The sequence below is a fragment of the Taudactylus pleione genome, unplaced genomic scaffold (assembly GCF_031769625.1).
Source record: "Taudactylus pleione unplaced genomic scaffold, aTauple2 ptg000144l, whole genome shotgun sequence".
In the NCBI taxonomy this organism is placed as follows: domain Eukaryota; kingdom Metazoa; phylum Chordata; class Amphibia; order Anura; family Myobatrachidae; genus Taudactylus; species Taudactylus pleione.
In genome coordinates this window covers 712,265-848,459 of record NW_028284546.1, presented here as the reverse complement: position 1 = coordinate 848,459, position 136,195 = coordinate 712,265, and positions in this window count along the sequence as shown.

Sequence of the window (136,195 nt, the reverse complement as noted above, 5' to 3'; positions counted from 1 at the left end):
GTAGTGTGTCTCCTTTGTGTAGTATGTATCTTTGTGTGGTGTGTATCCTTTGTGTAGTGTGTGTCCTTTGTGTAGTATGTTTCTTTGTGTAGTGTGTCCTTTGTGTAGTGTGTGCCCTTTGTGTAGTGTGTCTCCTTTGTGTAGTATGTATCTTTGTGTAGGATGTGTCCTTTGTGTAGTGTATATCCTTTGTGTAGTGTGTGTCCTTTGTGTAGTATGTGCCCTTTGTGTAGTGTGTCTCCTTTGTGTAGTGTGTATCTTTGTGTAGTGTGTATCCTTTGTGTAGTGTGTGCCATTTGTGTAGTATGTCTCCTTTGTGTAGTGTGTGTCCTTTGTGTAGTGTGTATCCTTTGTGTATTATGTGCCCTTTGTGTAGTGTCTCCTTTGTGTAGTATTTATCTTTCTGTAGTGTGTATCCTTTGTGTAGTGTGTCCTTTGTGTAGGATGTGTCCTTTGTATAGTGTGTGCCCTTTGTGTAGTATTTATCTTTATGTACTTTGTGTCCTTTGTGTAGTGTGTGTCCTTTGGGTAGTATGTATCTTTGTGTAGTGTGTCTCCTTTGTGTAGGATGTGTCCTTTGTGTAGTGTGTTTCCTTTGTGTATTGTGTTTCCTTTGTGAAGTGTGTCTCCTTTGTGCAGTGTGTGTCCTTTCTGTAGTGTGTGTCCTTTGTGTATTATGTATCTTTGTGTAGTGTGTGTCCTTTGTGTAGTATGTCTCCTTTCTGTAGTGTGTGTCCTTTGTGTAGTGTGTCTCCTTTGTGTAGTATGTATTTTTGTGTAGGATGTCCTATGTGTAGTGTGTCCTTTGTATAGTATGTGCCATTTGTGTAGTGTGTCTCCTTTGTGTAGTACCTTTGTGGAGAGTGTATCCTTTGTGTAGTGTGTGTTCTTTGTGTAGTGTGTGCCCTTTGTGTACTGTGTCTCCTTTGTGTAGTATGTATTTTTGTGTAGTGTATCCTTTGTGTAGTGTGTCCTTTGTGTAGTGTGTGTCCTTTGTGTAGTATGTATCTTTCGGTAGTGTGTGTCCTTTGTGTAGTATGTGCCCTTCGTGTAGTGTGTCTCCTTTGTGTAGTATGTATCTTTGTGTAGTGTGTGTCCTTTGTGTAGTGTGTATCCTTTGTGTAGCGTGTACTTTGTGTAGTGTGTGTCCTTTGTGTAGTGTGTATCCTTTGTGTAGTGTGTACTTTGTGTAGTATGTATCTTTGTGTAGTGTGTGTCCTTTGTGTAGTGTGTCTCCTTTGTGTAGTATGTATCTTTGTGTAGGATGTGTCCTTTGTGTAGTGTTTATCCTTTGTGTAGTGTGTATCCTCTGTGTAGTGTGTGTCCTTTGTGTAGTATGTATCTGTGTAGTGTTTGTCCTTTGTGTAGTGTATCTCATTTGTGTAATATGTATCTTTGTGTAGTATGTGTCCTTTGTGTAGTATGTATCTTTGTGTAGAGTGTGTCATTTGTGTAGTGTGCCCTTTGTGTAGTGTGTCTCCTTTGTGTAGTATGTATCTTTGTGTAGGATGTGTCCTTTGTGTAGTGTGTATCCTTTGTGTAGTGTGTGTCCTTTGTGTAGCATGTATCTTTGTGTAGTGTGTGCCCTTTGTGTAGTGTGTCTCCTTTGTGTAGTATGTATCTTTGTGTAGTATGTTTCTTTGTGTAGTGTGTCCTTTGTGTAGTGTGTCTCCTCTGTGTAGTATGTATCTTTGTGTATTGTGTATCCTTTGTGTAGTGTGTGTCCTTTTTGTAGTATGTATCTTTGTGTAGTGTGTCCTTTTTGTAGTGTGTGTCCTTTTTTTAGTATGTATCTCTGTGTAGTGTGTGTCCTTTGTGTAGTATGGCTCCTTTGTGTAGTATGTGCCCTTTGTGTAGTGTATCTCCTTTGTGTAGTTTGTATCTTTGTGTAGTGTGTATCCTTTGTGTAGTGTGTGTAGTATGACTCCTTTGTGTAGTGTGCATGCTTTGTGTAGTATGTATCTTTGTGTAGTGTGTGTCCTTTGTATAGTATGTGCCCTTTCTGTAGTGTGTCTTCTTTGTGTAGGATGTGTCCTTTGCGTTGTGTGTATCCTTTGTGTAGTGTGTGTCCTTTGTGTAGTATGTATATTTGTGTAGTGTGTGTCCTTTGTGTACTATGTGCCCTTTGTGTAGTGTGTCTCCTTTGTGTAGGATGTGTCCTTTTTGTACTGTGTATCCTTTGTGTAGTGTGTGTCCTTTGTGTAGTATATATCTTTGTGTAGGATGTGTCCATTGTGTAGTGTGTATCCTTTGTTTAGTGTGTCCTTTGTGTAGTGTGTGTCCTTTGTCTAGTGTGCCCTTTGTGTAGTGTGTCTCCTTTGTGTAGTATGTATCTTTGTGTGGTGTGTATCCTTTGTGTAGTGTGTGCCATTTGTGTAGTGTGTCCTTTGTGTAGTGTGTGCCCTTTGTGTAGTGTGTCTCCTTTGTGTAGTATGTATCTTAGTGTAGGATGTGTCCTTTGTGTAGTGTGTATCCTTTGTGTAGTGTGTGTCCTTTGTGTAGTATGTGCCTTTTGTGTAGTGTGTCTCCTTTGTGTAGTATGTTTCTTTGTGTAGTGTGTATCCTTTGTGTAGTGTGTGCCCTTTGTGTAGTATGTCTCCTTTGTGTAGTGTGTATCCTTTGTGTAGTATGTTCCCTTTGTGTAGTGTCTCCTTTGTGTAGTATGTATCTTTGTGTAGTGTGTATCCTTTGTGTAGTGTGTATCCTTTTTGTAGCGTGTACTTTGTGTAGTATGTATCTTTGTGTAGTGTGTGTCCTTTGTGTAGTTTGTCTCCTTTGTGTAGTTGGTATCTTTGTGTAGGATGTGTCCTTTGTGTAGTGTGTATCCTTTGTGTACTGTGTATCCTCTGTGTAGTGTGTGTCCTTTGTGTAGTATCTGTGTAGTGCTTGTCCTTTGTGTAGTGTATCTCATTTGTGTAATATGTATATTTGTGTAGGATGTGTCCTTTGTGTAGTGTGTATCCTTTGTGTAGTGTGTGTCCATTGTGTAGTATGTATCTTTGTGTGGTGTGTATCCTTTGTGTAGTATGTTTCTTTGTGTAGTGTGTCCTTTGTATAGTGTGTCTCCTCTGTGTAGTATGTATCTTTGTGTAGTGTGTATCCTTTGTGTAGTGTGTGTCCTTTTTGTAGTATGTATCTTTGTGTAGTGTGTCCTTTTTGTAGTGTGTGTCCTTTTTGTAGTATGTATCTCTGTGTAGTGTGTGTCCTTTGTGTAGTATGTCTCCTTTGTGTAGTATGTGCCCTTTGTGTAGTGTATCTCCATTGTGTAGTTTTTATCTTTGTGTAGTGTGTATCCTTTGTGTAGTGTGTGTAGTATGACTCCTTTGTGTAGTGTGCATGCTTTGTGTAGTATGTGCCCTTTGTGTAGTGTGTAGGATGTGTCCTTTTTGTACTGTGTATCCTTTGTGTAGTGTGTATCCTTTGTGTAGTGTGTGTCCTTTGTGTAGCATATATCTTTGTGTAGGATGTGTCCTTTGTGTAGTGTGTATCCTTTGTGTAGTGTCTCCTTTGTGTAGTGTGTGTCCTTTGTGTAGTATGCCCTTTGTGTAGTGTGTCTCCTTTGTGTAGTATGTATCTTTGTGTGGTGTGTATCCTTTGTGTAGTGTGTGTCCTTTGTGTAGTATGTTTCTTTGTGTAGTGTGTCCTTTGTGTAGTGTGTGCCCTTTGTGTAGTGTGTCTCCTTTGTGTAGTATGTATCTTTGTGTAGGATGTGTCCTTTGTGTAGTGTATATCCTTTGTGTAGTGTGTGTCCTTTGTGTAGTATGTGCCCTTTGTGTAGTGTGTCTCCTTTGTGTAGTGTGTATCTTTGTGTAGTGTGTATCCTTTGTGTAGTGTGTGCCATTTGTGTAGTATGTCTCCTTTGTGTAGTGTGTGTCCTTTGTGTAGTGTGTATCCTTTGTGTATTATGTGCCCTTTGTGTAGTGTCTCCTTTGTGTAGTATTTATCTTTCTGTAGTGTGTATCCTTTGTGTAGTGTGTCCTTTGTGTAGGATGTGTCCTTTGTATAGTGTGTGCCCTTTGTGTAGTATTTATCTTTATGTACTTTGTGTCCTTTGTGTAGTGTGTGTCCTTTGGGTAGTATGTATCTTTGTGTAGTGTGTCTCCTTTGTGTAGGATGTGTCCTTTGTGTAGTGTGTTTCCTTTGTGTATTGTGTTTCCTTTGTGAAGTGTGTCTCCTTTGTGCAGTGTGTGTCCTTTCTGTAGTGTGTGTCCTTTGTGTATTATGTATCTTTGTGTAGTGTGTGTCCTTTGTGTAGTATGTCTCCTTTCTGTAGTGTGTGTCCTTTGTGTAGTGTGTCTCCTTTGTGTAGTATGTATTTTTGTGTAGGATGTCCTATGTGTAGTGTGTCCTTTGTATAGTATGTGCCATTTGTGTAGTGTGTCTCCTTTGTGTAGTACCTTTGTGGAGAGTGTATCCTTTGTGTAGTGTGTGTTCTTTGTGTAGTGTGTGCCCTTTGTGTACTGTGTCTCCTTTGTGTAGTATGTATTTTTGTGTAGTGTATCCTTTGTGTAGTGTGTCCTTTGTGTAGTGTGTGTCCTTTGTGTAGTATGTATCTTTCGGTAGTGTGTGTCCTTTGTGTAGTATGTGCCCTTCGTGTAGTGTGTCTCCTTTGCGTAGTGTGTACTTTGTGTAGTATATATCTTTGTGTAGTGTGTGTCCTTTGTGTAGTGTGTCTCCTCTGTGTAGTGTGTATCCTTTCTGTAGTGTGTGTCCTTTGTGTAGTATGTATCTGTTTAGTGTGTGTCCTTTGTGTAGTGTGCCCATTGTGCAGTGTGTCTCCTTTGTGTAGTGTGTATCCTTTGTGTAGTGTGTATCCTTTGTGTAGTATGTATCTTTGTGTAGTGTGTGCCCTTTGTGTAGTATGTGTCCTTTGTGTAGTGTCTCCTTTGTGTAGGATGTGTCCTTTGTGTAGTGTGTATCCTTTGTGTAGTGTGTGTCCTTTGTGTAATGTGTCCTTTGTGTAGTATGAATCTTTGTGTAGTGTGTGTCTTTTGTGTAGTATGTGCCCTTTGTGTAGTGTGTTTCCTTTGTGTAGTATGTATCTTTGTGTAGGATGTGTCCTTTGTGTAGAGTATCCTTTGTGTAGTGTGTGTCCTTTGTGTAGAATGTTCCCTTTGTGTAGTGTGTCTCCTTTGTGTAGTATGTATCTTTGTGTAGGATGTGTCCTTTGTGTAGTGTGTCCTTTGTATAGTGTGTCCTTTGTGTATTATGTATCTTTGTGTAGTGTGTGTCCTTTGTATAGTATGTGCCCTTTGTGTAGTGTGTCTCCTTTGTGTAGGATATGTCCTTTGCGTAGTGTGTATCCTTTGTGTAGTGTGTGTCCTTTGTGTAGTGTGTATCCTTTGTGTAGTATGTATCTTTGTGTAGTGTGTGTCCTTTGTGTAGTGTGTCTCCTTTGTGTAGTATTTATCTTTGTGTAGGATGTGTCCTTTGTGTAGTGTGTATCCTCTGTGTAGTGTGTGTCCTTTGTGTAGTGTGTGTCCTTTGTGTAGTGTGTCTCCTTTGTGTAGTGTGTCCTTTGAGTAGTGTGTCCTTTGTGTAGTGTGTCTCCTTTGTGTAGTATGTATCTTTGTGTAGGATGTGTCCTTTGTGTAGTGTGTATCCTTTGTATAGTGTGTGTCCTTTGTGTAGTATGTCTCCTTTGTGTAGTGTGTCCTTTGAGTAGTGTGTCCTTTGTGTAGTATGTGCCCTTTGTGTAGTGTTTCTCCTTTGTGTAGTATGTATCTTTGTGTAGTGTGTGTCATTTGTGTAGTGTGTGTCCTTTGTGTAGTGTGTTCCCTTTGTGTACTGTGTCTCCTCTGTGTAGTATGTATCTTTGTGTAGTGTGTATCCTTTGTGTAGTGTGTATCCTTTTTGTAGAATTTATCTTTGTGTAGTGTGTCCTTTTTGTAGTGTGTGTCCTTTTTGTAGTGTGTGTCCTTTGTGTAGTATGTGCCCTTTGTGTAGTGTGTCTCCTTTGTGTAGTATGTATCTCTGTGTAGTGTGTGTCCTATGTGTAGTATGTCTCCTTTGTGTAGTATGTGCCCTTCGTGTAGTGTATCTCCTTTGTGTAGTTTGTATCTTTGTGTAGTGTGTATCCTTTGTGTAGTGTGTGTAGTATGACTCCTTTCTGTAGTGTGCATCCTTTGTGTAGTATGTATCTTTGTGTAGTGTGTGTCCTTTGTGTAGTATGTGCCCTTTGGGTATTGTGTCTCCTTTGTGTAGTAGGTATCTTTGTGTAGTGTGCGTCCTTTGTGTAATGTGCATCCTTTGTGTAGTGTGTATCCTTTGCGTAGTGTGTACTTTGTGTAGTATGTATCTTTGTGTAGTGTGTGTCCTTTGTGTAGTGTCTCCTCTGTGTAGTGTGTATCCTTTCTGTAGTGTGTGTCCTTTGTGTAGTATGTATCTTTGTGTAGTGTCTGTCCTTTGTGTAGTGTGCCCACTGTGCAGTGTGTCTCCTTTGTGTAGTGTGTATCCTTTGTGTAGTGTGTATCCTTTGTGTAGTATGTATATTTGTGTAGTGTGTGCCTTTTGTGTAGTATGTGCCCTTTGTGTAGTGTGTCTCGTTTGTGTAGGATGTGTCCTTTGTGTAATGTGTATCCTTTGTGTAGTTTGTGTCATTTGTGTAGTGTGTCCTTTGTGTAGTATGAATCTTTGTTTGGTGTGTCTTTTGTGTTGTATGTGCCCTTTGTGTAGTGTGTCTCCTTTGTGTAGTATGTATCTTTGTGTAGGATGTGTCCTTTGTGTAGTGTATCCTTTGTGTAGTGTGTGTCCTTTGTGTAGTATGTTCCCTTTGTGTAGTGTGTCTCCTTTGTGTAGTATGTATCTTTGTGTAGGATGTGTCCTTTGTGTAGTGTGTCCTTTGTATAGTGTGTCCTTTGTGTATTATGTATCTTTGTGTAGTGTGTGTCCTTTGTATAGTATGTGCCCTTTCTGTAGTGTGTCTCCTTTGTATAGGATGTGTCCTTTGCGTAGTGTGTATCCTTTGTGTAGTGTGTGTCCTTTGTGTAGTATGTATATTTGTTGTGTAGTGTGTGTCCTTTGTGTACTATGTGCCCTTTGTGTAGTGTGTAGGATGTATCCTTTTTGTACTGTGTATCCTTTGTGTAGTGTGTATCCTTTGTGTAGTGTGTATCCTTTGTGTAGTATGTATATTTGTGTAGTGTGTGCCCTTTGTGTAGTATGTGCCCTTTGTGTAGTGTGTCTCGTTTGTGTAGGATTTGTCCTTTGTGTAATGTGTATCCTTTGTGTAGTTTGTGTCCTTTGTGTAGTGTGTCCTTTGTGTAGTATGAATCTTTGTTTGGTGTGTCTTTTGTGTTGTATGTGCCCTTTGTGTAGTGTGCCTCCTTTGTGTAGTATGTATCTTTGTGTAGGATGTGTCCTTTGTGTAGTGTATCCTTTGTGTAGTGTGTGTCCTTTGTGTAGTATGTTCCCTTTGTGTAGTGTGTCTCCTTTGTGTAGTATGTATCTTTGTGTAGGATGTGTCCTTTGTGTAGTGTGTCCTTTGTATAGTGTGTCCTTTGTGTATTATGTATCTTTGTGTAGTGTGTGTCCTTTGTATAGTATGTGCCCTTTCTGTAGTCTGTCTCCTTTGTATAGGATGTGTCCTTTGCGTAGTGTGTATCCTTTGTGTAGTGTGTGTCCTTTGTGTAGTATGTATATTTGTTGTGTAGTGTGTGTCCTTTGTGTACTATGTGCCCTTTGTGTAGTGTGTAGGATGTGTCCTTTTTGTACTGTGTATCCTTTGTGTAGTGTGTATCCTTTGTGTAGTGTGTATCCTTTGTGTAGTATGTATATTTGTGTAGTGTGTGCCCTATGTGTAGTATGTGCCCTTTGTGTAGTGTGTCTCGTTTGTGTAGGATGTGTCCTTTGTGTAATGTGTATCCTTTGTGTAGTTTGTGTCCTTTGTGTAGTGTGTCCTTTGTGTAGTATGAATCTTTGTTTGGTGTGTCTTTTGTGTTGTATGTGCTCTTTGTGTAGTGTGTCTCCTTTGTGTAGTATGTATCTTTGTGTAGGATGTGTCCTTTGTGTAGTGTATCCTTTGTGTAGTGTGTGTCCTTTGTGTAGTATGTTCCCTTTGTGTAGTGTGTCTCCTTTGTGTAGTATGTATCTTTGTGTAGGATGTGTCCTTTGTGTAGTGTGTCCTTTGTATAGTGTGTCCTTTGTGTATTATGTATCTTTGTGTAGTGTGTGTCCTTTGTATAGTATGTGCCCTTTCTGTAGTGTGTCTCCTTTGTATAGGATGTGTCCTTTGCGTAGTGTGTATCCTTTGTGTAGTGTGTGTCCTTTGTGTAGTATGTATATTGATTGTGTAGTGTGTGTCCTTTGTGTACTATGTGCCCTTTGTGTAGTGTGTAGGATGTGTCCTTTTTGTACTGTGTATCCTTTGTGTAGTGTGTATCCTTTGTGTAGTGTGTGTCCTTTGTGTAGCATATATCTTTGTGTAGGATGTGTCCTTTGTGTAGTGTGTATCCTTTGTGTAGTGTGTCCTTTGTGTAGTGTGTGTCCTTTGTGTAGTATGCCCTTTGTGTAGTGTGTCTCCTTTGTGTAGTATGTATCTTTGTGTGGTGTGTATCCTTTGTGTAGTGTGTGTCCTTTGTGTAGTATGTTTATTTGTGTAGTGTGTCCTTTGTGTAGTGTGTGCCCTTTGTGTAGTGTGTCTCCTTTGTGTAGTATGTATCTTTGTGTAGGATGTGTCCTTTGTGTAGTGTATATCCTTTGTGTAGTGTGTGTCCTTTGTGTAGTATGTGCCCTTTGTGTAGTGTGTCTCCTTTGTGTAGTGTGTATCTTTGTGTAGTGTGTATCCTTTGTGTAGTGTGTGCCATTTGTGTAGTATGTCTCCTTTGTGTAGTGTGTGTCCTTTGTGTAGTGTGTATCCTTTGTGTATTATGTGCCCTTTGTGTAGTGTCTCCTTTGTGTAGTATTTATCTTTCTGTAGTGTGTATCCTTTGTGTAGTGTGTCCTTTGTGTAGGATGTGTCCTTTGTATAGTGTGTGCCCTTTGTGTAGTATTTATCTTTATGTACTTTGTGTCCTTTGTGTAGTGTGTGTCCTTTGGGTAGTATGTATCTTTGTGTAGTGTGTCTCCTTTGTGTAGGATGTGTCCTTTGTGTAGTGTGTTTCCTTTGTGTATTGTGTTTCCTTTGTGAAGTGTGTCTCCTTTGTGCAGTGTGTGTCCTTTCTGTAGTGTGTGTCCTTTGTGTATTATGTATCTTTGTGTAGTGTGTGTCCTTTGTGTAGTATGTCTCCTTTCTGTAGTGTGTGTCCTTTGTGTAGTGTGTCTCCTTTGTGTAGTATGTATTTTTGTGTAGGATGTCCTATGTGTAGTGTGTCCTTTGTATAGTATTTGCCATTTGTGTAGTGTGTCTCCTTTGTGTAGTACCTTTGTGGAGAGTGTATCCTTTGTGTAGTGTGTGTTCTTTGTGTAGTGTGTGCCCTTTGTGTACTGTGTCTCCTTTGTGTAGTATGTATTTTTGTGTAGTGTATCCTTTGTGTAGTGTGTCCTTTGTGTAGTGTGTGTCCTTTGTGTAGTATGTATCTTTCGGTAGTGTGTGTCCTTTGTGTAGTATGTGCCCTTCGTGTAGTGTGTCTCCTTTGTGTAGTATGTATCTTTGTGTAGTGTGTGTCCTTTGTGTAGTGTGTATCCTTTGTGTAGCGTGTACTTTGTGTAGTGTGTGTCCTTTGTGTAGTGTGTATCCTTTGTGTAGTGTGTACTTTGTGTAGTATGTATCTTTGTGTAGTGTGTGTCCTTTGTGTAGTGTGTCTCCTTTGTGTAGTATGTATCTTTGTGTAGGATGTGTCCTTTGTGTAGTGTTTATCCTTTGTGTAGTGTGTATCCTCTGTGTAGTGTGTGTCCTTTGTGTAGTATGTATCTGTGTAGTGTTTGTCCTTTGTGTAGTGTATCTCATTTGTGTAATATGTATCTTTGTGTAGTATGTGTCCTTTGTGTAGTATGTATCTTTGTGTAGAGTGTGTCATTTGTGTAGTGTGCCCTTTGTGTAGTGTGTCTCCTTTGTGTAGTATGTATCTTTGTGTAGGATGTGTCCTTTGTGTAGTGTGTATCCTTTGTGTAGTGTGTGTCCTTTGTGTAGCATGTATCTTTGTGTAGTGTGTGCCCTTTGTGTAGTGTGTCTCCTTTGTGTAGTATGTATCTTTGTGTAGTATGTTTCTTTGTGTAGTGTGTCCTTTGTGTAGTGTGTCTCCTCTGTGTAGTATGTATCTTTGTGTATTGTGTATCCTTTGTGTAGTGTGTGTCCTTTTTGTAGTATGTATCTTTGTGTAGTGTGTCCTTTTTGTAGTGTGTGTCCTTTTTTTAGTATGTATCTCTGTGTAGTGTGTGTCCTTTGTGTAGTATGGCTCCTTTGTGTAGTATGTGCCCTTTGTGTAGTGTATCTCCTTTGTGTAGTTTGTATCTTTGTGTAGTGTGTATCCTTTGTGTAGTGTGTGTAGTATGACTCCTTTGTGTAGTGTGCATGCTTTGTGTAGTATGTATCTTTGTGTAGTGTGTGTCCTTTGTATAGTATGTGCCCTTTCTGTAGTGTGTCTTCTTTGTGTAGGATGTGTCCTTTGCGTTGTGTGTATCCTTTGTGTAGTGTGTGTCCTTTGTGTAGTATGTATATTTGTGTAGTGTGTGTCCTTTGTGTACTATGTGCCCTTTGTGTAGTGTGTCTCCTTTGTGTAGGATGTGTCCTTTTTGTACTGTGTATCCTTTGTGTAGTGTGTGTCCTTTGTGTAGTATATATCTTTGTGTAGGATGTGTCCATTGTGTAGTGTGTATCCTTTGTTTAGTGTGTCCTTTGTGTAGTGTGTGTCCTTTGTCTAGTGTGCCCTTTGTGTAGTGTGTCTCCTTTGTGTAGTATGTATCTTTGTGTGGTGTGTATCCTTTGTGTAGTGTGTGCCCTTTGTGTAGTATGTTTCTTTGTGTAGTGTGTCCTTTGTGTAGTGTGTGCCCTTTGTGTAGTGTGTCTCCTTTGTGTAGTATGTATCTTAGTGTAGGATGTGTCCTTTGTGTAGTGTGTATCCTTTGTGTAGTGTGTGTCCTTTGTGTAGTATGTGCCTTTTGTGTAGTGTGTCTCCTTTGTGTAGTATGTTTCTTTGTGTAGTGTGTATCCTTTGTGTAGTGTGTGCCCTTTGTGTAGTATGTCTCCTTTGTGTAGTGTGTATCCTTTGTGTAGTATGTTCCCTTTGTGTAGTGTCTCCTTTGTGTAGTATGTATCTTTGTGTAGTGTGTATCCTTTGTGTAGTGTGTATCCTTTTTGTAGCGTGTACTTTGTGTAGTATGTATCTTTGTGTAGTGTGTGTCCTTTGTGTAGTTTGTCTCCTTTGTGTAGTTGGTATCTTTGTGTAGGATGTGTCCTTTGTGTAGTGTGTATCCTTTGTGTACTGTGTATCCTCTGTGTAGTGTGTGTCCTTTGTGTAGTATCTGTGTAGTGCTTGTCCTTTGTGTAGTGTATCTCATTTGTGTAATATGTATATTTGTGTAGGATGTGTCCTTTGTGTAGTGTGTATCCTTTGTGTAGTGTGTGTCCATTGTGTAGTATGTATCTTTGTGTGGTGTGTATCCTTTGTGTAGTATGTTTCTTTGTGTAGTGTGTCCTTTGTATAGTGTGTCTCCTCTGTGTAGTATGTATCTTTGTGTAGTGTGTATCCTTTGTGTAGTGTGTGTCCTTTTTGTAGTATGTATCTTTGTGTAGTGTGTCCTTTTTGTAGTGTGTGTCCTTTTTGTAGTATGTATCTCTGTGTAGTGTGTGTCCTTTGTGTAGTATGTCTCCTTTGTGTAGTATGTGCCCTTTGTGTAGTGTATCTCCATTGTGTAGTTTTTATCTTTGTGTAGTGTGTATCCTTTGTGTAGTGTGTGTAGTATGACTCCTTTGTGTAGTGTGCATGCTTTGTGTAGTATGTGCCCTTTGTGTAGTGTGTAGGATGTGTCCTTTTTGTACTGTGTATCCTTTGTGTAGTGTGTATCCTTTGTGTAGTGTGTGTCCTTTGTGTAGCATATATCTTTGTGTAGGATGTGTCCTTTGTGTAGTGTGTATCCTTTGTGTAGTGTGTCCTTTGTGTAGTGTGTGTCCTTTGTGTAGTATGCCCTTTGTGTAGTGTGTCTCCTTTGTGTAGTATGTATCTTTGTGTGGTGTGTATCCTTTGTGTAGTGTGTGTCCTTTGTGTAGTATGTTTCTTTGTGTAGTGTGTCCTTTGTGTAGTGTGTGCCCTTTGTGTAGTGTGTCTCCTTTGTGTAGTATGTATCTTTGTGTAGGATGTGTCCTTTGTGTAGTGTATATCCTTTGTGTAGTGTGTGTCCTTTGTGTAGTATGTGCCCTTTGTGTAGTGTGTCTCCTTTGTGTAGTGTGTATCTTTGTGTAGTGTGTATCCTTTGTGTAGTGTGTGCCATTTGTGTAGTATGTCTCCTTTGTGTAGTGTGTGTCCTTTGTGTAGTGTGTATCCTTTGTGTATTATGTGCCCTTTGTGTAGTGTCTCCTTTTTTGTAGTATTTATCTTTCTGTAGTGTGTATCCTTTGTGTAGTGTGTCCTTTGTGTAGGATGTGTCCTTTGTATAGTGTGTGCCCTTTGTGTAGTATTTATCTTTATGTACTTTGTGTCCTTTGTGTAGTGTGTGTCCTTTGGGTAGTATGTATCTTTGTGTAGTGTGTCTCCTTTGTGTAGGATGTGTCCTTTGTGTAGTGTGTTTCCTTTGTGTATTGTGTTTCCTTTGTGAAGTGTGTCTCCTTTGTGCAGTGTGTGTCCTTTCTGTAGTGTGTGTCCTTTGTGTATTATGTATCTTTGTGTAGTGTGTGTCCTTTGTGTAGTATGTCTCCTTTCTGTAGTGTGTGTCCTTTGTGTAGTGTGTCTCCTTTGTGTAGTATGTATTTTTGTGTAGGATGTCCTATGTGTAGTGTGTCCTTTGTATAGTATGTGCCATTTGTGTAGTGTGTCTCCTTTGTGTAGTACCTTTGTGGAGAGTGTATCCTTTGTGTAGTGTGTGTTCTTTGTGTAGTGTGTGCCCTTTGTGTACTGTGTCTCCTTTGTGTAGTATGTATTTTTGTGTAGTGTATCCTTTGTGTAGTGTGTCCTTTGTGTAGTGTGTGTCCTTTGTGTAGTATGTATCTTTCGGTAGTGTGTGTCCTTTGTGTAGTATGTGCCCTTCGTGTAGTGTGTCTCCTTTGTGTAGTATGTATCTTTGTGTAGTGTGTGTCCTTTGTGTAGTGTGTATCCTTTGTGTAGCGTGTACTTTGTGTAGTGTGTGTCCTTTGTGTAGTGTGTATCCTTTGTGTAGTGTGTACTTTGTGTAGTATGTATCTTTGTGTAGTGTGTGTCCTTTGTGTAGTGTGTCTCCTTTGTGTAGTATGTATCTTTGTGTAGGATGTGTCCTTTGTGTAGTGTTTATCCTTTGTGTAGTGTGTATCCTCTGTGTAGTGTGTGTCCTTTGTGTAGTATGTATCTGTGTAGTGTTTGTCCTTTGTGTAGTGTATCTCATTTGTGTAATATGTATCTTTGTGTAGTATGTGTCCTTTGTGTAGTATGTATCTTTGTGTAGAGTGTGTCATTTGTGTAGTGTGCCCTTTGTGTAGTGTGTCTCCTTTGTGTAGTATGTATCTTTGTGTAGGATGTGTCCTTTGTGTAGTGTGTATCCTTTGTGTAGTGTGTGTCCTTTGTGTAGCATGTATCTTTGTGTAGTGTGTGCCCTTTGTGTAGTGTGTCTCCTTTGTGTAGTATGTATCTTTGTGTAGTATGTTTCTTTGTGTAGTGTGTCCTTTGTGTAGTGTGTCTCCTCTGTGTAGTATGTATCTTTGTGTATTGTGTATCCTTTGTGTAGTGTGTGTCCTTTTTGTAGTATGTATCTTTGTGTAGTGTGTCCTTTTTGTAGTGTGTGTCCTTTTTTTAGTATGTATCTCTGTGTAGTGTGTGTCCTTTGTGTAGTATGGCTCCTTTGTGTAGTATGTGCCCTTTGTGTAGTGTATCTCCTTTGTGTAGTTTGTATCTTTGTGTAGTGTGTATCCTTTGTGTAGTGTGTGTAGTATGACTCCTTTGTGTAGTGTGCATGCTTTGTGTAGTATGTATCTTTGTGTAGTGTGTGTCCTTTGTATAGTATGTGCCCTTTCTGTAGTGTGTCTTCTTTGTGTAGGATGTGTCCTTTGCGTTGTGTGTATCCTTTGTGTAGTGTGTGTCCTTTGTGTAGTATGTATATTTGTGTAGTGTGTGTCCTTTGTGTACTATGTGCCCTTTGTGTAGTGTGTCTCCTTTGTGTAGGATGTGTCCTTTTTGTACTGTGTATCCTTTGTGTAGTGTGTGTCCTTTGTGTAGTATATATCTTTGTGTAGGATGTGTCCATTGTGTAGTGTGTATCCTTTGTTTAGTGTGTCCTTTGTGTAGTGTGTGTCCTTTGTCTAGTGTGCCCTTTGTGTAGTGTGTCTCCTTTGTGTAGTATGTATCTTTGTGTGGTGTGTATCCTTTGTGTAGTGTGTGCCCTTTGTGTAGTATGTTTCTTTGTGTAGTGTGTCCTTTGTGTAGTGTGTGCCCTTTGTGTAGTGTGTCTCCTTTGTGTAGTATGTATCTTAGTGTAGGATGTGTCCTTTGTGTAGTGTGTATCCTTTGTGTAGTGTGTGTCCTTTGTGTAGTATGTGCCTTTTGTGTAGTGTGTCTCCTTTGTGTAGTATGTTTCTTTGTGTAGTGTGTATCCTTTGTGTAGTGTGTGCCCTTTGTGTAGTATGTCTCCTTTGTGTAGTGTGTATCCTTTGTGTAGTATGTTCCCTTTGTGTAGTGTCTCCTTTGTGTAGTATGTATCTTTGTGTAGTGTGTATCCTTTGTGTAGTGTGTATCCTTTTTGTAGCGTGTACTTTGTGTAGTATGTATCTTTGTGTAGTGTGTGTCCTTTGTGTAGTTTGTCTCCTTTGTGTAGTTGGTATCTTTGTGTAGGATGTGTCCTTTGTGTAGTGTGTATCCTTTGTGTACTGTGTATCCTCTGTGTAGTGTGTGTCCTTTGTGTAGTATCTGTGTAGTGCTTGTCCTTTGTGTAGTGTATCTCATTTGTGTAATATGTATATTTGTGTAGGATGTGTCCTTTGTGTAGTGTGTATCCTTTGTGTAGTGTGTGTCCATTGTGTAGTATGTATCTTTGTGTGGTGTGTATCCTTTGTGTAGTATGTTTCTTTGTGTAGTGTGTCCTTTGTATAGTGTGTCTCCTCTGTGTAGTATGTATCTTTGTGTAGTGTGTATCCTTTGTGTAGTGTGTGTCCTTTTTGTAGTATGTATCTTTGTGTAGTGTGTCCTTTTTGTAGTGTGTGTCCTTTTTGTAGTATGTATCTCTGTGTAGTGTGTGTCCTTTGTGTAGTATGTCTCCTTTGTGTAGTATGTGCCCTTTGTGTAGTGTATCTCCATTGTGTAGTTTTTATCTTTGTGTAGTGTGTATCCTTTGTGTAGTGTGTGTAGTATGACTCCTTTGTGTAGTGTGCATGCTTTGTGTAGTATGTATCTTTTTGTAGTGTGTGTCCTTTGTATAGTATGTGCCCTTTCTGTAGTGTGTCTCCTTTGTGTAGGATGTGTCCTTTGCGTAGTGTGTATCCTTTGTGTAGTGTGTGTCCTTTGTGTAGTATGTATATTTGTGTACTGTGTGTCCTTTGTGTACTATGTGCCCTTTGTGTAGTGTGTCTCCTTTGTGTAGGATGTGTTCTTTTTGTACTGTGTATCCTTTGTGTAGTGTGTGTCCTTTGTGTAGTATATATCTTTGTGTAGGATGTGTCCTTTGTGTAGTGTGTATCCTTTGTGTAGTGTGTCCTTTGTGTAGTGTGTGTCCTTTGTGTAGTGTGCCCTTTGTGTAGTGTGTCTCCTTTGTGTAGTATGTATCTTTGTGTGGTGTGTATCCTTTGTGTAGTGTGTGTCCTTTGTGTAGTATGTTTCTTTGTGTAGTGTGTCCTTTGTGTAGTGTGTCTCCTTTGTGTAGTATGTATCTTTGTGTAGGATGTGTCCTTTGTGTAGTGTGCATCCTTTGTGTAGTGTGTCTCCTTTGTGTAGTATGTATCTTTGTGTAGTGTGTATCCTTTGTGTAGTGTGTGCCCTTTGTGTAGTATGTCTCCTTTGTGTAGTGTGTGTCCTTTGTGTAGTGTGTATCCTTTGTGTAGTAAGTGCCCTTTGTGTAGTGTCTCCTTTGTGTAGTATATATCTTTGTGTAGTGTGTATCCTTTGTGTAGTGTGTATCCTTTTTGTAGCATGTACTTTGTGTAGTGTGTATCCTTTGTGTAGTGTGTACTTTGTGTAGTATGTATCTTTGTGCAGTGTGTGTCCTTTGTGTAGTTTGTCTCCTTTGTGTAGTATGTATCTTTGTGTAGGATGTGTCCTTTGTGTAGTGTGTATTCTTTGTGTACTGTGTATCCTCTGTGTAGTGTGTGTCCTTTGTGTAGTATCTGTGTAGTGTTTGTCCTTTGTGTAGTGTATCTCATTTGTGTAATATGTATATTTGTGTAGGATGTGTCCTTTGTGTAGTGTGTATCCTTTGTGTAGTGTGTGTCCTTTGTGTAGTATGTATCTTTGTGTAGAGTGTGTAATTTGTGTAGTGTGCCCTTTGTGTAGTGTGTCTCCTTTGTGTAGTATGTATCTTTGTGTAGGATGTGTCCTTTGTGTAGTGTGTATCCTTTGTGTAGTGTCCATTGTGTAGTGTGTGTCCTTTATGTAGTATGTGCCATTTGTGTAGTTTGTGTCCTTTGTGTAGTGTGTTCTTTGTGTAATATATGCCCTTTGTGTAGTGTGTCTCCTTTGTGTAGTATGTATCTTTGTGTAGTGTGTGTCCTTTGTATAGTGTGTGTCCTTTGTGTGGTGTGTATCTTTGAGTAGTGTATGCTCTTTGTGTAGTATCTGCCCTTTGTGTAGTGTGTCTCCTTTCTGTAGTATGTATCTTTGTGTAGGATGTGTCCTTTGTGTAGTGTGTGTCCTTTGTGTAGTATGTATCTTTGTGTAGGATGTGTCCTTTTTGTAGTGTGTGTCCTTTGTGTAGTGTGTATCTTTTGTGTAGTGTGTCTCCTTTGTGTAGTATGTATCTTTGTGTAGGATGTGTCCATTGTGTAGTGTGTGTCCTTTGTGTAGTGTGTGTCCTTTGTGTAGTGTGCCCACTGTGCAGTGTGTCTCCTTTGTGTAGTGTGTATCCTTTGTGTAGTGTGTATCCTTTGTGTAGTATGTATATTTGTGTAGTGTGTGCCCTTTGTGTAGTATGTGCCCTTTGTGTAGTGTGTCTCGTTTGTGTAGGATGTGTCCTTTGTGTAATGTGTATCCTTTGTGTAGTGTGTGTCCTTTGTGTAGTGTGTCCTTTGTGTAGTATGAATCTTTGTGTGGTGTGTCTTTTGTGTTGTATGTGCCCTTTGTGTAGTGTGTCTCCTTTGTGTAGTATGTATCTTTGTGTAGGATGTGTCCTTTGTGTAGTGTATCCTTTGTGTAGTGTGTGTCCTTTGTGTAGTATGTTCCCTTTGTGTAGTGTGTCTCCTTTGTGTAGTATGTATCTTTGTGTAGGATGTGTCCTTTGTGTAGTGTGTCCTTTGTATAGTGTGTCCTTTGTGTATTATGTATCTTTGTGTAGTGTGTGTCCTTTGTATAGTATGTGCCCTTTCTGTAGTGTGTCTCCTTTGTGTAGGATGTGTCCTTTGCGTAGTGTGTATCCTTTGTGTAGTGTGTGTCCTTTGTGTAGTATGTATATTTGTTGTGTAGTGTATGTCCTTTGTGTACAATGTGCCCTTTGTGTAGTGTGTAGGATGTGTCCTTTTTGTACTGTGTATCCTTTGTGTAGTGTGTATCCTTTGTGTAGTGTGTGTCCTTTGTGTAGCATATATCTTTGTGTAGGATGTGTCCTTTGTGTAGTGTGTATCCTTTGTGTAGTGTGTCCTTTGTGTAGTGTGTGTCCTTTGTGTAGTATGCCCTTTGTGTAGTGTGTCTCCTTTGTGTAGTATGTATCTTTGTGTGGTGTGTATCCTTTGTGTAGTGTGTGTCCTTTGTGTAGCATGTTTCTTTGTGTAGTGTGTCCTTTGTGTAGTGTGTGCCCTTTGTGTAGTGTGTCTCCTTTGTGTAGTATGTATCTTTGTGTAGGATGTGTCCTTTGTGTAGTGTGTATCCTTTGTGTAGTGTGTGTCCTTTGTGTAGTATGTGCCCTTTGTGTAGTGTGTCTCCTTTGTGTAGTGTGTATCTTTGTGTAGTGTGTATCCTTTGTGTAGTGTGTGCCATTTGTGTAGTATGTCTCCTTTGTGTAGTGTGTGTCCTTTGTGTAGTGTGTATCCTTTGTGTAGTATGTGCCCTTTGTGTAGTGTCTCCTTTGTGTAGTATGTATCTTTCTGTAGTGTGTATCCTTTGTGTAGTGTGTGCCCTTTGTGTAGTATGTATCTTTATGTACTGTGTGTCCTTTGTGTAGTGTGTGTCCTTTGTGTAGTATGTATCTTTGTGTAGTGTGTGTCCTTTGTGTAGTATGTATCATTGTGTAGTGTGTCTCCTTTGTGTAGGATGTGTCCTTTGTGTAGTGTGTTTCCTTTGTGTATTGTGTTTCCTTTGTGAAGTGTGTATCCTTTGTGCAGTGTGTGTCCTTTCTGTAGTGTGTGTCCTTTGTGTATTATGTATCTTTGTGTAGTGTGTGTCCTTTGTGTAGTATGTCTCCTTTCTGTAGTGTGTGTCCTTTGTGTAGTGTGTGTTCTTTGTGTAGTATGTGCCCTTTGTGTAGTGTGTCTCCTTTGTGTAGTATGTATTTTTGTGTAGGATGTCCTATGTGTAGTGTGTCCTTTGTATAGTATGTGCCATTTGTGTAGTGTGTCTCCTTTGTGTAGTACCTTTGTGGAGTGTGTATCCTTTGTGTAGTGTGTGTCCTTTGTGTAGTGTGTCTCCTTTGTGTAGTATGTATCTTTGTGTAGGATGTTTCTTTGTGTAGGATGTTTCCTTTGTGTAGTATGGTTCTTTGTGTAGTATGGTCCTTTGTGTAGTATGGTCCTTTGTGTAGTATGTTTCTTTGTGTAGTATGTTTCCTTTGTGTAGTATGGTTCTTTCTATATTATGGTCCTTTGTGTAGGATGTTTCTTTGTGTTGTATGTTTCCATTGTGTAGTATGGTTCTTTGTGTATTATGGTCCTTTGTGTAGGATGTTTCTTTGTGTATTATGGTCCTTTTTGTAGGATGTTTCCTTTGTGTAGTATGGTTTCTTTGTGTAGTATGGTCCTTTGTGTAGTATGTTTCTTTGTGTAGTATGTTTCCTTTGTGTAGTATGGTTCTTTCTATATTATGGTCCTTTGTGTAGGATGTTTCTTTGTGTTGTATGTTTCCTTTGTGTAGTACGGTTCTTTGTGTATTATCGTCCTTTGTGTAGGATGTTTGTTTGTATATTATGGTCCTTTGTGTAGGATGTTTCTTTGTGTAGTATGTTTCCTTTGTGTAGTATGGTCCTTTGTGTAGTATGTATCTTTGTGTAGGATGTTTCTTTGTGTAGTATATTTCCATTGTGTAGTATGGTTCTTTGTGTATTATGGTCCTTTGTGTAGGATGTTTCTTTGTGTATTATGGTCCTTTGTTTAGGATGTTTCTTTGTGTAGTGTGTCTCCTTTGTGTAGTGTGTGTCCTTTGTGTAATACAGTTCTTTGTGTAGTATGTTTCCTTTGTGTAGTATGTTTCCTTTGTGTAGTATGTTTCCTTATGTATAGGATGTTTCTTTGTGTAGGATGTTTCTTTGTGTAGGATGTTTCCTTTGTGTAGTATGGTTCTTTGTGTAGTATGTGTCCTTTGTGTAGTATGTATCTTTGTCTAGTGTGTGTCGTTTGTAGAGTATGTATCTCTATATGTAGTGTGTCTCCTTTGTGTAGGATGTTTCATTTGTGTAGTATGTATCTTTGTGTAGTATGTGTCCTTTGTGTAGTATGTGTCCTTTGTGTAGTATGTATCTTTGTGTAGTATGTTTCTTTGTGTAGTATGTGTCCTTTGTGTAGTGTGCATTATTTGTGTAGTGTGTATCCTTTGCGTAGTGTGTACTTTGTGTAGTATATATCTTTGTGTAGTGTGTGTCCTTTGTGTAGTGTGTCTCCTCTGTGTAGTGTGTATCCTTTCTGTAGTGTGTGTCCTTTGTGTAGTATGTATCTGTTTAGTGTGTGTCCTTTGTGTAGTGTGCCCATTGTGCAGTGTGTCTCCTTTGTGTAGTGTGTATCCTTTGTGTAGTGTGTATCCTTTGTGTAGTATGTATCTTTGTGTAGTGTGTGCCCTTTGTGTAGTATGTGTCCTTTGTGTAGTGTCTCCTTTGTGTAGGATGTGTCCTTTGTGTAGTGTGTATCCTTTGTGTAGTGTGTGTCCTTTGTGTAATGTGTCCTTTGTGTAGTATGAATCTTTGTGTAGTGTGTGTCTTTTGTGTAGTATGTGCCCTTTGTGTAGTGTGTTTCCTTTGTGTAGTATGTATCTTTGTGTAGGATGTGTCCTTTGTGTAGTGTATCATTTGTGTAGTGTGTGTCCTTTGTGTAGAATGTTCCCTTTGTGTAGTGTGTCTCCTTTGTGTAGTATGTATCTTTGTGTAGGATGTGTCCTTTGTGTAGTGTGTCCTTTGTATAGTGTGTCCTTTGTGTATTATGTATCTTTGTGTAGTGTGTGTCCTTTGTATAGTATGTGCCCTTTGTGTAGTGTGTCTCCTTTGTGTAGGATATGTCCTTTGCGTAGTGTGTATCCTTTGTGTAGTGTGTGTCCTTTGTGTAGTGTGTATCCTTTGTGTAGTATGTATCTTTGTGTAGTGTGTGTCCTTTGTGTAGTGTGTCTCCTTTGTGTAGTATTTATCTTTGTGTAGGATGTGTCCTTTGTGTAGTGTGTATCCTCTGTGTAGTGTGTGTCCTTTGTGTAGTGTGTGTCCTTTGTGTAGTGGGTCTCCTTTGTGTAGTGTGTCCTTTGAGTAGTGTGTCCTTTGTGTAGTGTGTCTCCTTTGTGTAGTATGTATCTTTGTGTAGGATGTGTCCTTTGTGTAGTGTGTATCCTTTGTATAGTGTGTGTCATTTGTGTAGTATGTCTCCTTTGTGTAGTGTGTCCTTTGAGTAGTGTGTCCTTTGTGTAGTATGTGCCCTTTGTGTAGTGTTTCTCCTTTGTGTAGTATGTATCTTTGTGTAGTTTGTGTCATTTGTGTAGTATGTCTCCTTTGTGTAGTGTGTGTCCTTTGTGTAGTGTGTTCCCTTTGTGTACTGTGTCTCCTCTGTGTAGTATGTATCTTTGTGTAGTGTGTATCCTTTGTGTAGTGTGTATCCTTTTTGTAGTATTTATCTTTGTGTAGTGTGTCCTTTTTGTAGTGTGTGTCCTTTTTGTAGTGTGTGTCCTTTGTGTAGTATGTACCCTTTGTGTAGTGTGTCTCCTTTGTGTAGTATGTATCTCTGTGTAGTGTGTGTCCTTTGTGTAGTATGTCTCCTTTGTGTAGTATGTGCCCTTCGTGTAGTGTATCTCCTTTGTGTAGTTTTTATCTTTGTTTAGTGTGTATCCTTTGTGTAGTGTGTGTAGTATGACTCCTTTCTGTAGTGTGCATCCTTTGTGTAGTATGTATCTTTGTGTAGTGTGTGTCCTTTGTGTAGTATGTGCCCTTTGGGTATTGTGTCTCCTTTGTGTAGTAGGTATCTTTGTGTAGTGTGCGTCCTTTGTGTAATGTGCATCCTTTGTGTAGTGTGTATCCTTTGCGTAGTGTGTACTTTGTGTAGTATGTATCTTTGTGTAGTGTGTGTCCTTTGTGTAGTGTGTCTCCTCTGTGTAGTGTGTATCCTTTCTGTAGTGTGTGTCCTTTGTGTAGTATGTATCTTTGTGTAGTGTCTGTCCTTTGTGTAGTGTGCCCACTGTGCAGTGTGTCTCCTTTGTGTAGTGTGTATCCTTTGTGTAGTGTGTATCCTTTGTGTAGTATGTATATTTGTGTAGTGTGTGCCCTTTGTGTAGTATGTGCCCTTTGTGTAGTGTGTCTCGTTTGTGTAGGATGTGTCCTTTGTGTAATGTGTATCCTTTGTGTAGTTTGTGTCCTTTGTGTAGTGTGTCCTTTGTGTAGTATGAATCTTTGTGTGGTGTGTCTTTTGTGTTGTATGTGCCCTTTGTGTAGTGTGTCTCCTTTGTGTAGTATGTATCTTTGTGTAGGATGTGTCCTTTGTGTAGTGTATCCTTTGTGTAGTGTGTGTCCTTTGTGTAGTATGTTCCCTTTGTGTAGTGTGTCTCCTTTGTGTAGTATGTATCTTTGTGTAGGATGTGTCCTTTGTGTAGTGTGTCCTTTGTATAGTGTGTCCTTTGTGTATTATGTATCTTTGTGTAGTGTGTGTCCTTTGTATAGTATGTGCCCTTTCTGTAGTGTGTCTCCTTTGTATAGGATGAGTCCTTTGCGTAGTGTGTATCCTTTGTGTAGTGTGTGTCCTTTGTGTAGTATGTATATTTGTTGTGTAGTGTGTGTCCTTTGTGTACTATGTGCCCTTTGTGTAGTGTGTAGGATGTGTCCTTTTTGTACTGTGTATCCTTTGTGTATTGTGTATCCTTTGTGTAGTGTGTGTCCTTTGTGTAGCATATATCTTTGTGTAGGATGTGTCCTTTGTGTAGTGTGTATCCTTTGTGTAGTGTGTCCTTTGTGTAGTGTGTGTCCTTTGTGTAGTATGCCCTTTGTGTAGTGTGTCTCCTTTGTGTAGTATGTATCTTTGTGTGGTGTGTATCCTTTGTGTAGTGTGTGTCCTTTGTGTAGTATGTTTCTTTGTGTAGTGTGTCCTTTGTGTAGTGTGTGCCCTTTGTGTAGTGTGTCTCCTTTGTGTAGTATGTATCTTTGTGTAGGATGTGTCCTTTGTGTAGTGTGTATCCTTTGTGTAGTGTGTGTCCTTTGTGTAGTATGTGCCCTTTGTGTAGTGTGTCTCCTTTGTGTAGTGTGTATCTTTGTGTAGTGTGTATCCTTTGTGTAGTGTGTGCCATTTGTGTAGTATGTCTCCTTTGTGTAGTGTGTGTCCTTTGTGTAGTGTGTATCCTTTGTGTATTATGTGCCCTTTGTGTAGTGTCTCCTTTGTGTAGTATTTATCTTTCTGTAGTGTGTATCCTTTGTGTAGTGTGTGCCCTTTGTGTAGTATGTATCTTTATGTACTGTGTGTCCTTTGTGTAGTGTGTGTCCTTTGTGTAGTATGTATCTTTGTGTAGTGTGTGTCCTTTGTGTAGTATGTATCATTGTGTAGTGTGTCTCCTTTGTGTAGGATGTGTCCTTTGTGTAGTGTGTTTCCTTTGTGTATTGTGTTTCCTTTGTGAAGTGTGTATCCTTTGTGCAGTGTGTGTCCTTTCTGTAGTGTGTGTCCTTTGTGTATTATGTATCTTTGTGTAGTGTGTGTCCTTTGTGTAGTATGTCTCCTTTCTGTAGTGTGTGTCCTTTGTGTAGTGTGTGTTCTTTGTGTAGTATGTGCCCTTTGTGTAGTGTGTCTCCTTTGTGTAGTATGTATTTTTGTGTAGGATGTCCTATGTGTAGTGTGTCCTTTGTATAGTATGTGCCATTTGTGTAGTGTGTCTCCTTTGTGTAGTACCTTTGTGGAGTGTGTATCCTTTGTGTAGTGTGTGTCCTTTGTGTAGTGTGTCTCCTTTGTGTAGTATGTATCTTTGTGTAGGATGTTTCTTTGTGTAGGATGTTTCCTTTGTGTAGTATGGTTCTTTGTGTAGTATGGTCCTTTGTGTAGTATGGTCCTTTGTGTAGTATGTTTCTTTGTGTAGTATGTTTCCTTTGTGTAGTATGGTTCTTTCTATATTATGGTCCTTTGTGTAGGATGTTTCTTTGTGTTGTATGTTTCCATTGTGTAGTATGGTTCTTTGTGTATTATGGTCCTTTGTGTAGGATGTTTCTTTGTGTATTATGGTCCTTTTTGTAGGATGTTTCCTTTGTGTAGTATGGTTTCTTTGTGTAGTATGGTCCTTTGTGTAGTATGTTTCTTTGTGTAGTATGTTTCCTTTGTGTAGTATGGTTCTTTCTATATTATGGTCCTTTGTGTAGGATGTTTCTTTGTGTTGTATGTTTCCTTTGTGTAGTACGGTTCTTTGTGTATTATCGTCCTTTGTGTAGGATGTTTGTTTGTATATTATGGTCCTTTGTGTAGGATGTTTCTTTGTGTAGTATGTTTCCTTTGTGTAGTATGGTCCTTTGTGTAGTATGTATCTTTGTGTAGGATGTTTCTTTGTGTAGTATATTTCCATTGTGTAGTATGGTTCTTTGTGTATTATGGTCCTTTGTGTAGGATGTTTCTTTGTGTATTATGGTCCTTTGTTTAGGATGTTTCTTTGTGTAGTGTGTCTCCTTTGTGTAGTGTGTGTCCTTTGTGTAATACAGTTCTTTGTGTAGTATGTTTCCTTTGTGTAGTATGTTTCCTTTGTGTAGTATGTTTCCTTATGTATAGGATGTTTCTTTGTGTAGGATGTTTCTTTGTGTAGGATGTTTCCTTTGTGTAGTATGGTTCTTTGTGTAGTATGTGTCCTTTGTGTAGTATGTATCTTTGTCTAGTGTGTGTCGTTTGTAGAGTATGTATCTCTATATGTAGTGTGTCTCCTTTGTGTAGGATGTTTCATTTGTGTAGTATGTATCTTTGTGTAGTATGTGTCCTTTGTGTAGTATGTGTCCTTTGTGTAGTATGTATCTTTGTGTAGTATGTTTCTTTGTGTAGTATGTGTCCTTTGTGTAGTGTGCATTATTTGTGTAGTGTGTATCCTTTGCGTAGTGTGTACTTTGTGTAGTATATATCTTTGTGTAGTGTGTGTCCTTTGTGTAGTGTGTCTCCTCTGTGTAGTGTGTATCCTTTCTGTAGTGTGTGTCCTTTGTGTAGTATGTATCTGTTTAGTGTGTGTCCTTTGTGTAGTGTGCCCATTGTGCAGTGTGTCTCCTTTGTGTAGTGTGTATCCTTTGTGTAGTGTGTATCCTTTGTGTAGTATGTATCTTTGTGTAGTGTGTGCCCTTTGTGTAGTATGTGTCCTTTGTGTAGTGTCTCCTTTGTGTAGGATGTGTCCTTTGTGTAGTGTGTATCCTTTGTGTAGTGTGTGTCCTTTGTGTAATGTGTCCTTTGTGTAGTATGAATCTTTGTGTAGTGTGTGTCTTTTGTGTAGTATGTGCCCTTTGTGTAGTGTGTTTCCTTTGTGTAGTATGTATCTTTGTGTAGGATGTGTCCTTTGTGTAGTGTATCATTTGTGTAGTGTGTGTCCTTTGTGTAGAATGTTCCCTTTGTGTAGTGTGTCTCCTTTGTGTAGTATGTATCTTTGTGTAGGATGTGTCCTTTGTGTAGTGTGTCCTTTGTATAGTGTGTCCTTTGTGTATTATGTATCTTTGTGTAGTGTGTGTCCTTTGTATAGTATGTGCCCTTTGTGTAGTGTGTCTCCTTTGTGTAGGATATGTCCTTTGCGTAGTGTGTATCCTTTGTGTAGTGTGTGTCCTTTGTGTAGTGTGTATCCTTTGTGTAGTATGTATCTTTGTGTAGTGTGTGTCCTTTGTGTAGTGTGTCTCCTTTGTGTAGTATTTATCTTTGTGTAGGATGTGTCCTTTGTGTAGTGTGTATCCTCTGTGTAGTGTGTGTCCTTTGTGTAGTGTGTGTCCTTTGTGTAGTGGGTCTCCTTTGTGTAGTGTGTCCTTTGAGTAGTGTGTCCTTTGTGTAGTGTGTCTCCTTTGTGTAGTATGTATCTTTGTGTAGGATGTGTCCTTTGTGTAGTGTGTATCCTTTGTATAGTGTGTGTCATTTGTGTAGTATGTCTCCTTTGTGTAGTGTGTCCTTTGAGTAGTGTGTCCTTTGTGTAGTATGTGCCCTTTGTGTAGTGTTTCTCCTTTGTGTAGTATGTATCTTTGTGTAGTTTGTGTCATTTGTGTAGTATGTCTCCTTTGTGTAGTGTGTGTCCTTTGTGTAGTGTGTTCCCTTTGTGTACTGTGTCTCCTCTGTGTAGTATGTATCTTTGTGTAGTGTGTATCCTTTGTGTAGTGTGTATCCTTTTTGTAGTATTTATCTTTGTGTAGTGTGTCCTTTTTGTAGTGTGTGTCCTTTTTGTAGTGTGTGTCCTTTGTGTAGTATGTACCCTTTGTGTAGTGTGTCTCCTTTGTGTAGTATGTATCTCTGTGTAGTGTGTGTCCTTTGTGTAGTATGTCTCCTTTGTGTAGTATGTGCCCTTCGTGTAGTGTATCTCCTTTGTGTAGTTTTTATCTTTGTTTAGTGTGTATCCTTTGTGTAGTGTGTGTAGTATGACTCCTTTCTGTAGTGTGCATCCTTTGTGTAGTATGTATCTTTGTGTAGTGTGTGTCCTTTGTGTAGTATGTGCCCTTTGGGTATTGTGTCTCCTTTGTGTAGTAGGTATCTTTGTGTAGTGTGCGTCCTTTGTGTAATGTGCATCCTTTGTGTAGTGTGTATCCTTTGCGTAGTGTGTACTTTGTGTAGTATGTATCTTTGTGTAGTGTGTGTCCTTTGTGTAGTGTGTCTCCTCTGTGTAGTGTGTATCCTTTCTGTAGTGTGTGTCCTTTGTGTAGTATGTATCTTTGTGTAGTGTCTGTCCTTTGTGTAGTGTGCCCACTGTGCAGTGTGTCTCCTTTGTGTAGTGTGTATCCTTTGTGTAGTGTGTATCCTTTGTGTAGTATGTATATTTGTGTAGTGTGTGCCCTTTGTGTAGTATGTGCCCTTTGTGTAGTGTGTCTCGTTTGTGTAGGATGTGTCCTTTGTGTAATGTGTATCCTTTGTGTAGTTTGTGTCCTTTGTGTAGTGTGTCCTTTGTGTAGTATGAATCTTTGTGTGGTGTGTCTTTTGTGTTGTATGTGCCCTTTGTGTAGTGTGTCTCCTTTGTGTAGTATGTATCTTTGTGTAGGATGTGTCCTTTGTGTAGTGTATCCTTTGTGTAGTGTGTGTCCTTTGTGTAGTATGTTCCCTTTGTGTAGTGTGTCTCCTTTGTGTAGTATGTATCTTTGTGTAGGATGTGTCCTTTGTGTAGTGTGTCCTTTGTATAGTGTGTCCTTTGTGTATTATGTATCTTTGTGTAGTGTGTGTCCTTTGTATAGTATGTGCCCTTTCTGTAGTGTGTCTCCTTTGTATAGGATGAGTCCTTTGCGTAGTGTGTATCCTTTGTGTAGTGTGTGTCCTTTGTGTAGTATGTATATTTGTTGTGTAGTGTGTGTCCTTTGTGTACTATGTGCCCTTTGTGTAGTGTGTAGGATGTGTCCTTTTTGTACTGTGTATCCTTTGTGTATTGTGTATCCTTTGTGTAGTGTGTGTCCTTTGTGTAGCATATATCTTTGTGTAGGATGTGTCCTTTGTGTAGTGTGTATCCTTTGTGTAGTGTGTCCTTTGTGTAGTGTGTGTCCTTTGTGTAGTATGCCCTTTGTGTAGTGTGTCTCCTTTGTGTAGTATGTATCTTTGTGTGGTGTGTATCCTTTGTGTAGTGTGTGTCCTTTGTGTAGTATGTTTCTTTGTGTAGTGTGTCCTTTGTGTAGTGTGTGCCCTTTGTGTAGTGTGTCTCCTTTGTGTAGTATGTATCTTTGTGTAGGATGTGTCCTTTGTGTAGTGTGTATCCTTTGTGTAGTGTGTGTCCTTTGTGTAGTATGTGCCCTTTGTGTAGTGTGTCTCCTTTGTGTAGTGTGTATCTTTGTGTAGTGTGTATCCTTTGTGTAGTGTGTGCCATTTGTGTAGTATGTCTCCTTTGTGTAGTGTGTGTCCTTTGTGTAGTGTGTATCCTTTGTGTATTATGTGCCCTTTGTGTAGTGTCTCCTTTGTGTAGTATTTATCTTTCTGTAGTGTGTATCCTTTGTGTAGGATGTGTCCTTTGTATAGTGTGTGCCCTTTGTGTAGTATTTATCTTTATGTACTTTGTGTCCTTTGTGTAGTGTGTGTCCTTTGGGTAGTATGTATCTTTGTGTAGTGTGTCTCCTTTGTGTAGGATGTGTCCTTTGTGTAGTGTGTTTCCTTTGTGTATTGTGTTTCCTTTGTGAATTGTGTCTCCTTTGTGCAGTGTGTGTTCTTTCTGTAGTGTGTGTCCTTTGTGTATTATGTATCTTTGTGTAGTGTGTGTCCTTTGTGTAGTATGTCTCCTTTCTGTAGTGTGTGTCCTTTGTGTAGTGTGTCTCCTTTGTGTAGTATGTATTTTTGTGTAGGATGTCCTATGTGTAGTGTGTCCTTTGTATAGTATGTGCCATTTGTGTAGTGTGTCTCCTTTGTGTAGTACCTTTGTGGAGTGTGTATCCTTTGTGTAGTGTGTGTCCTTTGTGTAGTGTGTGCCCTTTGTGTACTGTGTCTCCTTTGTGTAGTATGTATTTTTGTGTAGTGTATCCTTTGTGTAGTGTGTCCTTTGTGTAGTGTGTGTCCTTTGTGTAGTATGTATCTTTCAGTAGTGTGTGTCCTTTGTGTAGTATGTGCCCTTCGTGTAGTGTGTCTCCTTTGTGTAGTGTTTGTCCTTTGTGTAGTGTGTATCCTTTGTGTAGCGTGTACTTTGTGTAGTGTGTGTCCTTTGTGTAGTGTGTATCCTTTGTGTAGTGTGTACTTTGTGTAGTATGTATCTTTGTGTAGTGTGTGTCCTTTGTGTAGTGTGTCTCCTTTGTGTAGTATGTATCTTTGTGTAGGATGTGTCCTTTGTGTAGTGTTTATCCTTTGTGTAGTGTGTATCCTCTGTGTAGTGTGTGTCCTTTGTGTAGTATGTATCTGTGTAGTGTTTGTCCTTTGTGTAGTGTATCTCATTTGTGTAATATGTATCTTTGTGTAGGATGTGTCCTTTGTGTAGTATGTATCTTTGTGTAGAGTGTGTCATTTGTGTAGTGTGCCCTTTGTGTAGTGTGTCTCCTTTGTGTAGTATGTATCTTTGTGTAGGATGTGTCCTTTGTGTAGTGTGTATCCTTTGTGTAGTGTGTGTCCTTTGTGTAGCATGTATCTTTGTATAGTGTGTGCCCTTTGTGTAGTGTGTCTCCTTTGTGTAGTATGTATCTTTGTGTAGTATGTTTCTTTGTGTAGTGTGTCCTTTGTGTAGTGTGTCTCCTCTGTGTAGTATGTATCTTTGTGTATTGTGTATCCTTTGTGTAGTGTGTGTCCTTTTTGTAGTATGTATCTTTGTGTAGTGTGTCCTTTTTGTAGTGTGTGTCCTTTTTTTAGTATGTATCTCTGTGTAGTGTGTGTCCTTTGTGTAGTATGGCTCCTTTGTGTAGTATGTGCCCTTTGTGTAGTGTATCTCCTTTGTGTAGTTTGTATCTTTGTGTAGTGTGTATCCTTTGTGTAGTGTGTGTAGTATGACTCCTTTGTGTAGTGTGCATGCTTTGTGTAGTATGTATCTTTGTGTAGTGTGTGTCCTTTGTATAGTATGTGCCCTTTCTGTAGTGTGTCTTCTTTGTGTAGGATGTGTCCTTTGCGTTGTGTGTATCCTTTGTGTAGTGTGTGTCCTTTGTGTAGTATGTATATTTGTGTAGTGTGTGTCCTTTGTGTACTATGTGCCCTTTGTGTAGTGTGTCTCCTTTGTGTAGGATGTGTCCTTTTTGTACTGTGTATCCTTTGTGTAGTGTGTGTCCTTTGTGTAGTATATATCTTTGTGTAGGATGTGTCCATTGTGTAGTGTGTATCCTTTGTTTAGTGTGTCCTTTGTGTAGTGTGTGTCCTTTGTGTAGTGTGCCCTTTGTGTAGTGTGTCTCCTTTGTGTAGTATGTATCTTTGTGTGGTGTGTATCCTTTGTGTAGTGTGTGCCCTTTGTGTAGTATGTTTCTTTGTGTAGTGTGTCCTTTGTGTAGTGTGTGCTCTTTGTGTAGTGTGTCTCCTTTGTGTAGTATGTATCTTAGTGTAGGATGTGTCCTTTGTGTAGTGTGTATCCTTTGTGTAGTGTGTGTCCTTTGTGTAGTATGTGCCCTTTGTGTAGTGTGTCTCCTTTGTGTAGTATGTATCTTTGTGTAGTGTGTATCCTTTGTGTAGTGTGTGCCCTTTGTGTAGTATGTCTCCTTTGTGTAGTGTGTATCCTTTGTGTAGTATGTGCCCTTTGTGTAGTGTCTCCTTTGTGTAGTATGTATCTTTGTGTAGTGTGTATCCTTTGTGTAGTGTGTATCCTTTTTGTAGCGTGTACTTTGTGTAGTGTGTGTCCTTTGTGAAGTGTGTACTTTGTGTAGTATGTATCTTTGTGTAGTGTGTGTCCTTTGTGTAGTTTGTCTCCTTTGTGTAGTTGGTATCTTTGTGTAGGATGTGTCCTTTGTGTAGTGTGTATCCTTTGTGTACTGTGTATCCTCTGTGTAGTGTGTGTCCTTTGTGTAGTATCTGTGTAGTGCTTGTCCTTTGTGTAGTGTATCTCATTTGTGTAATATGTATATTTGTGTAGGATGTGTCCTTTGTGTAGTGTGTATCCTTTGTGTAGTGTGTGTCCATTGTGTAGTATGTATCTTTGTGTGGTGTGTATCCTTTGTGTAGTATGTTTCTTTGTGTAGTGTGTCCTTTGTGTAGTGTGTCTCCTCTGTGTAGTATGTATCTTTGTGTAGTGTGTATCCTTCGTGTAGTGTGTGTCCTTTTTGTAGTATATATATTTGTGTACTGTGTGTCCTTTGTGTACTATGTGTCCTTTGTGTAGTGTGTCTCCTTTGTGTAGGATGTGTTCTTTTTGTACTGTGTATCCTTTGTGTAGTGTGTGTCCTTTGTGTAGTATATATCTTTGTGTAGGATGTGTCCTTTGTGTAGTGTGTATCCTTTGTGTAGTGTGTCCTTTGTGTAGTGTGTGTCCTTTGTGTAGTGTACCCTTTGTGTAGTGTGTCTGCTTTGTGTAGTATGTATCTTTGTGTGGTGTGTATCCTTTGTGTAGTGTGTGTCCTTTGTGTAGTATGTTTCTTTGTGTAGTGTGTCCTTTGTGTAGTGTGTCTCCTTTGTGTAGTATGTATCTTTGTGTAGGATGTGTCCTTTGTGTAGTGTGCATCCTTTGTGTAGTGTGTGTCCTTTGTGTAGTATGTGCCCTTTGTGTAGTGTGTCTCCTTTGTGTAGTATGTATCTTTGTGTAGTGTGTATCCTTTGTGTAGTGTGTGCCCTTTGTGTAGTATGTCTCCTTTGTGTAGTGTGTCTCCTTTGTGTAGTGTGTATCCTTTGTGTAGTATGTGCCCTTTGTGTAGTGTCTCCTTTGTGTAGTATATATCTTTGTGTAGTGTGTATCCTTTGTGTAGTGTGTATCCTTTTTGTAGCATGTACTTTGTGTAGTGTGTGTCCTTTGTGTAGTGTGTACTTTGTGTAGTATGTATCTTTGTGCAGTGTGTGTCCTTTGTGTAGTTTGTCTCCTTTGTGTAGTATGTATCTTTGTGTAGGATGTGTCCTTTGTGTAGTGTGTATTCTTTGTGTACTGTGTATCCTCTGTGTAGTGTGTGTCCTTTTTGTAGTATCTGTGTAGTGTTTGTCCTTTGTGTAGTGTATCTCATTTGTGTAATATGTATATTTGTGTAGGATGTGTCCTTTGTGTAGTGTGTATCCTTTGTGTAGTGTGTGTCCTTTGTGTAGTATGTATCTTTGTGTAGAGTGTGTAATTTGTGTAGTGTGCCCTTTGTGTAGTGTGTCTCCTTTGTGTAGTATGTATCTTTGTGTAGGATGTGTCCTTTGTGTAGTGTGTATCCTTTGTGTAGTGTCCTTTGTGTAGTGTGTGTCCTTTATGTAGTATGTGCCATTTGTGTAGTTTGTGTCCTTTGTGTAGTGTGCTATTTGTGTAATATATGCCCTTTGTGTAGTGTGTCTCCTTTGTGTAGTATGTATCTTTGTGTAGAGTGTGTCCTTTGTATAGTGTGTGTCCTTTGTGTGGTGTGTATCTTTGAGTAGTGTATGCTCTTTGTGTAGTATCTGCCCTTTGTGTAGTGTGTCTCCTTTCTGTAGTATGTATCTTTGTGTAGGATGTATCCTTTGTGTAGTGTGTGTCCTTTGTGTAGTATGTATCTTTGTGTAGGATGTGTCCTTTTTGTAGTGTGTGTCCTTTGTGTAGTGTGTATCTTTTGTGTAGTGTGTCTCCTTTGTGTAGTATGTATCTTTGTGTAGGATGTGTCCATTGTGTAGTGTGTATCCTTTGTGTAGTGTGTGTCCTTTGTGTACTGTGTGTCCTTTGTGTAGTGTGCCCTTTGTGTGGTGTGTCTCCTTTGTGTAGTATGTATCTTTGAGTAGTGTGTGTCCTTTGTGTAGTATGTATCTTTGTGTAGTGTGTCCTTTGTGTAGGATGTGTCCTTTGTGTAGTGTGTAACTTTTGTGTAGTGTGTCTTTGTGTAATGTATCTTTTGTAGTGTGTATCCTTTGTGTAGTGTGTGTCCTTTGTGTAGTATATCTCCTTTGTGTAGTGTGTGTCCTTTGTGTAGTATGTATCTTTGTGTAGTGTATGTCCTTTGTGTATTGTGTCTCCTTTGTGTAGTATGTATCTTTGTGTAGGATGTGTCCTTTGTGTAGTGTGTCCTTTGTGTAGTATGTCTCCTTTGTGTAGTGTGTCTCCTTTGTGTAGTGTGTATCCTTTGTGTAGTGTGTCCTTTGTGTAGTATGTCTCCTTTGTGTAGTGTGTATCCTTTGTGTAGTGTGTCCTTTGTGTAGTATGTGCCCTTTTTGTAGTGTGTCTCCTTTGTGTAGTATGTATCTTTGTGTAGTGTATGTCCTTTGTGTAGTATGTGCCATTTGTGAAATGTCACTCCTTTGTGTAGTATGTATCTTTGTATAATGTGTATCCTTTGTGTAGTAAGTGTCCTTTGTGTAGTATGTCTTCTTTGTGTATTGTGTGTCCTTTGTGTAGGATGTCTCCTTTGTGTAATGTGTGTCCTTTGTGTAGTGTGTGCCCTTTGTGTAGTATGTATCTTTATGTAGTGTGTGTCCTTTGTGTAGTATGTATCTTTGTATAATGTGTATCCTTTGTGTAGTATGTGTCCTTTGTGTAGTGTGTGTCCTTTGTGTAGTGTGTGTCCTTTGTGTAGTGTGTATCCTTTGTGTAGTGTGTTCTTTGTGTAGTATATGCCCTTTGTGTAGTGTGTCTCCTGTGTTTAGTATGTATCGTTGTGTAGTGTGTCCTTTGTGTAGTGTGTCCTTTGTGTAGTGTGTCTCCTTTGTGTAGGATGTGTCCTTTGTGTAGTGTGTATCCTTTGTGTAATATGTATCTTTTGTAGTGTGTATCCTTTGTGTAGTGTCTCCTTTGTGAAGTATGTATCTTTGTGTAGTATGTGCCCTTTGTGTAGTGTCTCCTTTGTGTAGTATGTATCTTTGTGTAGTGTGTATCCTTTGTGTAGTGTGTCCTTTGTGTAGTATGTCTCCTTTTGTGTAGTGTGTATCCTTTGTGTAGTGTGTCCTTTGTGTAGTGTGTGCCCTTTTTTGTAGTGTGTCTCCTTAGTGTAGTATGTATCTTTGTGTAGTGTGTATCCTTTGTGTAGTGTGTGTCCTTTGTGTAGTGTGTGTAGTATGTATCTTTGTGTAGTGTGTGTCCTTTGTGTTGTATGTGCCCTTTGTGTATTGTGTCTCCTTTGTGTAGTATGTATCTTTGTGTAGGATGTGTCCTTTGTGTAGGATGTATCCTTTGTGTAGTGTGTGCCCTTTGTGTAGTATGTATCTTCATGTAGTGTGTGTCCTTTGTGTAGTGTGTGTCCTTTGTGTCGTATGTATCTTTGTGTAGTGTGTGTCCTTTGTGTCGTATGTATCTTTGTGTAGGATGTCCTTTGTGTAGTTTGTATCCTTTGTGTAGTGTGTGTCCTTTGTATAGTGTGTGTACTTTGTGTAGTATGTATCTTTGTGTAGTGTGTGTCCTTTGTGTAGTATGTGCCCTTTGTGTAGTGTGTCTCCTTTGTGTAGTATGTATCTTTGTGTAGTGTGTATCCTTTGTGTAGTGTGTCCTTTGTGTAGGATGTGTCCTTTGTATAGTGTGTGCCCTTTGTGTAGTATTTATCTTTATGTACTTTGTGTCCTTTGTGTAGTGTGTGTCCTTTGGGTAGTATGTATCTTTGTGTAGTGTGTCCTTTGTGTAGTATGTATCTTTGTGTAGTGTGTCTCCTTTGTGTAGGATGTGTCCTTTGTGTAGTGTGTTTCCTTTGTGTATTGTGTTTCCTTTGTGAAGTGTGTCTCCTTTGTGCAGTGTGTGTCCTTTCTGTAGTGTGTGTCCTTTGTGTATTATGTATCTTTGTGTAGTGTGTGTCCTTTGTGTAGTATGTCTCCTTTCTGTAGTGTGTGTCCTTTGTGTAGTGTGTCTCCTTTGTGTAGTATGTATTTTTGTGTAGGATGTCCTATGTGTAGTGTGTCTCCTTTGTGTAGTACCTTTGTGGAGTGTGTATCCTTTGTGTAGTGTGTGTCCTTTGTGTAGTGTGTGCCCTTTGTGTACTCTGTCTCCTTTGTGTAGTATGTATTTTTGTGTAGTGTATCCTTTGTGTAGTGTGTCCTTTGTGTAGTGTGTGTCCTTTGTGTAGTATGTATCTTTCTGTAGTGTGTGTCCTTTGTGTAGTATGTGCCCTTCGTGTAGTGTGTCTCCTTTGTGTAGTATGTATCTTTGTGTAGTGTGTGTCCTTTGTGTAGTGTGTATCCTTTGTGTAGCGTGTACTTTGTGTAGTGTGTGTCCTTTGTGTAGTGTGTATCCTTTGTGTAGTGTGTACTTTGTGTAGTATGTATCTTTGTGTAGTGTGTGTCCTTTGTGTAGTGTGTCTCCTTTGTGTAGTATGTATCTTTGTGTAGGATGTGTCCTTTGTGTAGTGTGTATCCTTTGTGTAGTGTGTATCCTCTGTGTAGTGTGTGTCCTTTGTGTAGTATGTATCTGTGTAGTGTTTGTCCTTTGTGTAGTGTATCTCATTTGTGTAATATGTATCTTTGTGTAGGATGTGTCCTTTGTGTAGTATGTATCTTTGTGTAGAGTGTGTCATTTGTGTAGTGTGCCCTTTGTGTAGTGTGTCTCCTTTGTGTAGTATGTATCTTTGTGTAGGATGTGTCCTTTGTGTAGTGTGTATCCTTTGTGTAGTGTGTGTCCTTTGTGTAGCATGTATCTTTGTGTAGTGTGTGCCCTTTGTGTAGTGTGTCTCCTTTGTGTAGTATGTATCTTTGTGTGGTGTGTTTCCTTTGTGTAGTATGTTTCTTTGTGTAGTGTGTCCTTTGTGTAGTGTGTCTCCTCTGTGTAGTATGTATCTTTGTGTATTGTGTATCCTTTGTGTAGTGTGTGTCCTTTTTGTAGTATGTATCTTTGTGTAGTGTGTCCTTTTTGTAGTGTGTGTCCTTTTTGTAGTATGTATCTCTGTGTAGTGTGTGTCCTTTGTGTAGTATGTCTCCTTTGTGTAGTATGTGCCCTTTGTGTAGTGTATCTCCTTTGTGTAGTTTGTATCTTTGTGTAGTGTGTATCCTTTGTGTAGTGTGTGTAGTATGACTCCTTTGTGTAGTGTGCATGCTTTGTGTAGTATGTATCTTTGTGTAGTGTGTGTCCTTTGTATAGTATGTGCCCTTTCTGTAGTGTGTCTTCTTTGTGTAGGATGTGTCCTTTGCGTAGTGTGTATCCTTTGTGTAGTGTGTGTCCTTTGTGTAGTATGTATATTTGTGTAGTGTGTGTCCTTTGTGTACTATGTGCCCTTTGTGTAGTGTGTCTCCTTTGTGTAGGATGTGTCCTTTTTGTACTGTGTATCCTTTGTGTAGTGTGTGTCCTTTGTGTAGTATATATCTTTGTGTAGGATGTGTCCTTTGTGTAGTGTGTATCCTTTGTGTAGTGTGTCCTTTGTGTAGTGTGTCTCCTTTGTGTAGTATGTATCTTTGTGTAGGATGTGTCCTTTGTGTAGTGTGTCCTTTGTATAGTGTGTCCTTTGTGTATTATGTATCTTTGTGTAGTGTGTGTCCTTTGTATAGTATGTGCCCTTTCTGTAATGTGTCTCCTTTGTATAGGATGAGTCCTTTGCGTAGTGTGTATCCTTTGTGTAGTGTGTGTCCTTTGTGTAGTATGTATATTTGTTGTGTAGTGTGTGTCCTTTGTGTACTATGTGCCCTTTGTGTAGTGTGTAGGATGTGTCCTTTTTGTACTGTGTATCCTTTGTGTAGTGTGTATCCTTTGTGTAGTGTGTGTCCTTTGTGTAGCATATATCTTTGTGTAGGATGTGTCCTTTGTGTAGTGTGTATCCTTTGTGTAGTGTGTCCTTTGTGTAGTGTGTGTCCTTTGTGTAGTATGCCCTTTGTGTAGTGTGTCTCCTTTGTGTAGTATGTATCTTTGTGTGGTGTGTATCCTTTGTGTAGTGTGTGTCCTTTGTGTAGTATGTTTCTTTGTGTAGTGTGTCCTTTGTGTAGTGTGTGCCCTTTGTGTAGTGTGTCTCCTTTGTGTAGTATGTATCTTTGTGTAGGATGTGTCCTTTGTGTAGTGTGTATCCTTTGTGTAGTGTGTGTCCTTTGTGTAGTATGTGCCCTTTGTGTAGTGTGTCTCCTTTGTGTAGTGTGTATCTTTGTGTAGTGTGTATCCTTTGTGTAGTGTGTGCCATTTGTGTAGTATGTCTCCTTTGTGTAGTGTGTGTCCTTTGTGTAGTGTGTATCCTTTGTGTATTATGTGCCCTTTGTGTAGTGTCTCCTTTGTGTAGTATTTATCTTTCTGTAGTGTGTATCCTTTGTGTAGTGTGTCCTTTGTGTAGGATGTGTCCTTTGTATAGTGTGTGCCCTTTGTGTAGTATTTATCTTTATGTACTTTGTGTCCTTTGTGTAGTGTGTGTCCTTTGGGTAGTATGTATCTTTGTGTAGTGTGTCTCCTTTGTGTAGGATGTGTCTATTTGTGTAGTGTGTTTCCTTTGTGTATTGTGTTTCCTTTGTGAAGTGTGTCTCCTTTGTGCAGTGTGTGTCCTTTCTGTAGTGTGTGTCCTTTGTGTATTATGTATCTTTGTGTAGTGTGTGTCCTTTGTGTAGTATGTCTCCTTTCTGTAGTGTGTGTCCTTTGTGTAGTGTGTCTCCTTTGTGTAGTATGTATTTTTGTGTAGGATGTCCTATGTGTAGTGTGTCCTTTGTATAGTATGTGCCATTTGTGTAGTGTGTCTCCTTTGTGTAGTACCTTTGTGGAGTGTGTATCCTTTGTGTAGTGTGTGTCCTTTGTGTAGTGTGTGCCCTTTGTGTACTGTGTCTCCTTTGTGTAGTATGTATTTTTGTGTAGTGTATCCTTTGTGTAGTGTGTCCTTTGTGTAGTGTGTGTCCTTTGTGTAGTATGTATCTTTCAGTAGTGTGTGTCCTTTGTGTAGTATGTGCCCTTCGTGTAGTGTGTCTCCTTTGTGTAGTGTGTGTCCTTTGTGTAGTGTGTATCCTTTGTGTAGCGTGTACTTTGTGTAGTGTGTGTCCTTTGTGTAGTGTGTATCCTTTGTGTAGTGTGTACTTTGTGTAGTATGTATCTTTGTGTAGTGTGTGTCCTTTGTGTAGTGTGTCTCCTTTGTGTAGTATGTATCTTTGTGTAGGATGTGTCCTTTGTGTAGTGTTTATCCTTTGTGTAGTGTGTATCCTCTGTGTAGTGTGTGTCCTTTGTGTAGTATGTATCTGTGTAGTGTTTGTCCTTTGTGTAGTGTATCTCATTTGTGTAATATGTATCTTTGTGTAGGATGTGTCCTTTGTGTAGTATGTATCTTTGTGTAGAGTGTGTCATTTGTGTAGTGTGCCCTTTGTGTAGTGTGTCTCCTTTGTGTAGTATGTATCTTTGTGTAGGATGTGTCCTTTGTGTAGTGTGTATCCTTTGTGTAGTGTGTGTCCTTTGTGTAGCATGTATCTTTGTGTAGTGTGTGCCCTTTGTGTAGTGTGTCTCCTTTGTGTAGTATGTATCTTTGTGTAGTATGTTTCTTTGTGTAGTGTGTCCTTTGTGTAGTGTGTCTCCTCTGTGTAGTATGTATCTTTGTGTATTGTGTATCCTTTGTGTAGTGTGTGTCCTTTTTGTAGTATGTATCTTTGTGTAGTGTGTCCTTTTTGTAGTGTGTGTCCTTTTTTTTAGTATGTATCTCTGTGTAGTGTGTGTCCTTTGTGTAGTATGGCTCCTTTGTGTAGTATGTGCCCTTTGTGTAGTGTATCTCCTTTGTGTAGTTTGTATCTTTGTGTAGTGTGTATCCTTTGTGTAGTGTGTGTAGTATGACTCCTTTGTGTAGTGTGCATGCTTTGTGTAGTATGTATCTTTGTGTAGTGTGTGTCCTTTGTATAGTATGTGCCCTTTCTTTAGTGTGTCTTCTTTGTGTAGGATGTGTCCTTTGCGTTGTGTGTATCCTTTGTGTAGTGTGTGTCCTTTGTGTAGTATGTATATTTGTGTAGTGTGTGTCCTTTGTGTACTATGTGCCCTTTGTGTAGTGTGTCTCCTTTGTGTAGGATGTGTCCTTTTTGTACTGTGTATCCTTTGTGTAGTGTGTGTCCTTTGTGTAGTATATATCTTTGTGTAGGATGTGTCCATTGTGTAGTGTGTATCCTTTGTTTAGTGTGTCCTTTGTGTAGTGTGTGTCCTTTGTGTAGTGTGCCCTTTGTGTAGTGTGTCTCCTTTGTGTAGTATGTATCTTTGTGTGGTGTGTATCCTTTGTGTAGTGTGTGCCCTTTGTGTAGTATGTTTCTTTGTGTAGTGTGTCCTTTGTGTAGTGTGTGCTCTTTGTGTAGTGTGTCTCCTTTGTGTAGTATGTATCTTAGTGTAGGATGTGTCCTTTGTGTAGTGTGTATCCTTTGTGTAGTGTGTGTCCTTTGTGTAGTATGTATCTTTGTATAGTGTGTATCCTTTGTGTAGTGTGTGCCCTTTGTGTAGTATGTCTCCTTTGTGTAGTGTGTATCCTTTGTGTAGTATGTGCCCTTTGTGTAGTGTCTCCTTTGTGTAGTATGTATCTTTGTGTAGTGTGTATCCTTTGTGTAGTGTGTATCCTTTTTGTAGCGTGTACTTTGTGTAGTGTGTGTCCTTTGTGAAGTGTGTACTTTGTGTAGTATGTATCTTTGTGTAGTGTGTGTCCTTTGTGTAGTTTGTCTCCTTTGTGTAGTTGGTATCTTTGTGTAGGATGTGCCCTTTGTGTAGTGTGTATCCTTTGTGTACTGTGTATCCTCTGTGTAGTGTGTGTCCTTTGTGTAGTATCTGTGTAGTGCTTGTCCTTTGTGTAGTGTATCTCATTTGTGTAATATGTATATTTGTGTAGGATGTGTCCTTTGTGTAGTGTGTATCCTTTGTGTAGTGTGTGTCCATTGTGTAGTATGTATCTTTGTGTGGTGTGTATCATTTGTGTAGTATGTTTCTTTGTGTAGTGTGTCCTTTGTGTAGTGTGTCTCCTCTGTGTAGTATGTATCTTTGTGTAGTGTGTATCCTTTGTGTAGTGTGTGTCCTTTTTGTAGTATGTATCTTTGTGTAGTGTGTCCTTTGTGTAGTATGTCTCCTTTGTGTAGTATGTGCCCTTTGTGTAGTGTATCTCCATTGTGTAGTTTGTATCTTTGTGTAGTGTGTATCCTTTGTGTAGTGTGTGTAGTATGACTCCTTTGTGTAGTGTACATGCTTTGTGTAGTATGTATCTTTGTGTAGTGTGTGTCCTTTGTATAGTATGTGCCCTTTCTGTAGTGTGTCTCCTTTGTGTAGGATGTGTCCTTTGCGTAGTGTGTATCCTTTGTGTAGTGTGTGTCCTTTGTGTAGTATGTATATTTGTGTACTGTGTGTCCTTTGTGTACTATGTGCCCTTTGTGTAGTGTGTCTCCTTTGTGTAGGATGTGTTCTTTTTGTACTGTGTATCCTTTGTGTAGTGTGTGTCCTTTGTGTAGTATATATCTTTGTGTAGGATGTGTCCTTTGTGTAGTGTGTATCCTTTGTGTAGTGTGTCCTTTGTGTAGTGTGTGTCCTTTGTGTAGTGTGCCCTTTGTGTAGTGTGTCTCCTTTGTGTAGTATGTATCTTTGTGTGGTGTGTATCCTTTGTGTAGTGTGTGTCCTTTGTGTAGTATGTTTCTTTGTGTAGTGTGTCCTTTGTGTAGTGTGTCTCCTTTGTGTAGTATGTATCTTTGTGTAGGATGTGTCCTTTGTGTAGTGTGCATCCTTTGTGTAGTGTGTGTCCTTTGTGTAGTATGTGCCCTTTGTGTAGTGTGTCTCCTTTGTGTAGTATGTATCTTTGTGTAGTGTGTATCCTTTGTGTAGTGTGTGCCCTTTGTGTAGTATGTCTCCTTTGTGTAGTGTGTGTCCTTTGTGTAGTGTGTATCCTTTGTGTAGTATGTGCCCTTTGTGTAGTGTCTCCTTTGTGTAGTATATATCTTTGTGTAGTGTGTATCCTTTGTGTAGTGTGTATCCTTTTTGTAGCATGTACTTTGTGTAGTGTGTGTCCTTTGTGTAGTGTGTACTTTGTGTAGTATGTATCTTTGTGCAGTGTGTGTCCTTTGTGTAGTTTGTCTCCTTTGTGTAGTATGTATCTTTGTGTAGGATGTGTCCTTTGTGTAGTGTGTATTCTTTGTGTACTGTGTATCCTCTGTGTAGTGTGTGTCCTTTTTGTAGTATCTGAGTAGTGTTTGTCCTTTGTGTAGTGTATCTCATTTGTGTAATATGTATATTTGTGTAGGATGTGTCCTTTGTGTAGTGTGTATCCTTTGTGTAGTGTGTGTCCTTTGTGTAGTATGTATCTTTGTGTAGAGTGTGTAATTTGTGTAGTGTGCCCTTTGTGTAGTGTGTCTCCTTTGTGTAGTATGTATCTTTGTGTAGGATGTGTCCTTTGTGTAGTGTGTATCCTTTGTGTAGTGTCCTTTGTGTAGTGTGTGTCCTTTATGTAGTATGTGCCATTTGTGTAGTTTGTGTCCTTTGTGTAGTGTGTTATTTGTGTAATATATGCCCTTTGTGTAGTGTGTCTCCTTTGTGTAGTATGTATCTTTGTGTAGTGTGTGTCCTTTGTGTAGTGTGTGTCCTTTGTGTAGTATATATCTTTGTGTAGGATGTGTCCTTTGTGTAGTGTGTATTCTTTGTGTAGTGTGTCCTTTGTGTAGTGTGTGTCCTTTGTGTAGTATGCCCTTTGTGTAGTGTGTCTCCTTTGTGTAGTATGTATCTTTGTGTGGTGTTTATCCTTTGTGTAGTGTGTGTCCTTTGTGTAGTATGTTTCTTTGTGTAGTGTGTCCTTTGTGTAGTGTGTGCCCTTTGTGTAGTGTGTCTCCTTTGTGTAGTATGTATCTTTGTGTAGGATGTGTCCTTTGTGTAGTGTGTATCCTTTGTGTAGTGTGTGTCCTTTGTGTAGTATGTGCCCTTTGTGTAGTGTGTCTCCTTTGTGTAGTGTGTATCTTTGTGTAGTGTGTATCCTTTGTGTAGTGTGTGCCATTTGTGTAGTATGTCTCCTTTGTGTAGTGTGTGTCCTTTGTGTAGTGTGTATCCTTTGTGTAGTATGTGCCCTTTGTGTAGTGTCTCCTTTGTGTAGTATGTATCTTTCTGTAGTGTGTATCCTTTGTGTAGTGTGTCCTTTGTGTAGGATGTGTCCTTTGTGTAGTGTGTGCCCTTTGTGTAGTATGTATCTTTATGTACTGTGTGTCCTTTGTGTAGTGTGTGTCCTTTGTGTAGTATGTATCTTTGTGTAGTGTGTGTCCTTTGTGTAGTATGTATCTTTGTGTAGTGTGTCTCCTTTGTGTAGGATGTGTCCTTTGTGTAGTGTGTTTCCTTTGTGTATTGTGTTTCCTTTGTGAAGTGTGTATCCTTTGTGCAGTGTGTGTCCTTTCTGTAGTGTGTGTCCTTTGTGTATTATGTATCTTTGTGTAGTGTGTGTCCTTTGTGTAGTATGTCTCCTTTCTGTAGTGTGTGTCCTTTGTGTAGTGTGTGTTCTTTGTGTAGTATGTGCCCTTTGTGTAGTGTGTCTCCTTTGTGTAGTATGTATTTTTGTGTAGGATGTCCTATGTGTAGTGTGTCCTTTGTATAGTATGTGCCATTTGTGTAGTGTGTCTCCTTTGTGTAGTACCTTTGTGGAGTGTGTATCCTTTGTGTAGTGTGTGTCCTTTGTGTAGTGTGTCTCCTTTGTGTAGTATGTATCTTTGTGTAGGATGTTTCTTTGTGTAGGATGTTTCCTTTGTGTAGTATGGTTCTTTGTGTAGTATGGTCCTTTGTGTAGTATGGTCCTTTGTGTAGTATATTTCTTTGTGTAGTATGTTTCCTTTGTGTAGTATGGTTCTTTCTATATTATGGTCCTTTGTGTAGGATGTTTCTTTGTGTTGTATGTTTCCATTGTGTAGTATGGTTCTTTGTGTATTATGGTCCTTTGTGTAGGATGTTTCTTTGTGTATTATGGTCCTTTTTGTAGGATGTTTCCTTTGTGTAGTATGGTTTCTTTGTGTAGTATGGTCCTTTGTGTAGTATGTTTCTTTGTGTAGTATGTTTCCTTTGTGTAGTATGGTTCTTTCTATATTATGGTCCTTTGTGTAGGATGTTTCTTTGTGTTGTATGTTTCCTTTGTGTAGTACGGTTCTTTGTGTATTATCGTCCTTTGTGTAGGATGTTTGTTTGTATATTATGGTCCTTTGTGTAGGATGTTTCTTTGTGTAGTATGTTTCCTTTGTGTAGTATGGTCCTTTGTGTAGTATGTATCTTTGTGTAGGATGTTTCTTTGTGTAGTATATTTCCATTGTGTAGTATGGTTCTTTGTGTATTATGGTCCTTTGTGTAGGATGTTTCTTTGTGTATTATGGTCCTTTGTGTAGGATGTTTCTTTGTGTAGTGTGTCTCCTTTGTGTAGTGTGTGTCCTTTGTGTAATACAGTTCTTTGTGTAGTATGTTTCCTTTGTGTAGTATGTTTCCTTAAGTATAGGATGTTTCTTTGTGTAGGATGTTTCTTTGTGTAGGATGTTTCCTTTGTGTAGTATGGTTCTTTGTGTAGTATGTGTCCTTTGTGTAGTATGTATCTTTGTCTAGTGTGTGTCGTTTGTATAGTATGTATCTCTATATGTAGTGTGTCTCCGTTGTGTAGGATGTTTCATTTGTGTAGTATGTATCTTTGTGTAGTATGTGTCCTTTGTGTAGTATGTGTCCTTTGTGTAGTATGTATCTTTGTGTAGTATGTTTCTTTGTGTAGTATGTGTCCTTTGTGTAGTGTGCATTATTTGTGTAGTGTGTATCCTTTGCGTAGTGTGTACTTTGTGTAGTATATATCTTTGTGTAGTGTGTGTCCTTTGTGTAGTGTGTCTCCTCTGTGTAGTGTGTATCCTTTCTGTAGTGTGTGTCCTTTGTGTAGTATGTATCTGTTTAGTGTGTGTCCTTTGTGTAGTGTGCCCATTGTGCAGTGTGTCTCCTTTGTGTAGTGTGTATCCTTTGTGTAGTGTGTATCCTTTGTGTAGTATGTATCTTTGTGTAGTGTGTGCCCTTTGTGTAGTATGTGTCCTTTGTGTAGTGTCTCCTTTGTGTAGGATGTGTCCTTTGTGTAGTGTGTATCCTTTGTGTAGTGTGTGTCCTTTGTGTAATGTGTCCTTTGTGTAGTATGAATCTTTGTGTAGTGTGTGTCTTTTGTGTAGTATGTGCCCTTTGTGTAGTGTGTTTCCTTTGTGTAGTATGTATCTTTGTGTAGGATGTGTCCTTTGTGTAGAGTATCCTTTGTGTAGTGTGTGTCCTTTGTGTAGAATGTTCCCTTTGTGTAGTGTGTCTCCTTTGTGTAGTATGTATCTTTGTGTAGGATGTGTCCTTTGTGTAGTGTGTCCTTTGTATAGTGTGTCCTTTGTGTATTATGTATCTTTGTGTAGTGTGTGTCCTTTGTATAGTATGTGCCCTTTGTGTAGTGTGTCTCCTTTGTGTAGGATATGTCCTTTGCGTAGTGTGTATCCTTTGTGTAGTGTGTGTCCTTTGTGTAGTGTGTATCCTTTGTGTAGTATGTATCTTTGTGTAGTGTGTGTCCTTTGTGTAGTGTGTCTCCTTTGTGTAGTATTTATCTTTGTGTAGGATGTGTCCTTTGTGTAGTGTGTATCCTCTGTGTAGTGTGTGTCCTTTGTGTAGTGTGTGTCCTTTGTGTAGTGTGTCTCCTTTGTGTAGTGTGTCCTTTGAGTAGTGTGTCCTTTGTGTAGTGTGTCTCCTTTGTGTAGTATGTATCTTTGTGTAGGATGTGTCCTTTGTGTAGTGTGTATCCTTTGTATAGTGTGTGTCCTTTGTGTAGTATGTCTCCTTTGTGTAGTGTGTCCTTTGAGTAGTGTGTCCTTTGTGTAGTATGTGCCCTTTGTGTAGTGTTTCTCCTTTGTGTAGTATGTATCTTTGTGTAGTGTGTGTCATTTGTGTAGTGTGTGTCCTTTGTGTAGTGTGTTCCCTTTGTGTACTGTGTCTCCTCTGTGTAGTATGTATCTTTGTGTAGTGTGTATCCTTTGTGTAGTGTGTATCCTTTTTGTAGAATTTATCTTTGTGTAGTGTGTCCTTTTTGTAGTGTGTGTCCTTTTTGTAGTGTGTGTCCTTTGTGTAGTATGTGCCCTTTGTGTAGTGTGTCTCCTTTGTGTAGTATGTATCTCTGTGTAGTGTGTGTCCTTTGTGTAGTATGTCTCCTTTGTGTAGTATGTGCCCTTCGTGTAGTGTATCTCCTTTGTGTAGTTTGTATCTTTGTGTAGTGTGTATCCTTTGTGTAGTGTGTGTAGTATGACTCCTTTCTGTAGTGTGCATCCTTTGTGTAGTATGTATCTTTGTGTAGTGTGTGTCCTTTGTGTAGTATGTGCCCTTTGGGTATTGTGTCTCCTTTGTGTAGTAGGTATCTTTGTGTAGTGTGCGTCCTTTGTGTAATGTGCATCCTTTGTGTAGTGTGTATCCTTTGCGTAGTGTGTACTTTGTGTAGTATGTATCTTTGTGTAGTGTGTGTCCTTTGTGTAGTGTCTCCTCTGTGTAGTGTGTATCCTTTCTGTAGTGTGTGTCCTTTGTGTAGTATGTATCTTTGTGTAGTGTCTGTCCTTTGTGTAGTGTGCCCACTGTGCAGTGTGTCTCCTTTGTGTAGTGTGTATCCTTTGTGTAGTGTGTATCCTTTGTGTAGTATGTATATTTGTGTAGTGTGTGCCTTTTGTGTAGTATGTGCCCTTTGTGTAGTGTGTCTCGTTTGTGTAGGATGTGTCCTTTGTGTAATGTGTATCCTTTGTGTAGTTTGTGTCATTTGTGTAGTGTGTCCTTTGTGTAGTATGAATCTTTGTTTGGTGTGTCTTTTGTGTTGTATGTGCCCTTTGTGTAGTGTGTCTCCTTTGTGTAGTATGTATCTTTGTGTAGGATGTGTCCTTTGTGTAGTGTATCCTTTGTGTAGTGTGTGTCCTTTGTGTAGTATGTTCCCTTTGTGTAGTGTGTCTCCTTTGTGTAGTATGTATCTTTGTGTAGGATGTGTCCTTTGTGTAGTGTGTCCTTTGTATAGTGTGTCCTTTGTGTATTATGTATCTTTGTGTAGTGTGTGTCCTTTGTATAGTATGTGCCCTTTCTGTAGTGTGTCTCCTTTGTATAGGATGTGTCCTTTGCGTAGTGTGTATCCTTTGTGTAGTGTGTGTCCTTTGTGTAGTATGTATATTTGTTGTGTAGTGTGTGTCCTTTGTGTACTATGTGCCCTTTGTGTAGTGTGTAGGATGTATCCTTTTTGTACTGTGTATCCTTTGTGTAGTGTGTATCCTTTGTGTAGTATGTATATTTGTGTAGTGTGTGCCCTTTGTGTAGTATGTGCCCTTTGTGTAGTGTGTCTCGTTTGTGTAGGATGTGTCCTTTGTGTAATGTGTATCCTTTGTGTAGTTTGTGTCCTTTGTGTAGTGTGTCCTTTGTGTAGTATGAATCTTTGTTTGGTGTGTCTTTTGTGTTGTATGTGCCCTTTGTGTAGTGTGTCTCCTTTGTGTAGTATGTATCTTTGTGTAGGATGTGTCCTTTGTGTAGTGTATCCTTTGTGTAGTGTGTGTCCTTTGTGTAGTATGTTCCCTTTGTGTAGTGTGTCTCCTTTGTGTAGTATGTATCTTTGTGTAGGATGTGTCCTTTGTGTAGTGTGTCCTTTGTATAGTGTGTCCTTTGTGTATTATGTATCTTTGTGTAGTGTGTGTCCTTTGTATAGTATGTGCCCTTTCTGTAGTCTGTCTCCTTTGTATAGGATGTGTCCTTTGCGTAGTGTGTATCCTTTGTGTAGTGTGTGTCCTTTGTGTAGTATGTATATTTGTTGTGTAGTGTGTGTCCTTTGTGTACTATGTGCCCTTTGTGTAGTGTGTAGGATGTGTCCTTTTTGTACTGTGTATCCTTTGTGTAGTGTGTATCCTTTGTGTAGTGTGTATCCTTTGTGTAGTATGTATATTTGTGTAGTGTGTGCCCTATGTGTAGTATGTGCCCTTTGTGTAGTGTGTCTCGTTTGTGTAGGATGTGTCCTTTGTGTAATGTGTATCCTTTGTGTAGTTTGTGTCCTTTGTGTAGTGTGTCCTTTGTGTAGTATGAATCTTTGTTTGGTGTGTCTTTTGTGTTGTATGTGCCCTTTGTGTAGTGTGTCTCCTTTGTGTAGTATGTATCTTTGTGTAGGATGTGTCCTTTGTGTAGTGTATCCTTTGTGTAGTGTGTGTCCTTTGTGTAGTATGTTCCCTTTGTGTAGTGTGTCTCCTTTGTGTAGTATGTATCTTTGTGTAGGATGTGTCCTTTGTGTAGTGTGTCCTTTGTATAGTGTGTCCTTTGTGTATTATGTATCTTTGTGTAGTGTGTGTCCTTTGTATAGTATGTGCCCTTTCTGTAGTGTGTCTCCTTTGTATAGGATGTGTCCTTTGCGTAGTGTGTATCCTTTGTGTAGTGTGTGTCCTTTGTGTAGTATGTATATTGGTTGTGTAGTGTGTGCCCTTTGTGTACTATGTGCCCTTTGTGTAGTGTGTAGGATGTGTCCTTTTTGTACTGTGTATCCTTTGTGTAGTGTGTATCCTTTGTGTAGTGTGTGTCCTTTGTGTAGCATATATCTTTGTGTAGGATGTGTCCTTTGTGTAGTGTGTATCCTTTGTGTAGTGTGTCCTTTGTGTAGTGTGTGTCCTTTGTGTAGTATGCCCTTTGTGTAGTGTGTCTCCTTTGTGTAGTATGTATCTTTGTGTGGTGTGTATCCTTTGTGTAGTGTGTGTCCTTTGTGTAGTATGTTTCTTTGTGTAGTGTGTCCTTTGTGTAGTGTGTGCCCTTTGTGTAGTGTGTCTCCTTTGTGTAGTATGTATCTTTGTGTAGGATGTGTCCTTTGTGTAGTGTATATCCTTTGTGTAGTGTGTGTCCTTTGTGTAGTATGTGCCCTTTGTGTAGTGTGTCTCCTTTGTGTAGTGTGTATCTTTGTGTAGTGTGTATCCTTTGTGTAGTGTGTGCCATTTGTGTAGTATGTCTCCTTTGTGTAGTGTGTGTCCTTTGTGTAGTGTGTATCCTTTGTGTATTATGTGCCATTTGTGTAGTGTCTCCTTTGTGTAGTATTTATCTTTCTGTAGTGTGTATCCTTTGTGTAGTGTGTCCTTTGTGTAGGATGTGTCCTTTGTATAGTGTGTGCCCTTTGTGTAGTATTTATCTTTATGTACTTTGTGTCCTTTGTGTAGTGTGTGTCCTTTGGGTAGTATGTATCTTTGTGTAGTGTGTCTCCTTTGTGTAGGATGTGTCCTTTGTGTAGTGTGTTTCCTTTGTGTATTGTGTTTCCTTTGTGAAGTGTGTCTCCTTTGTGCAGTGTGTGTCCTTTCTGTAGTGTGTGTCCTTTGTGTATTATGTATCTTTGTGTAGTGTGTGTCCTTTGTGTAGTATGTCTCCTTTCTGTAGTGTGTGTCCTTAGTGTAGTGTGTCTCCTTTGTGTAGTATGTATTTTTGTGTAGGATGTCCTATGTGTAGTGTGTCCTTTGTATAGTATGTGCCATTTGTGTAGTGTGTCTCCTTTGTGTAGTACCTTTGTGGAGAGTGTATCCTTTGTGTAGTGTGTGTTCTTTGTGTAGTGTGTGCCCTTTGTGTACTGTGTCTCCTTTGTGTAGTATGTATTTTTGTGTAGTGTATCCTTTGTGTAGTGTGTCCTTTGTGTAGTGTGTGTCCTTTGTGTAGTATGTATCTTTCGGTAGTGTGTGTCCTTTGTGTAGTATGTGCCCTTCGTGTAGTGTGTCTCCTTTGTGTAGTATGTATCTTTGTGTAGTGTGTGTCCTTTGTGTAGTGTGTATCCTTTGTGTAGCGTGTACTTTGTGTAGTGTGTGTCCTTTGTGTAGTGTGTATCCTTTGTGTAGTGTGTACTTTGTGTAGTATGTATCTTTGTGTAGTGTGTGTCCTTTGTGTAGTGTGTCTCCTTTGTGTAGTATGTATCTTTGTGTAGGATGTGTCCTTTGTGTAGTGTTTATCCTTTGTGTAGTGTGTATCCTCTGTGTAGTGTGTGTCCTTTGTGTAGTATGTATCTGTGTAGTGTTTGTCCTTTGTGTAGTGTATCTCATTTGTGTAATATGTATCTTTGTGTAGTATGTGTCCTTTGTGTAGTATGTATCTTTGTGTAGAGTGTGTCATTTGTGTAGTGTGCCCTTTGTGTAGTGTGTCTCCTTTGTGTAGTATGTATCTTTGTGTAGGATGTGTCCTTTGTGTAGTGTGTATCCTTTGTGTAGTGTGTGTCCTTTGTGTAGCATGTATCTTTGTGTAGTGTGTGCCCTTTGTGTAGTGTGTCTCCTTTGTGTAGTATGTATCTTTGTGTAGTATGTTTCTTTGTGTAGTGTGTCCTTTGTGTAGTGTGTCTCCTCTGTGTAGTATGTATCTTTGTGTATTGTGTATCCTTTGTGTAGTGTGTGTCCTTTTTGTAGTATGTATCTTTGTGTAGTGTGTCCTTTTTGTAGTGTGTGTCCTTTTTTTAGTATGTATCTCTGTGTAGTGTGTGTCCTTTGTGTAGTATGGCTCCTTTGTGTAGTATGTGCCCTTTGTGTAGTGTATCTCCTTTGTGTAGTTTGTATCTTTGTGTAGTGTGTATCCTTTGTGTAGTGTGTGTAGTATGACTCCTTTGTGTAGTGTGCATGCTTTGTGTAGTATGTATCTTTGTGTAGTGTGTGTCCTTTGTATAGTATGTGCCCTTTCTGTAGTGTGTCTTCTTTGTGTAGGATGTGTCCTTTGCGTTGTGTGTATCCTTTGTGTAGTGTGTGTCCTTTGTGTAGTATGTATATTTGTGTAGTGTGTGTCCTTTGTGTACTATGTGCCCTTTGTGTAGTGTGTCTCCTTTGTGTAGGATGTGTCCTTTTTGTACTGTGTATCCTTTGTGTAGTGTGTGTCCTTTGTGTAGTATATATCTTTGTGTAGGATGTGTCCATTGTGTAGTGTGTATCCTTTGTTTAGTGTGTCCTTTGTGTAGTGTGTGTCCTTTGTCTAGTGTGCCCTTTGTGTAGTGTGTCTCCTTTGTGTAGTATGTATCTTTGTGTGGTGTGTATCCTTTGTGTAGTGTGTGCCCTTTGTGTAGTATGTTTCTTTGTGTAGTGTGTCCTTTGTGTAGTGTGTGCCCTTTGTGTAGTGTGTCTCCTTTGTGTAGTATGTATCTTAGTGTAGGATGTGTCCTTTGTGTAGTGTGTATCCTTTGTGTAGTGTGTGTCCTTTGTGTAGTATGTGCCTTTTGTGTAGTGTGTCTCCTTTGTGTAGTATGTTTCTTTGTGTAGTGTGTATCCTTTGTGTAGTGTGTGCCCTTTGTGTAGTATGTCTCCTTTGTGTAGTGTGTATCCTTTGTGTAGTATGTTCCCTTTGTGTAGTGTCTCCTTTGTGTAGTATGTATCTTTGTGTAGTGTGTATCCTTTGTGTAGTGTGTATCCTTTTTGTAGCGTGTACTTTGTGTAGTATGTATCTTTGTGTAGTGTGTGTCCTTTGTGTAGTTTGTCTCCTTTGTGTAGTTGGTATCTTTGTGTAGGATGTGTCCTTTGTGTAGTGTGTATCCTTTGTGTACTGTGTATCCTCTGTGTAGTGTGTGTCCTTTGTGTAGTATCTGTGTAGTGCTTGTCCTTTGTGTAGTGTATCTCATTTGTGTAATATGTATATTTGTGTAGGATGTGTCCTTTGTGTAGTGTGTATCCTTTGTGTAGTGTGTGTCCATTGTGTAGTATGTATCTTTGTGTGGTGTGTATCCTTTGTGTAGTATGTTTCTTTGTGTAGTGTGTCCTTTGTATAGTGTGTCTCCTCTGTGTAGTATGTATCTTTGTGTAGTGTGTATCCTTTGTGTAGTGTGTGTCCTTTTTGTAGTATGTATCTTTGTGTAGTGTGTCCTTTTTGTAGTGTGTGTCCTTTTTGTAGTATGTATCTCTGTGTAGTGTGTGTCCTTTGTGTAGTATGTCTCCTTTGTGTAGTATGTGCCCTTTGTGTAGTGTATCTCCATTGTGTAGTTTTTATCTTTGTGTAGTGTGTATCCTTTGTGTAGTGTGTGTAGTATGACTCCTTTGTGTAGTGTGCATGCTTTGTGTAGTATGTGCCCTTTGTGTAGTGTGTAGGATGTGTCCTTTTTGTACTGTGTATCCTTTGTGTAGTGTGTATCCTTTGTGTAGTGTGTGTCCTTTGTGTAGCATATATCTTTGTGTAGGATGTGTCCTTTGTGTAGTGTGTATCCTTTGTGTAGTGTGTCCTTTGTGTAGTGTGTGTCCTTTGTGTAGTATGCCCTTTGTGTAGTGTGTCTCCTTTGTGTAGTATGTATCTTTGTGTGGTGTGTATCCTTTGTGTAGTGTGTGTCCTTTGTGTAGTATGTTTCTTTGTGTAGTGTGTCCTTTGTGTAGTGTGTGCCCTTTGTGTAGTGTGTCTCCTTTGTGTAGTATGTATCTTTGTGTAGGATGTGTCCTTTGTGTAGTGTATATCCTTTGTGTAGTGTGTGTCCTTTGTGTAGTATGTGCCCTTTGTGTAGTGTGTCTCCTTTGTGTAGTGTGTATCTTTGTGTAGTGTGTATCCTTTGTGTAGTGTGTGCCATTTGTGTAGTATGTCTCCTTTGTGTAGTGTGTGTCCTTTGTGTAGTGTGTATCCTTTGTGTATTATGTGCCCTTTGTGTAGTGTCTCCTTTGTGTAGTATTTATCTTTCTGTAGTGTGTATCCTTTGTGTAGTGTGTCCTTTGTGTAGGATGTGTCCTTTGTATAGTGTGTGCCCTTTGTGTAGTATTTATCTTTATGTACTTTGTGTCCTTTGTGTAGTGTGTGTCCTTTGGGTAGTATGTATCTTTGTGTAGTGTGTCTCCTTTGTGTAGGATGTGTCCTTTGTGTAGTGTGTTTCCTTTGTGTATTGTGTTTCCTTTGTGAAGTGTGTCTCCTTTGTGCAGTGTGTGTCCTTTCTGTAGTGTGTGTCCTTTGTGTATTATGTATCTTTGTGTAGTGTGTGTCCTTTGTGTAGTATGTCTCCTTTCTGTAGTGTGTGTCCTTTGTGTAGTGTGTCTCCTTTGTGTAGTATGTATTTTTGTGTAGGATGTCCTATGTGTAGTGTGTCCTTTGTATAGTATGTGCCATTTGTGTAGTGTGTCTCCTTTGTGTAGTACCTTTGTGGAGAGTGTATCCTTTGTGTAGTGTGTGTTCTTTGTGTAGTGTGTGCCCTTTGTGTACTGTGTCTCCTTTGTGTAGTATGTATTTTTGTGTAGTGTATCCTTTGTGTAGTGTGTCCTTTGTGTAGTGTGTGTCCTTTGTGTAGTATGTATCTTTCGGTAGTGTGTGTCCTTTGTGTAGTATGTGCCCTTCGTGTAGTGTGTCTCCTTTGCGTAGTGTGTACTTTGTGTAGTATATATCTTTGAGTAGTGTGTGTCCTTTGTGTAGTGTGTCTCCTCTGTGTAGTGTGTATCCTTTCTGTAGTGTGTGTCCTTTGTGTAGTATGTATCTGTTTAGTGTGTGTCCTTTGTGTAGTGTGCCCATTGTGCAGTGTGTCTCCTTTGTGTAGTGTGTATCCTTTGTGTAGTGTGTATCCTTTGTGTAGTATGTATCTTTGTGTAGTGTGTGCCCTTTGTGTAGTATGTGTCCTTTGTGTAGTGTCTCCTTTGTGTAGGATGTGTCCTTTGTGTAGTGTGTATCCTTTGTGTAGTGTGTGTCCTTTGTGTAATGTGTCCTTTGTGTAGTATGAATCTTTGTGTAGTGTGTGTCTTTTGTGTAGTATGTGCCCTTTGTGTAGTGTGTTTCCTTTGTGTAGTATGTATCTTTGTGTAGGATGTGTCCTTTGTGTAGAGTATCCTTTGTGTAGTGTGTGTCCTTTGTGTAGAATGTTCCCTTTGTGTAGTGTGTCTCCTTTGTGTAGTATGTATCTTTGTGTAGGATGTGTCCTTTGTGTAGTGTGTCCTTTGTATAGTGTGTCCTTTGTGTATTATGTATCTTTGTGTAGTGTGTGTCCTTTGTATAGTATGTGCCCTTTGTGTAGTGTGTCTCCTTTGTGTAGGATATGTCCTTTGCGTAGTGTGTATCCTTTGTGTAGTGTGTGTCCTTTGTGTAGTGTGTATCCTTTGTGTAGTATGTATCTTTGTGTAGTGTGTGTCCTTTGTGTAGTGTGTCTCCTTTGTGTAGTATTTATCTTTGTGTAGGATGTGTCCTTTGTGTAGTGTGTATCCTCTGTGTAGAGTGTGTCCTTTGTGTAGTGTGTGTCCTTTGTGTAGTGTGTCTCCTTTGTGTAGTGTGTCCTTTGAGTAGTGTGTCCTTTGTGTAGTGTGTCTCCTTTGTGTAGTATGTATCTTTGTGTAGGATGTGTCCTTTGTGTAGTGTGTATCCTTTGTATAGTGTGTGTCCTTTGTGTAGTATGTCTCCTTTGTGTAGTGTGTCCTTTGAGTAGTGTGTCCTTTGTGTAGTATGTGCCCTTTGTGTAGTGTTTCTCCTTTGTGTAGTATGTATCTTTGTGTAGTGTGTGTCATTTGTGTAGTGTGTGTCCTTTGTGTAGTGTGTTCCCTTTGTGTACTGTGTCTCCTCTGTGTAGTATGTATCTTTGTGTAGTGTGTATCCTTTGTGTAGTGTGTATCCTTTTTGTAGAATTTATCTTTGTGTAGTGTGTCCTTTTTGTAGTGTGTGTCCTTTTTGTAGTGTGTGTCCTTTGTGTAGTATGTGCCCTTTGTGTAGTGTGTCTCCTTTGTGTAGTATGTATCTCTGTGTAGTGTGTGTCCTTTGTGTAGTATGTCTCCTTTGTGTAGTATGTGCCCTTCGTGTAGTGTATCTCCTTTGTGTAGTTTGTATCTTTGTGTAGTGTGTATCCTTTGTGTAGTGTGTGTAGTATGACTCCTTTCTGTAGTGTGCATCCTTTGTGTAGTATGTATCTTTGTGTAGTGTGTGTCCTTTGTGTAGTATGTGCCCTTTGGGTATTGTGTCTCCTTTGTGTAGTAGGTATCTTTGTGTAGTGTGCGTCCTTTGTGTAATGTGCATCCTTTGTGTAGTGTGTATCCTTTGCGTAGTGTGTACTTTGTGTAGTATGTATCTTTGTGTAGTGTGTGTCCTTTGTGTAGTGTCTCCTCTGTGTAGTGTGTATCCTTTCTGTAGTGTGTGTCCTTTGTGTAGTATGTATCTTTGTGTAGTGTCTGTCCTTTGTGTAGTGTGCCCACTGTGCAGTGTGTCTCCTTTGTGTAGTGTGTATCCTTTGTGTAGTGTGTATCCTTTGTGTAGTATGTATATTTGTGTAGTGTGTGCCTTTTGTGTAGTATGTGCCCTTTGTGTAGTGTGTCTCGTTTGTGTAGGATGTGTCCTTTGTGTAATGTGTATCCTTTGTGTAGTTTGTGTCATTTGTGTAGTGTGTCCTTTGTGTAGTATGAATCTTTGTTTGATGTGTCTTTTGTGTTGTATGTGCCCTTTGTGTAGTGTGTCTCCTTTGTGTAGTATGTATCTTTGTGTAGGATGTGTCCTTTGTGTAGTGTATCCTTTGTGTAGTGTGTGTCCTTTGTGTAGTATGTTCCCTTTGTGTAGTGTGTCTCCTTTGTGTAGTATGTATCTTTGTGTAGGATGTGTCCTTTGTGTAGTGTGTCCTTTGTATAGTGTGTCCTTTGTGTATTATGTATCTTTGTGTAGTGTGTGTCCTTTGTATAGTATGTGCCCTTTCTGTAGTGTGTCTCCTTTGTATAGGATGTGTCCTTTGCGTAGTGTGTATCCTTTGTGTAGTGTGTGTCCTTTGTGTAGTATGTATATTTGTTGTGTAGTGTGTGTCCTTTGTGTACTATGTGCCCTTTGTGTAGTGTATAGGATGTATCCTTTTTGTACTGTGTATCCTTTGTGTAGTGTGTATCCTTTGTGTAGTGTGTATCCTTTGTGTAGTATGTATATTTGTGTAGTGTGTGCCCTTTGTGTAGTATGTGCCCTTTGTGTAGTGTGTCTCGTTTGTGTAGGATGTGTCCTTTGTGTAATGTGTATCCTTTGTGTAGTTTGTGTCCTTTGTGTAGTGTGTCCTTTGTGTAGTATGAATCTTTGTTTGGTGTGTCTTTTGTGTTGTATGTGCCCTTTGTGTAGTGTGTCTCCTTTGTGTAGTATGTATCTTTGTGTAGGATGTGTCCTTTGTGTAGTGTATCCTTTGTGTAGTGTGTGTCCTTTGTGTAGTATGTTCCCTTTGTGTAGTGTGTCTCCTTTGTGTAGTATGTATCTTTGTGTAGGATGTGTCCTTTGTGTAGTGTGTCCTTTGTATAGTGTGTCCTTTGTGTATTATGTATCTTTGTGTAGTGTGTGTCCTTTGTATAGTATGTGCCCTTTCTGTAGTCTGTCTCCTTTGTATAGGATGTGTCCTTTGCGTAGTGTGTATCCTTTGTGTAGTGTGTGTCCTTTGTGTAGTATGTATATTTGTTGTGTAGTGTGTGTCCTTTGTGTACTATGTGCCCTTTGTGTAGTGTGTAGGATGTGTCCTTTTTGTACTGTGTATCCTTTGTGTAGTGTGTATCCTTTGTGTAGTGTGTATCCTTTGTGTAGTATGTATATTTGTGTAGTGTGTGCCCTATGTGTAGTATGTGCCCTTTGTGTAGTGTGTCTCGTTTGTGTAGGATGTGTCCTTTGTGTAATGTGTATCCTTTGTGTAGTTTGTGTCCTTTGTGTAGTGTGTCCTTTGTGTAGTATGAATCTTTGTTTGGTGTGTCTTTTGTGTTGTATGTGCCCTTTGTGTAGTGTGTCTCCTTTGTGTAGTATGTATCTTTGTGTAGGATGTGTCCTTTGTGTAGTGTATCCTTTGTGTAGTGTGTGTCCTTTGTGTAGTATGTTCCCTTTGTGTAGTGTGTCTCCTTTGTGTAGTATGTATCTTTGTGTAGGATGTGTCCTTTGTGTAGTGTGTCCTTTGTATAGTGTGTCCTTTGTGTATTATGTATCTTTGTGTAGTGTGTGTCCTTTGTATAGTATGTGCCCTTTCTGTAGTGTGTCTCCTTTGTATAGGATGTGTCCTTTGCGTAGTGTGTATCCTTTGTGTAGTGTGTGTCCTTTGTGTAGTATGTATATTGGTTGTGTAGTGTGTGTCCTTTGTGTACTATGTGCCCTTTGTGTAGTGTGTAGGATGTGTCCTTTTTGTACTGTGTATCCTTTGTGTAGTGTGTATCCTTTGTGTAGTGTGTGTCCTTTGTGTAGCATATATCTTTGTGTAGGATGTGTCCTTTGTGTAGTGTGTATCCTTTGTGTAGTGTGTCCTTTGTGTAGTGTGTGTCCTTTGTGTAGTATGCCCTTTGTGTAGTGTGTCTCCTTTGTGTAGTATGTATCTTTGTGTGGTGTGTATCCTTTGTGTAGTGTGTGTCCTTTGTGTAGTATGTTTCTTTGTGTAGTGTGTCCTTTGTGTAGTGTGTGCCCTTTGTGTAGTGTGTCTCCTTTGTGTAGTATGTATCTTTGTGTAGGATGTGTCCTTTGTGTAGTGTATATCCTTTGTGTAGTGTGTGTCCTTTGTGTAGTATGTGCCCTTTGTGTAGTGTGTCTCCTTTGTGTAGTGTGTATCTTTGTGTAGTGTGTATCCTTTGTGTAGTGTGTGCCATTTGTGTAGTATGTCTCCTTTGTGTAGTGTGTGTCCTTTGTGTAGTGTGTATCCTTTGTGTATTATGTGCCCTTTGTGTAGTGTCTCCTTTGTGTAGTATTTATCTTTCTGTAGTGTGTATCCTTTGTGTAGTGTGTCCTTTGTGTAGGATGTGTCCTTTGTATAGTGTGTGCCCTTTGTGTAGTATTTATCTTTATGTACTTTGTGTCCTTTGTGTAGTGTGTGTCCTTTGGGTAGTATGTATCTTTGTGTAGTGTGTCTCCTTTGTGTAGGATGTGTCCTTTGTGTAGTGTGTTTCCTTTGTGTATTGTGTTTCCTTTGTGAAGTGTGTCTCCTTTGTGCAGTGTGTGTCCTTTCTGTAGTGTGTGTCCTTTGTGTATTATGTATCTTTGTGTAGTGTGTGTCCTTTGTGTAGTATGTCTCCTTTCTGTAGTGTGTGTCCTTTGTGTAGTGTGTCTCCTTTGTGTAGTATGTATTTTTGTGTAGGATGTCCTATGTGTAGTGTGTCCTTTGTATAGTATGTGCCATTTGTGTAGTGTGTCTCCTTTGTGTAGTACCTTTGTGGAGAGTGTATCCTTTGTGTAGTGTGTGTTCTTTGTGTAGTGTGTGCCCTTTGTGTACTGTGTCTCCTTTGTGTAGTATGTATTTTTGTGTAGTGTATCCTTTGTGTAGTGTGTCCTTTGTGTAGTGTGTGTCCTTTGTGTAGTATGTATCTTTCGGTAGTGTGTGTCCTTTGTGTAGTATGTGCCCTTCGTGTAGTGTGTCTCCTTTGTGTAGTATGTATCTTTGTGTAGTGTGTGTCCTTTGTGTAGTGTGTATCCTTTGTGTAGCGTGTACTTTGTGTAGTGTGTGTCCTTTGTGTAGTGTGTATCCTTTGTGTAGTGTGTACTTTGTGTAGTATGTATCTTTGTGTAGTGTGTGTCCTTTGTGTAGTGTGTCTCCTTTGTGTAGTATGTATCTTTGTGTAGGATGTGTCCTTTGTGTAGTGTTTATCCTTTGTGTAGTGTGTATCCTCTGTGTAGTGTGTGTCCTTTGTGTAGTATGTATCTGTGTAGTGTTTGTCCTTTGTGTAGTGTATCTCATTTGTGTAATATGTATCTTTGTGTAGTATGTGTCCTTTGTGTAGTATGTATCTTTGTGTAGAGTGTGTCATTTGTGTAGTGTGCCCTTTGTGTAGTGTGTCTCCTTTGTGTAGTATGTATCTTTGTGTAGGATGTGTCCTTTGTGTAGTGTGTATCCTTTGTGTAGTGTGTGTCCTTTGTGTAGCATGTATCTTTGTGTAGTGTGTGCCCTTTGTGTAGTGTGTCTCCTTTGTGTAGTATGTATCTTTGTGTAGTATGTTTCTTTGTGTAGTGTGTCCTTTGTGTAGTGTGTCTCCTCTGTGTAGTATGTATCTTTGTGTATTGTGTATCCTTTGTGTAGTGTGTGTCCTTTTTGTAGTATGTATCTTTGTGTAGTGTGTCCTTTTTGTAGTGTGTGTCCTTTTTTTAGTATGTATCTCTGTGTAGTGTGTGTCCTTTGTGTAGTATGGCTCCTTTGTGTAGTATGTGCCCTTTGTGTAGTGTATCTCCTTTGTGTAGTTTGTATCTTTGTGTAGTGTGTATCCTTTGTGTAGTGTGTGTAGTATGACTCCTTTGTGTAGTGTGCATGCTTTGTGTAGTATGTATCTTTGTGTAGTGTGTGTCCTTTGTATAGTATGTGCCCTTTCTGTAGTGTGTCTTCTTTGTGTAGGATGTGTCCTTTGCGTTGTGTGTATCCTTTGTGTAGTGTGTGTCCTTTGTGTAGTATGTATATTTGTGTAGTGTGTGTCCTTTGTGTACTATGTGCCCTTTGTGTAGTGTGTCTCCTTTGTGTAGGATGTGTCCTTTTTGTACTGTGTATCCTTTGTGTAGTGTGTGTCCTTTGTGTAGTATATATCTTTGTGTAGGATGTGTCCATTGTGTAGTGTGTATCCTTTGTTTAGTGTGTCCTTTGTGTAGTGTGTGTCCTTTGTCTAGTGTGCCCTTTGTGTAGTGTGTCTCCTTTGTGTAGTATGTATCTTTGTGTGTTGTGTATCCTTTGTGTAGTGTGTGCCCTTTGTGTAGTATGTTTCTTTGTGTAGTGTGTCCTTTGTGTAGTGTGTGCCCTTTGTGTAGTGTGTCTCCTTTGTGTAGTATGTATCTTAGTGTAGGATGTGTCCTTTGTGTAGTGTGTATCCTTTGTGTAGTGTGTGTCCTTTGTGTAGTATGTGCCTTTTGTGTAGTGTGTCTCCTTTGTGTAGTATGTTTCTTTGTGTAGTGTGTATCCTTTGTGTAGTGTGTGCCCTTTGTGTAGTATGTCTCCTTTGTGTAGTGTGTATCCTTTGTGTAGTATGTTCCCTTTGTGTAGTGTCTCCTTTGTGTAGTATGTATCTTTGTGTAGTGTGTATCCTTTGTGTAGTGTGTATCCTTTTTGTAGCGTGTACTTTGTGTAGTATGTATCTTTGTGTAGTGTGTGTCCTTTGTGTAGTTTGTCTCCTTTGTGTAGTTGGTATCTTTGTGTAGGATGTGTCCTTTGTGTAGTGTGTATCCTTTGTGTACTGTGTATCCTCTGTGTAGTGTGTGTCCTTTGTGTAGTATCTGTGTAGTGCTTGTCCTTTGTGTAGTGTATCTCATTTGTGTAATATGTATATTTGTGTAGGATGTGTCCTTTGTGTAGTGTGTATCCTTTGTGTAGTGTGTGTCCATTGTGTAGTATGTATCTTTGTGTGGTGTGTATCCTTTGTGTAGTATGTTTCTTTGTGTAGTGTGTCCTTTGTATAGTGTGTCTCCTCTGTGTAGTATGTATCTTTGTGTAGTGTGTATCCTTTGTGTAGTGTGTGTCCTTTTTGTAGTATGTATCTTTGTGTAGTGTGTCCTTTTTGTAGTGTGTGTCCTTTTTGTAGTATGTATCTCTGTGTAGTGTGTGTCCTTTGTGTAGTATGTCTCCTTTGTGTAGTATGTGCCCTTTGTGTAGTGTATCTCCATTGTGTAGTTTTTATCTTTGTGTAGTGTGTATCCTTTGTGTAGTGTGTGTAGTATGACTCCTTTGTGTAGTGTGCATGCTTTGTGTAGTATGTGCCCTTTGTGTAGTGTGTAGGATGTGTCCTTTTTGTACTGTGTATCCTTTGTGTAGTGTGTATCCTTTGTGTAGTGTGTGTCCTTTGTGTAGCATATATCTTTGTGTAGGATGTGTCCTTTGTGTAGTGTGTATCCTTTGTGTAGTGTGTCCTTTGTGTAGTGTGTGTCCTTTGTGTAGTATGCCCTTTGTGTAGTGTGTCTCCTTTGTGTAGTATGTATCTTTGTGTGGTGTGTATCCTTTGTGTAGTGTGTGTCCTTTGTGTAGTATGTTTCTTTGTGTAGTGTGTCCTTTGTGTAGTGTGTGCCCTTTGTGTAGTGTGTCTCCTTTGTGTAGTATGTATCTTTGTGTAGGATGTGTCCTTTGTGTAGTGTATATCCTTTGTGTAGTGTGTGTCCTTTGTGTAGTATGTGCCCTTTGTGTAGTGTGTCTCCTTTGTGTAGTGTGTATCTTTGTGTAGTGTGTATCCTTTGTGTAGTGTGTGCCATTTGTGTAGTATGTCTCCTTTGTGTAGTGTGTGTCCTTTGTGTAGTGTGTATCCTTTGTGTATTATGTGCCCTTTGTGTAGTGTCTCCTTTGTGTAGTATTTATCTTTCTGTAGTGTGTATCCTTTGTGTAGTGTGTCCTTTGTGTAGGATGTGTCCTTTGTATAGTGTGTGCCCTTTGTGTAGTATTTATCTTTATGTACTTTGTGTCCTTTGTGTAGTGTGTGTCCTTTGGGTAGTATGTATCTTTGTGTAGTGTGTCTCCTTTGTGTAGGATGTGTCCTTTGTGTAGTGTGTTTCCTTTGTGTATTGTGTTTCCTTTGTGAAGTGTGTCTCCTTTGTGCAGTGTGTGTCCTTTCTGTAGTGTGTGTCCTTTGTGTATTATGTATCTTTGTGTAGTGTGTGTCCTTTGTGTAGTATGTCTCCTTTCTGTAGTGTGTGTCCTTTGTGTAGTGTGTCTCCTTTGTGTAGTATGTATTTTTGTGTAGGATGTCCTATGTGTAGTGTGTCCTTTGTATAGTATGTGCCATTTGTGTAGTGTGTCTCCTTTGTGTAGTACCTTTGTGGAGAGTGTATCCTTTGTGTAGTGTGTGTTCTTTGTGTAGTGTGTGCCCTTTGTGTACTGTGTCTCCTTTGTGTAGTATGTATTTTTGTGTAGTGTATCCTTTGTGTAGTGTGTCCTTTGTGTAGTGTGTGTCCTTTGTGTAGTATGTATCTTTCGGTAGTGTGTGTCCTTTGTGTAGTATGTGCCCTTCGTGTAGTGTGTCTCCTTTGTGTAGTATGTATCTTTGTGTAGTGTGTGTCCTTTGTGTAGTGTGTATCCTTTGTGTAGCGTGTACTTTGTGTAGTGTGTGTCCTTTGTGTAGTGTGTATCCTTTGTGTAGTGTGTACTTTGTGTAGTATGTATCTTTGTGTAGTGTGTGTCCTTTGTGTAGTGTGTCTCCTTTGTGTAGTATGTATCTTTGTGTAGGATGTGTCCTTTGTGTAGTGTTTATCCTTTGTGTAGTGTGTATCCTCTGTGTAGTGTGTGTCCTTTGTGTAGTATGTATCTGTGTAGTGTTTGTCCTTTGTGTAGTGTATCTCATTTGTGTAATATGTATCTTTGTGTAGTATGTGTCCTTTGTGTAGTATGTATCTTTGTGTAGAGTGTGTCATTTGTGTAGTGTGCCCTTTGTGTAGTGTGTCTCCTTTGTGTAGTATGTATCTTTGTGTAGGATGTGTCCTTTGTGTAGTGTGTATCCTTTGTGTAGTGTGTGTCCTTTGTGTAGCATGTATCTTTGTGTAGTGTGTGCCCTTTGTGTAGTGTGTCTCCTTTGTGTAGTATGTATCTTTGTGTAGTATGTTTCTTTGTGTAGTGTGTCCTTTGTGTAGTGTGTCTCCTCTGTGTAGTATGTATCTTTGTGTATTGTGTATCCTTTGTGTAGTGTGTGTCCTTTTTGTAGTATGTATCTTTGTGTAGTGTGTCCTTTTTGTAGTTTGTGTCCTTTTTTTAGTATGTATCTCTGTGTAGTGTGTGTCCTTTGTGTAGTATGGCTCCTTTGTGTAGTATGTGCCCTTTGTGTAGTGTATCTCCTTTGTGTAGTTTGTATCTTTGTGTAGTGTGTATCCTTTGTGTAGTGTGTGTAGTATGACTCCTTTGTGTAGTGTGCATGCTTTGTGTAGTATGTATCTTTGTGTAGTGTGTGTCCTTTGTATAGTATGTGCCCTTTCTGTAGTGTGTCTTCTTTGTGTAGGATGTGTCCTTTGCGTTGTGTGTATCCTTTGTGTAGTGTGTGTCCTTTGTGTAGTATGTATATTTGTGTAGTGTGTGTCCTTTGTGTACTATGTGCCCTTTGTGTAGTGTGTCTCCTTTGTGTAGGATGTGTCCTTTTTGTACTGTGTATCCTTTGTGTAGTGTGTGTCCTTTGTGTAGTATATATCTTTGTGTAGGATGTGTCCATTGTGTAGTGTGTATCCTTTGTTTAGTGTGTCCTTTGTGTAGTGTGTGTCCTTTGTCTAGTGTGCCCTTTGTGTAGTGTGTCTCCTTTGTGTAGTATGTATCTTTGTGTGGTGTGTATCCTTTGTGTAGTGTGTGCCCTTTGTGTAGTATGTTTCTTTGTGTAGTGTGTCCTTTGTGTAGTGTGTGCCCTTTGTGTAGTGTGTCTCCTTTGTGTAGTATGTATCTTAGTGTAGGATGTGTCCTTTGTGTAGTGTGTATCCTTTGTGTAGTGTGTGTCCTTTGTGTAGTATGTGCCTTTTGTGTAGTGTGTCTCCTTTGTGTAGTATGTTTCTTTGTGTAGTGTGTATCCTTTGTGTAGTGTGTGCCCTTTGTGTAGTATGTCTCCTTTGTGTAGTGTGTATCCTTTGTGTAGTATGTTCCCTTTGTGTAGTGTCTCCTTTGTGTAGTATGTATCTTTGTGTAGTGTGTATCCTTTGTGTAGTGTGTATCCTTTTTGTAGCGTGTACTTTGTGTAGTATGTATCTTTGTGTAGTGTGTGTCCTTTGTGTAGTTTGTCTCCTTTGTGTAGTTGGTATCTTTGTGTAGGATGTGTCCTTTGTGTAGTGTGTATCCTTTGTGTACTGTGTATCCTCTGTGTAGTGTGTGTCCTTTGTGTAGTATCTGTGTAGTGCTTGTCCTTTGTGTAGTGTATCTCATTTGTGTAATATGTATATTTGTGTAGGATGTGTCCTTTGTGTAGTGTGTATCCTTTGTGTAGTGTGTGTCCATTGTGTAGTATGTATCTTTGTGTGGTGTGTATCCTTTGTGTAGTATGTTTCTTTGTGTAGTGTGTCCTTTGTATAGTGTGCTCCTCTGTGTAGTATGTATCTTTGTGTAGTGTGTATCCTTTGTGTAGTGTGTGTCCTTTTTGTAGTATGTATCTTTGTGTAGTGTGTCCTTTTTGTAGTGTGTGTCCTTTTTGTAGTATGTATCTCTGTGTAGTGTGTGTCCTTTGTGTAGTATGTCTCCTTTGTGTAGTATGTGCCCTTTGTGTAGTGTATCTCCATTGTGTAGTTTTTATCTTTGTGTAGTGTGTATCCTTTGTGTAGTGTGTGTAGTATGACTCCTTTGTGTAGTGTGCATGCTTTGTGTAGTATGTATCTTTTTGTAGTGTGTGTCCTTTGTATAGTATGTGCCCTTTCTGTAGTGTGTCTCCTTTGTGTAGGATGTGTCCTTTGCGTAGTGTGTATCCTTTGTGTAGTGTGTGTCCTTTGTGTAGTATGTATATTTGTGTACTGTGTGTCCTTTGTGTACTATGTGCCCTTTGTGTAGTGTGTCTCCTTTGTGTAGGATGTGTTCTTTTTGTACTGTGTATCCTTTGTGTAGTGTGTGTCCTTTGTGTAGTATATATCTTTGTGTAGGATGTGTCCTTTGTGTAGTGTGTATCCTTTGTGTAGTGTGTCCTTTGTGTAGTGTGTGTCCTTTGTGTAGTGTGCCCTTTGTGTAGTGTGTCTCCTTTGTGTAGTATGTATCTTTGTGTGGTGTGTATCCTTTGTGTAGTGTGTGTCCTTTGTGTAGTATGTTTCTTTGTGTAGTGTGTCCTTTGTGTAGTGTGTCTCCTTTGTGTAGTATGTATCTTTGTGTAGGATGTGTCCTTTGTGTAGTGTGCATCCTTTGTGTAGTGTGTCTCCTTTGTGTAGTATGTATCTTTGTGTAGTGTGTATCCTTTGTGTAGTGTGTGCCCTTTGTGTAGTATGTCTCCTTTGTGTAGTGTGTGTCCTTTGTGTAGTGTGTATCCTTTGTGTAGTAAGTGCCCTTTGTGTAGTGTCTCCTTTGTGTAGTATATATCTTTGTGTAGTGTGTATCCTTTGTGTAGTGTGTATCCTTTTTGTAGCATGTACTTTGTGTAGTGTGTATCCTTTGTGTAGTGTGTACTTTGTGTAGTATGTATCTTTGTGCAGTGTGTGTCCTTTGTGTAGTTTGTCTCCTTTGTGTAGTATGTATCTTTGTGTAGGATGTGTCCTTTGTGTAGTGTGTATTCTTTGTGTACTGTGTATCCTCTGTGTAGTGTGTGTCCTTTGTGTAGTATCTGTGTAGTGTTTGTCCTTTGTGTAGTGTATCTCATTTGTGTAATATGTATATTTGTGTAGGATGTGTCCTTTGTGTAGTGTGTATCCTTTGTGTAGTGTGTGTCCTTTGTGTAGTATGTATCTTTGTGTAGAGTGTGTAATTTGTGTAGTGTGCCCTTTGTGTAGTGTGTCTCCTTTGTGTAGTATGTATCTTTGTGTAGGATGTGTCCTTTGTGTAGTGTGTATCCTTTGTGTAGTGTCCATTGTGTAGTGTGTGTCCTTTATGTAGTATGTGCCATTTGTGTAGTTTGTGTCCTTTGTGTAGTGTGTTCTTTGTGTAATATATGCCCTTTGTGTAGTGTGTCTCCTTTGTGTAGTATGTATCTTTGTGTAGTGTGTGTCCTTTGTATAGTGTGTGTCCTTTGTGTGGTGTGTATCTTTGAGTAGTGTATGCTCTTTGTGTAGTATCTGCCCTTTGTGTAGTGTGTCTCCTTTCTGTAGTATGTATCTTTGTGTAGGATGTGTCCTTTGTGTAGTGTGTGTCCTTTGTGTAGTATGTATCTTTGTGTAGGATGTGTCCTTTTTGTAGTGTGTGTCCTTTGTGTAGTGTGTATCTTTTGTGTAGTGTGTCTCCTTTGTGTAGTATGTATCTTTGTGTAGGATGTGTCCATTGTGTAGTGTGTGTCCTTTGTGTAGTGTGTGTCCTTTGTGTAGTGTGCCCACTGTGCAGTGTGTCTCCTTTGTGTAGTGTGTATCCTTTGTGTAGTGTGTATCCTTTGTGTAGTATGTATATTTGTGTAGTGTGTGCCCTTTGTGTAGTATGTGCCCTTTGTGTAGTGTGTCTCGTTTGTGTAGGATGTGTCCTTTGTGTAATGTGTATCCTTTGTGTAGTGTGTGTCCTTTGTGTAGTGTGTCCTTTGTGTAGTATGAATCTTTGTGTGGTGTGTCTTTTGTGTTGTATGTGCCCTTTGTGTAGTGTGTCTCCTTTGTGTAGTATGTATCTTTGTGTAGGATGTGTCCTTTGTGTAGTGTATCCTTTGTGTAGTGTGTGTCCTTTGTGTAGTATGTTCCCTTTGTGTAGTGTGTCTCCTTTGTGTAGTATGTATCTTTGTGTAGGATGTGTCCTTTGTGTAGTGTGTCCTTTGTATAGTGTGTCCTTTGTGTATTATGTATCTTTGTGTAGTGTGTGTCCTTTGTATAGTATGTGCCCTTTCTGTAGTGTGTCTCCTTTGTGTAGGATGTGTCCTTTGCGTAGTGTGTATCCTTTGTGTAGTGTGTGTCCTTTGTGTAGTATGTATATTTGTTGTGTAGTGTATGTCCTTTGTGTACAATGTGCCCTTTGTGTAGTGTGTAGGATGTGTCCTTTTTGTACTGTGTATCCTTTGTGTAGTGTGTATCCTTTGTGTAGTGTGTGTCCTTTGTGTAGCATATATCTTTGTGTAGGATGTGTCCTTTGTGTAGTGTGTATCCTTTGTGTAGTGTGTCCTTTGTGTAGTGTGTGTCCTTTGTGTAGTATGCCCTTTGTGTAGTGTGTCTCCTTTGTGTAGTATGTATCTTTGTGTGGTGTGTATCCTTTGTGTAGTGTGTGTCCTTTGTGTAGCATGTTTCTTTGTGTAGTGTGTCCTTTGTGTAGTGTGTGCCCTTTGTGTAGTGTGTCTCCTTTGTGTAGTATGTATCTTTGTGTAGGATGTGTCCTTTGTGTAGTGTGTATCCTTTGTGTAGTGTGTGTCCTTTGTGTAGTATGTGCCCTTTGTGTAGTGTGTCTCCTTTGTGTAGTGTGTATCTTTGTGTAGTGTGTATCCTTTGTGTAGTGTGTGCCATTTGTGTAGTATGTCTCCTTTGTGTAGTGTGTGTCCTTTGTGTAGTGTGTATCCTTTGTGTAGTATGTGCCCTTTGTGTAGTGTCTCCTTTGTGTAGTATGTATCTTTCTGTAGTGTGTATCCTTTGTGTAGTGTGTGCCCTTTGTGTAGTATGTATCTTTATGTACTGTGTGTCCTTTGTGTAGTGTGTGTCCTTTGTGTAGTATGTATCTTTGTGTAGTGTGTGTCCTTTGTGTAGTATGTATCATTGTGTAGTGTGTCTCCTTTGTGTAGGATGTGTCCTTTGTGTAGTGTGTTTCCTTTGTGTATTGTGTTTCCTTTGTGAAGTGTGTATCCTTTGTGCAGTGTGTGTCCTTTCTGTAGTGTGTGTCCTTTGTGTATTATGTATCTTTGTGTAGTGTGTGTCCTTTGTGTAGTATGTCTCCTTTCTGTAGTGTGTGTCCTTTGTGTAGTGTGTGTTCTTTGTGTAGTATGTGCCCTTTGTGTAGTGTGTCTCCTTTGTGTAGTATGTATTTTTGTGTAGGATGTCCTATGTGTAGTGTGTCCTTTGTATAGTATGTGCAATTTGTGTAGTGTGTCTCCTTTGTGTAGTACCTTTGTGGAGTGTGTATCCTTTGTGTAGTGTGTGTCCTTTGTGTAGTGTGTCTCCTTTGTGTAGTATGTATCTTTGTGTAGGATGTTTCTTTGTGTAGGATGTTTCCTTTGTGTAGTATGGTTCTTTGTGTAGTATGGTCCTTTGTGTAGTATGGTCCTTTGTGTAGTATGTTTCTTTGTGTAGTATGTTTCCTTTGTGTAGTATGGTTCTTTCTATATTATGGTCCTTTGTGTAGGATGTTTCTTTGTGTTGTATGTTTCCATTGTGTAGTATGGTTCTTTGTGTATTATGGTCCTTTGTGTAGGATGTTTCTTTGTGTATTATGGTCCTTTTTGTAGGATGTTTCCTTTGTGTAGTATGGTTTCTTTGTGTAGTATGGTCCTTTGTGTAGTATGTTTCTTTGTGTAGTATGTTTCCTTTGTGTAGTATGGTTCTTTCTATATTATGGTCCTTTGTGTAGGATGTTTCTTTGTGTTGTATGTTTCCTTTGTGTAGTACGGTTCTTTGTGTATTATCGTCCTTTGTGTAGGATGTTTGTTTGTATATTATGGTCCTTTGTGTAGGATGTTTCTTTGTGTAGTATGTTTCCTTTGTGTAGTATGGTCCTTTGTGTAGTATGTATCTTTGTGTAGGATGTTTCTTTGTGTAGTATATTTCCATTGTGTAGTATGGTTCTTTGTGTATTATGGTCCTTTGTGTAGGATGTTTCTTTGTGTATTATGGTCCTTTGTTTAGGATGTTTCTTTGTGTAGTGTGTCTCCTTTGTGTAGTGTGTGTCCTTTGTGTAATACAGTTCTTTGTGTAGTATGTTTCCTTTGTGTAGTATGTTTCCTTTGTGTAGTATGTTTCCTTATGTATAGGATGTTTCTTTGTGTAGGATGTTTCTTTGTGTAGGATGTTTCCTTTGTGTAGTATGGTTCTTTGTGTAGTATGTGTCCTTTGTGTAGTATGTATCTTTGTCTAGTGTGTGTCGTTTGTAGAGTATGTATCTCTATATGTAGTGTGTCTCCTTTGTGTAGGATGTTTCATTTGTGTAGTATGTATCTTTGTGTAGTATGTGTCCTTTGTGTAGTATGTGTCCTTTGTGTAGTATGTATCTTTGTGTAGTATGTTTCTTTGTGTAGTATGTGTCCTTTGTGTAGTGTGCATTATTTGTGTAGTGTGTATCCTTTGCGTAGTGTGTACTTTGTGTAGTATATATCTTTGTGTAGTGTGTGTCCTTTGTGTAGTGTGTCTCCTCTGTGTAGTGTGTATCCTTTCTGTAGTGTGTGTCCTTTGTGTAGTATGTATCTGTTTAGTGTGTGTCCTTTGTGTAGTGTGCCCATTGTGCAGTGTGTCTCCTTTGTGTAGTGTGTATCCTTTGTGTAGTGTGTATCCTTTGTGTAGTATGTATCTTTGTGTAGTGTGTGCCCTTTGTATAGTATGTGTCCTTTGTGTAGTGTCTCCTTTGTGTAGGATGTGTCCTTTGTGTAGTGTGTATCCTTTGTGTAGTGTGTGTCCTTTGTGTAATGTGTCCTTTGTGTAGTATGAATCTTTGTGTAGTGTGTGTCTTTTGTGTAGTATGTGCCCTTTGTGTAGTGTGTTTCCTTTGTGTAGTATGTATCTTTGTGTAGGATGTGTCCTTTGTGTAGTGTATCATTTGTGTAGTGTGTGTCCTTTGTGTAGAATGTTCCCTTTGTGTAGTATGTATCTTTGTGTAGGATGTGTCCTTTGTGTAGTGTGTCCTTTGTATAGTGTGTCCTTTGTGTATTATGTATCTTTGTGTAGTGTGTGTCCTTTGTATAGTATGTGCCCTTTGTGTAGTGTGTCTCCTTTGTGTAGGATATGTCCTTTGCGTAGTGTGTATCCTTTGTGTAGTGTGTGTCCTTTGTGTAGTGTGTATCCTTTGTGTAGTATGTATCTTTGTGTAGTGTGTGTCCTTTGTGTAGTGTGTCTCCTTTGTGTAGTATTTATCTTTGTGTAGGATGTGTCCTTTGTGTAGTGTGTATCCTCTGTGTAGTGTGTGTCCTTTGTGTAGTGTGTGTCCTTTGTGTAGTGGGTCTCCTTTGTGTAGTGTGTCCTTTGAGTAGTGTGTCCTTTGTGTAGTGTGTCTCCTTTGTGTAGTATGTATCTTTGTGTAGGATGTGTCCTTTGTGTAGTGTGTATCCTTTGTATAGTGTGTGTCATTTGTGTAGTATGTCTCCTTTGTGTAGTGTGTCCTTTGAGTAGTGTGTCCTTTGTGTAGTATGTGCCCTTTGTGTAGTGTTTCTCCTTTGTGTAGTATGTATCTTTGTGTAGTTTGTGTCATTTGTGTAGTATGTCTCCTTTGTGTAGTGTGTGTCCTTTGTGTAGTGTGTTCCCTTTGTGTACTGTGTCTCCTCTGTGTAGTATGTATCTTTGTGTAGTGTGTATCCTTTGTGTAGTGTGTATCCTTTTTGTAGTATTTATCTTTGTGTAGTGTGTCCTTTTTGTAGTGTGTGTCCTTTTTGTAGTGTGTGTCCTTTGTGTAGTATGTACCCTTTGTGTAGTGTGTCTCCTTTGTGTAGTATGTATCTCTGTGTAGTGTGTGTCCTTTGTGTAGTATGTCTCCTTTGTGTAGTATGTGCCCTTCGTGTAGTGTATCTCCTTTGTGTAGTTTTTATCTTTGTTTAGTGTGTATCCTTTGTGTAGTGTGTGTAGTATGACTCCTTTCTGTAGTGTGCATCCTTTGTGTAGTATGTATCTTTGTGTAGTGTGTGTCCTTTGTGTAGTATGTGCCCTTTGGGTATTGTGTCTCCTTTGTGTAGTAGGTATCTTTGTGTAGTGTGCGTCCTTTGTGTAATGTGCATCCTTTGTGTAGTGTGTATCCTTTGCGTAGTGTGTACTTTGTGTAGTATGTATCTTTGTGTAGTGTGTGTCCTTTGTGTAGTGTGTCTCCTCTGTGTAGTGTGTATCCTTTCTGTAGTGTGTGTCCTTTGTGTAGTATGTATCTTTGTGTAGTGTCTGTCCTTTGTGTAGTGTGCCCACTGTGCAGTGTGTCTCCTTTGTGTAGTGTGTATCCTTTGTGTAGTGTGTATCCTTTGTGTAGTATGTATATTTGTGTAGTGTGTGCCCTTTGTGTAGTATGTGCCCTTTGTGTAGTGTGTCTCGTTTGTGTAGGATGTGTCCTTTGTGTAATGTGTATCCTTTGTGTAGTTTGTGTCCTTTGTGTAGTGTGTCCTTTGTGTAGTATGAATCTTTGTGTGGTGTGTCTTTTGTGTTGTATGTGCCCTTTGTGTAGTGTGTCTCCTTTGTGTAGTATGTGTCCTTTGTGTAGTGTATCCTTTGTGTAGTGTGTGTCCTTTGTGTAGTATGTTCCCTTTGTGTAGTGTGTCTCCTTTGTGTAGTATGTATCTTTGTGTAGGATGTGTCCTTTGTGTAGTGTGTCCTTTGTATAGTGTGTCCTTTGTGTATTATGTATCTTTGTGTAGTGTGTGTCCTTTGTATAGTATGTGCCCTTTCTGTAGTGTGTCTCCTTTGTATAGGATGAGTCCTTTGCGTAGTGTGTATCCTTTGTGTAGTGTGTGTCCTTTGTGTAGTATGTATATTTGTTGTGTAGTGTGTGTCCTTTGTGTACTATGTGCCCTTTGTGTAGTGTGTAGGATGTGTCCTTTTTGTACTGTGTATCCTTTGTGTATTGTGTATCCTTTGTGTAGTGTGTGTCCTTTGTGTAGCATATATCTTTGTGTAGGATGTGTCCTTTGTGTAGTGTGTATCCTTTGTGTAGTGTGTCCTTTGTGTAGTGTGTGTCCTTTGTGTAGTATGCCCTTTGTGTAGTGTGTCTCCTTTGTGTAGTATGTATCTTTGTGTGGTGTGTATCCTTTGTGTAGTGTGTGTCCTTTGTGTAGTATGTTTCTTTGTGTAGTGTGTCCTTTGTGTAGTGTGTGCCCTTTGTGTAGTGTGTCTCCTTTGTGTAGTATGTATCTTTGTGTAGGATGTGTCCTTTGTGTAGTGTGTATCCTTTGTGTAGTGTGTGTCCTTTGTGTAGTATGTGCCCTTTGTGTAGTGTGTCTCCTTTGTGTAGTGTGTATCTTTGTGTAGTGTGTATCCTTTGTGTAGTGTGTGCCATTTGTGTAGTATGTCTCCTTTGTGTAGTGTGTGTCCTTTGTGTAGTGTGTATCCTTTGTGTATTATGTGCCCTTTGTGTAGTGTCTCCTTTGTGTAGTATTTATCTTTCTGTAGTGTGTATCCTTTGTGTAGGATGTGTCCTTTGTATAGTGTGTGCCCTTTGTGTAGTATTTATCTTTATGTACTTTGTGTCCTTTGTGTAGTGTGTGTCCTTTGGGTAGTATGTATCTTTGTGTAGTGTGTCTCCTTTGTGTAGGATGTGTCCTTTGTGTAGTGTGTTTCCTTTGTGTATTGTGTTTCCTTTGTGAAGTGTGTCTCCTTTGTGCAGTGTGTGTTCTTTCTGTAGTGTGTGTCCTTTGTGTATTATGTATCTTTGTGTAGTGTGTGTCCTTTGTGTAGTATGTCTCCTTTCTGTAGTGTGTGTCCTTTGTGTAGTGTGTCTCCTTTGTGTAGTATGTATTTTTGTGTAGGATGTCCTATGTGTAGTGTGTCCTTTGTATAGTATGTGCCATTTGTGTAGTGTGTCTCCTTTGTGTAGTACCTTTGTGGAGTGTGTATCCTTTGTGTAGTGTGTGTCCTTTGTGTAGTGTGTGCCCTTTGTGTACTGTGTCTCCTTTGTGTAGTATGTATTTTTGTGTAGTGTATCCTTTGTGTAGTGTGTCCTTTGTGTAGTGTGTGTCCTTTGTGTAGTATGTATCTTTCAGTAGTGTGTGTCCTTTGTGTAGTATGTGCCCTTCGTGTAGTGTGTCTCCTTTGTGTAGTGTTTGTCCTTTGTGTAGTGTGTATCCTTTGTGTAGCGTGTACTTTGTGTAGTGTGTGTCCTTTGTGTAGTGTGTATCCTTTGTGTAGTGTGTACTTTGTGTAGTATGTATCTTTGTGTAGTGTGTGTCCTTTGTGTAGTGTGTCTCCTTTGTGTAGTATGTATCTTTGTGTAGGATGTGTCCTTTGTGTAGTGTTTATCCTTTGTGTAGTGTGTATCCTCTGTGTAGTGTGTGTCCTTTGTGTAGTATGTATCTGTGTAGTGTTTGTCCTTTGTGTAGTGTATCTCATTTGTGTAATATGTATCTTTGTGTAGGATGTGTCCTTTGTGTAGTATGTATCTTTGTGTAGAGTGTGTCATTTGTGTAGTGTGCCCTTTGTGTAGTGTGTCTCCTTTGTGTAGTATGTATCTTTGTGTAGGATGTGTCCTTTGTGTAGTGTGTATCCTTTGTGTAGTGTGTGTCCTTTGTGTAGCATGTATCTTTGTATAGTGTGTGCCCTTTGTGTAGTGTGTCTCCTTTGTGTAGTATGTATCTTTGTGTAGTATGTTTCTTTGTGTAGTGTGTCCTTTGTGTAGTGTGTCTCCTCTGTGTAGTATGTATCTTTGTGTATTGTGTATCCTTTGTGTAGTGTGTGTCCTTTTTGTAGTATGTATCTTTGTGTAGTGTGTCCTTTTTGTAGTGTGTGTCCTTTTTTTAGTATGTATCTCTGTGTAGTGTGTGTCCTTTGTGTAGTATGGCTCCTTTGTGTAGTATGTGCCCTTTGTGTAGTGTATCTCCTTTGTGTAGTTTGTATCTTTGTGTAGTGTGTATCCTTTGTGTAGTGTGTGTAGTATGACTCCTTTGTGTAGTGTGCATGCTTTGTGTAGTATGTATCTTTGTGTAGTGTGTGTCCTTTGTATAGTATGTGCCCTTTCTGTAGTGTGTCTTCTTTGTGTAGGATGTGTCCTTTGCGTTGTGTGTATCCTTTGTGTAGTGTGTGTCCTTTGTGTAGTATGTATATTTGTGTAGTGTGTGTCCTTTGTGTACTATGTGCCCTTTGTGTAGTGTGTCTCCTTTGTGTAGGATGTGTCCTTTTTGTACTGTGTATCCTTTGTGTAGTGTGTGTCCTTTGTGTAGTATATATCTTTGTGTAGGATGTGTCCATTGTGTAGTGTGTATCCTTTGTTTAGTGTGTCCTTTGTGTAGTGTGTGTCCTTTGTGTAGTGTGCCCTTTGTGTAGTGTGTCTCCTTTGTGTAGTATGTATCTTTGTGTGGTGTGTATCCTTTGTGTAGTGTGTGCCCTTTGTGTAGTATGTTTCTTTGTGTAGTGTGTCCTTTGTGTAGTGTGTGCTCTTTGTGTAGTGTGTCTCCTTTGTGTAGTATGTATCTTAGTGTAGGATGTGTCCTTTGTGTAGTGTGTATCCTTTGTGTAGTGTGTGTCCTTTGTGTAGTATGTGCCCTTTGTGTAGTGTGTCTCCTTTGTGTAGTATGTATCTTTGTGTAGTGTGTATCCTTTGTGTAGTGTGTGCCCTTTGTGTAGTATGTCTCCTTTGTGTAGTGTGTATCCTTTGTGTAGTATGTGCCCTTTGTGTAGTGTCTCCTTTGTGTAGTATGTATCTTTGTGTAGTGTGTATCCTTTGTGTAGTGTGTATCCTTTTTGTAGCGTGTACTTTGTGTAGTGTGTGTCCTTTGTGAAGTGTGTACTTTGTGTAGTATGTATCTTTGTGTAGTGTGTGTCCTTTGTGTAGTTTGTCTCCTTTGTGTAGTTGGTATCTTTGTGTAGGATGTGTCCTTTGTGTAGTGTGTATCCTTTGTGTACTGTGTATCCTCTGTGTAGTGTGTGTCCTTTGTGTAGTATCTGTGTAGTGCTTGTCCTTTGTGTAGTGTATCTCATTTGTGTAATATGTATATTTGTGTAGGATGTGTCCTTTGTGTAGTGTGTATCCTTTGTGTAGTGTGTGTCCATTGTGTAGTATGTATCTTTGTGTGGTGTGTATCCTTTGTGTAGTATGTTTCTTTGTGTAGTGTGTCCTTTGTGTAGTGTGTCTCCTCTGTGTAGTATGTATCTTTGTGTAGTGTGTATCCTTCGTGTAGTGTGTGTCCTTTTTGTAGTATGTATATTTGTGTACTGTGTGTCCTTTGTGTACTATGTGTCCTTTGTGTAGTGTGTCTCCTTTGTGTAGGATGTGTTCTTTTTGTACTGTGTATCCTTTGTGTAGTGTGTGTCCTTTGTGTAGTATATATCTTTGTGTAGGATGTGTCCTTTGTGTAGTGTGTATCCTTTGTGTAGTGTGTCCTTTGTGTAGTGTGTGTCCTTTGTGTAGTGTGCCCTTTGTGTAGTGTGTCTGCTTTGTGTAGTATGTATCTTTGTGTGGTGTGTATCCTTTGTGTAGTGTGTGTCCTTTGTGTAGTATGTTTCTTTGTGTAGTGTGTCCTTTGTGTAGTGTGTCTCCTTTGTGTAGTATGTATCTTTGTGTAGGATGTGTCCTTTGTGTAGTGTGCATCCTTTGTGTAGTGTGTGTCCTTTGTGTAGTATGTGCCCTTTGTGTAGTGTGTCTCCTTTGTGTAGTATGTATCTTTGTGTAGTGTGTATCCTTTGTGTAGTGTGTGCCCTTTGTGTAGTATGTCTCCTTTGTGTAGTGTGTCTCCTTTGTGTAGTGTGTATCCTTTGTGTAGTATGTGCCCTTTGTGTAGTGTCTCCTTTGTGTAGTATATATCTTTGTGTAGTGTGTATCCTTTGTGTAGTGTGTATCCTTTTTGTAGCATGTACTTTGTGTAGTGTGTGTCCTTTGTGTAGTGTGTACTTTGTGTAGTATGTATCTTTGTGCAGTGTGTGTCCTTTGTGTAGTTTGTCTCCTTTGTGTAGTATGTATCTTTGTGTAGGATGTGTCCTTTGTGTAGTGTGTATTCTTTGTGTACTGTGTATCCTCTGTGTAGTGTGTGTCCTTTTTGTAGTATCTGTGTAGTGTTTGTCCTTTGTGTAGTGTATCTCATTTGTGTAATATGTATATTTGTGTAGGATGTGTCCTTTGTGTAGTGTGTATCCTTTGTGTAGTGTGTGTCCTTTGTGTAGTATGTATCTTTGTGTAGAGTGTGTAATTTGTGTAGTGTGCCCTTTGTGTAGTGTGTCTCCTTTGTGTAGTATGTATCTTTGTGTAGGATGTGTCCTTTGTGTAGTGTGTATCCTTTGTGTAGTGTCCTTTGTGTAGTGTGTGTCCTTTATGTAGTATGTGCCATTTGTGTAGTTTGTGTCCTTTGTGTAGTGTGCTATTTGTGTAATATATGCCCTTTGTGTAGTGTGTCTCCTTTGTGTAGTATGTATCTTTGTGTAGAGTGTGTCCTTTGTATAGTGTGTGTCCTTTGTGTGGTGTGTATCTTTGAGTAGTGTATGCTCTTTGTGTAGTATCTGCCCTTTGTGTAGTGTGTCTCCTTTCTGTAGTATGTATCTTTGTGTAGGATGTATCCTTTGTGTAGTGTGTGTCCTTTGTGTAGTATGTATCTTTGTGTAGGATGTGTCCTTTTTGTAGTGTGTGTCCTTTGTGTAGTGTGTATCTTTTGTGTAGTGTGTCTCCTTTGTGTAGTATGTATCTTTGTGTAGGATGTGTCCATTGTGTAGTGTGTATCCTTTGTGTAGTGTGTGTCCTTTGTGTAGTGTGTGTCCTTTGTGTAGTGTGCCCTTTGTGTGGTGTGTCTCCTTTGTGTAGTATGTATCTTTGAGTAGTGTGTGTCCTTTGTGTAGTATGTATCTTTGTGTAGTGTGTCCTTTGTGTAGGATGTGTCCTTTGTGTAGTGTGTAACTTTTGTGTAGTGTGTCTTTGTGTAATGTATCTTTTGTAGTGTGTATCCTTTGTGTAGTGTGTGTCCTTTGTGTAGTATATCTCCTTTGTGTAGTGTGTGTCCTTTGTGTAGTATGTATCTTTGTGTAGTGTATGTCCTTTGTGTATTGTGTCTCCTTTGTGTAGTATGTATCTTTGTGTAGGATGTGTCCTTTGTGTAGTGTGTCCTTTGTGTAGTATGTCTCCTTTGTGTAGTGTGTCTCCTTTGTGTAGTGTGTATCCTTTGTGTAGTGTGTCCTTTGTGTAGTATGTCTCCTTTGTGTAGTGTGTATCCTTTGTGTAGTGTGTCCTTTGTGTAGTATGTGCCCTTTTTGTAGTGTGTCTCCTTTGTGTAGTATGTATCTTTGTGTAGTGTATGTCCTTTGTGTAGTATGTGCCATTTGTGAAATGTCACTCCTTTGTGTAGTATGTATCTTTGTATAATGTGTATCCTTTGTGTAGTAAGTGTCCTTTGTGTAGTATGTCTTCTTTGTGTATTGTGTGTCCTTTGTGTAGGATGTCTCCTTTGTGTAGTGTGTGTCCTTTGTGTAGTGTGTGCCCTTTGTGTAGTATGTATCTTTATGTAGTGTGTGTCCTTTGTGTAGTATGTATCTTTGTATAATGTGTATCCTTTGTGTAGTATGTGTCCTTTGTGTAGTGTGTGTCCTTTGTGTAGTGTGTGTCCTTTGTGTAGTGTGTATCCTTTGTGTAGTGTGTTCTTTGTGTAGTATATGCCCTTTGTGTAGTGTGTCTCCTGTGTTTAGTATGTATCGTTGTGTAGTGTGTCCTTTGTGTAGTGTGTCCTTTGTGTAGTGTGTCTCCTTTGTGTAGGATGTGTCCTTTGTGTAGTGTGTATCCTTTGTGTAATATGTATCTTTTGTAGTGTGTATCCTTTGTGTAGTGTCTCCTTTGTGAAGTATGTATCTTTGTGTAGTATGTGCCCTTTGTGTAGTGTCTCCTTTGTGTAGTATGTATCTTTGTGTAGTGTGTATCCTTTGTGTAGTGTGTCCTTTGTGTAGTATGTCTCCTTTTGTGTAGTGTGTATCCTTTGTGTAGTGTGTCCTTTGTGTAGTGTGTGCCCTTTTTTGTAGTGTGTCTCCTTAGTGTAGTATGTATCTTTGTGTAGTGTGTATCCTTTGTGTAGTGTGTGTCCTTTGTGTAGTGTGTGTAGTATGTATCTTTGTGTAGTGTGTGTCCTTTGTGTTGTATGTGCCCTTTGTGTATTGTGTCTCCTTTGTGTAGTATGTATCTTTGTGTAGGATGTGTCCTTTGTGTAGGATGTATCCTTTGTGTAGTGTGTGCCCTTTGTGTAGTATGTATCTTCATGTAGTGTGTGTCCTTTGTGTAGTGTGTGTCCTTTGTGTCGTATGTATCTTTGTGTAGTGTGTGTCCTTTGTGTCGTATGTATCTTTGTGTAGGATGTCCTTTGTGTAGTTTGTATCCTTTGTGTAGTGTGTGTCCTTTGTATAGTGTGTGTACTTTGTGTAGTATGTATCTTTGTGTAGTGTGTGTCCTTTGTGTAGTATGTGCCCTTTGTGTAGTGTGTCTCCTTTGTGTAGTATGTATCTTTGTGTAGTGTGTATCCTTTGTGTAGTGTGTCCTTTGTGTAGGATGTGTCCTTTGTATAGTGTGTGCCCTTTGTGTAGTATTTATCTTTATGTACTTTGTGTCCTTTGTGTAGTGTGTGTCCTTTGGGTAGTATGTATCTTTGTGTAGTGTGTCCTTTGTGTAGTATGTATCTTTGTGTAGTGTGTCTCCTTTGTGTAGGATGTGTCCTTTGTGTAGTGTGTTTCCTTTGTGTATTGTGTTTCCTTTGTGAAGTGTGTCTCCTTTGTGCAGTGTGTGTCCTTTCTGTAGTGTGTGTCCTTTGTGTATTATGTATCTTTGTGTAGTGTGTGTCCTTTGTGTAGTATGTCTCCTTTCTGTAGTGTGTGTCCTTTGTGTAGTGTGTCTCCTTTGTGTAGTATGTATTTTTGTGTAGGATGTCCTATGTGTAGTGTGTCTCCTTTGTGTAGTACCTTTGTGGAGTGTGTATCCTTTGTGTAGTGTGTGTCCTTTGTGTAGTGTGTGCCCTTTGTGTACTCTGTCTCCTTTGTGTAGTATGTATTTTTGTGTAGTGTATCCTTTGTGTAGTGTGTCCTTTGTGTAGTGTGTGTCCTTTGTGTAGTATGTATCTTTCTGTAGTGTGTGTCCTTTGTGTAGTATGTGCCCTTCGTGTAGTGTGTCTCCTTTGTGTAGTATGTATCTTTGTGTAGTGTGTGTCCTTTGTGTAGTGTGTATCCTTTGTGTAGCGTGTACTTTGTGTAGTGTGTGTCCTTTGTGTAGTGTGTATCCTTTGTGTAGTGTGTACTTTGTGTAGTATGTATCTTTGTGTAGTGTGTGTCCTTTGTGTAGTGTGTCTCCTTTGTGTAGTATGTATCTTTGTGTAGGATGTGTCCTTTGTGTAGTGTGTATCCTTTGTGTAGTGTGTATCCTCTGTGTAGTGTGTGTCCTTTGTGTAGTATGTATCTGTGTAGTGTTTGTCCTTTGTGTAGTGTATCTCATTTGTGTAATATGTATCTTTGTGTAGGATGTGTCCTTTGTGTAGTATGTATCTTTGTGTAGAGTGTGTCATTTGTGTAGTGTGCCCTTTGTGTAGTGTGTCTCCTTTGTGTAGTATGTATCTTTGTGTAGGATGTGTCCTTTGTGTAGTGTGTATCCTTTGTGTAGTGTGTGTCCTTTGTGTAGCATGTATCTTTGTGTAGTGTGTGCCCTTTGTGTAGTGTGTCTCCTTTGTGTAGTATGTATCTTTGTGTGGTGTGTTTCCTTTGTGTAGTATGTTTCTTTGTGTAGTGTGTCCTTTGTGTAGTGTGTCTCCTCTGTGTAGTATGTATCTTTGTGTATTGTGTATCCTTTGTGTAGTGTGTGTCCTTTTTGTAGTATGTATCTTTGTGTAGTGTGTCCTTTTTGTAGTGTGTGTCCTTTTTGTAGTATGTATCTCTGTGTAGTGTGTGTCCTTTGTGTAGTATGTCTCCTTTGTGTAGTATGTGCCCTTTGTGTAGTGTATCTCCTTTGTGTAGTTTGTATCTTTGTGTAGTGTGTATCCTTTGTGTAGTGTGTGTAGTATGACTCCTTTGTGTAGTGTGCATGCTTTGTGTAGTATGTATCTTTGTGTAGTGTGTGTCCTTTGTATAGTATGTGCCCTTTCTGTAGTGTGTCTTCTTTGTGTAGGATGTGTCCTTTGCGTAGTGTGTATCCTTTGTGTAGTGTGTGTCCTTTGTGTAGTATGTATATTTGTGTAGTGTGTGTCCTTTGTGTACTATGTGCCCTTTGTGTAGTGTGTCTCCTTTGTGTAGGATGTGTCCTTTTTGTACTGTGTATCCTTTGTGTAGTGTGTGTCCTTTGTGTAGTATATATCTTTGTGTAGGATGTGTCCTTTGTGTAGTGTGTATCTTTTGTGTAGTGTGTCCTTTGTGTAGTGTGTCTCCTTTGTGTAGTATGTATCTTTGTGTAGGATGTGTCCTTTGTGTAGTGTGTCCTTTGTATAGTGTGTCCTTTGTGTATTATGTATCTTTGTGTAGTGTGTGTCCTTTGTATAGTATGTGCCCTTTCTGTAATGTGTCTCCTTTGTATAGGATGAGTCCTTTGCGTAGTGTGTATCCTTTGTGTAGTGTGTGTCCTTTGTGTAGTATGTATATTTGTTGTGTAGTGTGTGTCCTTTGTGTACTATGTGCCCTTTGTGTAGTGTGTAGGATGTGTCCTTTTTGTACTGTGTATCCTTTGTGTAGTGTGTATCCTTTGTGTAGTGTGTGTCCTTTGTGTAGCATATATCTTTGTGTAGGATGTGTCCTTTGTGTAGTGTGTATCCTTTGTGTAGTGTGTCCTTTGTGTAGTGTGTGTCCTTTGTGTAGTATGCCCTTTGTGTAGTGTGTCTCCTTTGTGTAGTATGTATCTTTGTGTGGTGTGTATCCTTTGTGTAGTGTGTGTCCTTTGTGTAGTATGTTTCTTTGTGTAGTGTGTCCTTTGTGTAGTGTGTGCCCTTTGTGTAGTGTGTCTCCTTTGTGTAGTATGTATCTTTGTGTAGGATGTGTCCTTTGTGTAGTGTGTATCCTTTGTGTAGTGTGTGTCCTTTGTGTAGTATGTGCCCTTTGTGTAGTGTGTCTCCTTTGTGTAGTGTGTATCTTTGTGTAGTGTGTATCCTTTGTGTAGTGTGTGCCATTTGTGTAGTATGTCTCCTTTGTGTAGTGTGTGTCCTTTGTGTAGTGTGTATCCTTTGTGTATTATGTGCCCTTTGTGTAGTGTCTCCTTTGTGTAGTATTTATCTTTCTGTAGTGTGTATCCTTTGTGTAGTGTGTCCTTTGTGTAGGATGTGTCCTTTGTATAGTGTGTGCCCTTTGTGTAGTATTTATCTTTATGTACTTTGTGTCCTTTGTGTAGTGTGTGTCCTTTGGGTAGTATGTATCTTTGTGTAGTGTGTCTCCTTTGTGTAGGATGTGTCTATTTGTGTAGTGTGTTTCCTTTGTGTATTGTGTTTCCTTTGTGAAGTGTGTCTCCTTTGTGCAGTGTGTGTCCTTTCTGTAGTGTGTGTCCTTTGTGTATTATGTATCTTTGTGTAGTGTGTGTCCTTTGTGTAGTATGTCTCCTTTCTGTAGTGTGTGTCCTTTGTGTAGTGTGTCTCCTTTGTGTAGTATGTATTTTTGTGTAGGATGTCCTATGTGTAGTGTGTCCTTTGTATAGTATGTGCCATTTGTGTAGTGTGTCTCCTTTGTGTAGTACCTTTGTGGAGTGTGTATCCTTTGTGTAGTGTGTGTCCTTTGTGTAGTGTGTGCCCTTTGTGTACTGTGTCTCCTTTGTGTAGTATGTATTTTTGTGTAGTGTATCCTTTGTGTAGTGTGTCCTTTGTGTAGTGTGTGTCCTTTGTGTAGTATGTATCTTTCAGTAGTGTGTGTCCTTTGTGTAGTATGTGCCCTTCGTGTAGTGTGTCTCCTTTGTGTAGTGTGTGTCCTTTGTGTAGTGTGTATCCTTTGTGTAGCGTGTACTTTGTGTAGTGTGTGTCCTTTGTGTAGTGTGTATCCTTTGTGTAGTGTGTACTTTGTGTAGTATGTATCTTTGTGTAGTGTGTGTCCTTTGTGTAGTGTGTCTCCTTTGTGTAGTATGTATCTTTGTGTAGGATGTGTCCTTTGTGTAGTGTTTATCCTTTGTGTAGTGTGTATCCTCTGTGTAGTGTGTGTCCTTTGTGTAGTATGTATCTGTGTAGTGTTTGTCCTTTGTGTAGTGTATCTCATTTGTGTAATATGTATCTTTGTGTAGGATGTGTCCTTTGTGTAGTATGTATCTTTGTGTAGAGTGTGTCATTTGTGTAGTGTGCCCTTTGTGTAGTGTGTCTCCTTTGTGTAGTATGTATCTTTGTGTAGGATGTGTCCTTTGTGTAGTGTGTATCCTTTGTGTAGTGTGTGTCCTTTGTGTAGCATGTATCTTTGTGTAGTGTGTGCCCTTTGTGTAGTGTGTCTCCTTTGTGTAGTATGTATCTTTGTGTAGTATGTTTCTTTGTGTAGTGTGTCCTTTGTGTAGTGTGTCTCCTCTGTGTAGTATGTATCTTTGTGTATTGTGTATCCTTTGTGTAGTGTGTGTCCTTTTTGTAGTATGTATCTTTGTGTAGTGTGTCCTTTTTGTAGTGTGTGTCCTTTTTTTTAGTATGTATCTCTGTGTAGTGTGTGTCCTTTGTGTAGTATGGCTCCTTTGTGTAGTATGTGCCCTTTGTGTAGTGTATCTCCTTTGTGTAGTTTGTATCTTTGTGTAGTGTGTATCCTTTGTGTAGTGTGTGTAGTATGACTCCTTTGTGTAGTGTGCATGCTTTGTGTAGTATGTATCTTTGTGTAGTGTGTGTCCTTTGTATAGTATGTGCCCTTTCTTTAGTGTGTCTTCTTTGTGTAGGATGTGTCCTTTGCGTTGTGTGTATCCTTTGTGTAGTGTGTGTCCTTTGTGTAGTATGTATATTTGTGTAGTGTGTGTCCTTTGTGTACTATGTGCCCTTTGTGTAGTGTGTCTCCTTTGTGTAGGATGTGTCCTTTTTGTACTGTGTATCCTTTGTGTAGTGTGTGTCCTTTGTGTAGTATATATCTTTGTGTAGGATGTGTCCATTGTGTAGTGTGTATCCTTTGTTTAGTGTGTCCTTTGTGTAGTGTGTGTCCTTTGTGTAGTGTGCCCTTTGTGTAGTGTGTCTCCTTTGTGTAGTATGTATCTTTGTGTGGTGTGTATCCTTTGTGTAGTGTGTGCCCTTTGTGTAGTATGTTTCTTTGTGTAGTGTGTCCTTTGTGTAGTGTGTGCTCTTTGTGTAGTGTGTCTCCTTTGTGTAGTATGTATCTTAGTGTAGGATGTGTCCTTTGTGTAGTGTGTATCCTTTGTGTAGTGTGTGTCCTTTGTGTAGTATGTATCTTTGTATAGTGTGTATCCTTTGTGTAGTGTGTGCCCTTTGTGTAGTATGTCTCCTTTGTGTAGTGTGTATCCTTTGTGTAGTATGTGCCCTTTGTGTAGTGTCTCCTTTGTGTAGTATGTATCTTTGTGTAGTGTGTATCCTTTGTGTAGTGTGTATCCTTTTTGTAGCGTGTACTTTGTGTAGTGTGTGTCCTTTGTGAAGTGTGTACTTTGTGTAGTATGTATCTTTGTGTAGTGTGTGTCCTTTGTGTAGTTTGTCTCCTTTGTGTAGTTGGTATCTTTGTGTAGGATGTGTCCTTTGTGTAGTGTGTATCCTTTGTGTACTGTGTATCCTCTGTGTAGTGTGTGTCCTTTGTGTAGTATCTGTGTAGTGCTTGTCCTTTGTGTAGTGTATCTCATTTGTGTAATATGTATATTTGTGTAGGATGTGTCCTTTGTGTAGTGTGTATCCTTTGTGTAGTGTGTGTCCATTGTGTAGTATGTATCTTTGTGTGGTGTGTATCATTTGTGTAGTATGTTTCTTTGTGTAGTGTGTCCTTTGTGTAGTGTGTCTCCTCTGTGTAGTATGTATCTTTGTGTAGTGTGTATCCTTTGTGTAGTGTGTGTCCTTTTTGTAGTATGTATCTTTGTGTAGTGTGTCCTTTTTGTAGTGTGTGTCCTTTTTGTAGTATGTATCTCTGTGTAGTGTGTGTCCTTTGTGTAGTATGTCTCCTTTGTGTAGTATGTGCCCTTTGTGTAGTGTATCTCCATTGTGTAGTTTGTATCTTTGTGTAGTGTGTATCCTTTGTGTAGTGTGTGTAGTATGACTCCTTTGTGTAGTGTACATGCTTTGTGTAGTATGTATCTTTGTGTAGTGTGTGTCCTTTGTATAGTATGTGCCCTTTCTGTAGTGTGTCTCCTTTGTGTAGGATGTGTCCTTTGCGTAGTGTGTATCCTTTGTGTAGTGTGTGTCCTTTGTGTAGTATGTATATTTGTGTACTGTGTGTCCTTTGTGTACTATGTGCCCTTTGTGTAGTGTGTCTCCTTTGTGTAGGATGTGTTCTTTTTGTACTGTGTATCCTTTGTGTAGTGTGTGTCCTTTGTGTAGTATATATCTTTGTGTAGGATGTGTCCTTTGTGTAGTGTGTATCCTTTGTGTAGTGTGTCCTTTGTGTAGTGTGTGTCCTTTGTGTAGTGTGCCCTTTGTGTAGTGTGTCTCCTTTGTGTAGTATGTATCTTTGTGTGGTGTGTATCCTTTGTGTAGTGTGTGTCCTTTGTGTAGTATGTTTCTTTGTGTAGTGTGTCCTTTGTGTAGTGTGTCTCCTTTGTGTAGTATGTATCTTTGTGTAGGATGTGTCCTTTGTGTAGTGTGCATCCTTTGTGTAGTGTGTGTCCTTTGTGTAGTATGTGCCCTTTGTGTAGTGTGTCTCCTTTGTGTAGTATGTATCTTTGTGTAGTGTGTATCCTTTGTGTAGTGTGTGCCCTTTGTGTAGTATGTCTCCTTTGTGTAGTGTGTGTCCTTTGTGTAGTGTGTATCCTTTGTGTAGTATGTGCCCTTTGTGTAGTGTCTCCTTTGTGTAGTATATATCTTTGTGTAGTGTGTATCCTTTGTGTAGTGTGTATCCTTTTTGTAGCATGTACTTTGTGTAGTGTGTGTCCTTTGTGTAGTGTGTACTTTGTGTAGTATGTATCTTTGTGCAGTGTGTGTCCTTTGTGTAGTTTGTCTCCTTTGTGTAGTATGTATCTTTGTGTAGGATGTGTCCTTTGTGTAGTGTGTATTCTTTGTGTACTGTGTATCCTCTGTGTAGTGTGTGTCCTTTTTGTAGTATCTGAGTAGTGTTTGTCCTTTGTGTAGTGTATCTCATTTGTGTAATATGTATATTTGTGTAGGATGTGTCCTTTGTGTAGTGTGTATCCTTTGTGTAGTGTGTGTCCTTTGTGTAGTATGTATCTTTGTGTAGAGTGTGTAATTTGTGTAGTGTGCCCTTTGTGTAGTGTGTCTCCTTTGTGTAGTATGTATCTTTGTGTAGGATGTGTCCTTTGTGTAGTGTGTATCCTTTGTGTAGTGTCCTTTGTGTAGTGTGTGTCCTTTATGTAGTATGTGCCATTTGTGTAGTTTGTGTCCTTTGTGTAGTGTGTTATTTGTGTAATATATGCCCTTTGTGTAGTGTGTCTCCTTTGTGTAGTATGTATCTTTGTGTAGTGTGTGTCCTTTGTATAGTGTGTGTCCTATGTGTGGTGTGTATCTTTGAGTAGTGTATGCTCTTTGTGTAGTATCTGCTCTTTGTGTAGTGTGTCTCCTTTCTGTAGTATGTATCTTTGTGTAGGATGTATCCTTTGTGTAGTGTGTGTCCTTTGTGTAGTATGTATCTTTGTGTAGGATGTGTCCTTTTTGTAGTGTGTGTCCTTTGTGTAGTGTGTATCTTTTGTGTAGTGTGTCTCCTTTGTGTAGTATGTATCTTTGTGTAGGATGTGTCCATTGTGTAGTGTGTATCCTTTGTGTAGTGTGTGTCCATTGTGTAGTGTGTGTCCTTTGTGTAGTGTGCCCTTTGTGTGGTGTGTCTCCTTTGTGTAGTATGTATCTTTGAGTAGTGTGTGTCCTTTGTGTAGTATGTATCTTTGTGTAGTGTGTCCTTTGTGTAGGATGTGTCCTTTGTGTAGTGTGTAACTTTTGTGTAGTGTGTCTTTGTGTAATGTATCTTTTGTAGTGTGTATCCTTTGTGTAGTGTGTGTCCTTTGTGTAGTATATCTCCTTTGTGTAGTGTGTGTCCTTTGTGTAGTATGTATCTTTGTGTAGTGTATGTCCTTTGTGTATTGTGTCTCCTTTGTGTAGTATGTATCTTTGTGTAGGATGTGTCCTTTGTGTAGTGTGTCCTTTGTGTAGTATGTCTCCTTTGTGTAGTGTGTCTCCTTTGTGTAGTGTGTATCCTTTGTGTAGTGTGTCCTTTGTGTAGTATGTCTCCTTTGTGTAGTGTGTATCCTTTGTGTAGTGTGTCCTTTGTGTAGTATGTGCCCTTTTTGTAGTGTGTCTCCTTTGTGTAGTATGTATCTTTGTGTAGTGTATGTCCTTTGTGTAGTATGTGCCATTTGTGAAATGTCACTCCTTTGTGTAGTATGTATCTTTGTATAATGTGTATCCTTTGTGTAGTAAGTGTCCTTTGTGTAGTATGTCTTCTTTGTGTATTGTGTGTCCTTTGTGTAGGATGTCTCCTTTGTGTAGTGTGTGTCCTTTGTGTAGTGTGTGCCCTTTGTGTAGTATGTATCTTTATGTAGTGTGTGTCCTTTGTGTAGTATGTATCTTTGTATAATGTGTATCCTTTGTGTAGTATGTGTCCTTTGTGTAGTATGTTTCCTTTGTGTAGTGTGTGTCCTTTGTGTAGTGTGTATCCTTTGTGTAGTGTGTTCTTTGTGTAGTATATGCCCTTTGTGTAGTGTGTCTCCTGTGTTTAGTATGTATCGTTGTGTAGTGTGTCCTTTGTGTAGTGTGTCCTTTGTGTAGTGTGTCTCCTTTGTGTAGGATGTGTCCTTTGTGTAGTGTGTATCCTTTGTGTAATATGTATCTTTTGTAGTGTGTATCCTTTGTGTAGTGTCTCCTTTGTGAAGTATGTATCTTTGTGTAGTATGTGCCCTTGGTGTAGTGTCTCCTTTGTGTAGTATGTATCTTTGTGTAGTGTGTATCCTTTGTGTAGTGTGTCCTTTGTGTAGTATGTCTCCTTTTGTGTAGTGTGTATCCTTTGTGTAGTGTGTCCTTTGTGTAGTGTGTGCCCTTTTTTGTAGTGTGTCTCCTTAGTGTAGTATGTATCTTTGTGTAGTGTGTATCCTTTGTGTAGTGTGTGTCCTTTGTGTAGTGTGTGTAGTATGTATCTTTGTGTAGTGTGTGTCCTTTGTGTTGTATGTGCCCTTTGTGTATTGTGTCTCCTTTGTGTAGTATGTATCTTTGTGTAGGATGTGTCCTTTGTGTAGGATGTATCCTTTGTGTAGTGTGTGCCCTTTGTGTAGTATGTATCTTCATGTAGTGTGTGTCCTTTGTGTAGTGTGTGTCCTTTGTGTCGTATGTATCTTTGTGTAGTGTGTGTCCTTTGTGTCGTATGTATCTTTGTGTAGGATGTCCTTTGTGTAGTTTGTATCCATTGTGTAGTGTGTGTCCTTTGTATAGTGTGTGTACTTTGTGTAGTATGTATCTTTGTGTAGTGTGTGTCCTTTGTGTAGTATGTGCCCTTTGTGTAGTGTGTCTCCTTTGTGTAGTATGTATCTTTGTGTAGTGTGTATCCTTTGTGTAGTGTGTCCTTTGTGTAGGATGTGTCCTTTGTATAGTGTGTGCCCTTTGTGTAGTATTTATCTTTATGTACTTTGTGTCCTTTGTGTAGTGTGTGTCCTTTGGGTAGTATGTATCTTTGTGTAGTGTGTCCTTTGTGTAGTATGTATCTTTGTGTAGTGTGTCTCCTTTGTGTAGGATGTGTCCTTTGTGTAGTGTGTTTCCTTTGTGTATTATGTATCTTTGTGTAGTGTGTGTCCTTTGTGTAGTATGTCTCCTTTCTGTAGTGTGTGTCCTTTGTGTAGTGTGTCTCCTTTGTGTAGTATGTATTTTTGTGTAGGATGTCCTATGTGTAGTGTGTCCTTTGTATAGTATGTGCCATTTGTGTAGTGTGTCTCCTTTGTGTAGTACCTTTGTGGAGTGTGTATCCTTTGTGTAGTGTGTGTCCTTTGTGTAGTGTGTGCCCTTTGTGTACTGTGTCTCCTTTGTGTAGTATGTATTTTTGTGTAGTGTATCCTTTGTGTAGTGTGTCCTTTGTGTAGTGTGTGTCCTTTGTGTAGTATGTATCTTTCTGTAGTGTGTGTCCTTTGTGTAGTATGTGCCCTTCGTGTAGTGTGTCTCCTTTGTGTAGTATGTATCTTTGTGTAGTGTGTGTCCTTTGTGTAGTGTGTATCCTTTTTGTAGCGTGTACTTTGTGTAGTGTGTGTCCTTTGTGTAGTGTGTATCCTTTGTGTAGTGTGTACTTTGTGTAGTATGTATCTTTGTGTAGTGTGTGTCCTTTGTGTAGTGTGTCTCCTTTGTGTAGTATGTATCTTTGTGTAGGATGTGTCCTTTGTGTAGTGTGTATCCTTTGTGTAGTGTGTATCCTCTGTGTAGTGTGTGTCCTTTGTGTAGTATGTATCTGTGTAGTGTTTGTCCTTTGTGTAGTGTATCTCATTTGTGTAATATGTATCTTTGTGTAGGATGTGTCCTTTGTGTAGTATGTATCTTTGTGTAGAGTGTGTCATTTGTGTAGTGTGCCCTTTGTGTAGTGTGTCTCCTTTGTGTAGTATGTATCTTTGTGTAGGATGTGTCCTTTGTGTAGTGTGTATCCTTTGTGTAGTGTGTGTCCTTTGTGTAGCATGTATCTTTGTGTAGTGTGTGCCCTTTGTGTAGTGTGTCTCCTTTGTGTAGTATGTATCTTTGTGTGGTGTGTTTCCTTTGTGTAGTATGTTTCTTTGTGTAGTGTGTCCTTTGTGTAGTGTGTCTCCTCTGTGTAGTATGTATCTTTGTGTATTGTGTATCCTTTGTGTAGTGTGTGTCCTTTTTGTAGTATGTATCTTTGTGTAGTGTGTCCTTTTTGTAGTGTGTGTCCTTTTTGTAGTATGTATCTCTGTGTAGTGTGTGTCCTTTGTGTAGTATGTCTCCTTTGTGTAGTATGTGCCCTTTGTGTAGTGTATCTCCTTTGTGTAGTTTGTATCTTTGTGTAGTGTGTATCCTTTGTGTAGTGTGTGTAGTATGACTCCTTTGTGTAGTGTGCATGCTTTGTGTAGTATGTATCTTTGTGTAGTGTGTGTCCTTTGTATAGTATGTGCCCTTTCTGTAGTGTGTCTTCTTTGTGTAGGATGTGTCCTTTGCGTAGTGTGTATCCTTTGTGTAGTGTGTGTCCTTTGTGTAGTATGTATATTTGTGTAGTGTGTGTCCTTTGTGTACTATGTGCCCTTTGTGTAGTGTGTCTCCTTTGTGTAGGATGTGTCCTTTTTGTACTGTGTATCCTTTGTGTAGTGTGTGTCCTTTGTGTAGTATATATCTTTGTGTAGGATGTGTCCTTTGTGTAGTGTGTATCCTTTGTGTAGTGTGTCCTTTGTGTAGTGTGTGTCCTTTGTGTAGTGTGCCCTTTGTGTAGTGTGTCTCCTTTGTGTAGTATGTATCTTTGTGTGGTGTGTATCCTTTGTGTAGTGTGGGCCCTTTGTGTAGTATGTTTCTTTGTGTAGTGTATCCTTTGTGTAGTGTGTGCCCTTTGTGTAGTGTCTCCTTTGTGTAGTATGTATCTTAGTGTAGGATGTTTCCTTTGTGTAGTGTGTATCCTTTGTGTAGTGTGTGTCCTTTGTGTAGTATGTGCCCTTTGTGTAGTGTGTCTCCTTTGTGTAGTGTGTATCCTTTGTGTAGTGTGTGCCCTTTGTGTAGTATGTCTCCTTTGTGTAGTGTGTATCCTTTGTGTAGTATGTGCCCTTTGTGTAGTGTCTCCTTTGTGTAGTATGTATCTTTGTGTAGTGTGTATCCTTTGTGTAGTGTGTGCCCTTTGTGTAGTATGTTTCTTTGTGTAGTGTGTGCCCTTTGTGTAGTGTGTCTCCTTTGTGTAGTATGTATCTTAGTGTAGGATGTGTCCTTTGTGTAGTGTGTATCCTTTGTGTAGTGTGTGTCCTTTGTGTAGTATGTGCCCTTTGTGTAGTGTGTCTCCTTTGTGTAGTATGTATCTTTGTGTAGTGTGTATCCTTTGTGTAGTGTGTGCCCTTTGTGTAGTATGTCTCCTTTGTGTAGTGTGTATCCTTTGTGTAGTATGTGCCCTTTGTGTAGTGTCTCCTTTTTGTAGTATGTATCTTTGTGTAGTGTGTATCCTTTGTGTAGTGTGTATCCTTTTTGTAGCGTGTACTTTGTGTAGTGTGTGTCCTTTGTGAAGTGTGTACTTTGTGTAGTATGTATCTTTGTGTAGTGTGTGTCCTTTGTGTAGTTTGTCTCCTTTGTGTAGTTGGTATCTTTGTGTAGGATGTGTCCTTTGTGTAGTGTGTATCCTTTGTGTACTGTGTATCCTCTGTGTAGTGTGTGTCCTTTGTGTAGTATCTGTGTAGTGCTTGTCCTTTGTGTAGTGTATCTCATTTGTGTAATATGTATATTTGTGTAGGATGTGTCCTTTGTGTAGTGTGTATCCTTTGTGTAGTGTGTGTCCATTGTGTAGTATGTATCTTTGTGTGGTGTGTATCCTTTGTGTAGTATGTTTCTTTGTGTAGTGTGTCCTTTGTGTAGTGTGTCTCCTCTGTGTAGTATGTATCTTTGTGTAGTGTGTATCCTTTGTGTAGTGTGTGTCCTTTTTGTAGTATGTATCTTTGTGTAGTGTGTCCTTTTTGTAGTGTGTGTCCTTTTTGTAGTATGTATCTCTGTGTAGTGTGTGTCCTTTGTGTAGTATGTCTCCTTTGTGTAGTATGTGCCCTTTGTGTAGTGTATCTCCATTGTGTAGTTTGTATCTTTGTGTAGTGTGTATCCTTTGTGTAGTGTGTGTAGTATGACTCCTTTGTGTAGTGTGCATGCTTTGTGTAGTATGTATGTTTGTGTAGTGTGTGTCCTTTGTATAGTATGTGCCCTTTCTGTAGTGTGTCTCCTTTGTGTAGGATGTGTCCTTTGCGTAGTGTGTATCCTTTGTGTAGTGTGTGTCCTTTGTGTAGTGTGTATATTTGTGTAGTGTGTGTCCTTTGTGTACTATGTGCCCTTTGTGTAGTGTGTCTCCTTTGTGTAGGATGTGTTCTTTTTGTACTGTGTATCCTTTGTGTAGTGTGTGTCCTTTGTGTAGTATATATCTTTGTGTAGGATGTGTCCTTTGTGTAGTGTGTATCCTTTGTGTAGTGTGTCCTTTGTGTAGTGTGTATCCTTTGCGTAGTGTGCCCTTTGTGTAGTGTGTCTCCTTTGTGTAGTATGTATCTTTGTGTGGTGTGTATCCTTTGTGTAGTGTGTGTCCTTTGTGTAGTATGTTTCTTTGTGTAGTGTGTCCTTTGTGTAGTGTGTCTCCTTTGTGTAGTATGTATCTTTGTGTAGGATGTGTCCTTTGTGTAGTGTGCATCCTTTGTGTAGTGTGTGTCCTTTGTGTAGTATGTGCCCTTTGTGTAGTGTGTCTCCTTTGTGTAGTATGTATCTTTGTGTAGTGTGTATCCTTTGTGTAGTATGTGCCCTTTGTGTAGTATGTCTCCTTTGTGTAGTGTGTGTCCTTTGTGTAGTGTGTATCCTTTGTGTAGTATGTGCCCTTTGTGTAGTGTCTCCTTTGTGTAGTATATATCTTTGTGTAGTGTGTATCCTTTGTGTAGTGTGTATCCTTTTTGTAGCATGTACTTTGTGTAGTGTGTGTCCTTTGTGTAGTGTGTACTTTGTGTAGTATGTATCTTTGTGCAGTGTGTGTCCTTTGTGTAGTTTGTCTCCTTTGTGTAGTATGTATCTTTGTGTAGTGTGTGTCCTTTGTGTAGTTTGTCTCCTTTGTGTAGTATGTGTCCTTTGTGTAGTATGTTTCCTTTGTGTAGTGTGTGTCCTTTGTGTAGTGTGTATCCTTTGTGTAGTGTGTTCTTTGTGTAGTATATGCCCTTTGTGTAGTGTGTCTCCTGTGTTTAGTATGTATCGTTGTGTAGTGTGTCCTTTGTGTAGTGTGTCCTTTGTGTAGTGTGTCTCCTTTGTGTAGGATGTGTCCTTTGTGTAGTGTGTATCCTTTGTGTAATATGTATCTTTTGTAGTGTGTATCCTTTGTGTAGTGTCTCCTTTGTGAAGTATGTATCTTTGTGTGGTGTGTATCCTTTGTGTAGTGTGTGTCCTTTGTGTAGTATGTTTCTTTGTGTAGTGTGTCCTTTGTGTAGTGTGTGCCCTTTGAGTAGTGTGTCTCCTTTGTGTAGTATGTATCTTTGTGTAGGATGTGTCCTTTGTGTAGTGTGTATCCTTTGTGTAGTGTGGGTACTTTGTGCAGTATGTGCCCTTTGTGTAGTGTGTCTCCTTTGTGTAGTAAGTATCTTTGTGTAGTGTGTATCCTTTGTGTAGTGTGTGTAGTATGACTCCTTTGTGTAGTGTGCATGCTTTGTGTAGTATGTATCTTTGTGTAGTGTGTGTCCTTTGTATAGTATGTGCCCTTTCTGTAGTGTGTCTTCTTTGTGTAGGATGTGTCCTTTGCGTAGTGTGTATCCTTTGTGTAGTGTGTGTCCTTTGTGTAGTATGTATATTTGTGTAGTGTGTGTCCTTTGTGTACTATGTGCCCTTTGTGTAGTGTGTCTCCTTTGTGTAGGATGTGTCCTTTTTGTACTGTGTATCCTTTGTGTAGTGTGTGTCCTTTGTGTAGTATATATCTTTGTGTAGGATGTGTCCATTGTGTAGTGTGTATCCTTTGTGTAGTGTGTCCTTTGTGTAGTGTGTGTCCTTTGTGTAGTGTGCCCTTTGTGTAGTGTGTCTCCTTTGTGTAGTATGTATCTTTGTGTGGTGTGTATCCTTTGTGTAGTGTGTGCCCTTTGTGTAGTATGTTTCTTTGTGTAGTGTGTCCTTTGTGTAGTGTGTGCCCTTTGTGTAGTGTGTCTCCTTTGTGTAGTATGTATCTTAGTGTAGGATGTGTCCTTTGTGTAGTGTGTATCCTTTGTGTAGTGTGTGTCCTTTGTGTAGTATGTGCCCTTTGTGTAGTGTGTCTCCTTTGTGTAGTATGTATCTTTGTGTAGTGTGTATCCTTTGTGTAGTGTGTGCCCTTTGTGTAGTATGTCTCCTTTGTGTAGTGTGTATCCTTTGTGTAGTATGTGCCCTTTGTGTAGTGTCTCCTTTGTGTAGTATGTATCTTTGTGTAGTGTGTATCCTTTGTGTAGTGTGTATCCTTTTTGTAGCGTGTACTTTGTGTAGTGTGTGTCCTTTGTGTAGTGTGTACTTTGTGTAGTATGTATCTTTGTGTAGTGTGTGTCCTTTGTGTAGTGTGTGCTTTGTGTAGTATGAATCGTTGTGTGGTGTGTCTTTTGTGTAGTATGTGCCCTTTGTGTAATGTGTCTCCTTTGTGTAGTATGTATCTTTGTGTAGGATGTGTCCTTTGTGTAGTGTATCCTTTGTGTAGTGTGTGTCCTTTGTGTAGTAAGTTCCCTTTGTGTAGTGTGTCTCCTTTGTGTAGTATGTATCTTTGTATAGGATGTGTCCTTTGTGTAGTGTGTCCTTTGTATAGTGTGTCCTTTGTGTATTATGTATCTTTGTGTATTGTGTGTCCTTTGTATAGTATGTGCCCTTTCTGTAGTGTGTCTCCTTTGTGTAGGATGTGTCCTTTGCATAGTGTGTATCCTTTGTGTAGTGTGTGTCCTTTGTGTAGTATGTATATTTGTGTAGTGTGTGTCCTTTGTGTACTATGTGCCCTTTGTGTAGTGTGTCTCCTTTGTGTAGGATGTGTCCTTTTTGTACTGTGTATCCTTTGTGTAGTGTGTATCCTTTGTGTAGTGTGTGTCCTTTGTGTAGTATATATCTTTGTGTAGGATGTGTCCTTTGTGTAGTGTGTATCCTTTGTGTAGTGTGTCCTTTGTGTAGTGTCCTTTGTGTAGTGTGCCGTTTGTGTAGTGTGTCTCCTTTGTGTAGTATGTATCTTTGTGTGGTGTGTATCCTTTGTGTAGTGTGTGTCCTTTGTGTAGTATGTTTCTTTGTGTACTGTGTCCTTTGTGTGGTGTGTATCCTTTGTGTAGTGTGTGTCCTTTGTATAGCATGTGCCCTTTGTGTAGTGTGTCTCCTTTGTGTAGTATGTTTCTTTGTGTAGTGTGTATCCTTTGTGTAGTGTGTGCCCTTTGTGTAGTATGTCTCCTTTGTGTAGTGTGTGTCCTTTGTGTAGTGTGTATCCTTTGTGTAGTATGTGCCCTTTGTGTAGTGTCTCCTTTGTGTATTATGTATCTTTATGTAGTGTGTATCCTTTGTGTAGTGTGTCCTTTGTGTAGGATGTGTCCTTTGTGTAGTGTGTGCCCTTTGTGTAGTATGTATCTTTATGTAGTGTGTGTCCTTTGTGTAGTTTGTCCTTTGTGTAGTATGTATCTTTGTGTAGTGTGTGTCCTTTGTGTAGTATGTATCTTTGTGTAGTGTGTCTCCTTTGAGTAGGATGTGTCCTTTGTGTAGTGTGTTTCCTTTGTGTATTGTGTTTCCTTTGTGAAGTGTGTATCCTTTGTGCAGTGTGTGTCCTTTCTGTAGTGTGTGTCCTTTGTGTATTATGTATCTTTGTGTAGTGTGTATCCTTTGTGTAGTATGTCTCCTTTCTGTAGTGTGTGTCCTTTGTGTAGTTTGTGTTCTTTGTGTAGTATGTGCCCTTTGTGTAGAGTGTCTCCTTTGTGTAGTATGTATTTTTGTCTGGATGTCCTTTGTGTAGTGTGTCTTTTGTATAGAATGTGCCATTTGTGTAGTGTGTCTCCTTTGTGTAGTACCTTTGCGGAGTGGGTATCCTTAGTGTAGTGTGTGTCCTTTGTGTAGTACGTCTCCTTTGTGTACTGTGTCTCCTTTGTGGAGTATGTATTTTTGTGTAGTGTATCCTTTGTGTACTGTGTCCTTTGTGTAGTGTGTGTCCTTTGTGTAGTATTTATCTTTCTGTAGTATGTCTCCTTTGTGTAGTATGTGCCCTTCATGTAGTGTGTCTCCTTTGTGTAGTATGTATCTTTGTGTAGTGTGTGTCCTTTGTGTAGTGTGTATCCTCTGTGTAGCATGTACTTTGTGTAGTGTGTGTCCTTTGTGTAGTGTGTATCCTTTGTGTAGTGTGTACATTGTGTAGTATGTATCTTTGTGTAGTGTGTGTCCTTTGTGTAGTGTGTCTCCTTTGTGTAGTATATATCTTTGTGTAGGATGTGTCCTTTTTGTAGTGTGTATCCTTTGTGTAGTGTGTATCCTCTGTGTAGTGTGTGTCCTTTGTGTAGTATGTATCTGTGTAGTGTTTGTCCTTTGTGTAGTGTATCTCATTTGTGTAATATGTATCTTTGTGTAGGATGTGTCCTTTGTGTAGTATGTATCTTTGTGTAGAGTGTGTCATTTGTGTAGTGTGCCCTTTGTGTAGTGTTTCTCCTTTGTGTAGTATGTATCTTTGTGTAGGATGTGTCCTTTGTGTAGTGTGTATCCTTTGTGTAGTGTGTGTCCTTTGTGTAGCATGTATCTTTGTGTAGTGTGTGCCCTTTGTGTAGTGTGTCTCCATTCTGTAGTATGTATCTTTGTGTGGTGTGTATCCTTTGTGTAGTGTGTGTCCTTTGTGTAGTATGTTTCTTTGAGTAGTGTGTCCTTTGTGTAGTGTGTCTCCTCTGTGTAGTATGTATCTTTGTGTAGTGTGTATCCTTTGTGTAGTATGTGTCCTTTTTGTAGTATGTATCTTTGTGTAGTGTGTCCTTTTTGTAGTGTGTGTCCTTTGTGTAGTGTGTCTCCTTTGTGTAGTATGTATCTCTGTGTAGTGTGTGTCCTTTGTGTAGCATGTATCTTTGTGTAGTGTGTGCCCTTTGTGCAGTGTGTCTCCTTTGTGTAGTATGCATCTTTGTGTGGTGTGTATCCTTTGTGTAGTGTCTGTCCTTTGTGTAGTATGTTTCTTTGAGTAGAGTGTCCTTTGTGTAGTGTGTCTCCTCTGTGTAGTATGTATCTTTGTGTGGTGTGTATCCTTTGTGTAGTGTGTGTCCTTTGTGTAGTATGTTTCTTTGTGTAGTGTGTCCTTTGTGTAGTGTGTGCCCTTTGAGTAGTGTTTCTCCTTTGTGTAGTATGTATCTTTGTGTAGGATGTGTCCTTTGTGTAGTGTGTATCCTTTGTGTAGTGTGGGTACTTTGTGCAGTATGTGCCCTTTGTGTAGTGTGTCTCCTTTGTGTAGTATGTATCTTTGTGTAGTGTGTATCCTTTGTGTAGTGTGTGTAGTATGACTCCTTTGTGTAGTGTGCATGCTTTGTGTAGTATGTATCTTTGTGTAGTGTGTGTCCTTTGTATAGTATGTGCCCTTTCTGTAGTGTGTCTTCTTTGTGTAGGATGTGTCCTTTGCGTAGTGTGTATCCTTTGTGTAGTGTGTGTCCTTTGTGTAGTATGTATATTTGTGTAGTGTGTGTCCTTTGTGTACTATGTGCCCTTTGTGTAGTGTGTCTCCTTTGTGTAGGATGTGTCCTTTTTGTACTGTGTATCCTTTGTGTAGTGTGTGTCCTTTGTGTAGTATATATCTTTGTGTAGGATGTGTCCTTTGTGTAGTGTGTGTCCTTTGTGTAGTGTGTCCTTTGTGTAGTGTGTGTCCTTTGTGTAGTGTGCCCTTTGTGTAGTGTGTCTCCTTTGTGTAGTATGTATCTTTGTGTGGTGTGTATCCTTTGTGAGGTGTGTGCCCTTTGTGTAGTATGTTTCTTTGTGTAGTGTGTCCTTTGTGTAGTGTGTGCCCTTTGTGTAGTGTGTCTCCTTTGTGTAGTATGTATCTTAGTGTAGGATGTGTCCTTTGTGTAGTGTGTATCCTTTGTGTAGTGTGTGTCCTTTGTGTAGTATGTGCCCTTTGTGTAGTGTGTCTCCTTTGTGTAGTATGTATCTTTGTGTAGTGTGTATCCTTTGTGTAGTGTGTGCCCTTTGTGTAGTATGTCTCCTTTGTGTAGTGTGTATCCTTTGTGTAGTATGTGCCCTTTGTGTAGTGTCTCCTTTGTGTAGTATGTATCTTTGTGTAGTGTGTATCCTTTGTGTAGTGTGTATCCTTTTTGTAGCGTGTACTTTGTGTAGTGTGTGTCCTTTGTGTAGTGTGTACTTTGTGTAGTATGTATCTTTGTGTAGTGTGTGTCCTTTGTGTAGTTTGTCTCCTTTGTGTAGTATGTATCTTTGTGTAGGATGTGTCCTTTGTGCAGTGTGTATCCTTTGTGTACTGTGTATCCTCTGTGTAGTGTGTGTCCTTTGTCTAGTATCTGTGTAGTGCTTGTCCTTTGTGTAGTGTATCTCATTTGTGTAATATGTATATTTGTGTAGGATGTGTCCTTTGTGTAGTGTGTATCCTTTGTGTAGTGTGTGTCCTTTGTTTAGTATGTATCTTTGTGTGGTGTGTATCCTTTGTGTAGTATGTTTCTTTGTGTAGTGTGTCCTTTGTGTAGTGTGTCTCCTCTGTGTAGTATGTTTCTTTGTGTAGTGTGTATCCTTTGTGTAGTGTGTGTCCTTTTTGGAGTATGTATCTTTGTGTAGTGTGTCCTTTTTGTAGTGTGTGTCCTTTTTGTAGTATGTATCTCTGTGTAGTGTGTGTCCTTTGTGTAGTATGTCTCCTTTGTGTAGTATGTGCCCTTTGTGTAGTGTATCTCCATTGTGTAGTTTGTATCTTTGTGTAGTGGGTATCCTTTGTGTAGTGTATGTAGTATGACTCCTTTGTGTAGTGTGCATGCTTTGTGTAGTATGTATCTTTGTGTAGTGTGTGTCCTTTGTATAGTATGTGCCCTTTCTGTAGTGTGTCTCCTTTGTGTAGGATGTGTCCTTTGCGTAGTGTGTATCCTTTGTGTAGTGTGTGTCCTTTGTGTAGTATGTATATTTGTGTAGTGTGTGTCCTTTGTGTACTATGTGCCCTTTGTGTAGTGTGTCTCCTATGTGTAGGATGTGTTCTTTTTGTACTGTGTATCCTTTGTGTAGTGTGTGTCCTTTGTGTAGTATATATCTTTGTGTAGGATGTGTCCTTTGTGTAGTGTGTATCCTTTGTGTAGTGTGTCCTTTGTGTAGTGTGTGTCCTTTGTGTAGTGTGCCCTTTGTGTAGTGTGTCTCCTTTGTGTAGTATGTATCTTTGTGTGGTGTGTATCCTTTGTGTAGTGTGTGTCCTTTGTGTAGTATGTTTCTTTGTGTAGTGTGTCCTTTGTGTAGTGTGTCTCCTTTGTGTAGTATGTATCTTTGTGTAGGATGTGTCCTTTGTGTAGTGTGTATCCTTTGTGTAGTGTGTGTCCTTTGTGTATTATGTGCCCTTTGTGTAGTGTGTCTCCTTTGTGTAGTATGTATCTTTGTGTAGTGTGTATCCTTTGTGTAGTGTGTGCCCTTTGTGTAGTATGTCTCCTTTGTGTAGTGTGTGTCCTTTGTGTAGTGTGTATCCTTTGTGTAGTATGTGCCCTTTGTGTAGTCTCCTTTGTGTAGTATATATCTTTGTGTAGTGTGTATCCATTGTGTAGTGTGTATCCTTTTTGTAGCGTGTACTTTGTGTAGTGTGTGTCCTTTGTGTAGTGTGTACTTTGTGTAGTATGTATCTTTGTGCAGTGTGTGTCCTTTGTGTAGTTTGTCTCCTTTGTGTAGTATGTGTCTTTGTGTAGGATGTGTCCTTTGTGTAGTGTGTATTCTTTGTGTACTGTGTATCCTCTGTGTAGTGTGTGTCCTTTGTGTAGTATCTGTGTAGTGTTTGTCCTTTGTGTAGTGTATCTCATTTGTGTAATAAGTATATTTGTGTAGGATGTGTCCTTTGTGTAGTGTGTATCCTTTGTGTAGTGTGTGTCCTTTGTGTAGTATGTATCTTTGTGTAGAGTGTGTAATTTGTGTAGTGTGCCCTTTGTGTAGTGTGTCTCCTTTGTGTAGTAAGTATCTTTGTGTAGGATGTGTCCTTTGTGTAGTGTGTATCCTTTGTGTAGTGTCCTTTGTGTAGTGTTTGTCCTTTATGTAGTATGTGCCATTTGTGTAGTTTGTGTCCTTTGTGTAGTGTGTTCTTTCTGTAATATATGCCCTATGTGTAGTGTGTCTCCTTTGTGTAGTATGTATCTTTGTGTAGTGTGTGTCCTTTGTATAGTGTGTGTCCTTTGTGTGGTGTGTATCTTTGAGTAGTGTATGTTCTTTGTGTAGTATCTGCCCTTTGTGTAGTGTGTCTCCTTTGTGTAGTATGTATCTTTGTGTAGGATGTGTCCTTTGTTTAGTGTGTGTCCTTTGTGTAGTATGTATCTTTGTGTAGGATGTGTCTTTTTGTAGTGTGTGTCCTTTGTGTAGTGTGTATCTTTTGTGTAGTGTGTCTCCTTTGTGTAGTATGTATCTTTGTGTAGGATGTGTCCATTGTGTAGTGTGTATCCTTTGTGTAGTATGTGCCCTTTGTGTAGTGTCTCCTTTGTGTAGTATGTATCTTTGTGTAGTGTGTATCCTTTGTGTAGTGTGTATCCTTTTTGTAGCGTGTACTTTGTGTAGTGTGTGTCCTTTGTGTAGTGTGTACTTTGTGTAGTATGTATCTTTGTGTAGTGTGTGTCCTTTGTGTAGTTTGTCTCCTTTGTGTAGTATGTATCTTTGTGTAGGATGTGTCCTTTGTGCAGTGTGTATCCTTTGTGTACTGTGTATCCTCTGTGTAGTGTGTGTCCTTTGTGTAGTATCTGTGTAGTGCTTGTCCTTTGTGTAGTGTATCTCATTTGTGTAATATGTATATTTGTGTAGGATGTGTCCTTTGTGTAGTGTGTATCCTTTGTGTAGTGTGTGTCCTTTGTTTAGTATGTATCTTTGTGTGGTGTGTATCCTTTGTGTAGTATGTTTCTTTGTGTAGTGTGTCTCCTCTGTGTAGTATGTTTCTTTGTGTAGTGTGTATCCTTTGTGTAGTGTGTGTCCTTTTTGGAGTATGTATCTTTGTGTAGTGTGTCCTTTTTGTAGTGTGTGTCCTTTTTGTAGTATGTATCTCTGTGTAGTGTGTGTCCTTTGTGTAGTATGTCTCCTTTGTGTAGTATGTGCCCTTTGTGTAGTGTATCTCCATTGTGTAGTTTGTATCTTTGTGTAGTGGGTATCCTTTGTGTAGTGTATGTAGTATGACTCCTTTGTGTAGTGTGCATGCTTTGTGTAGTATGTATCTTTGTGTAGTGTGTGTCCTTTGTATAGTATGTGCCCTTTCTGTAGTGTGTCTCCTTTGTGTAGGATGTGTCCTTTGCGTAGTGTGTATCCTTTGTGTAGTGTGTGTCCTTTGTGTAGTATGTATATTTGTGTAGTGTGTGTCCTTTGTGTACTATGTGCCCTTTGTGTAGTGTGTCTCCTATGTGTAGGATGTGTTCTTTTTGTACTGTGTATCCTTTGTGTAGTGTGTGTACTTTGTGTAGTATATATCTTTGTGTAGGATGTGTCCTTTGTGTAGTGTGTATCCTTTGTGTAGTGTGTCCTTTGTGTAGTGTGTGTCCTTTGTGTAGTGTGCCCTTTGTGTAGTGTGTCTCCTTTGTGTAGTATGTATCTTTGTGTGGTGTGTATCCTTTGTGTAGTGTGTGTCCTTTGTGTAGTATGTTTCTTTGTGTAGTGTGTCCTTTGTGTAGTGTGTCTCCTTTGTGTAGTATGTATCTTTGTGTAGGATGTGTCCTTGTGTAGTGTGTATCCTTTGTGTAGTGTGTGTCCTTTGTGTAGTATGTGCCCTTTGTGTAGTTTGTCTCCTTTGTGTAGTATGTATCTTTGTGTAGTGTGTATCCTTTGTGTAGTGTGTGCCCTTTGTGTAGTATGTCTCCTTTGTGTAGTGTGTGTCCTTTGTGTAGTGTGTATCCTTTGTGTAGTATGTGCCCTTTGTGTAGTCTCCTTTGTGTAGTATATATCTTTGTGTAGTGTGTATCCTTTGTGTAGTGTGTATCCTTTTTGTAGCGTGTACTTTGTGTAGTGTGTGTCCTTTGTGTAGTGTGTACTTTGTGTAGTATGTATCTTTGTGCAGTGTGTGTCCTTTGTGTAGTTTGTCTCCTTTGTGTAGTATGTGTCTTTGTGTAGGATGTGTCCTTTGTGTAGTGTGTATTCTTTGTGTACTGTGTATCCTCTGTGTAGTGTGTGTCCTTTGTGTAGTATCTGTGTAGTGTTTGTCCTTTGTGTAGTGTATCTCATTTGTGTAATAAGTATATTTGTGTAGGATGTGTCCTTTGTGTAGTGTGTATCCTTTGTGTAGTGTGTGTCCTTTGTGTAGTATGTATCTTTGTGTAGAGTGTGTAATTTGTGTAGTGTGCCCTTTGTGTAGTGTGTCTCCTTTGTGTAGTAAGTATCTTTGTGTAGGATGTGTCCTTTGTGTAGTGTGTATCCTTTGTGTAGTGTCCTTTGTGTAGTGTTTGTCCTTTATGTAGTATGTGCCATTTGTGTAGTTTGTGTCCTTTGTGTAGTGTGTTCTTTCTGTAATATATGCCCTTTGTGTAGTGTGTCTCCTTTGTGTAGTATGTATCTTTGTGTAGTGTGTGTCCTTTGTATAGTGTGTGTCCTTTGTGTGGTGTGTATCTTTGAGTAGTGTATGTTCTTTGTGTAGTATCTGCCCTTTGTGTAGTGTGTCTCCTTTGTGTAGTATGTATCTTTGTGTAGGATGTGTCCTTTGTGTAGTGTGTGTCCTTTGTGTAGTATGTATCTTTGTGTAGGATGTGTCTTTTTGTAGTGTGTGTCCTTTGTGTAGTGTGTATCTTTTGTGTAGTGTGTCTCCTTTGTGTAGTATGTATCTTTGTGTAGGATGTGTCCATTGTGTAGTGTGTATCCTTTGTGTAGTGTGTGTCCTTTGTGTAGTGTGTGTCCTTTGTGTAGTGTGCCCTTTGTGTGGTGTGTCTCCTTTGTGTAGTATGTATCTTTGAGTAGTGAGTGTCCTTTGTGTAGTATGTATCTTTGTGTAGTGTGTCCTTTGTGTAGGATGTGTCCTTTGTGTAGTGTGTAACTTTTGTGTAGTGTGTCTTTGTGTAATGTATCTTTGTAGTGTGTATCCTTTGTGTAGTGTGTGTCTTTTGTGTAGTATGTATCTTCATGTAGTGTGTGTCCTTTGTGTAGTGTGTGTCCTTTGTGTAGTATGTATCTTTGTGTAGTGTGTGTCCTTTGTGTCTTATGTATCTTTGTGTAGGATGTCCTTTGTGTAGTTTGTATCCTTTGTGTAGTGTGTGTCCTTTGTATAGTGTGTGTACTTTGTGTAGTATGTATCTTTGTGTAGTGTGTGTCCTTTGTGTAGTATGTGCCCTTTGCGTAGTGTGTCTCCTTTGTGTAGTATGTATCTTTGTGTACGATGTGTCCTTTGTGTAGGATGTATCCTTTGTGTAGTGTGTCATTTGTGTAGTATGTATCTTTGTGTAGTGTGTCTCCTTTGTGTAGTATGTATCTTTGTGTAGTCTGTGTCCCTTATGTAGTGTGTGTCCTTTGTGTGGTGTGTCCTTTGTGTAGAATGTGCCCTTTGTGTAGTGTGTCTCCTTTGTGTAGTATGTATCTTTGTGTAGTGTGTCCTTTGTGTAGGATGTGTCCTTTGTGTAGTGTGTAACTTTTGTGTAGTGTGTCTTTGTGTAATGTATCTTTTGTAGCGTGTATCCTTTGTGTAGTGTGTGTCCTTTGTGTAGTATATCTCCTTTGTGTAGTGTGTGTCCTTTGTGTAGTATGTATCTTTGTGTAGTGTATGTCCTTTGTGTATTGTGTCTCCTTTGTGTAGTATGTATCTTTGTGTAGGATGTGTCCTTTGTGTAGTGTGTCCTTTGTGTAGTATGTCTCCTTTGTGTAGTGTGTATCCTTTGTGTAGTGTGTCCTTTGTGTAGTTTGTGCCCTTTTTGTAGTGTGTCTCCTTTGTGTAGTATGTATCTTTGTGTAGTGTATGTCCTTAGTGTAGTATGTGCCATTTGTGTAATGTCACTCCTTTGTGTAGTATGTATCTTTGTATAATGTGTATCCTTTTTGTAGTAAGTGTCCTTTGTGTAGTATGTCTTCTTTGTGTATTGTGTGTCCTTTGTGTAGTATGTCTCCTTTGTGTAGTGTGTGTCCTTTGTGTAGTGTGTGCCCTTTGTGTAGTATGTATCTTTATGTAGTGTGTGTCCTTTGTGTAGTATGTATCTTTGTGTAGTGTGTGTCCTTTGTGTAGTATGTCTCCTTTGTGTAGTGTGTGTCCTTTGTGTAGTGTGTATCCTTTGTGTAGTGTGTTCTTTGTGTAGTATATGCCCTTTGTGTAGTGTGTCTCCTGTGTTTAGTATGTATCATTGTGTAGTGTGTCCTTTGTGTAGTGTGTCCTTTGTGTAGTGTGTCTCCTTTGTGTAGGATGTGTCCTTTGTGTAGTGTGTATCCTTTGTGTAATATGTATCTTTTGTAGTGTGTATCCTTTGTGTAGTGTCTCCTTTGTGTAGTATGTATCTTTGTGTAGTATGTGCCCTTTGTGTAGTGTCTCCTTTGTGTAGTATGTATCTTTGTGTAGTGTGTATCCTTTGTGTAGTGTGTCCTTTGTGTAGTATGTCTCCTTTGTGTAGTGTGTATCCTTTGTGTAGTGTGTCCTTTGTGTATAATGTGCCCTTTTTTGTAGTGTGTCTCCTTAGTGTAGTATGTATCTTTGTGTAGTGTGTATCCTTTGTGTAGTGTGTGTCCTTTGTGTAGTGTGTGTAGTATGTATCTTTGTGTAGTGTGTGTCCTTTGTGTTGTATGTGCCCTTTGTGTATTGTGTCTCCTTTGTGTAGTATGTATCTTTGTGTAGGATGTGTCCTTTGTGTAGTGTGTGTCCTTTGTGTAGTGTCTCCTTTGTGTAGTGTGTTTGTCTTTGTGTAGTATGTGCCATTTGTGTAGTGTCTCTCCTTTGTGTAGTATGTATCTTTGTATAGTGTGTATCCTTTGGGTAGTGTGTCCTTTGTGTAGTATGTCTTCTTTGTGTAGTGTGTCCTTATGTAGTATGTCTCCTTTGTGTAGTGTGTGCCCTTTGTGTAGTATGTATCTTCATGTAGTGTGTGTCCTTTGTGTAGTGTGTGTCCTTTGTGTAGTATGTATCTTTGTGTAGTGTTTGTCCTTTGTGTCGTATGTATCTTTGTGTAGGATGTCCTTTGTGTAGTTTGTATCCTTTGTGTAGTGTGTGTCCTTTGTATAGTGTGTGTCCTTTGTGTAGTATGTATCTTTGTGTAGTGTGTGTCCTTTGTGTAGTATGTGCCCTTTGTGTAGTGTGTCTCCTTTGTGTAGTGTGTCTCCTTTGTGTAGTATGTATCTTTGTGTAGTCTGTGTCCCTTATGTAGTGTGTGTCCTTTGTGTGGTGTGTCCTTTGTGTAGAATGTGCCCTTTGTGTAGTGTGTCTCCTTTGTGTAGTATGTATCTTTGTGTAGTGTGTCCTTTGTGTAGGATGTGTCCTTTGTGTAGTGTGTAACTTTTGTGTAGTGTGTCTTTGTGTAATGTATCTTTTGTAGCGTGTATCCTTTGTGTAGTGTGTGTCCTTTGTGTAGTATATCTCCTTTGTGTAGTGTGTGTCCTTTGTGTAGTATGTATCTTTGTGTAGTGTATGTCCTTTGTGTATTGTGTCTCCTTTGTGTAGTATGTATCTTTGTGTAGGATGTGTCCTTTGTGTAGTGTGTCCTTTGTGTAGTATGTCTCCTTTGTGTAGTGTGTATCCTTTGTGTAGTGTGTCCTTTGTGTAGTATGTCTCCTTTGTGTAGTGTGTATCCTTTGTGTAGTGTGTCCTTTGTGTAGTTTGTGCCCTTTTTGTAGTGTGTCTCCTTTGTGTAGTATGTATCTTTGTGTAGTGTATGTCCTTAGTGTAGTATGTGCCATTTGTGTAATGTCACTCCTTTGTGTAGTATGTATCTTTGTATAATGTGTATCCTTTGTGTAGTAAGTGTCCTTTGTGTAGTATGTCTTCTTTGTGTATTGTGTGTCCTTTGTGTAGTATGTCTCCTTTGTGTAGTGTGTGTCCTTTGTGTAGTGTGTGCCCTTTGTGTAGTATGTATCTTTATGTAGTGTGTGTCCTTTGTGTAGTATGTATCTTTGTGTAGTGTGTGTCCTTTGTGTAGTATGTCTCCTTTGTGTAGTGTGTGTCCTTTGTGTAGTGTGTATCCTTTGTGTAGTGTGTTCTTTGTGTAGTATATGCCCTTTGTGTAGTGTGTCTCCTGTGTTTAGTATGTATCATTGTGTAGTGTGTCCTTTGTGTAGTGTGTCCTTTGTGTAGTGTGTCTCCTTTGTGTAGGATGTGTCCTTTGTGTAGTGTGTATCCTTTGTGTAATATGTATCTTTTGTAGTGTGTATCCTTTGTGTAGTGTCTCCTTTGTGTAGTATGTATCTTTGTGTAGTATGTGCCCTTTGTGTAGTGTCTCCTTTGTGTAGTATGTATCTTTGTGTAGTGTGTATCCTTTGTGTAGTGTGTCCTTTGTGTAGTATGTCTCCTTTGTGTAGTGTGTATCCTTTGTGTAGTGTGTCCTTTGTGTATAATGTGCCCTTTTTTGTAGTGTGTCTCCTTAGTGTAGTATGTATCTTTGTGTAGTGTGTATCCTTTGTGTAGTGTGTGTCCTTTGTGTAGTGTGTGTAGTATGTATCTTTGTGTAGTGTGTGTCCTTTGTGTTGTATGTGCCCTTTGTGTATTGTGTCTCCTTTGTGTAGTATGTATCTTTGTGTAGGATGTGTCCTTTGTGTAGTGTGTGTCCTTTGTGTAGTGTCTCCTTTGTGTAGTGTGTTTGTCTTTGTGTAGTATGTGCCATTTGTGTAGTGTCTCTCCTTTGTGTAGTATGTATCTTTGTATAGTGTGTATCCTTTGGGTAGTGTGTCCTTTGTGTAGTATGTCTTCTTTGTGTAGTGTGTCCTTATGTAGTATGTCTCCTTTGTGTAGTGTGTGCCCTTTGTGTAGTATGTATCTTCATGTAGTGTGTGTCCTTTGTGTAGTGTGTGTCCTTTGTGTAGTATGTATCTTTGTGTAGTGTTTGTCCTTTGTGTCGTATGTATCTTTGTGTAGGATGTCCTTTGTGTAGTTTGTATCCTTTGTGTAGTGTGTGTCCTTTGTATAGTGTGTGTCCTTTGTGTAGTATGTATCTTTGTGTAGTGTGTGTCCTTTGTGTAGTATGTGCCCTTTGTGTAGTGTGTCTCCTTTGTGTAGTATGTTTCTTTGTGTAGTGTGTCCTTTGTGTAGTGTGTGCCCTTTGAGTAGTGTGTCTCCTTTGTGTAGTATGTATCTTTGTGTAGGATGTGTTCTTTGTGTAGTGTGTATCCTTTGTGTAGTGTGGGTACTTTGTGCAGTATGTGCCCTTTGTTTAGTGTGTCTCCTTTGTGTAGTATGTATCTTTGTGTAGTGTGTATCCTTTGTGTAGTGTGTGTAGTATGACTCCTTTGTGTAGTGTGTATGCTTTGTGTAGTATGTATCTTTGTGTAGTGTGTGTCCTTTGTATAGTATGTGCCCTTTCTATAGTGTGTCTTCTTTGTGTAGGATGTGTCCTTTGCGTAGTGTGTATCCTTTGTGTAGTGTGTGTCCTTTGTGCAGTATGTATATTTGTGTAGTGTGTGTCCTTTGTGTACTATGTGCCCTTTGTGTAGTGTGTCTCCTTTGTGTAGGATGTGTCCTTTTTGTACTGTGTATCCTTTGTGTAGTGTGTGTCCTTTGTGTAGTATATATCTTTGTGTAGGATGTGTCCTTTGTGTAGTGTGTATTCTTTGTGTAGTGTGTCCTTTGTGTAGTGTGTGTCCTTTGTGTAGTGTGCCCTTTGTGTAGTGTGTCTCCTTTGTGTAGTATGTCTCTTTGTGTGGTGTGTATCCTTTGTGTAGTGTGTGCCCTTTGTGTAGTATGTTTCTTTGTGTAGTGTGTCCTTTGTGTAGTGTGTGCCCTTTGTGTAGTGTGTCTCCTTTGTGTAGTATGTATCTTAGTGTAGGATGTGTCCTTTGTGTAGTGTGTATCCTTTGTGTAGTGTGTGTCCTTTGTGTAGTATGTGCCCTTTGTGTAGTGTGTCTCCTTTGTGTAGTATGTATCTTTGTGTAGTGTGTATCCTTTGTGTAGTGTGTGCCCTTTGTGTAGTATGTCTCCTTTGTGTAGTGTGTATCCTTTGTGTAGTATGTGCCCTTTGTGTAGTGTCTCCTTTGTGTAGTATGTATCTTTGTGTAGTGTGTATCCTTTGTGTAGTGTGTATCCTTTTTGTAGCGTGTACTTTGTGTAGTGTGTACTTTGTGTAGTATGTATCTTTGTGTAGTGTGTGTCCTTTGTGTAGTTTGTCTCCTTTGTGTAGTATGTAACTTTGTGTAGTGTGTATCCTTTGTGTAGTGTGTCCTTTGTGTAGTGTGTCCTTTGTGTAGTGTGCCGTTTGTGTAGTGTGTGTCCTTTGTGTAGTATGTATCTTTGTGTGGTGTGTATCCTTTGTGTAGTGTGTGCCCTTTGTGTAGTATGTTTCTTTGTGTACTGTGTCCTTTGTGTAGTGTGTATCCTTTGTGTAGTGTGTGTCCTTTGTGTAGTATGTGCCCTTTGTGTAGTGTGTCTCCTTTGTGTAGTATGTTTCTTTGTGAAGTGTGTATCCTTTGTGTAGTGTGTGCCCTTTGTGTAGTATGTCTCCTTTGTGTAGTGTGTGTCCTTTGTGTAGTGTGTATCCTTTGTGTAGTATGTGCCCTTTGTGTAGTGTCTCCTTTGTGTATTATGTATCTTTATGTAGTGTGTATCCTTTGTGTAGTGTGTCCTTTGTGTAGGATGTGTCCTTTGTGCAGTGTGTGCCCTTTGTGTAGTATGTATCTTTATGTAGTGTGTGTCCTTTCTGTAGTTTGTCCTTTGTGTAGTATGTATCTTTGTGTAGTGTGTGTCCTTTGTGTAGTATGTATCTTTGTGTAGTGTGTATCCTTTGTGTAGTGTGTATCCTTTTTGTAGCGTGTACTTTATGTAGTGTGTGTCCTTTGTGTTGTATGTGCCCTTTGTGTATTGTGTCTCCTTTGTGTAGTATGTATCTTTGTGTAGGATGTGTCATTTGTGTAGTGTGTATCCTTTGTGTAGTGTGTGTCCTTTGTGTAGTGTCTCCTTTGTGTAGTGTGTTTGTCTTTGTGTAGTATGTGCCATTTGTGTAGTGTCTCTCCTTTGTGTAGTATGTATCTTTGTATAGTGTGTATCCTTTGGGTAGTGTGTCCTTTGTGTAGTATGTCTTCTTTGTGTAGTGTGTCCTTATGTAGTATGTCTCCTTTGTGTAGTGTGTGCCCTTTGTGTAGTATGTATCTTCATGTAGTGTGTGTCCTTTGTGTAGTGTGTGTCCTTTGTGTAGTATGTATCTTTGTGTAGTGTTTGTCCTTTGTGTCGTATGTATCTTTGTGTAGGATGTCCTTTGTGTAGTTTGTATCATTTGTGTAGTGTGTGTCCTTTGTATAGTGTGTGTCCTTTGTATAGTATGTATCTTTGTGTAGTGTGTGTCCTTTGTGTAGTATGTGCCCTTTGTGTAGTGTGTCTCCTTTGTGTAGTATGTTTCTTTGTGTAGTGTGTCATTTGTGTAGTGTGTGCCCTTTGAGTAGTGTGTCTCCTTTGTGTAGTATTTATCTTTGTGTAGGATGTGTCCTTTGTGTAGTGTGTATCCTTTGTGTAGTGTGGGTACTTTGTGCAGTATGTGCCCTTTGTGTAGTGTGTCTCCTTTGTGTAGTATGTATCTTTGTGTAGTGTGTATCCTTTGTGTAGTGTGTGTAGTATGACTCCTTTGTGTAGTGTGTATGCTTTGTGTAGTATGTATCTTTGTGTAGTGTGTGTCCTTTGTATAGTATGTGCCCTTTCTGTAGTGTGTCTTCTTTGTGTAGGATGTGTCCTTTGCGTAGTGTGTATCCTTTGTGTAGTGTGTGTCCTTTGTGCAGTATGTATATTTGTGTAGTGTGTGTCCTTTGTGTACTATGTGCCCTTTGTGTAGTGTGTCTCCTTTGTGTGGGATGTGTCCTTTTTGTACTGTGTATCCTTTGTGTTGTGTGTGTCCTTTGTGTAGTATATATCTTTGTGTAGGATGTGTCCTTTGTGTAGTGTGTATTCTTTGTGTAGTGTGTCCTTTGTGTAGTGTGTGTCCTTTGTGTAGTGTGCCCTTTGTGTAGTGTGTCTCCTTTGTGTAGTATGTCTCTTTGTGTGGTGTGTATCCTTTGTGTAGTGTGTGCCCTTTGTGTAGTATGTTTCTTTGTGTAGTGTGTCCTTTGTGTAGTGTGTGCCCTTTGTGTAGTGTGTCTCCTTTGTGTAGTATGTATCTTAGTGTAGGATGTGTCCTTTGTGTAGTGTGTATCCTTTGTGTAGTGTGTGTCCTTTGTGTAGTATGTGCCCTTTGTGTAGTGTGTCTCCTTTGTGTAGTATGTATCTTTGTGTAGTGTGTATCCTTTGTGTAGTGTGTGCCCTTTGTGTAGTATGTCTCCTTTGTGTAGTGTGTATCCTTTGTGTAGTATGTGCCCTTTGTGTAGTGTCTCCTTTGTGTAGTATGTATCTTTGTGTAGTGTGTATCCTTTGTGTAGTGTGTATCCTTTTTGTAGCGTGTACTTTGTGTAGTGTGTACTTTGTGTAGTATGTATCTTTGTGTAGTGTGTGTCCTTTGTGTAGTTTGTCTCCTTTGTGTAGAATGTAACTTTGTGTAGTGTGTATCCTTTGTGTAGTGTGTCCTTTGTGTAGTGTGTCCTTTGTGTAGTGTGCCGTTTGTGTAGTGTGTGTCCTTTGTGTAGTATGTATCTTTGTGTGGTGTGTATCCTTTGTGTAGTGTGTGCCCTTTGTGTAGTATGTTTCTTTGTGTACTGTGTCCTTTGTGTAGTGTGTATCCTTTGTGTAGTGTGTGTCCTTTGTGTAGTATGTGCCCTTTGTTTAGTGTGTCTCCTTTGTGTAGTATGTTTCTTTGTGAAGTGTGTATCCTTTGTGTAGTGTGTGCCCTTTGTGTAGTATGTCTCCTTTGTGTAGTGTGTGTCCTTTGTGTAGTGTGTATCCTTTGTGTAGTATGTGCCCTTTGTGTAGTGTCTCCTTTGTGTATTATGTATCTTTATGTAGTGTGTATCCTTTGTGTAGTGTGTCCTTTGTGTAGGATGTGTCCTTTGTGTAGTGTGTGCCCTTTGTGTAGTATGTATCTTTATGTAGTGTGTGTCCTTTGTGTAGTTTGTCCTTTGTGTAGTATGTATCTTTGTGTAGTGTGTGTCCTTTGTGTAGTATGTATCTTTGTGTAGTGTGTATCCTTTGTGTAGTGTGTATCCTTTTTGTAGCGTGTACTTTATGTAGTGTGTGTCCTTTGTGTTGTATGTGCCCTTTGTGTATTGTGTCTCCTTTGTGTAGTATGTATCTTTGTGTAGGATGTGTCCTTTGTGTAGTGTGTATCCTTTGTGTAGTGTGTGTCCTTTGTGTAGTGTCTCCTTTGTGTAGTGTGTTTGTCTTTGTGTAGTATGTGCCATTTGTGTAGTGTCTCTCCTTTGTGTAGTATGTATCTTTGTATAGTGTGTATCCTTTGGGTAGTGTGTCCTTTGTGTAGTATGTCTTCTTTGTGTAGTGTGTCCTTATGTAGTATGTCTCCTTTGTGTAGTGTGTGCCCTTTGTGTAGTATGTATCTTCATGTAGTGTGTGTCCTTTGTGTAGTGTGTGTCCTTTGTGTAGTATGTATCTTTGTGTAGTGTTTGTCCTTTGTGTCGTATGTATCTTTGTGTAGGATGTCCTTTGTGTAGTTTGTATCCTTTGTGTAGTGTGTGTCCTTTGTATAGTGTGTGTCCTTTGTGTAGTATGTATCTTTGTGTAGTGTGTGTCCTTTGTGTAGTATGTGCCCTTTGTGTAGTGTGTCTCCTTTGTGTAGTGTGTCTCCTTTGTGTATTATGTATCTTTGTGTAGTCTGTGTCCCTTATGTAGTGTGTGTCCTTTGTGTGGTGTGTCCTTTGTGTAGAATGTGCCCTTTGTGTAGTGTGTCTCCTTTGTGTAGTATGTATCTTTGTGTAGTGTGTCCTTTGTGTAGGATGTGTCCTTTGTGTAGTGTGTAACTTTTGTGTAGTGTGTCTTTGTGTAATGTATCTTTTGTAGCGTGTATCCTTTGTGTAGTGTGTGTCCTTTGTGTAGTATATCTCCTTTGTGTAGTGTGTGTCCTTTGTGTAGTATGTATCTTTGTGTAGTGTATGTCCTTTGTGTATTGTGTCTCCTTTGTGTAGTATGTATCTTTGTGTAGGATGTGTCCTTTGTGTAGTGTGTCCTTTGTGTAGTATGTCTCCTTTGTGTAGTGTGTATCCTTTGTGTAGTGTGTCCTTTGTGTAGTATGTCTCCTTTGTGTAGTGTGTATCCTTTGTGTAGTGTGTCCTTTGTGTAGTTTGTGCCCTTTTTGTAGTGTGTCTCCTTTGTGTAGTATGTATCTTTGTGTAGTGTATGTCCTTAGTGTAGTATGTGCCATTTGTGTAATGTCACTCCTTTGTGTAGTATGTATCTTTGTATAATGTGTATCCTTTGTGTAGTAAGTGTCCTTTGTGTAGTATGTCTTCTTTGTGTATTGTGTGTCCTTTGTGTAGTATGTCTCCTTTGTGTAGTGTGTGTCCTTTGTGTAGTGTGTGCCCTTTGTGTAGTATGTATCTTTATGTAGTGTGTGTCCTTTGTGTAGTATGTATCTTTGTGTAGTGTGTGTCCTTTGTGTAGTATGTCTCCTTTGTGTAGTGTGTGTCCTTTGTGTAGTGTGTATTCTTTGTGTAGTGTGTTCTTTGTGTAGTATATGCCCTTTGTGTAGTGTGTCTCCTGTGTTTAGTATGTATCATTGTGTAGTGTGTCCTTTGTGTAGTGTGTCCTTTGTGTAGTGTGTCTCCTTTGTGTAGGATGTGTCCTTTGTGTAGTGTGTATCCTTTGTGTAATATGTATCTTTTGTAGTGTGTATCCTTTGTGTAGTGTCTCCTTTGTGTAGTATGTATCTTTGTGTAGTATGTGCCCTTTGTGTAGTGTCTCCTTTGTGTAGTATGTATCTTTGTGTAGTGTGTATCCTTTGTGTAGTGTGTCCTTTGTGTAGTATGTCTCCTTTGTGTAGTGTGTATCCTTTGTGTAGTGTGTCCTTTGTGTATAATGTGCCCTTTTTTGTAGTGTGTCTCCTTAGTGTAGTATGTATCTTTGTGTAGTGTGTATCCTTTGTGTAGTGTGTGTCCTTTGTGTAGTGTGTGTAGTATGTATCTTTGTGTAGTGTGTGTCCTTTGTGTTGTATGTGCCCTTTGTGTATTGTGTCTCCTTTGTGTAGTATGTATCTTTGTGTAGGATGTGTCCTTTGTGTAGTGTGTGTCCTTTGTGTAGTGTCTCCTTTGTGTAGTGTGTTTGTCTTTGTGTAGTATGTGCCATTTGTGTAGTGTCTCTCCTTTGTGTAGTATGTATCTTTGTATAGTGTGTATCCTTTGGGTAGTGTGTCCTTTGTGTAGTATGTCTTCTTTGTGTAGTGTGTCCTTATGTAGTATGTCTCCTTTGTGTAGTGTGTGCCCTTTGTGTAGTATGTATCTTCATGTAGTGTGTGTCCTTTGTGTAGTGTGTGTCCTTTGTGTAGTATGTATCTTTGTGTAGTGTTTGTCCTTTGTGTCGTATGTATCTTTGTGTAGGATGTCCTTTGTGTAGTTTGTATCCTTTGTGTAGTGTGTGTCCTTTGTATAGTGTGTGTCCTTTGTGTAGTATGTATCTTTGTGTAGTGTGGGTACTTTGTGCAGTATGTGCCCTTTGTGTAGTGTGTCTCCTTTGTGTAGTATGTATCTTTGTGTAGTGTGTATCCTTTGTGTAGTGTGTGTAGTATGACTCCTTTGTGTAGTGTGTATGCTTTGTGTAGTATGTATCTTTGTGTAGTGTGTGTCCTTTGTGTTGTATGTGCCCTTTGTGTATTGTGTCTCCTTTGTGTAGTATGTATCTTTGTGTAGGATGTGTCATTTGTGTAGTGTGTATCCTTTGTGTAGTGTGTGTCCTTTGTGTAGTGTCTCCTTTGTGTAGTGTGTTTGTCTTTGTGTAGTATGTGCCATTTGTGTAGTGTCTCTCCTTTGTGTAGTATGTATCTTTGTATAGTGTGTATCCTTTGGGTAGTGTGTCCTTTGTGTAGTATGTCTTCTTTGTGTAGTGTGTCCTTATGTAGTATGTCTCCTTTGTGTAGTGTGTGCCCTTTGTGTAGTATGTATCTTCATGTAGTGTGTGTCCTTTGTGTAGTGTGTGTCCTTTGTGTAGTATGTATCTTTGTGTAGTGTTTGTCCTTTGTGTCGTATGTATCTTTGTGTAGGATGTCCTTTGTGTAGTTTGTATCATTTGTGTAGTGTGTGTCCTTTGTATAGTGTGTGTCCTTTGTATAGTATGTATCTTTGTGTAGTGTGTGTCCTTTGTGTAGTATGTGCCCTTTGTGTAGTGTGTCTCCTTTGTGTAGTATGTTTCTTTGTGTAGTGTGTCATTTGTGTAGTGTGTGCCCTTTGAGTAGTGTGTCTCCTTTGTGTAGTATTTATCTTTGTGTAGGATGTGTCCTTTGTGTAGTGTGTATCCTTTGTGTAGTGTGGGTACTTTGTGCAGTATGTGCCCTTTGTGTAGTGTGTCTCCTTTGTGTAGTATGTATCTTTGTGTAGTGTGTATCCTTTGTGTAGTGTGTGTAGTATGACTCCTTTGTGTAGTGTGTATGCTTTGTGTAGTATGTATCTTTGTGTAGTGTGTGTCCTTTGTATAGTATGTGCCCTTTCTGTAGTGTGTCTTCTTTGTGTAGGATGTGTCCTTTGCGTAGTGTGTATCCTTTGTGTAGTGTGTGTCCTTTGTGCAGTATGTATATTTGTGTAGTGTGTGTCCTTTGTGTACTATGTGCCCTTTGTGTAGTGTGTCTCCTTTGTGTGGGATGTGTCCTTTTTGTACTGTGTATCCTTTGTGTTGTGTGTGTCCTTTGTGTAGTATATATCTTTGTGTAGGATGTGTCCTTTGTGTAGTGTGTATTCTTTGTGTAGTGTGTCCTTTGTGTAGTGTGTGTCCTTTGTGTAGTGTGCCCTTTGTGTAGTGTGTCTCCTTTGTGTAGTATGTCTCTTTGTGTGGTGTGTATCCTTTGTGTAGTGTGTGCCCTTTGTGTAGTATGTTTCTTTGTGTAGTGTGTCCTTTGTGTAGTGTGTGCCCTTTGTGTAGTGTGTCTCCTTTGTGTAGTATGTATCTTAGTGTAGGATGTGTCCTTTGTGTAGTGTGTATCCTTTGTGTAGTGTGTGTCCTTTGTGTAGTATGTGCCCTTTGTGTAGTGTGTCTCCTTTGTGTAGTATGTATCTTTGTGTAGTGTGTATCCTTTGTGTAGTGTGTGCCCTTTGTGTAGTATGTCTCCTTTGTGTAGTGTGTATCCTTTGTGTAGTATGTGCCCTTTGTGTAGTGTCTCCTTTGTGTAGTATGTATCTTTGTGTAGTGTGTATCCTTTGTGTAGTGTGTATCCTTTTTGTAGCGTGTACTTTGTGTAGTGTGTACTTTGTGTAGTATGTATCTTTGTGTAGTGTGTGTCCTTTGTGTAGTTTGTCTCCTTTGTGTAGAATGTAACTTTGTGTAGTGTGTATCCTTTGTGTAGTGTGTCCTTTGTGTAGTGTGTCCTTTGTGTAGTGTGCCGTTTGTGTAGTGTGTGTCCTTTGTGTAGTATGTATCTTTGTGTGGTGTGTATCCTTTGTGTAGTGTGTGCCCTTTGTGTAGTATGTTTCTTTGTGTACTGTGTCCTTTGTGTAGTGTGTATCCTTTGTGTAGTGTGTGTCCTTTGTGTAGTATGTGCCCTTTGTTTAGTGTGTCTCCTTTGTGTAGTATGTTTCTTTGTGAAGTGTGTATCCTTTGTGTAGTGTGTGCCCTTTGTGTAGTATGTCTCCTTTGTGTAGTGTGTGTCCTTTGTGTAGTGTGTATCCTTTGTGTAGTATGTGCCCTTTGTGTAGTGTCTCCTTTGTGTATTATGTATCTTTATGTAGTGTGTATCCTTTGTGTAGTGTGTCCTTTGTGTAGGATGTGTCCTTTGTGTAGTGTGTGCCCTTTGTGTAGTATGTATCTTTATGTAGTGTGTGTCCTTTGTGTAGTTTGTCCTTTGTGTAGTATGTATCTTTGTGTAGTGTGTGTCCTTTGTGTAGTATGTATCTTTGTGTAGTGTGTATCCTTTGTGTAGTGTGTATCCTTTTTGTAGCGTGTACTTTATGTAGTGTGTGTCCTTTGTGTTGTATGTGCCCTTTGTGTATTGTGTCTCCTTTGTGTAGTATGTATCTTTGTGTAGGATGTGTCCTTTGTGTAGTGTGTATCCTTTGTGTAGTGTGTGTCCTTTGTGTAGTGTCTCCTTTGTGTAGTGTGTTTGTCTTTGTGTAGTATGTGCCATTTGTGTAGTGTCTCTCCTTTGTGTAGTATGTATCTTTGTATAGTGTGTATCCTTTGGGTAGTGTGTCCTTTGTGTAGTATGTCTTCTTTGTGTAGTGTGTCCTTATGTAGTATGTCTCCTTTGTGTAGTGTGTGCCCTTTGTGTAGTATGTATCTTCATGTAGTGTGTGTCCTTTGTGTAGTGTGTGTCCTTTGTGTAGTATGTATCTTTGTGTAGTGTTTGTCCTTTGTGTCGTATGTATCTTTGTGTAGGATGTCCTTTGTGTAGTTTGTATCCTTTGTGTAGTGTGTGTCCTTTGTATAGTGTGTGTCCTTTGTGTAGTATGTATCTTTGTGTAGTGTGTGTCCTTTGTGTAGTATGTGCCCTTTGTGTAGTGTGTCTCCTTTGTGTAGTGTGTCTCCTTTGTGTATTATGTATCTTTGTGTAGTCTGTGTCCCTTATGTAGTGTGTGTCCTTTGTGTGGTGTGTCCTTTGTGTAGAATGTGCCCTTTGTGTAGTGTGTCTCCTTTGTGTAGTATGTATCTTTGTGTAGTGTGTCCTTTGTGTAGGATGTGTCCTTTGTGTAGTGTGTAACTTTTGTGTAGTGTGTCTTTGTGTAATGTATCTTTTGTAGCGTGTATCCTTTGTGTAGTGTGTGTCCTTTGTGTAGTATATCTCCTTTGTGTAGTGTGTGTCCTTTGTGTAGTATGTATCTTTGTGTAGTGTATGTCCTTTGTGTATTGTGTCTCCTTTGTGTAGTATGTATCTTTGTGTAGGATGTGTCCTTTGTGTAGTGTGTCCTTTGTGTAGTATGTCTCCTTTGTGTAGTGTGTATCCTTTGTGTAGTGTGTCCTTTGTGTAGTATGTCTCCTTTGTGTAGTGTGTATCCTTTGTGTAGTGTGTCCTTTGTGTAGTTTGTGCCCTTTTTGTAGTGTGTCTCCTTTGTGTAGTATGTATCTTTGTGTAGTGTATGTCCTTAGTGTAGTATGTGCCATTTGTGTAATGTCACTCCTTTGTGTAGTATGTATCTTTGTATAATGTGTATCCTTTGTGTAGTAAGTGTCCTTTGTGTAGTATGTCTTCTTTGTGTATTGTGTGTCCTTTGTGTAGTATGTCTCCTTTGTGTAGTGTGTGTCCTTTGTGTAGTGTGTGCCCTTTGTGTAGTATGTATCTTTATGTAGTGTGTGTCCTTTGTGTAGTATGTATCTTTGTGTAGTGTGTGTCCTTTGTGTAGTATGTCTCCTTTGTGTAGTGTGTGTCCTTTGTGTAGTGTGTATTCTTTGTGTAGTGTGTTCTTTGTGTAGTATATGCCCTTTGTGTAGTGTGTCTCCTGTGTTTAGTATGTATCATTGTGTAGTGTGTCCTTTGTGTAGTGTGTCCTTTGTGTAGTGTGTCTCCTTTGTGTAGGATGTGTCCTTTGTGTAGTGTGTATCCTTTGTGTAATATGTATCTTTTGTAGTGTGTATCCTTTGTGTAGTGTCTCCTTTGTGTAGTATGTATCTTTGTGTAGTATGTGCCCTTTGTGTAGTGTCTCCTTTGTGTAGTATGTATCTTTGTGTAGTGTGTATCCTTTGTGTAGTGTGTCCTTTGTGTAGTATGTCTCCTTTGTGTAGTGTGTATCCTTTGTGTAGTGTGTCCTTTGTGTATAATGTGCCCTTTTTTGTAGTGTGTCTCCTTAGTGTAGTATGTATCTTTGTGTAGTGTGTATCCTTTGTGTAGTGTGTGTCCTTTGTGTAGTGTGTGTAGTATGTATCTTTGTGTAGTGTGTGTCCTTTGTGTTGTATGTGCCCTTTGTGTATTGTGTCTCCTTTGTGTAGTATGTATCTTTGTGTAGGATGTGTCCTTTGTGTAGTGTGTGTCCTTTGTGTAGTGTCTCCTTTGTGTAGTGTGTTTGTCTTTGTGTAGTATGTGCCATTTGTGTAGTGTCTCTCCTTTGTGTAGTATGTATCTTTGTATAGTGTGTATCCTTTGGGTAGTGTGTCCTTTGTGTAGTATGTCTTCTTTGTGTAGTGTGTCCTTATGTAGTATGTCTCCTTTGTGTAGTGTGTGCCCTTTGTGTAGTATGTATCTTCATGTAGTGTGTGTCCTTTGTGTAGTGTGTGTCCTTTGTGTAGTATGTATCTTTGTGTAGTGTTTGTCCTTTGTGTCGTATGTATCTTTGTGTAGGATGTCCTTTGTGTAGTTTGTATCCTTTGTGTAGTGTGTGTCCTTTGTATAGTGTGTGTCCTTTGTGTAGTATGTATCTTTGTGTAGTGTGTGTCCTTTGTGTAGTATGTGCCCTTTGTGTAGTGTGTCTCCTTTGTGTAGTATGTTTCTTTGTGTAGTGTGTCCTTTGTGTAGTGTGTGCCCTTTGAGTAGTGTGTCTCCTTTGTGTAGTATGTATCTTTGTGTAGGATGTGTCCTTTGTGTAGTGTGTATCCTTTGTGTAGTGTGGGTACTTTGTGCAGTATGTGCCCTTTGTGTAGTGTGTCTCCTTTGTGTAGTATGTATCTTTGTGTAGTGTGTATCCTTTGTGTAGTGTGTGTAGTATGACTCCTTTGTGTAGTGTGTATGCTTTGTGTAGTATGTATCTTTGTGTAGTGTGTGTCCTTTGTATAGTATGTGCCCTTTCTATAGTGTGTCTTCTTTGTGTAGGATGTGTCCTTTGCGTAGTGTGTAACCTTTGTGTAGTGTGTGTCCTTTGTGCAGTATGTATATTTGTGTAGTGTGTGTCCTTTGTGTACTATGTGCCCTTTGTGTAGTGTGTCTCCTTTGTGTAGGATGTGTCCTTTTTGTACTGTGTATCCTTTGTGTAGTGTGTGTCCTTTGTGTAGTATATATCTTTGTGTAGGATGTGTCCTTTGTGTAGTGTGTATTCTTTGTGTAGTGTGTCCTTTGTGTAGTGTGTGTCCTTTGTGTAGTGTGCCCTTTGTGTAGTGTGTCTCCTTTGTGTAGTATGTCTCTTTGTGTGGTGTGTATCCTTTGTGTAGTGTGTGCCCTTTGTGTAGTATGTTTCTTTGTGTAGTGTGTCCTTTGTGTAGTGTGTGCCCTTTGTGTAGTGTGTCTCCTTTGTGTAGTATGTATCTTAGTGTAGGATGTGTCCTTTGTGTAGTGTGTATCCTTTGTGTAGTGTGTGTCCTTTGTGTAGTATGTGCCCTTTGTGTAGTGTGTCTCCTTTGTGTAGTATGTATCTTTGTGTAGTGTGTATCCTTTGTGTAGTGTGTGCCCTTTGTGTAGTATGTCTCCTTTGTGTAGTGTGTATCCTTTGTGTAGTATGTGCCCTTTGTGTAGTGTCTCCTTTGTGTAGTATGTATCTTTGTGTAGTGTGTATCCTTTGTGTAGTGTGTATCCTTTTTGTAGCGTGTACTTTGTGTAGTGTGTACTTTGTGTAGTATGTATCTTTGTGTAGTGTGTGTCCTTTGTGTAGTTTGTCTCCTTTGTGTAGTATGTAACTTTGTGTAGTGTGTATCCTTTGTGTAGTGTGTCCTTTGTGTAGTGTGTCCTTTGTGTAGTGTGCCGTTTGTGTAGTGTGTGTCCTTTGTGTAGTATGTATCTTTGTGTGGTGTGTATCCTTTGTGTAGTGTGTGCCCTTTGTGTAGTATGTTTCTTTGTGTACTGTGTCCTTTGTGTAGTGTGTATCCTTTGTGTAGTGTGTGTCCTTTGTGTAGTATGTGCCCTTTGTGTAGTGTGTCTCCTTTGTGTAGTATGTTTCTTTGTGAAGTGTGTATCCTTTGTGTAGTGTGTGCCCTTTGTGTAGTATGTCTCCTTTGTGTAGTGTGTGTCCTTTGTGTAGTGTGTATCCTTTGTGTAGTATGTGCCCTTTGTGTAGTGTCTCCTTTGTGTATTATGTATCTTTATGTAGTGTGTATCCTTTGTGTAGTGTGTCCTTTGTGTAGGATGTGTCCTTTGTGTAGTGTGTGCCCTTTGTGTAGTATGTATCTTTATGTAGTGTGTGTCCTTTGTGTAGTTTGTCCTTTGTGTAGTATGTATCTTTGTGTAGTGTGTGTCCTTTGTGTAGTATGTATCTTTGTGTAGTGTGTATCCTTTGTGTAGTGAGTATCCTTTTTGTAGCGTGTACTTTATGTAGTGTGTGTCCTTTGTGTTGTATGTGCCCTTTGTGTATTGTGTCTCCTTTGTGTAGTATGTATCTTTGTGTAGGATGTGTCATTTGTGTAGTGTGTATCCTTTGTGTAGTGTGTGTCCTTTGTGTAGTGTCTCCTTTGTGTAGTGTGTTTGTCTTTGTGTAGTATGTGCCATTTGTGTAGTGTCTCTCCTTTGTGTAGTATGTATCTTTGTATAGTGTGTATCCTTTGGGTAGTGTGTCCTTTGTGTAGTATGTCTTCTTTGTGTAGTGTGTCCTTATGTAGTATGTCTCCTTTGTGTAGTGTGTGCCCTTTGTGTAGTATGTATCTTCATGTAGTGTGTGTCCTTTGTGTAGTGTGTGTCCTTTGTGTAGTATGTATCTTTGTGTAGTGTTTGTCCTTTGTGTCGTATGTATCTTTGTGTAGGATGTCCTTTGTGTAGTTTGTATCCTTTGTGTAGTGTGTGTCCTTTGTATAGTGTGTGTCCTTTGTATAGTATGTATCTTTGTGTAGTGTGTGTCCTTTGTGTAGTATGTGCCCTTTGTGTAGTGTGTCTCCTTTGTGTAGTATGTTTCTTTGTGTAGTGTGTCCTTTGTGTAGTGTGTGCCCTTTGAGTAGTGTGTCTCCTTTGTGTAGTATGTATCGTTGTGTAGGATGTGTCCTTTGTGTAGTGTGTATCCTTTGTGTAGTGTGGGTACTTTGTGCAGTATGTGCCCTTTGTGTAGTGTGTCTCCTTTGTGTAGTATGTATCTTTGTGTAGTGTGTATCCTTTGTGTAGTGTGTGTAGTATGACTCCTTTGTGTAGTGTGTATGCTTTGTGTAGTATGTATCTTTGTGTAGTGTGTGTCCTTTGTATAGTATGTGCCCTTTCTGTAGTGTGTCTTCTTTGTGTAGGATGTGTCCTTTGCGTAGTGTGTATCCTTTGTGTAGTGTGTGTCCTTTGTGCAGTATGTATATTTGTGTAGTGTGTGTCCTTTGTGTACTATGTGCCCTTTGTGTAGTGTGTCTCCTTTGTGTGGGATGTGTCCTTTTTGTACTGTGTATCCTTTGTGTTGTGTGTGTCCTTTGTGTAGTATATATCTTTGTGTAGGATGTGTCCTTTGTGTAGTGTGTATTCTTTGTGTAGTGTGTCCTTTGTGTAGTGTGTGTCCATTGTGTAGTGTGCCCTTTGTGTAGTGTGTCTCCTTTGTGTAGTATGTCTCTTTGTGTGGTGTGTATCCTTTGTGTAGTGTGTGCCCTTTGTGTAGTATGTTTCTTTGTGTAGTGTGTCCTTTGTGTAGTGTGTGCCCTTTGTGTAGTGTGTCTCCTTTGTGTAGTATGTATCTTAGTGTAGGATGTGTCCTTTGTGTAGTGTGTATCCTTTGTGTAGTGTGTGTCCTTTGTGTAGTATGTGCCCTTTGTGTAGTGTGTCTCCTTTGTGTAGTATGTATCTTTGTGTAGTGTGTATCCTTTGTGTAGTGTGTGCCCTTTGTGTAGTATGTCTCCTTTGTGTAGTGTGTATCCTTTGTGTAGTATGTGCCCTTTGTGTAGTGTCTCCTTTGTGTAGTATGTATCTTTGTGTAGTGTGTATCCTTTGTGTAGTGTGTATCCTTTTTGTAGCGTGTACTTTGTGTAGTGTGTACTTTGTGTAGTATGTATCTTTGTGTAGTGTGTGTCCTTTGTGTAGTTTGTCTCCATTGTGTAGAATGTAACTTTGTGTAGTGTGTATCCTTTGTGTAGTGTGTCCTTTGTGTAGTGTGTCCTTTGTGTAGTGTGCCGTTTGTGTAGTGTGTGTCCTTTGTGTAGTATGTATCTTTGTGTGGTGTGTATCCTTTGTGTAGTGTGTGCCCTTTGTGTAGTATGTTTCTTTGTGTACTGTGTCCTTTGTGTAGTGTGTATCCTTTGTGTAGTGTGTGTCCTTTGTGTAGTATGTGCCCTTTGTGTAGTGTGTCTCCTTTGTGTAGTATGTTTCTTTGTGAAGTGTGTATCCTTTGTGTAGTGTGTGCCCTTTGTGTAGTATGTCTCCTTTGTGTAGTGTGTGTCCTTTGTGTAGTGTGTATCCTTTGTGTAGTATGTGCCCTTTGTGTAGTGTCTCCTTTGTGTATTATGTATCTTTATGTAGTGTGTATCCTTTGTGTAGTGTGTCCTTTGTGTAGGATATGTCCTTTGTGTAGTGTGTGCCCTTTGTGTAGTATGTATCTTTATGTAGTGTGTGTCCTTTGTGTAGTTTGTCCTTTGTGTAGTATGTATCTTTGTGTAGTGTGTGTCCTTTGTGTAGTATGTATCTTTGTGTAGTGTGTATCCTTTGTGTAGTGTGTATCCTTTTTGTAGCGTTTACTTTATGTAGTGTGTGTCCTTTGTGTTGTATGTGCCCTTTGTGTATTGTGTCTCCTTTGTGTAGTATGTATCTTTGTGCAGGATGTGTCCTTTGTGTAGTGTGTATCCTTTGTGTAGTGTGTGTCCTTTGTGTAGTGTCTCCTTTGTGTAGTGTGTTTGTCTTTGTGTAGTATGTGCCATTTGTGTAGTGTCTCTCCTTTGTGTAGTATGTATCTTTGTATAGTGTGTATCCTTTGGGTAGTGTGTCCTTTGTGTAGTATGTCTTCTTTGTGTAGTGTGTCCTTATGTAGTATGTCTCCTTTGTGTAGTGTGTGCCCTTTGTGTAGTATGTATCTTCATGTAGTGTGTGTCCTTTGTGTAGTGTGTGTCCTTTGTGTAGTATGTATCTTTGTGTAGTGTTTGTCCTTTGTGTCGTATGTATCTTTGTGTAGGATGTCCTTTGTGTAGTTTGTATCCTTTGTGTAGTGTGTGTCCTTTGTATAGTGTGTGTCCTTTGTGTAGTATGTATCTTTGTGTAGTGTGTGTCCTTTGTGTAGTATGTGCCCTTTGTGTAGTGTGTCTCCTTTGTGTAGTATGTTTCTTTGTGTAGTGTGTCCTTTGTGTAGTGTGTGCCCTTTGAGTAGTGTGTCTCCTTTGTGTAGTATGTATCTTTGTGTAGGATGTGTCCTTTGTGTAGTGTGTATCCTTTGTGTAGTGTGGGTACTTTGTGCAGTATGTGCCCTTTGTGTAGTGTGTCTCCTTTGTGTAGTATGTATCTTTGTGTAGTGTGTATCCTTTGTGTAGTGTGTGTAGTATGACTCCTTTGTGTAGTGTGTATGCTTTGTGTAGTATGTATCTTTGTGTAGTGTGTGTCCTTTGTATAGTATGTGCCCTTTCTATAGTGTGTCTTCTTTGTGTAGGATGTGTCCTTTGCGTAGTGTGTAACCTTTGTGTAGTGTGTGTCCTTTGTGCAGTATGTATATTTGTGTAGTGTGTGTCCTTTGTGTACTATGTGCCCTTTGTGTAGTGTGTCTCCTTTGTGTAGGATGTGTCCTTTTTGTACTGTGTATCCTTTGTGTAGTGTGTGTCCTTTGTGTAGTATATATCTTTGTGTAGGATGTGTCCTTTGTGTAGTGTGTATTCTTTGTGTAGTGTGTCCTTTGTGTAGTGTGTGTCCTTTGTGTAGTGTGCCCTTTGTGTAGTGTGTCTCCTTTGTGTAGTATGTCTCTTTGTGTGGTGTGTATCCTTTGTGTAGTGTGTGCCCTTTGTGTAGTATGTTTCTTTGTGTAGTGTGTCCTTTGTGTAGTGTGTGCCCTTTGTGTAGTGTGTCTCCTTTGTGTAGTATGTATCTTAGTGTAGGATGTGTCCTTTGTGTAGTGTGTATCCTTTGTGTAGTGTGTGTCCTTTGTGTAGTATGTGCCCTTTGTGTAGTGTGTCTCCTTTGTGTAGTATGTATCTTTGTGTAGTGTGTATCCTTTGTGTAGTGTGTGCCCTTTGTGTAGTATGTCTCCTTTGTGTAGTGTGTATCCTTTGTGTAGTATGTGCCCTTTGTGTAGTGTCTCCTTTGTGTAGTATGTATCTTTGTGTAGTGTGTATCCTTTGTGTAGTGTGTATCCTTTTTGTAGCGTGTACTTTGTGTAGTGTGTACTTTGTGTAGTATGTATCTTTGTGTAGTGTGTGTCCTTTGTGTAGTTTGTCTCCTTTGTGTAGTATGTAACTTTGTGTAGTGTGTATCCTTTGTGTAGTGTGTCCTTTGTGTAGTGTGTCCTTTGTGTAGTGTGCCGTTTGTGTAGTGTGTGTCCTTTGTGTAGTATGTATCTTTGTGTGGTGTGTATCCTTTGTGTAGTGTGTGCCCTTTGTGTAGTATGTTTCTTTGTGTACTGTGTCCTTTGTGTAGTGTGTATCCTTTGTGTAGTGTGTGTCCTTTGTGTAGTATGTGCCCTTTGTGTAGTGTGTCTCCTTTGTGTAGTATGTTTCTTTGTGAAGTGTGTATCCTTTGTGTAGTGTGTGCCCTTTGTGTAGTATGTCTCCTTTGTGTAGTGTGTGTCCTTTGTGTAGTGTGTATCCTTTGTGTAGTATGTGCCCTTTGTGTAGTGTCTCCTTTGTGTATTATGTATCTTTATGTAGTGTGTATCCTTTGTGTAGTGTGTCCTTTGTGTAGGATGTGTCCTTTGTGTAGTGTGTGCCCTTTGTGTAGTATGTATCTTTATGTAGTGTGTGTCCTTTGTGTAGTTTGTCCTTTGTGTAGTATGTATCTTTGTGTAGTGTGTGTCCTTTGTGTAGTATGTATCTTTGTGTAGTGTGTATCCTTTGTGTAGTGAGTATCCTTTTTGTAGCGTGTACTTTATGTAGTGTGTGTCCTTTGTGTTGTATGTGCCCTTTGTGTATTGTGTCTCCTTTGTGTAGTATGTATCTTTGTGTAGGATGTGTCATTTGTGTAGTGTGTATCCTTTGTGTAGTGTGTGTCCTTTGTGTAGTGTCTCCTTTGTGTAGTGTGTTTGTCTTTGTGTAGTATGTGCCATTTGTGTAGTGTCTCTCCTTTGTGTAGTATGTATCTTTGTATAGTGTGTATCCTTTGGGTAGTGTGTCCTTTGTGTAGTATGTCTTCTTTGTGTAGTGTGTCCTTATGTAGTATGTCTCCTTTGTGTAGTGTGTGCCCTTTGTGTAGTATGTATCTTCATGTAGTGTGTGTCCTTTGTGTAGTGTGTGTCCTTTGTGTAGTATGTATCTTTGTGTAGTGTTTGTCCTTTGTGTCGTATGTATCTTTGTGTAGGATGTCCTTTGTGTAGTTTGTATCCTTTGTGTAGTGTGTGTCCTTTGTATAGTGTGTGTCCTTTGTATAGTATGTATCTTTGTGTAGTGTGTGTCCTTTGTGTAGTATGTGCCCTTTGTGTAGTGTGTCTCCTTTGTGTAGTATGTTTCTTTGTGTAGTGTGTCCTTTGTGTAGTGTGTGCCCTTTGAGTAGTGTGTCTCCTTTGTGTAGTATGTATCGTTGTGTAGGATGTGTCCTTTGTGTAGTGTGTATCCTTTGTGTAGTGTGGGTACTTTGTGCAGTATGTGCCCTTTGTGTAGTGTGTCTCCTTTGTGTAGTATGTATCTTTGTGTAGTGTGTATCCTTTGTGTAGTGTGTGTAGTATGACTCCTTTGTGTAGTGTGTATGCTTTGTGTAGTATGTATCTTTGTGTAGTGTGTGTCCTTTGTATAGTATGTGCCCTTTCTGTAGTGTGTCTTCTTTGTGTAGGATGTGTCCTTTGCGTAGTGTGTATCCTTTGTGTAGTGTGTGTCCTTTGTGCAGTATGTATATTTGTGTAGTGTGTGTCCTTTGTGTACTATGTGCCCTTTGTGTAGTGTGTCTCCTTTGTGTGGGATGTGTCCTTTTTGTACTGTGTATCCTTTGTGTTGTGTGTGTCCTTTGTGTAGTATATATCTTTGTGTAGGATGTGTCCTTTGTGTAGTGTGTATTCTTTGTGTAGTGTGTCCTTTGTGTAGTGTGTGTCCATTGTGTAGTGTGCCCTTTGTGTAGTGTGTCTCCTTTGTGTAGTATGTCTCTTTGTGTGGTGTGTATCCTTTGTGTAGTGTGTGCCCTTTGTGTAGTATGTTTCTTTGTGTAGTGTGTCCTTTGTGTAGTGTGTGCCCTTTGTGTAGTGTGTCTCCTTTGTGTAGTATGTATCTTAGTGTAGGATGTGTCCTTTGTGTAGTGTGTATCCTTTGTGTAGTGTGTGTCCTTTGTGTAGTATGTGCCCTTTGTGTAGTGTGTCTCCTTTGTGTAGTATGTATCTTTGTGTAGTGTGTATCCTTTGTGTAGTGTGTGCCCTTTGTGTAGTATGTCTCCTTTGTGTAGTGTGTATCCTTTGTGTAGTATGTGCCCTTTGTGTAGTGTCTCCTTTGTGTAGTATGTATCTTTGTGTAGTGTGTATCCTTTGTGTAGTGTGTATCCTTTTTGTAGCGTGTACTTTGTGTAGTGTGTACTTTGTGTAGTATGTATCTTTGTGTAGTGTGTGTCCTTTGTGTAGTTTGTCTCCATTGTGTAGAATGTAACTTTGTGTAGTGTGTATCCTTTGTGTAGTGTGTCCTTTGTGTAGTGTGTCCTTTGTGTAGTGTGCCGTTTGTGTAGTGTGTGTCCTTTGTGTAGTATGTATCTTTGTGTGGTGTGTATCCTTTGTGTAGTGTGTGCCCTTTGTGTAGTATGTTTCTTTGTGTACTGTGTCCTTTGTGTAGTGTGTATCCTTTGTGTAGTGTGTGTCCTTTGTGTAGTATGTGCCCTTTGTGTAGTGTGTCTCCTTTGTGTAGTATGTTTCTTTGTGAAGTGTGTATCCTTTGTGTAGTGTGTGCCCTTTGTGTAGTATGTCTCCTTTGTGTAGTGTGTGTCCTTTGTGTAGTGTGTATCCTTTGTGTAGTATGTGCCCTTTGTGTAGTGTCTCCTTTGTGTATTATGTATCTTTATGTAGTGTGTATCCTTTGTGTAGTGTGTCCTTTGTGTAGGATATGTCCTTTGTGTAGTGTGTGCCCTTTGTGTAGTATGTATCTTTATGTAGTGTGTGTCCTTTGTGTAGTTTGTCCTTTGTGTAGTATGTATCTTTGTGTAGTGTGTGTCCTTTGTGTAGTATGTATCTTTGTGTAGTGTGTATCCTTTGTGTAGTGTGTATCCTTTTTGTAGCGTTTACTTTATGTAGTGTGTGTCCTTTGTGTTGTATGTGCCCTTTGTGTATTGTGTCTCCTTTGTGTAGTATGTATCTTTGTGCAGGATGTGTCCTTTGTGTAGTGTGTATCCTTTGTGTAGTGTGTGTCCTTTGTGTAGTGTCTCCTTTGTGTAGTGTGTTTGTCTTTGTGTAGTATGTGCCATTTGTGTAGTGTCTCTCCTTTGTGTAGTATGTATCTTTGTATAGTGTGTATCCTTTGAGTAGTGTGTCCTTTGTGTAGTATGTCTTCTTTGTGTAGTGTGTCCTTATGTAGTATGTCTCCTTTGTGTAGTGTGTGCCCTTTGTGTAGTATGTATCTTCATGTAGTGTGTGTCCTTTGTGTAGTGTGTGTCCTTTGTGTAGTATGTATCTTTGTGTAGTGTTTGTCCTTTGTGTCGTATGTATCTTTGTGTAGGATGTCCTTTGTTTAGTTTGTATCCTTTGTGTAGTGTGTGTCCTTTGTATAGTGTGTGTCCTTTGTGTAGTATGTATCTTTGTGTAGTGTGTGTCCTTTGTGTAGTATGTGCCCTTTGTGTAGTGTGTCTCCTTTGTGTAGTGTGTCTCCTTTGTGTAGTATGTATCTTTGTGTAGTCTGTGTCCCTTATGTAGTGTGTGTCCTTTGTGTGGTGTGTCCTTTGTGTAGAATGTGCCCTTTGTGTAGTGTGTCTCCTTTGTGTAGTATGTATCTTTGTGTAGTGTGTCCTTTGTGTAGGATGTGTCCTTTGTGTAGTGTGTAACTTTTGTGTAGTGTGTCTTTGTGTAATGTATCTTTTGTAGCGTGTATCCTTTGTGTAGTGTGTGTCCTTTGTGTAGTATATCTCCTTTGTGTAGTGTGTGTCCTTTGTGTAGTATGTATCTTTGTGTAGTGTATGTCCTTTGTGTATTGTGTCTCCTTTGTGTAGTATGTATCTTTGTGTAGGATGTGTCCTTTGTGTAGTGTGTCCTTTGTGTAGTATGTCTCCTTTGTGTAGTGTGTATCCTTTGTGTAGTGTGTCCTTTGTGTAGTATGTCTCCTTTGTGTAGTGTGTATCCTTTGTGTAGTGTGTCCTTTGTGTAGTTTGTGCCCTTTTTGTAGTGTGTCTCCTTTGTGTAGTATGTATCTTTGTGTAGTGTATGTCCTTAGTGTAGTATGTGCCATTTGTGTAATGTCACTCCTTTGTGTAGTATGTATCTTTGTATAATGTGTATCCTTTGTGTAGTAAGTGTCCTTTGTGTAGTATGTCTTCTTTGTGTATTGTGTGTCCTTTGTGTAGTATGTCTCCTTTGTGTAGTGTGTGTCCTTTGTGTAGTGTGTGCCCTTTGTGTAGTATGTATCTTTATGTAGTGTGTGTCCTTTGTGTAGTATGTATCTTTGTGTAGTGTGTGTCCTTTGTGTAGTATGTCTCCTTTGTGTAGTGTGTGTCCTTTGTGTAGTGTGTATCCTTTGTGTAGTGTGTTCTTTGTGTAGTATATGCCCTTTGTGTAGTGTGTCTCCTGTGTTTAGTATGTATCATTGTGTAGTGTGTCCTTTGTGTAGTGTGTCCTTTGTGTAGTGTGTCTCCTTTGTGTAGGATGTGTCCTTTGTGTAGTGTGTATCCTTTGTGTAATATGTATCTTTTGTAGTGTGTATCCTTTGTGTAGTGTCTCCTTTGTGTAGTATGTATCTTTGTGTAGTATGTGCCCTTTGTGTAGTGTCTCCTTTGTGTAGTATGTATCTTTGTGTAGTGTGTATCCTTTGTGTAGTGTGTCCTTTGTGTAGTATGTCTCCTTTGTGTAGTGTGTATCCTTTGTGTAGTGTGTCCTTTGTGTATAATGTGCCCTTTTTTGTAGTGTGTCTCCTTAGTGTAGTATGTATCTTTGTGTAGTGTGTATCCTTTGTGTAGTGTGTGTCCTTTGTGTATTGTGTGTAGTATGTATCTTTGTGTAGTGTGTGTCCTTTGTGTTGTATGTGCCCTTTGTGTATTGTGTCTCCTTTGTGTAGTATGTATCTTTGTGTAGGATGTGTCCTTTGTGTAGTGTGTGTCCTTTGTGTAGTGTCTCCTTTGTGTAGTGTGTTTGTCTTTGTGTAGTATGTGCCATTTGTGTAGTGTCTCTCCTTTGTGTAGTATGTATCTTTGTATAGTGTGTATCCTTTGGGTAGTGTGTCCTTTGTGTAGTATGTCTTCTTTGTGTAGTGTGTCCTTATGTAGTATGTCTCCTTTGTGTAGTGTGTGCCCTTTGTGTAGTATGTATCTTCATGTAGTGTGTGTCCTTTGTGTAGTGTGTGTCCTTTGTGTAGTATGTATCTTTGTGTAGTGTTTGTCCTTTGTGTCTATTGTATCTTTGTGTAGGATGTCCTTTGTGTAGTTTGTATCCTTTGTGTAGTGTGTGTCCTTTGTATAGTGTGTGTCCTTTGTGTAGTATGTATCTTTGTGTAGTGTGTGTCCTTTGTGTAGTATGTGCCCTTTGTGTATTGTGTCTCCTTTGTGTAGTATGTTTCTTTGTGTAGTGTGTCCTTTGTGTAGTGTGTGCCCTTTGAGTAGTGTGTCTCCTTTGTGTAGTATGTATCTTTGTGTAGGATGTGTCCTTTGTGTAGTGTGTATCCTTTGTGTAGTGTGGGTACTTTGTGCAGTATGTGCCCTTTGTGTAGTGTGTCTCCTTTGTGTAGTATGTATCTTTGTGTAGTGTGTATCCTTTGTGTAGTGTGTGTAGTATGACTCCTTTGTGTAGTGTGTATGCTTTGTGTAGTATGTATCTTTGTGTAGTGTGTGTCCTTTGTATAGTATGTGCCCTTTCTATAGTGTGTCTTCTTTGTGTAGGATGTGTCCTTTGCGTAGTGTGTATCCTTTGTGTAGTGTGTGTCCTTTGTGCAGTATGTATATTTGTGTAGTGTGTGTCCTTTGTGTACTATGTGCCCTTTGTGTAGTGTGTCTCCTTTGTGTAGGATGTGTCCTTTTTGTACTGTGTATCCTTTGTGTAGTGTGTGTCCTTTGTGTAGTATATATCTTTGTGTAGGATGTGTCCTTTGTGTAGTGTGTATTCTTTGTGTAGTGTGTCCTTTGTGTAGTGTGTGTCCTTTGTGTAGTGTGCCCTTTGTGTAGTGTGTCTCCTTTGTGTAGTATGTCTCTTTGTGTGGTGTGTATCCTTTGTGTAGTGTGTGCCCTTTGTGTAGTATGTTTCTTTGTGTAGTGTGTCCTTTGTGTAGTGTGTGCCCTTTGTGTAGTGTGTCTCCTTTGTGTAGTATGTATCTTAGTGTAGGATGTGTCCTTTGTGTAGTGTGTATCCTTTGTGTAGTGTGTGTCCTTTGTGTAGTATGTGCCCTTTGTGTAGTGTGTCTCCTTTGTGTAGTATGTATCTTTGTGTAGTGTGTATCCTTTGTGTAGTGTGTGCCCTTTGTGTAGTATGTCTCCTTTGTGTAGTGTGTATCCTTTGTGTAGTATGTGCCCTTTGTGTAGTGTCTCCTTTGTGTAGTATGTATCTTTGTGTAGTGTGTATCCTTTGTGTAGTGTGTATCCTTTTTGTAGCGTGTACTTTGTGTAGTGTGTACTTTGTGTAGTATGTATCTTTGTGTAGTGTGTGTTCTTTGTGTAGTTTGTCTCCTTTGTGTAGTATGTAACTTTGTGTAGTGTGTATCCTTTGTGTAGTGTGTCCTTTGTGTAGTGTGTCCTTTGTGTAGTGTGCCGTTTGTGTAGTGTGTGTCCTTTGTGTAGTATGTATCTTTGTGTGGTGTGTATCCTTTGTGTAGTGTGTGCCCTTTGTGTAGTATGTTTCTTTGTGTACTGTGTCCTTTGTGTAGTGTGTATCCTTTGTGTAGTGTGTGTCCTTTGTGTAGTATGTGCCCTTTGTGTAGTGTGTCTCCTTTGTGTAGTATGTTTCTTTGTGAAGTGTGTATCCTTTGTGTAGTGTGTGCCCTTTGTGTAGTATGTCTCCTTTGTGTAGTGTGTGTCCTTTGTGTAGTGTGTATCCTTTGTGTAGTATGTGCCCTTTGTGTAGTGTCTCCTTTGTGTATTATGTATCTTTATGTAGTGTGTATCCTTTGTGTAGTGTGTCCTTTGTGTAGGATGTGTCCTTTGTGTAGTGTGTGCCCTTTGTGTAGTATGTATCTTTATGTAGTGTGTGTCCTTTGTGTAGTTTGTCCTTTGTGTAGTATGTATCTTTGTGTAGTGTGTGTCCTTTGTGTAGTATGTATCTTTGTGTAGTGTGTATCCTTTGTGTAGTGTGTAACCTTTTTATAGCGTGTACTTTATGTAGTGTGTGTCCTTTGTGTTGTATGTGCCCTTTGTGTATTGTGTCTCCTTTGTGTAGTATGTATCTTTGTGTAGGATGTGTCATTTGTGTAGTGTGTATCCTTTGTGTAGTGTGTGTACTTTGTGTAGTGTCTCCTTTGTGTAGTGTGTTTGTCTTTGTGTAGTATGTGCCATTTGTGTAGTGTCTCTCCTTTGTGTAGTATGTATCTTTGTATAGTGTGTATCCTTTGGGTAGTGTGTCCTTTGTGTAGTATGTCTTCTTTGTGTAGTGTGTCCTTATGTAGTATGTCTCCTTTGTGTAGTGTGTGCCCTTTGTGTAGTATGTATCTTCATGTAGTGTGTGTCCTTTGTGTAGTGTGTGTCCTTTGTGTAGTATGTATCTTTGTGTAGTGTTTGTCCTTTGTGTCGTATGTATCTTTGTGTAGGATGTCCTTTGTGTAGTTTGTATCATTTGTGTAGTGTGTGTCCTTTGTATAGTGTGTGTCCTTTGTATAGTATGTATCTTTGTGTAGTGTGTGTCCTTTGTGTAGTATGTGCCCTTTGTGTAGTGTGTCTCCTTTGTGTAGTATGTTTCTTTGTGTAGTGTGTCCTTTGTGTAGTGTGTGCCCTTTGAGTAGTGTGTCTCCTTTGTGTAGTATGTATCTTTGTGTAGGATGTGTCCTTTGTGTAGTGTGTATCCTTTGTGTAGTGTGGGTACTTTGTGCAGTATGTGCCCTTTGTGTAGTGTGTCTCCTTTGTGTAGTATGTATCTTTGTGTAGTGTGTATCCTTTGTGTAGTGTGTGTAGTATGACTCCTTTGTGTAGTGTGTATGCTTTGTGTAGTATGTATCTTTGTGTAGTGTGTGTCCTTTGTATAGTATGTGCCCTTTCTATAGTGTGTCTTCTTTGTGTAGGATGTGTCCTTTGCGTAGTGTGTATCCTTTGTGTAGTGTGTGTCCTTTGTGCAGTATGTATATTTGTGTAGTGTGTGTCCTTTGTGTACTATGTGCCCTTTGTGTAGTGTGTCTCCTTTGTGTAGGATGTGTCCTTTTTGTACTGTGTATCCTTTGTGTAGTGTGTGTCCTTTGTGTAGTATATATCTTTGTGTAGGATGTGTCCTTTGTGTAGTGTGTATTCTTTGTGTAGTGTGTCCTTTGTGTAGTGTGTGTCCTTTGTGTAGTGTGCCCTTTGTGTAGTGTGTCTCCTTTGTGTAGTATGTCTCTTTGTGTGGTGTGTATCCTTTGTGTAGTGTGTGCCCTTTGTGTAGTATGTTTCTTTGTGTAGTGTGTCCTTTGTGTAGTGTGTGCCCTTTGTGTAGTGTGTCTCCTTTGTGTAGTATGTATCTTAGTGTAGGATGTGTCCTTTGTGTAGTGTGTATCCTTTGTGTAGTGTGTGTCCTTTGTGTAGTATGTGCCCTTTGTGTAGTGTGTCTCCTTTGTGTAGTATGTATCTTTGTGTAGTGTGTATCCTTTGTGTAGTGTGTGCCCTTTGTGTAGTATGTCTCCTTTGTGTAGTGTGTATCCTTTGTGTAGTATGTGCCCTTTGTGTAGTGTCTCCTTTGTGTAGTATGTATCTTTGTGTAGTGTGTATCCTTTGTGTAGTGTGTATCCTTTTTGTAGCGTGTACTTTGTGTAGTGTGTACTTTGTGTAGTATGTATCTTTGTGTAGTGTGTGTTCTTTGTGTAGTTTGTCTCCTTTGTGTAGTATGTAACTTTGTGTAGTGTGTATCCTTTGTGTAGTGTGTCCTTTGTGTAGTGTGTCCTTTGTGTAGTGTGCCGTTTGTGTAGTGTGTGTCCTTTGTGTAGTATGTATCTTTGTGTGGTGTGTATCCTTTGTGTAGTGTGTGCCCTTTGTGTAGTATGTTTCTTTGTGTACTGTGTCCTTTGTGTAGTGTGTATCCTTTGTGTAGTGTGTGTCCTTTGTGTAGTATGTGCCCTTTGTGTAGTGTGTCTCCTTTGTGTAGTATGTTTCTTTGTGAAGTGTGTATCCTTTGTGTAGTGTGTGCCCTTTGTGTAGTATGTCTCCTTTGTGTAGTGTGTGTCCTTTGTGTAGTGTGTATCCTTTGTGTAGTATGTGCCCTTTGTGTAGTGTCTCCTTTGTGTATTATGTATCTTTATGTAGTGTGTATCCTTTGTGTAGTGTGTCCTTTGTGTAGGATGTGTCCTTTGTGTAGTGTGTGCCCTTTGTGTAGTATGTATCTTTATGTAGTGTGTGTCCTTTGTGTAGTTTGTCCTTTGTGTAGTATGTATCTTTGTGTAGTGTGTGTCCTTTGTGTAGTATGTATCTTTGTGTAGTGTGTATCCTTTGTGTAGTGTGTAACCTTTTTATAGCGTGTACTTTATGTAGTGTGTGTCCTTTGTGTTGTATGTGCCCTTTGTGTATTGTGTCTCCTTTGTGTAGTATGTATCTTTGTGTAGGATGTGTCATTTGTGTAGTGTGTATCCTTTGTGTAGTGTGTGTACTTTGTGTAGTGTCTCCTTTGTGTAGTGTGTTTGTCTTTGTGTAGTATGTGCCATTTGTGTAGTGTCTCTCCTTTGTGTAGTATGTATCTTTGTATAGTGTGTATCCTTTGGGTAGTGTGTCCTTTGTGTAGTATGTCTTCTTTGTGTAGTGTGTCCTTATGTAGTATGTCTCCTTTGTGTAGTGTGTGCCCTTTGTGTAGTATGTATCTTCATGTAGTGTGTGTCCTTTGTGTAGTGTGTGTCCTTTGTGTAGTATGTATCTTTGTGTAGTGTTTGTCCTTTGTGTCGTATGTATCTTTGTGTAGGATGTCCTTTGTGTAGTTTGTATCATTTGTGTAGTGTGTGTCCTTTGTATAGTGTGTGTCCTTTGTATAGTATGTATCTTTGTGTAGTGTGTGTCCTTTGTGTAGTATGTGCCCTTTGTGTAGTGTGTCTCCTTTGTGTAGTATGTTTCTTTGTGTAGTGTGTCCTTTGTGTAGTGTGTGCCCTTTGAGTAGTGTGTCTCCTTTGTGTAGTATGTATCTTTGTGTAGGATGTGTCCTTTGTGTAGTGTGTATCCTTTGTGTAGTGTGGGTACTTTGTGCAGTATGTGCCCTTTGTGTAGTGTGTCTCCTTTGTGTAGTATGTATCTTTGTGTAGTGTGTATCCTTTGTGTAGTGTGTGTAGTATGACTCCTTTGTGTAGTGTGTATGCTTTGTGTAGTATGTATCTTTGTGTAGTGTGTGTCCTTTGTATAGTATGTGCCCTTTCTGTAGTGTGTCTTCTTTGCGTAGGATGTGTCCTTTGCGTAGTGTGTATCCTTTGTGTAGTGTGTGTCCTTTGTGCAGTATGTATATTTGTGTAGTGTGTGTCCTTTGTGTACTATGTGCCCTTTGTGTAGTGTGTCTCCTTTGTGTGGGATGTGTCCTTTTTGTACTGTGTATCCTTTGTGTTGTGTGTGTCCTTTGTGTAGTATATATCTTTGTGTAGGATGTGTCCTTTGTGTAGTGTGTATTCTTTGTGTAGTGTGTCCTTTGTGTAGTGTGTGTCCTTTGTGTAGTGTGCCCTTTGTGTAGTGTGTCTCCTTTGTGTAGTATGTCTCTTTGTGTGGTGTGTATCCTTTGTGTAGTGTGTGCCCTTTGTGTAGTATGTTTCTTTGTGTAGTGTGTCCTTTGTGTAGTGTGTGCCCTTTGTGTAGTGTGTCTCCTTTGTGTAGTATGTATCTTAGTGTAGGATGTGTCCTTTGTGTAGTGTGTATCCTTTGTGTAGTGTGTGTCCTTTGTGTAGTATGTGCCCTTTGTGTAGTGTGTCTCCTTTGTGTAGTATGTATCTTTGTGTAGTGTGTATCCTTTGTGTAGTGTGTGCCCTTTGTGTAGTATGTCTCCTTTGTGTAGTGTGTATCCTTTGTGTAGTATGTGCCCTTTGTGTAGTGTCTCCTTTGTGTAGTATGTATCTTTGTGTAGTGTGTATCCTTTGTGTAGTGTGTATCCTTTTTGTAGCGTGTACTTTGTGTAGTGTGTACTTTGTGTAGTATGTATCTTTGTGTAGTGTGTGTCCTTTGTGTAGTTTGTCTCCTTTGTGTAGAATGTAACTTTGTGTAGTGTGTATCCTTTGTGTAGTGTGTCCTTTGTGTAGTGTGTCCTTTGTGTAGTGTGCCGTTTGTGTAGTGTGTGTCCTTTGTGTAGTATGTATCTTTGTGTGGTGTGTATCCTTTGTGTAGTGTGTGCCCTTTGTGTAGTATGTTTCTTTGTGTACTGTGTCCTTTGTGTAGTGTGTATCCTTTGTGTAGTGTGTGTCCTTTGTGTAGTATGTGCCCTTTGTTTAGTGTGTCTCCTTTGTGTAGTATGTTTCTTTGTGAAGTGTGTATCCTTTGTGTAGTGTGTGCCCTTTGTGTAGTATGTCTCCTTTGTGTAGTGTGTGTCCTTTGTGTAGTGTGTATCCTTTGTGTAGTATGTGCCCTTTGTGTAGTGTCTCCTTTGTGTATTATGTATCTTTATGTAGTGTGTATCCTTTGTGTAGTGTGTCCTTTGTGTAGGATGTGTCCTTTGTGTAGTGTGTGCCCTTTGTGTAGTATGTATCTTTATGTAGTGTGTGTCCTTTGTGTAGTGTGTGTCCTTTGTGTAGTGTCTCCTTTGTGTAGTGTGTTTGTCTTTGTGTAGTATGTGCCATTTGTGTAGTGTCTCTCCTTTGTGTAGTATGTATCTTTGTATAGTGTGTATCCTTTGTGTAGTGTGTGTCCTTTGTGTAGTGTCTCCTTTGTGTAGTGTGTTTGTCTTTGTGTAGTATGTGCCATTTGTGTAGTGTCTCTCCTTTGTGTAGTATGTATCTTTGTATAGTGTGTATCCTTTGGGTAGTGTGTCCTTTGTGTAGTATGTCTTCTTTGTGTAGTGTGTCCTTATGTAGTATGTCTCCTTTGTGTAGTGTGTGCCCTTTGTGTAGTATGTATCTTCATGTAGTGTGTGTCCTTTGTGTAGTGTGTGTCCTTTGTGTAGTATGTATCTTTGTGTAGTGTTTGTCCTTTGTGTCTATTGTATCTTTGTGTAGGATGTCCTTTGTGTAGTTTGTATCCTTTGTGTAGTGTGTGTCCTTTGTATAGTGTGTGTCCTTTGTGTAGTATGTATCTTTGTGTAGTGTGTGTCCTTTGTGTAGTATGTGCCCTTTGTGTATTGTGTCTCCTTTGTGTAGTATGTTTCTTTGTGTAGTGTGTCCTTTGTGTAGTGTGTGCCCTTTGAGTAGTGTGTCTCCTTTGTGTAGTATGTATCTTTGTGTAGGATGTGTCCTTTGTGTAGTGTGTATCCTTTGTGTAGTGTGGGTACTTTGTGCAGTATGTGCCCTTTGTGTAGTGTGTCTCCTTTGTGTAGTATGTATCTTTGTGTAGTGTGTATCCTTTGTGTAGTGTGTGTAGTATGACTCCTTTGTGTAGTGTGTATGCTTTGTGTAGTATGTATCTTTGTGTAGTGTGTGTCCTTTGTATAGTATGTGCCCTTTCTATAGTGTGTCTTCTTTGTGTAGGATGTGTCCTTTGCGTAGTGTGTATCCTTTGTGTAGTGTGTGTCCTTTGTGCAGTATGTATATTTGTGTAGTGTGTGTCCTTTGTGTACTATGTGCCCTTTGTGTAGTGTGTCTCCTTTGTGTAGGATGTGTCCTTTTTGTACTGTGTATCCTTTGTGTAGTGTGTGTCCTTTGTGTAGTATATATCTTTGTGTAGGATGTGTCCTTTGTGTAGTGTGTATTCTTTGTGTAGTGTGTCCTTTGTGTAGTGTGTGTCCTTTGTGTAGTGTGCCCTTTGTGTAGTGTGTCTCCTTTGTGTAGTATGTCTCTTTGTGTGGTGTGTATCCTTTGTGTAGTGTGTGCCCTTTGTGTAGTATGTTTCTTTGTGTAGTGTGTCCTTTGTGTAGTGTGTGCCCTTTGTGTAGTGTGTCTCCTTTGTGTAGTATGTATCTTAGTGTAGGATGTGTCCTTTGTGTAGTGTGTATCCTTTGTGTAGTGTGTGTCCTTTGTGTAGTATGTGCCCTTTGTGTAGTGTGTCTCCTTTGTGTAGTATGTATCTTTGTGTAGTGTGTATCCTTTGTGTAGTGTGTGCCCTTTGTGTAGTATGTCTCCTTTGTGTAGTGTGTATCCTTTGTGTAGTATGTGCCCTTTGTGTAGTGTCTCCTTTGTGTAGTATGTATCTTTGTGTAGTGTGTATCCTTTGTGTAGTGTGTATCCTTTTTGTAGCGTGTACTTTGTGTAGTGTGTACTTTGTGTAGTATGTATCTTTGTGTAGTGTGTGTTCTTTGTGTAGTTTGTCTCCTTTGTGTAGTATGTAACTTTGTGTAGTGTGTATCCTTTGTGTAGTGTGTCCTTTGTGTAGTGTGTCCTTTGTGTAGTGTGCCGTTTGTGTAGTGTGTGTCCTTTGTGTAGTATGTATCTTTGTGTGGTGTGTATCCTTTGTGTAGTGTGTGCCCTTTGTGTAGTATGTTTCTTTGTGTACTGTGTCCTTTGTGTAGTGTGTATCCTTTGTGTAGTGTGTGTCCTTTGTGTAGTATGTGCCCTTTGTGTAGTGTGTCTCCTTTGTGTAGTATGTTTCTTTGTGAAGTGTGTATCCTTTGTGTAGTGTGTGCCCTTTGTGTAGTATGTCTCCTTTGTGTAGTGTGTGTCCTTTGTGTAGTGTGTATCCTTTGTGTAGTATGTGCCCTTTGTGTAGTGTCTCCTTTGTGTATTATGTATCTTTATGTAGTGTGTATCCTTTGTGTAGTGTGTCCTTTGTGTAGGATGTGTCCTTTGTGTAGTGTGTGCCCTTTGTGTAGTATGTATCTTTATGTAGTGTGTGTCCTTTGTGTAGTTTGTCCTTTGTGTAGTATGTATCTTTGTGTAGTGTGTGTCCTTTGTGTAGTATGTATCTTTGTGTAGTGTGTATCCTTTGTGTAGTGTGTAACCTTTTTATAGCGTGTACTTTATGTAGTGTGTGTCCTTTGTGTTGTATGTGCCCTTTGTGTATTGTGTCTCCTTTGTGTAGTATGTATCTTTGTGTAGGATGTGTCATTTGTGTAGTGTGTATCCTTTGTGTAGTGTGTGTACTTTGTGTAGTGTCTCCTTTGTGTAGTGTGTTTGTCTTTGTGTAGTATGTGCCATTTGTGTAGTGTCTCTCCTTTGTGTAGTATGTATCTTTGTATAGTGTGTATCCTTTGGGTAGTGTGTCCTTTGTGTAGTATGTCTTCTTTGTGTAGTGTGTCCTTATGTAGTATGTCTCCTTTGTGTAGTGTGTGCCCTTTGTGTAGTATGTATCTTCATGTAGTGTGTGTCCTTTGTGTAGTGTGTGTCCTTTGTGTAGTATGTATCTTTGTGTAGTGTTTGTCCTTTGTGTCGTATGTATCTTTGTGTAGGATGTCCTTTGTGTAGTTTGTATCATTTGTGTAGTGTGTGTCCTTTGTATAGTGTGTGTCCTTTGTATAGTATGTATCTTTGTGTAGTGTGTGTCCTTTGTGTAGTATGTGCCCTTTGTGTAGTGTGTCTCCTTTGTGTAGTATGTTTCTTTGTGTAGTGTGTCCTTTGTGTAGTGTGTGCCCTTTGAGTAGTGTGTCTCCTTTGTGTAGTATGTATCTTTGTGTAGGATGTGTCCTTTGTGTAGTGTGTATCCTTTGTGTAGTGTGGGTACTTTGTGCAGTATGTGCCCTTTGTGTAGTGTGTCTCCTTTGTGTAGTATGTATCTTTGTGTAGTGTGTATCCTTTGTGTAGTGTGTGTAGTATGACTCCTTTGTGTAGTGTGTATGCTTTGTGTAGTATGTATCTTTGTGTAGTGTGTGTCCTTTGTATAGTATGTGCCCTTTCTATAGTGTGTCTTCTTTGTGTAGGATGTGTCCTTTGCGTAGTGTGTATCCTTTGTGTAGTGTGTGTCCTTTGTGCAGTATGTATATTTGTGTAGTGTGTGTCCTTTGTGTACTATGTGCCCTTTGTGTAGTGTGTCTCCTTTGTGTAGGATGTGTCCTTTTTGTACTGTGTATCCTTTGTGTAGTGTGTGTCCTTTGTGTAGTATATATCTTTGTGTAGGATGTGTCCTTTGTGTAGTGTGTATTCTTTGTGTAGTGTGTCCTTTGTGTAGTGTGTGTCCTTTGTGTAGTGTGCCCTTTGTGTAGTGTGTCTCCTTTGTGTAGTATGTCTCTTTGTGTGGTGTGTATCCTTTGTGTAGTGTGTGCCCTTTGTGTAGTATGTTTCTTTGTGTAGTGTGTCCTTTGTGTAGTGTGTGCCCTTTGTGTAGTGTGTCTCCTTTGTGTAGTATGTATCTTAGTGTAGGATGTGTCCTTTGTGTAGTGTGTATCCTTTGTGTAGTGTGTGTCCTTTGTGTAGTATGTGCCCTTTGTGTAGTGTGTCTCCTTTGTGTAGTATGTATCTTTGTGTAGTGTGTATCCTTTGTGTAGTGTGTGCCCTTTGTGTAGTATGTCTCCTTTGTGTAGTGTGTATCCTTTGTGTAGTATGTGCCCTTTGTGTAGTGTCTCCTTTGTGTAGTATGTATCTTTGTGTAGTGTGTATCCTTTGTGTAGTGTGTATCCTTTTTGTAGCGTGTACTTTGTGTAGTGTGTACTTTGTGTAGTATGTATCTTTGTGTAGTGTGTGTTCTTTGTGTAGTTTGTCTCCTTTGTGTAGTATGTAACTTTGTGTAGTGTGTATCCTTTGTGTAGTGTGTCCTTTGTGTAGTGTGTCCTTTGTGTAGTGTGCCGTTTGTGTAGTGTGTGTCCTTTGTG